The sequence below is a fragment of the Panulirus ornatus genome, chromosome 38 (genome assembly GCF_036320965.1).
Source record: "Panulirus ornatus isolate Po-2019 chromosome 38, ASM3632096v1, whole genome shotgun sequence".
Lineage (NCBI taxonomy): Eukaryota > Metazoa > Arthropoda > Malacostraca > Decapoda > Palinuridae > Panulirus > Panulirus ornatus.
This window is the reverse complement of record NC_092261.1, coordinates 5,243,557-5,387,735: the sequence shown is the minus strand read 5'-3', so window position 1 is coordinate 5,387,735 and position 144,179 is coordinate 5,243,557.

Below are 144,179 nucleotides of genomic sequence, written 5' to 3'. Positions count from 1 at the left end.
GAGAGGAAACTCACCACCTCCTCCTCTCCAGCCGCCCTACGCGAGCTGACGGCGGCAAGAGGAGGAGACCTCAGGACACCCGTGTCACCAGAGGTTCACGTGGGAGGAGGATAAGATCCTGACGCTCCTTACCCACATCCTTAACCATAAAGTTCCTGAGGGTGAGGTTGCTGATGATGGACTCCTTCCGCCTCTCCACACGACTCACTGCGGCAGCTGATGTTAGGCGGGAGACTCCAGGGGACGCTGCCTCTTCCTCCACCACGTTTCACCAACTGATGTCAATTAGAAAGGACCCCTTCCGTCGCCCCACTTCACCCTCCGCACTGCACCGGCTGATGATGATGAAGGAGTGGACCCCAGAGTCCCTCATCCTACACGTTCCTACTGCTGATCCTGCCGCCGCCACTCACCAGCTAAGCTGAACCAGCTTATGTCGACGAGGAAGACCTAAAACTGCTCCAGCTGCTGTTGACTAGATTCCAGCCTTCATTCGTCGCCTACTGTACGTCAGCTGATATTGACAAGTAGCCGTTTCTGCTACATTTTCAGCCATCACACCCCACTGAATAATTCTGACGAAAAGGAGGTAGTGTGGCAGGGAAGGGGGAACTGGCTGCCTATCATCCGCTACGTTAAGCAGGCTGATGTTAATGATGAAGGGACCCGGATCCGCCGCTTCATCGGCAACCGGACCTTGCCAACCGTCTGGCTGTTTAGTTTTACTGCATATATATGAGGTTTTTGGCCAGTTTATTATTATCTTTATCCCTCTACCCTTTAAAACAACTTATGCCCTTTCCGTGGTCGACCCACGCTGCTTCCCAGTGCTCCGATTCAGTCAACTGAAAGCATGTCGCCCCCTGTATACCACGGCACTCCAATTTTTTCTGTCCCATGCACGCATTTCACCCTCCTGCATGTATCTTTTTATAGGAAATATGAAAAAATGTGGATAAAGACGTACTGGAGACACGATCTAGAGTTGGGTCAAAATGCCAAATTTGTAAATTTTGTTGACCAAACTAGAATAAACAGCAAGATAATATCAAACTAAGCGCAGCTGCGAAGCTGCAAGAGCTCCATAAAAGGGATATTGGGATTGCATGATGATGATAGATAGGATTTCCACGGTAAATGTTGTTTCCGTTTCGTTCAAACCTTTGTCAAACATCTGACATCCAACATCTATTTTTAGACTTCACTTGAAGAGCTTGAATCATTATTCCTGCATGGAGGCAGATTAGATTATGTGTTGTAACAGAAGAGATTTAAAAGTAATTTTAGCTTCTTTGCTTTCTTGCTTAGGAAATCTGTTTAGTCTGACGATCTTAAAACTTAGTAAAGATGGTCTGGCAAGTTAGCCATAAATGAATAGAGAGGTTCACTTACTTCTGGCAGTCGAGATGAAAGATACGACAAAAAAAGCTAATTTTTTTTACCATAAAAGTTGCAATTTTAAGACTTAATATCGTGGACGTAATAAAATTTTTGAGGTAAGATTGGCAATCACGGCATCACCCCGTGACCCAGAGACAGCCCTGGGGGAGAGGAAGGGGAGAGGACATCAGGGTGGGCTCACTTGGGTCGAAGCAAGGCGGGGAGAGAGAGACGTCAAGGCATTGCGATGGTTAGAGAGGTTGAGGCAGGGCTGGGGTAGGCTGTATATGCCTGTGGTCTTATTACGTGGGCTGAGGTAAGGTAGGGATAGGTGAGGTAGGGCAGAGGACGAGGTGAAGTAGTGCCAGGGAGGGATGCCTGTGGCTGGCTGCGGTCTGATCACTTAGGGTGAGGGAGGGAAAAATGTGACGGGGAAGGTGGTGGACAGAGGAAGAATAAGGGAAGGCGGTGGACAGAGGAAGAATAAGGGAAGGCGGTGGAGGGAGTGTGGGTTATTGCGCTGCAAACTTTGGTTTACGGTGCGCGTTCCTGAAGTCGAACAAGGAGCATACTTTCACCGTCTTAAGAAATAATGACCGACACATTTATCGGGATAAGACATCATGGTAACCCGTTTACGTTGCCCGGTATAGCCTATCGTAACTCGTTTACGTTGCCCCGTATAGCCTAGCCATTAATGTGACCAGCCCCCCCCACACAAATGGTAGGGGGATCGAACCCTTGCTGTTGGAGGGCATTATATGTTTTACGAAAGTGTGCGCTCATTGCACTGAATATATATATATATATATATATATATATATATATATATATATATATATATATATATATATATATATATATATATATATAGCGTTAATGAGGTGGCCTTGATTAGGGCATTCATTTCCCCTTGTCGTCTGGGCTGTCATAGGTACAAAGCAAGGGCGACCAACATGCCTGTGGTACTTCCTTTGCTATTTCATTACCTCTGTATCTGAGCAAATTCTTATATGATTCCACATAAAGACTACAGTAAGAAAGGACACCCAATTTCCCGGTAAGGGAATGAAATATGATTCTCCCAATCATCATAGATAAGTTTCTCCTTGGATGATAGATGATGTGTTGCCATAAACTTCATTTCTATCTAATAATTGAGGCGCTATTGATCAGTCGTCGTATACATATCAACCCGCAATATTTTGTAAGAAAATCTCATTCAGTAATGTTTATTGAAGACATTTTCTAGGAATTCTGTGAGTTATTACTTCCCTTTACTATGAATAATACTTTTACTTGCACTTAGGTGAAGTGGAAGAAAGCTTTCAGAAGCCTTGTATATTACGTGCTCGTATGATGAATAATTGAATTGACCACTAGATCAGTGAATATTTACATATATATATATAGTGTTGGGAGAAGGACATACAGTATCACTGGGATTTTGAGTAATGCGTACGACATCCCTGGGGTCGGGATAAGGTTGTACGACATCCCTGGGGTCGGGATAAGGTTGTACGACATCCCTGGGGTTGGGACTTATGATTTAACGGTAGCCATTTTCCTGTGCAGTTAAGGACACAACTTTAGACATAGATAACATGAGTATTATTATTATCATTACTATTATAATCATTAGTATAATCATCTTTATTATGTCTATTTTCTTTATTATTATTATTGTTATTATTATTATTATTATTATTAGTAGTAGTAGTAGTAGTATCATTATTATCATTATCGTTGTTATACAAGACAATGTACAACATATGGTTGGGTATTCCGGCACAATACATCTGGTGAACACGCCAGAGAAATTTCAGTTTTGACAGCCATGCTGGCCGGCCACGTCCGTGTTTGTTTCACTGGTTATTTCTTTTATCTTGGATTCTTACCTGTTCACCTATTTTACCTTTATTTTCCCCCATTTTTACCACCACCGCTAGCAATTATAAATCTAATTATGAACGGATAAAAAAAATGGTGTTATTCAAAACGTATATAGTCAAGATGAAATGATCCAGAGGAAATTGGTTTGGGCTCTTGCCAATTTCATGTCGAAATGGGGTAGGGGGTAGCCAATTACACGACCTGGGTGTTAGGTGGTATGTTTCATCACATCTGGCCCTGAGGTGCGCTTCACTCATAACTCACAAGCTGTGTTTGCCGACACGCGGGGTTATAGCCTGCGCCAGAGAGAGAGGCTCAGGACATTAGAGGATCTGTTGTGTGAAGACGAAACAAAATGAAATAAAATGCGGAAACATATATATATATATATATATATATATATATATATATATATATATATATATATATATATATACTTATCGCGTTACCGGACTCCGCCTTCTGAAGGTTACATCGCGAAGCTGTATCGCTGGGAGGACAGCCACATCCGAGAAGTTCTCACTCCCAATGGGGTCCATATTACCCTGATATACAAAGTAGCGCAGCCTTTGTTCTTACTTGAGTTTACTATTTAGTGATGGATCAGCGTATTGGATTCATGTTGTGATACGTAGATATCTAGTTTGTTTCAGTAAGAAGCTGTTCTGAGCAGCACATCTCTCTCAGTAGAAGAGTTCGTTCTGTCAGCTCCCAAGGCTAACTACATACATGACAAACACATGCCAAACAACACGGAGCAAATCTTCAAGGACATTCTCAAGCATTTAGCAAACATCTCCGAAGAGTCTCCATTCTTAAACGTACCTCAGACCTCCCAAGAGAATTGAGTTCTCTGTCGGCCTCGCATGCACTCTTGTCTTATATCACCTGCAGAGCACAATATCAGTGTAACAAGGGAGGAAGATGCAGGGAGAGGTTTGAATACTAAATGCTTTTATGTTGGAGAAGACAAGGATTCCTGGTAGTCAGTCTAACCCCTTGGAAACTGCTTTGTGTCCAGCCTGCCCGCGCAGGGGGTTGAGGAACGCCAGTTCTGGAAAAATTCATTTCTAGAGAAGGCGAAGCGTGTTTTTCTACGTACTCTATTATCCACATCAGGATAGATGGGTATGTTGTGGATCTTGAAGTCTGAGTAGCGATGCTGGAGTAAAATTCGATTTGTCAACAAGACTAGAATGAAATTGTTTATTATTGGTGCGGAAAAAAAATGTTGTCAATTCTGGCACTTAATGAAAAGAGTGTAATTAATCATAAGTGTATTTTGTAAAGCGACTCTCAGTCCCCAGTGTTGGGGAAAGGATCTGAAATGTTTTCATGATGCAGTTTTATTTACGAATGAGAAATGAGGAGAAACTATTCAGATGAAATGTGTCTGATGTTAGGAACTTTTGAATGAAATGGAAAAGGTAATAATTGTCCTCGCTTGAAGGATTTCATTTAATTTGGTCCTGTTAAACTGTTTTATATCTTTGAATATATATATGTCGTCAAACACGACCTCTGATTACTTTCTAGTTCATGGGAAGGATAGATCACAAGAGACCTATTGTCCCATAATGAGATAATCTGTAAAAGTAATCATTTAGATATAGTGGTAGAAGAAGGTTGACAAAGCAGAGGGCACCTTACTTCTAACCTCATATACAAAGCTAACTAATACTTGATTCAGTGTACCAGCACTTGGGTACAAGGTGAGTGTTTATCACCCTCCTGTTTTACCACCCTCTTATTTTTCTCCCATTTTCTTATCCTCTTGATCACCGCACTCCAAAGGGACCCTCCAATTAATCCCTGCCAAAGTCTTCCTCTCCCAACACCCGTCCCCCCAGTCGAGAGTCAAGAAAAGAAAATATTTTCAAAGCTTTATTTCCAGCCACCTGGAACTGGAGTTATGATGCTGTTTATGCCTTAGTTCATATCCAGTGGGTCATGGCCAGGGAGGACTTCGTGGGCCTTTCCCAAAGAATTAACTCAGATATTATTCTGAAGCTGATACACATTACATCTACAATTCGACGGTTGATAAACGGGTTGATGACTCGGGAGGACGATTCGAGAACGATGAATCGGTCTCCATAAACATTGTCAAGAAAGAGACGAAGGGAAAGTGTCCATGATGGGGTTTCAAGTTATCCAGCATTGCATCGTCCACATGTTACGTGGCTGGAGGTAAAGCTATGAACATCTTCTCTGGGGAGGACTGGCTGCAGGGAAGCGATCGTTAGAAGGTTCTTGGGAGTGTAACCAAGAAGGAGAGGAGGGAGTCCCCAGATCCTAGGACTCAGTGCGGGTGCTGTATTGATAACCACGCAAAGGCTGAAGTTGAATGGTCGTGATGGATGGTTATTGCGGCTTTAGACCTAACGACCTGCATGGTCTTTACGGCCGGCAGCATCAGGTTATTACCACCAATCGAATAGTTTTGAACGTCTTCCCTTCAGGTGTTCAAGATGTTGTCCTGAGACCATACACGTCCTCACCATGTGTATGGTCTTTGGGTTATTTGGGCTTCTGGCCTGTCGACTGCCAGGTGTGATCCGCCTGTTATCAACAAAGAAGCATTTTCCCATACGCAGTCTAATTTAGACCACATCTCTTAGGTAAAGTTTTATCTGTATTAGTAGAAACACGATGAAATAAGAAAGAAAAAGACACTTCATCAAAAACACTTTTCTTACATATATATATATATATATATATATATATATATATATATATATATATATATATATATATATATATATATATATATTATTGATATACGCGACACGGACTGCAATATCTACTCGGATATGACATGTGAGCAGAAATATTGCTTTCTACGTCGGGGAAAATTTATAACACTACAGGTTTAGGAGTGAGAGAGCGAGATTCGTTTGCGATGTAAATAAATTTTTGGCGCCCTTGGCGAGGAGTGTCGGAACGTCTTCCTCGGCTGCAGCCGTGGGATAGGTAGGCGGGCTAGATCAATACCAGACTCCCTACGTGTCACTAACGTAGCCACAAGAACGTTTGAGCTTACATGTGGATAGCATCGTTGTTTCAAACTCGAAACGCACAGTTAGATATGAGAAGGTGCATCGAGACCTATTGCACGCCATGAAAATATTTTTCTGTGAATAGAAGAGAAAGAATGGGGTCATATATATCGAAGAGTTTTGAAGAAATCAGGAGATATGCTCACGTCATAGTGACAGAAGTTAAACGAATCTTTTACAGCTTTTAGGACAGCAAGTGGACCTTAAAGGATACGAACCTTGAAAGAAATTCTCAGATTTGTATTTGAGCGAAGTTGAAATAAAAAAGGTTAGAAAATGGATGTTGGTACGAAAACGGAGAAATCGTGGAGAGGTTAGGAGGAATTGTGGAGCTGGAAGAAGCATTACGCTAATACATTGTGAGCTCAAAAAAACATGACCTAAAAGTACGAAAAGCTGTGAATTATCACCCGGGAAAAGTTACGCAGACTTAGATTGGAGGACCCAAGAACATGGTGTGTGTGTGTGTGTGTGTGTGTGTGAGAGAGACACTAACGTGAATATGTACAGTTACTCAAACAAGTGATGTCATTCACCCTGACCTTTCGTTCTGCGAGTCCGTTACAAGCTACAAGTCAAATCATTTCATTTTCTTTACAACCGTCTCACTCACTCCGGGTCGCCCATTTATTGCCTTCCTCGAGTGATTTTGTTGGGCGAAGGGTAATGATCAATGCATCTAATATTCAGACTTTTTGTGACACGTGATTACGATCAAAGGGGCGCGACAGACGACGAGGGTTATTTGCTCATGACTGGCGAGGCATCGCTCATGACTGGCGAGGCATCGCTCATGCGGAGGAAGTCCCTCGTCCTGCGCGACCTCCTGGGGTTATTGTGGTTCTTACCCGGTCATGTGGGATGTGAGGAAGATGGTCTCCAAGATTTGAGAATCTGAGTTTGGCCTCGGGTTGATGGTATTGATTTATATATATTTACATGAGTCCATGGGGAAATGAAGCACGATGAGTCCCCAAGTCCATTTTCGTGTAATAATCACTTCATGTGATGATGTGATTATTACACGAAAGTGCACTTGGGAACTTATCGTGTTTCATTTTCCCCGTGGACTCATAGGAATATATATATATATATATATATATATATATATATATATATATATATATATATATATATATATATATATATATATATATATATATATCAATGAAGTCACTGCAGGAGATCTGAATGAACGTGCACGCGCAAGGAACACAGACACAGGGAAAATAAGGAATGGAAAGTAGTGGTGCCGGAAAGGACTCTGTGGGAACCCACAGATCAAGTTGGATTGCCCTTAACTAATGGCCCGAAACCTAACGACCTTACCAGGGGAACCTCGTTTATAACTTTCTTCCCTTAAATCAAAGTTATTTATAAATTCTTTTGAATAAATGTCGGCTCAGGGCATTGTAAGCGTCTTACGAATATTGGAATAATTGGTCTTTAACATTCCAGCTTCCTGGCTGCACATTTTCTATCATGTGGCTGAAGAGAACATCACATTTGTTGCTATGAGTTAAATGCATCTAGTTACCTAATTTAGATGACAGTATTTGTGACTCTATGTATAGTAGGTCTTGAGTTTCGTACATCTGTTGTACAGTTGTCTTATCCTTCTGTCGTCTGCTGTACATGGTCTTTGAAGGACGTACGTCTGTTTGTTGATGGATCTGTTAAAATCATTCATAGATATAAATGCTTTTAACCTATTCGTTATTAGTGCAAGTATGTGATATATATATATATATATATATATATATATATATATATATATATATATATATATATATATATATATATATGTGTATGTGTGTGTGTGTGTGTATGTGTGTGTGTGTGTGTGTGTACCACATAGGTACCAGGGATAAAGAGGTGGGTCCGATTACCGAGAACCAGCGTCATCAGACCGGAAAGTGCTTAATTACCTGAAGTTTACGCTACGGGTTCCACACCACGTCCCACCTCCCCTCTCTCTCTCTCTCTCTCTCTCTCTCTCTCTCTCTCTCTCTCTCTCTCTCTCTCTCTCTCTCTCTCTCTCTCTCTCTCAGATCACTGATGAGAGAGTGGTAGGGGTACGTAATGTGCAGGACGTGCGAAATCATCATCAGCCATCGTTGAAACCACCAACCTCTACAAACTCCCGGCCGAAGTATGTAATTAGTGAAGGATACAAGAAAAAAGGAAAAATCTGAAGTTTCTTTAATCACAAGAGTCTTTTGTTACACACGGGTCAAAATGATTTCGTGGAAGAGCACAGACATGACGTGCGGCAGCTTATGGACAGAAGTGGAAGGTAAAATCATTGAAGAAGGAAAAAAAAAAAGGAAAGTGAAAACTTTTCGTTTCACACGTGAGACATTGCTGGAGAGAACAAAAAAACAAAAAAACATGAGAGGTGCAGAATTCCAGTAATGCTAGAGTTCAGAGAGGGGTACACGGGTCAAGTCGATCCACAGACGACTGTTACGTTTCTCCTTCTTCTTACTGTCTGCAGTATTTATGAGAGCTCGTTAAGCTCTGATCCTTAACCAGCCTGGACGTACATATCTCCTCCGTCCAGTTCCAGACCTTAACTTACCATTCCATGAGGACTAACTCGGGTGCAGGGCTTAGGTAAAGAGCGTTGCCATTTCCCAGTGTGTCTGGGGACGATGCACGTGGCCGGGATCACAAATGTTCAAAGAGTATCGGTACTGAATGCTAACGGGATCATCCATCCAGAGCCAGCGTTCCAGGTCAAGGGGATGTAGAGGGGGTTTTCACCAGAATCCTGGAATAGGAGATGAAGCGTACAAATCACACGGGTAGGGAGAATACGTACAGGAAATCGTGAATCCCCAACAAAGTTTTTACCGCAGGGTAGTACGCTCAGTCCACCAATATTTACTATTGTGGTATATCCTCGTCAGCTACCATTCTTGGAAACACTGAATTCTTATTCTCAGCTAACGGTTATTAGGCCTTAAGACCCTCCAGTTGTAAAGGGATCATTAGACCACGCAAGGGCCAGATAAAGTATGCAATTAAATGACCCATGATCAGAGTTACCTCTGGCGGTGATGGTACGGGAATGACGCGTCTTTTTTGGCCAGGACAACACCTCTTGTGTGTGAGGTTTGGAAGTGAGTGAGTATCGGTCTTTTAAAGTTCTCTTGACAGCTCAATCGTCTGGGCGAAATGAATGGATACAGAGCGTCCAAATTAGCATGGAGGGTAGGATTCATTTTACCACACTGACGTTATGGAAAACGTGAAGATACTGTGTAGGAATAACGTCTTGGTGTAAGTGTGTGTGTGTGTGTGTGTGTGTGTGTGTGTGTGTGTGTGTGTGTGTGTGTGAGTGTGTGTGTGTGTGTAATTACGTAATTGGATAATAACAAGGTTTTTCTATTCGTGGAACGAAGATAAACTCACGGAACCCTATCTTTTCATGTCACATCCTTATCATAAGAGATATCTGAGGTCTCCATCTGCCATCAGCGTTCGTCACTCCTGCGCGACGCTCCGTTCTTAAAGAAATGTCTCGCGGCTTTTATTTCATCGTTTGTTTTTTTTTTCTTTTGTTCGGTTTCCTTTTGTTCCCCGGAGCTGCAATGTTCCTCCTCACATCAAAGAACTGTTCTGTAATCGCATCATCGAGACGCTTTAACCCTATTAACACGATGACACGGCCCTTCAGCACGATGGCCAGGCGTTTGACCCGACCCATCAGCAAGACTGATTATGCTCTTCTCACGTCGCCACTTTGCATCATTCTTGTCCTCTTCTGGACCGTTTTCTATTGTACCTTCCTGCTTCTTTAAGTCCGGTGACCAAACTTGAGAAGGATATTCTTATTTTGGAATAACATATTTCGTGATACATTTGCTGATTTTTTTCTTTTTCCAAGCACGTAAAATGGGATTCTAATATTTGCCAGCAAATAGTTTGTCTCCATCGTAGCCCTTCTGAGATGTAACTTTGACGAAATTTTTTAAACTGGTCTAAAAACTTAAAGGTTGTGTGATCAAGTCACCACTGATTCTTCTCTCTCTCTCTCTCTCTCTCTCTCTCTCTCTCTCTCTCTCTCTCTCTCTTTCATGGGGAACTAATGTATAGTCTCTAACTTCTCACTGTACCTCAGCTTCCTGAATTATAGTACCGTATTTGTTCCCCTCTTCAGTGACACGTCTATTTTCTTCCTGCTCTCGCAAGCGCGATGACAACCCTTGAAAAGCACATCCCTAGTGTTGTGAACGATGTGAACAGCTTGCCGGATATATCCTTTCCTTTGTACCTGAATGCCAGTAGGCGGTCTATCTCCTAAGGTCAGGTACGTGGCGTGGCTTTTGATCCCAGCCTTAAGGTAGTCAAGTCAAAGGTCACGCTATCATACCCAAGGGGCGTTACTTCGTAATCAAGGGTAGTACCGTCATACTCTAATTAGGCTGTAGGCTGTACGGTTATTGCCTTAAGTATCGAACTGTCGACGTGGGTAAGGATCGTACCCATTCCCTTATAATGATCACTGGCCCTAGCTATAGGTAATTACACATAAATGAAAGAAAAAAAAGCAGCATATGAGAAAAAAAAAAAAAGAGATAACGTGTAAAACTGAAGTATTCACCGTAAAATTGTCTTCTGTTTGAAGCCAGAAATTAATACCCTTACATGAAGTTTACGGTTCCCCAGGGATCACATTTCTGGACGATGCTCGTTAGTAACCTCAAAAGTGTAGGGAGTGGTAAACAATGACGGGGGGATGGGGGGGGGGGGCGTTGCGTAAAGGCAGAATAAAGAGCGACGGGGGAGTTAGAGAGAGAGAGAGAGAGAGAGAGAGAGAGAGAGAGAGAGAGAGAGAGAGAGAGAGAGAGAGAGTCATATTTCTCTGTCGCACTGCAACGGAACATTTATACTTTAAAAAAACAATTGTATTTTGTGACAAAAAATCTGTATTATTTATTTATTTTCTTGCATGTGTTGATTATCTTAGTGTCTTGCTAAATCATTTACTGATCTCTCAACATTTTCTGCGAGATATCAGTGACTTCACAGAATGGACTTAGATGTTATACTGTCCTATCTTTTGCATACATATATAAATCGTCTTGATACACCTACACATTCATTTACGCATTCGCAAACATAATTTCCTGGTAGAAGATTTGTGAATCAGATGTTTGCTCTGAAGAATAGGTGTGAAAAATACTCAGGAGAAAGAGGATTTGTCTGAGGCATTTATGGATCTGTATAGAGCGTATGATAGGGTTGATAGAGATGCCTTGTGGAAGGTCTTAAGAATACATGGTATGAGGGGGAGAGCTTCACAAGACCCAGATGTCTGAGTCATGTCCGATGCACTGATTCATGACCACCGCAAGATGGTTTATGAGTCGTCTGGACTGTGTCCTCAGGGCAGATGGAAGGGAAGGAGTTAACGAGCCTCAGGACTATCGACAGACGCGCGGGGAATGATGACGTAAATCGAGTTACATCTTGTTTAAGGACAAGAACGCACGACTACCACGCCCTCTAGATCCAGTGACTCGGTTCGTCTACGGACAAGAACGCACGACTACCACGCCCTGTAGATCCCGTGACGCGGTTCGTCTACGGACAAGAACGCACGATTACCACGCCCTCTAGATCCCGTGACGCGGTTCATCTACGGACAAGAACACACGACTACACCACGCCCTCTAGATCACATGACGCAGTTCGTCTGCGGACAAGAACATACGACTACCACGCCCCTTCTAGACCTCGCTCCCTCCTCCTCCTCTGTGGTCGAAGTGACCCATTACGATAAGTAATGCGTCAAGGTGGTGACGATGATGGCACAGTTGCCATTGTCCAGCCGGAGAGGATCAGTCCACCTCCAGATACGGCCAAGGTTATTCAGTTTTCCCGGACAGTCAGAACAGATCTGGAGGGAAACTTCGACCCAAGGAAAGTCATGCACGAGTTCGAACCCTGGACACGTCTGTCGATATGTATAGAAAGTTATCTGTTTTCTCAATTTCGTAGTTCACTCAGCGGGTGGAACTTTTTCTTTTGCCACAACGTTCGGCTGGCTTTTGTCTTGTGTTCTAATACAGTAAGGATGCAGAATTTCGCACACAGCCGCCACATGTTTAATTAAGATCTGCTTTTTGCTGGTCAACAGACATAAAAATTATTTGATGATCTTACATTTGTTGTTAGTAATTCATCCCACCAAACGTCGTAATGTCTTTCAAAAAAATATTAAATTGAATTACATTCTGTCAAGAGTTGATCTTCTCCTATTGTTGTTCAGTTATAAACATGATTAACCAATATGATAGACTTCTTCCGTAATGAAATTCATAAGAAGAAATATTCATACGTTGCAAAGAACGTGTGACACAGATGAAAACAAAGACAAGTTAATATGAAGGTCAGGAACGGAGAGAGAGAGAGAGAGAGAGAGAGAGAGAGAGAGAGAGAGAGAGAGAGAGAGAGAGAGAGAGAGAGAGAGAGAGAGAGAGAACCCATGCAGATATCATAGAAAAACCCTGATAAAAACTCTTATCTCTTCAGCTGTCACTAAGCTCAAAATCCATCGTGTTTTTTCTTCTTTTTTTTCGTGAAGGAAAAGGTGAGATGACCGAGATATACTGACGAACGTTTATTGAAATAATACTTCAGACAGTGCCAGAGGTCAAGCCGAGGGAAGGGTGGGGAAGCCATCCAACACCCTGGGAGAGGCTGCAAATCCTTTACACTGAGGATTTTCCTCAGACCCAATAAACTCCCAGGGGAACGTTGGGCGAGCAGGAAGGAAAAAGACCCGAAGCCTCAATAGATCCAGACACGGTGGGTGTGTGTGAGGACGGTGTGTGGCGACCCGAACGTCATCATCATCACAGCCCGTGGGCACGCAACCACATTGGTGTCGAAGCCCATTGCATTAGGGGGAGTCACTAGGGGTTCAAGCTCGTGGCTCGAGATGGGTGGGTGATTTTCTCAAGGAACCGAGATCGATATGTGGTATTTCCTGATGACTTACCTAAGAGTGGCCTGATGGTCGCAGACCTCCACTCTACATGGTGAGTTGGCAGTGTGTCACGCTACTGACGTATGTATGTGACTCGTTAAGCCGTCTCATCTCTCTCTCTCTCTCTCTCTCTCTCTCTCTCTCTCTCTCTCTCTCTCTCTCTCTCTCTCTCTCTCTCTCTCTCTCTCTCTCTCTCTCTCACATCCTTCCCCCTCCCCTGCAGGCCGCAAGGAGGTCACTGGTCGTCACCAGGAGGGTCGTAGTAGCGAGATGGCAGCCAGTCCACGACTGACATGACTCACTGGTGCGTCCCGGCGCACGTCCTTCCTGACACTGTCATATCCTGTCCTTCTCTTTACTGATGTACCGAGGAAAGCACCTCTCCCACACCTCTCCGCCGGTCGCCTCCACTTCGGTCTTATCTCCGGGCAAAATATTCCCCTCTCCTCCCGCCTCCTGCTGGGGAAGACAAGTCTGACCGAGTCTGGCGACGGCTCCTGTAAAGAAAATCGATGAATCAGGGAGGAAGTTTGAGACTTGCCCGCCTGGAGTATCGTGTGAGATTCACTGGTAAATGCTCACCGAGGATGCTAAATGAATCTAGGAAATACTAAACGATTTTAAGTTGTCTAGAAAATATATGACGGTCGATGCAGACATGATCATTGTGTTTCATCCCACGTTTCTAGTTTTTATTTGTTCTTTTAACTACAATTTGTGTCTTTCTCTTTAAGTTTCCTTTGTTTAACTTATGATATTGTGTATACGGGCGGAGGCAGACGTGTCTCTATTTTTCTTTCTCCATGCTGCCTTAATGTTAGTAGCGCTCGCTCTGTTAACGTAACGACCAAATCAGTAGTTTGTTATCATCCTGTAGAGGACCCGGCCTTGGTAAGTATTTCTCCTCCTGGCTGGAGCCTCGGACGTATTCAAGAAGACGTCAAGAATTCTTTACCAAATGCTCCCAGTGTTGTTATTGGAGATCTCCAGCACGTCAGAGTGTAGGGGTAACCAAGAATCAAGATATTCAGGAGATACCTTTCATACATCCCCTTACTGCGATGACTGAAAAAAATAAAAGACATAGATTTATAGATTACTGAGTAGCTACGACTCAGAATACTTTAGGAATAAAGACAATGATTCTATGAAATGATCGAGAGTTGCAGAAAAGTATCAGCAAAACTCACAAAAGTAAGCGGAGGGACCCAGATAACCCGAACTCAGCCACAGATATCGTCCAGGACGCCACAGGTGTGTAGCCACAGTCGTGCAACAGAGAGACACGCCAACAACCAAGGGTTCTTGTGACATGGGTACTCAACACTGTCCTGCTGGAGCCTGCCGTGTGTGGCGCTGACGTCGGCCGCCTGAGGCAAGGTAGTGCCGCTGTGGAAAACAGGACACAAACACTTACATTAACGAACCAAAACTGTATAAAAAAAAAAGAATGTAAAATGTACTCTTTATTGCACGAAGCAATCATCCGGTTACCGGGCTCCTTTGCTCTCACGTAAGGCAAGACTGGCCTTACACACACACACACACACACACATATCACACACACACACACACACATATAAATGAGCAGTGAAGATCGTGAAAATAAGTGAGCAGTGAAGATCGTGAATATAAGTGAGCAGTGAAGATCGTGTATATAAGTGAGCAGTGAAGGTCAGAAATGAATCACTTTTTACACCAGTGATGATTTTTTCTTTTAGCACTGCTGGTGGACGGGTGCGGAGGGGGGAATAATTACATAATTGACTTTATCATCCATTACACCATCGCTCCAGCATTTCACTTACACCCCGACGAACAGCAAATTGGAAAAAGAAAACGTAGATATTTCATTCTCACGAATGAGTGAGTCCTGTTCTAGGCTCGTACGAAAATTCAGATGTATCATAAAATACATAGATTAATATATATATATATATATATATATATATATATATATATATATATATATATATAGAGAGAGAGAGAGAGAGAGAGAGAGAGAGAGAGAGAGAGAGAGAGAGAGAGAGAGAGAGAGAGAGAGAGAGAGAGAGAGAGAGAGAGAGAGAGAGAGAGAGAGGCTATAGCAGGGCAAGAGGGGGGCACACCGTCTGCAAAATGCCTGGATCAGGAGAGCTGATGAACCTGGGATAAATCATTGGGGTGGGAGGCAAAACGTTTATATGTGTAGTGAGTTTCTATACCAGTGTTGAGGGGGAGGAGAGAGTGTGTGTGTAGCGTCCCAGGTGATGTAGTTTACCGGGTGTTTGTTTGCTCTGTAGGTAGTGTGTCTGGTGATGGCGGGTTTGCGTAGAATGTGTTGATTGACTTGCGTGTGTGTGTGTGTGTGTGTGTGTGTAGGTCTAGTTAATGTCAGAAAATCGCTTTGCCCACCGTTGAATCCAATAGTTATATAAGCTGCTTGTGTTTCCAGTCACGCCAGCCAAGCAAAATTTAGCTCTATGTCATGAATATATTTTCAACCTGCCGTGTTAAACAAAAGGGCAAACTTTTCTCTGACACAGTAAGTCGAAATTACTTTTGAGAGAAAGCGGATCGAAGGATTGACTCATTCGAATCAGATCAACACTTCGTTTTGGGAAAGGAACAACACATCTTGGAGAAGCCAGTGTTCTCCTCCAAGCCTCTTTGGATTTCCTGCTTAACCCTGACTGATGTGTTTCTCTCAAAAGATGAAAAAAGAATAAAAGTTCCTCACTGAGGAACTACACCGCGATTGGTCACTGAAGCTGAATAAACAAAAGAGGAGATTTCAGTTGTCTTCACTAAACACCTGTTTTTTGACTGAGGATTATTTTTTTTTTTTTTTACATCACCTGCAATCAATGAAATATGAGCAGTTGTTCCTGCAATGTTGGCTGATGGTATTAGCAGGGAATATCAGATTGTAACTGAAAGCTTCCAGCGCAGATATGACGGTATGTATGGAACAACCTCCCCCTCTGACCTTTGGAAGACAGTATGAATATCTGGTTTGGACTCGAAGGCCAGAAATGAAAAAATCTTTTAGACTACAGGTGTCTCTGATGATATATATAGTTGTGTGGGTGGGAATCTAATCATCTCGCCCTTCAGTGGAAAACGCATTTAGTTATAAGCTTCGATATAAATGTAAATTGTGAGAGGGAATAGTTACAGGAATTGGTGAGGTAGTGTGGACAGGCGTGGAGGTAGCAAAGAATGGGACTGGCCAAGCATACATGTGCGAGCACAGAGAACAACTGTATAGTATAGAAGTCGAGGCCTTAGGGTAAAATGGTAAGAGCTTTTGTTTGTGAGAGATGTGGGAGAACTTTTGTATGTGGCAAATGTGAGTGAGAGGATTTGTGGTAGGCTCTAAGCTGACCTAACAAGAGCACCCTATATGTGTGTAGAGATTGAGAGGGTCGACTTTTGTTCTCCTCGACCGGATTCCTGAATACACACGTGTAAACTGAATGTAATTTAGCACTCGTGTTGGGAACTGGTGTGTACGCGTTGGGCTGCCACGGAGGAAGTTCCATGATCACTGTCAGCTGGTGTATCTCGTGCTTACGTCATACTGTTGTAGAAAGGTGGTGGCATGTGGGTGGGAGGTGGTGGTTTGGTCTGCCAGAATGACTCTATAGTTGGCAAAAACCTACCTACTCTACACCAGCCACAGTCACTCTGCATACAACCACCCACTCACCCTTCCATCCTCCCAGTCCTCGTGCACTCACCCAGTCACCCTCCACACACCTGGGTTAGCTTAATCTCTCGCCATCCCGCCTCACCCTCTCACACACGCCCTCTCCCACACCTCCCTCTCCCACGCCTCCCTCTCCCACGCCTCCCTCTCCCGCGCCTCCCTCTCACAAATGCAACATTTTCTAAACGGTACACGGAGGCGGAACTATTTCTTCATCAGGAACCGGTAGCGCAGTTTCAACCCCCTTGTCGTGTTAGTGTACTAAGACTAAAGACGAATACCTCCTTGAGGACAACCCAAGAGCACGACGGCGCTTCCCCTAACAATGATCGCTTGGCCTCTGACCTAACCCTATCTGGTCAGGTCAAAGGCTCTGCCTTCTGGCATGGTGACCACAATTTTTCGGGTCAAAAAAAAGAGTATACGTAAACCAACAACATTTAGGAAACAGGAATCGAAGGGATGCAAGCCATCAAAACAATTCTTTTTACGTCAACCACGAGAGATGTCGTTTTTCAGGGGTCCACGTGGCATGGGAAGCGACCTCTCTATTTTGCATGTAGCATTGCTATGCATTCCTCTCTCTCTCTCTCTCTCTCTCTCTCTCTCTCTCTCTCTCTCTCTCTCTCTCTCTCTCTCTCTCTCTCTCTCTCTCTCTCTCTCTCTCTCTCTCTCTCTCTCTCTCTCTCTCTCTCTCTCTCTCTGTTATTCCACCCGGGTTTTACGGGAGGTAAATACTGATATTGTTTCAGTCGCGGATTTTCTTGCACCAAGCATGAACAGTAGTTTTGCGTGTGTCGCAAACTTTTGATGTCTTTCCTGTAGTTAAAGTTTCATCACACCGGGTTGGGCAATAGGAGCTGAAACTAGTAAGCCACTGTTGCAAAACGGGAACAGACGATGCTTCAGTAGAATATAGATGAAGCGCTTAATCTGCACACCATAGAAGAAACGCCTGTTAAACCGTACGACCACAGGCAAACACTTAATGTAAAGTCGTGAACAGGAAGCGAAGATTTTTGGTCAGCGTATTTATGATATTGCTGTCAACTACGCTTGTCTGTCAGTCATTCTATGTATCATTGATCTTACTGAAAAATATAATAGTACGTCCTTCTGAGGTTTTCGGAATCATAGTTTCACCTACGAGTTTCAGTCCATGACTGCGTCTCGTGAGATCAAGTTCATATAAGCTCTCTGGTGGCTGTCTTCTTCAATTATCATTATCATTATCGATTATCATTATCATTATTATTATTATTATTATTACCTGTGAGCGTTCTCTCTTCCTTGCCATTAGAATGAAACTTTCACGGTAGAAGTCCTCCTTAAGACGTTGCGATCCTTAAGCACTATGCTGCCATCATTAGGTATGTAATGGCTTCTCCATAGTCCTAATCACAAAAGGTCGGGACATAGAGATATTCCAACTAAATTACATTGTATACAATAGGACGGAACGGGTGGGACACCCAGGGCAAAACATGGACTACGTAAGTACGTTTCTTTTTGTCAACTCAATAAGTAATTAGTCTATAAGTGATAAGCACTTAGAACCGTTGTAGTATTTGAAGAGAGTGATGGTGCTTCGTGCCTCTGGCATTTAATTTCTTCGGCTCGGCACATGTAGGTGAGTTGCGGGACGCGGAGACTGACCAACAGGCCCACTCACATGTGGGTGAGTTGCGGGACACGCAGACTGACCAACAGGCCCACTGAATATCGCCCGATTCAACGAAAGAAAAAAAATAGATTTTTGAACACGGGGCATCCGGGAACAATAGATCCGGCGGGCAATGGCATGAACACAATAAGGAGCTTACAATGGGCTTGACTACACAATACTACAAAAGTAATCTGGCATTGCATCAATTTTTTTTTTTTTTTTTATATTTCTTGATTTTTTTTCGTACCATTGTCCATCGGCAGTTATAAGTCCGTTTTGAAAATTCATGAATTTATTATCAGACGGTATATTGTTTGTAGGAGTTCTTTTTATCGCTTAATTACACTGCAAAATGTAATGGACTGATTTAATGCCTTTTAATTCTTCAAAGTATAGGTATACACAAATATACATACATACATACATACATACATACATACATACATACATACATGCTTGCGTACGTACATTTATACATACTGTTCCTTGCTTACCTTATGAAGAAACGCACAACTTTATTACACTTCTTGACCTGTGGTTCCGCCCACTGACTAGTCGGCTTACTAGCTGTTGTGGGAGCCCCATAGAAGAGATTCCTAGTGCAGCAAAGTATATATGTGTGTGTGTGTGTGTGTGTGTGTGTGTGTATAACCAAGAATCTATGACGGTATTTATACTTTCATTTACACAGTTTCGAAGTCTTGGTAAACCACGTAAAGTTGAAAGACTTTCTGTTGGATTGTGGTAGGTTCATGGCATTCGCTTGTCTGTTTCTATTCCTTGACCTCCTCCTCCACTACCTGCTGTGGCTTGAAGCGATGACATGACGCTCTTCTACAGAAGGAACATTTGGAGGAAAAGCTTTACATTTGTAGGGTTTTTCCCGGGGCTGCATTTTGGAGGTGGTCCCTTCCTCCTCCACCAGGGAGCCCGGCTGGCTGGCTGGCCGCCACCTTCCTCCAGAGCTCTCAGACCCATTGCGTTGTTCCCCTTCCAGTGACTCTCCCGCCGTGTGACTCGCTAATGGACCCCGAGGTATTGTTGTTTTTCATTTTTTTTTTTCATTTAAAGTTGCTCACTCGGTCGGTCGCGGATACCTGGACACGTACGGCGTTGGGCAAGAATACTCTTGGTTTCTGTCGACGTCAAACATCGTCGGCAAGATATATTTTCCTTCTGACTTTCCACAGAGTCCTCTCCTCAACAGCCGTTTTAATTCTTGATCCGCTTTTTCTTCAGGTTTTTGGCTCACCTTCGCTAGTATTCTGCAGCGAGTGAAACGTGTCGTAGAAGACTGCCTTGATAGTAGAGACGGACAAAGCTTACGAAGCATCGTCGATTCAAACAGCCCAGAAAATAAGAGAAATGTCATTCATTTTTCCCTGTCCAGTTCCCTGTGTGGAGGATTGAAGTTCGCTCTCTTTCTTTCCCTCCGCCTCAGTCATAAAGGAGACTGCACACGTCAGATGAAGACGTCCTCACAAGACTCTCGTATTGTTTGGCTGGATGAAGACGCGTCTTCGACACCACATACACCCGCTTTTTCTCAAGCATCTGGTGATCTCGTCTGTTAATATGACGCATTGTAGACTCGTGTTGCAATTACTCCTCTCTCGCCGGAGGAGACCATGAATTGTTGTCCCTGTCCTGGCGAGTCTTCGAAACAAAAAGGTATACAACACTTGATCCATCATCAAATACGGCTGATGAACCGCATACTTCGTGACCTCAGTGTTGTCGCTGGAAAACTGGAGAATTCTCCAGGCCCAGATAGTCATCTGTCTGCTGACTAGGCTTGTGAAAATCAGATCAGCTGGACATTTAACGAAGACGCTAGAAGAACTGCTGCAAACTGATACAAAAATGAAAAAATGTGCAGAAGAGAGATGCGTTGGCTGTGTCGAAGTATGAACACGAAAATGAAGCTTTTTTCTCGTGTTTGATTAGATGTACTATATATACCCAAGGGTCAGCTGGACTACTGATGTTCACCGAAAAAAAAAAATAGAGACCAAATCCCCTGGAAAGCTGCTTTTGAACTTAGTGTCAAAACAACAACTGCCTTGTAGCCCAGCCTAGCCACTATCACAAGTGAAGCGCGCCATAGACAGTAGTCCCCGCACAATGTATCCATTTTTTAGAATAACAATGATCGTGATGAATGAATAAAAAGATGTAAAGAAAAGTAAAAAAAAAAAAAGGGGGGGGGGGGTTACCGCGATTTGGGTGAATATATGTCTCCGAAGTAGAGATATAAATGAATAATTAGAACCTCACCAGAAAACGTTTGGCTTCTCTACATGGTAAATTTTCACCCCCGATGTACGCCTCGTCAGGTGGACGAGGGAGGGGAGGCTGGAATCCAGAGCCAACAAGACAAGACAAATATGATCAGTTTATAAGAGATTGCCGGTAATTTTCAGTTTTAGCCAAAACGAAAAGAATTAACTGGTATCAATCACCGTCTCCAAATATATCAGTTGATAAAGATCTTGTCTGTGGCTGATCGATCACTTTGCTGTACGTCTGTGAGTTGTCCAAGACACTGGAGAACACTGTAAGAAGAGGTTGAGCGTATGACACATTACTGACAAGATGTGCTCAGGTTAGGATATGTTGTTGAAGGGTCTTCCATATTATTTTAAATCTGTAGCTCCTGGAAAATAAAGTTTAGATCTTTCTTCAGTGGATACATAATGCGTAAAGGATTTAATACTGGTCTCTTCCAGTTTACATGAGGAAGACAGACAACAGGAGGTCTGATTGGCCCACGACTGGGTTGTCTGGTAAAGGAGAAAATAAAGGAGTTTAAGTTGTCGGTATTGAATCCCATTTGCACTCCCCTTCTCTGAAGTGAGCGTCTGACATGATGCCCCTGACAGGGTCAGTAGTTAGCCACCTCATCCAGAGTCCAGTGACCGACATATCTGAACAAAATAGAAGTTGGGAGAAGGTTCCATCTCTCGTAAATACTCACCATTATATAACAGTATTTTATCTGTCATTGTGCATGGCTCACTAACTGCTTGTTATCCCTCGTTGACTATGTTCACCGTATCAACTGACTAATGGTCCTGGGGCTCAGATGCGTGTTTTTACAGTTAATGGTCATCACCAGTTAATTGGCCAGTAAACCAAAACTCATATCATTCACGTCAAACATACGCTACGAAATTTTTTTTTACTCTTTCAGAAGTCCGTTACCAAATGGTTCCTCCACCAGTCATATTGTTGCAGTCGACTGGATAAACTAGATAGTTTAAGCTACTTGTTACGTTGGTTTTTATGTGAAGCTATGTCGTTAGTGTCCTTGTTATTTTCCTCCATCCCAACCGCAATTTGTGTCATCTTTTTTCTCTCTTTCCTTAAAGACAGGACTCTTGGAGTACCTAACTAGTTAGAATCTCTTCAAAGATATCAGGTTTCAAGCAGTCTTGCCAGGTACGTGTGAAACACATTGTCTGACAAACCACTCTACCAGTCAAGTGGGGTAGTCACCCAGTATTAGCGGATTCATATAGTTTTTAACTTTTCTTTGTCTCTTACGCAAAGGGAGAGAGTTCAAATGTCTCAAGTTTAATCCAGTCAAGTGGTTCTAAGTGCAACCACATTCCAAGACAATTTGACGGGTGCAACACACTTTAAATGATATCATTATCCCGCTGTTTATCGTCCCTTCGGGTTGGTAGATGTGTTCCCTTAATGCATAGCACAGATATGGTTGAGTGAGCATTCCTTTAGGTATTTTACGCTTATACTCATCTTTGCTTCGAAGTTGTTCCCATAGGAGTGATATGAAGAAGCACTGTCATGCATAAGAGGGTAAGGAAAACGGACTGTACGAAATAAGGCTAAAGGACTACAGTGAATAAGAGGAAAGCATGAAATAGGATAAGGAGAAAGATCTACACGAGATAAAGCAAATGGACTGTAAGGGATAAAGCTAAAGGTCTACAAGCGATAACGCAAGAGGCCCACAGGGTATAAAGGCAAAGAGACTACATGGTACAAGGACGTAGGACTACAGGTTATAAGGACATGGGACTGCAGAGTATAAGGCAAACGAGCGACGTGATGTAAGGTAAAAAATAAAATAGACGCACACTAAGACACAAGAACTGCGTATCGAGATAACATGGCCGGTGTGGTACCACCATCACCATTAAGCCGAGGGTACGTGTGCCTCAGAGACTCTAATGGCGGTCGTGGTGGGTTGATGCGTGGTTCCCATGTCAGCAGCTCTCGCCCGTTGATAAAGGCAGAGAGAAAAAGATGCTTTTGTCCGAGTCCACAAAGACACTGGAAAATATCCCACCAACGCAGGGTCATCTTAAAGCAGCACCGCACGGACGCATCCTGCCGGACCTGAGACGCAACCCTGACGCAACGCAGTTGGTCAAGCGGAAGAGACGCTCATCAGCAGGAGGGAAGAAGATTGGAGTTGGATGGGAGCCAGTGTGACGTACCACAATCAGCCTCAGTAATCTACAACAGCAAGTCACCTCGGAGATGAGTGTGTGAAACGGTAATGATAATTGTCGACATGATTCACATGCGTGGGACGCCGCTATGTGTAATCTAATGTGAAAAGTTGGTATACATATTTGAGAATGCGTTTAATATACTATTAATCTACCCATACCTGTGTGATATGTGGCACACACAATTACTCAGTCATCAGGTTCTGTCTGTGGGTTGCACGTTTGAAAATTGGAGGTGAAGAAAGGTAAACAAAAAGCCAGAGTTTTAATTCGCCGGTCCAATTAGTCTTTTCTCTCTCTCTCTCTCTCTCTCTCTCTCTCTCTCTCTCTCTCTCTCTCTCTCTCTCTCTCTCTCTCTCTCTCTCTCTCTCTCTCTCTCTCTCTCTCTCTCGTGCGACATTCAATACGAAATTACCGTACGATATTTCTATCCCACTACCACAGGACTGAATGTGTTCAAAGCTACGGTATATGGAATTGAAATTGGCCCACGGAAAACGGCTGTGTTAAACGACGTTTACGTAAGGGAGAATATTTGCTCGCACAGAAGATCCAGCCAGCTCCTGATCCACGACGGTGGAATTATATAACATGCGCTACGCTCAGTCGCAGGGACAGAGCGGACTCCTGTGAAGCCAAGTCCTTCACGATACTTGCTGTACCTCCGTCAAAGGCTATCATTCTCTCTGGTCGTGTGTCACATGTCTGCCCCCCATGTCATTACGTCTGTCGCTGGCTAAATGCTGTCATCTTACACCATCATCCCTACACGAGGAACGAACGAGGCTGAATGAGAATTTCTTCTCCCCCCTGTGCCCTGCACCGTGGCCCTACACCCCCATACGTAATGTCCTCACTCTTACTATGGCACACTTCCCCCATACCAATATACCGGTGAGGTATTCCCCCCAAGATATATTCACGGGAATTTATGACTTAATCAATATAACCCCCTGAGACTCTCTCTCTCTCTCTCTCTCTCTCTCTCTCTCTCTCTCTCTCTCTCTCTCTCTCTCTCTCTCTCTCTCTCTCTCTCTCGATGCATGCCTGACATTCCAAAGTTGCGACGCACGAACTGGATATTTGTATTAAATGAAAAGAATTTCAGGATGTGAATTTTGGCCAACATATTTTGGTAATCTGCCTGAACTATAGTGTATGAGACTCGTCAGGCAAGTTGAAAACATCAGCAAATAACTGATAAATGCTGAATTATCAGTCATATTCAAATATATATATATATATATATAATTAGGTGGCTGGGGACCGAGTTAGATAGCTAGAAAGTATAAAGGCGTGGATGGGGTTGCTGTGTACACTGGTAAAAGTTGAAACACATGAATCGCTGAACAATGCGACATCAACAATGGAAAACATGATGGAATGTACATTTGTTGAAATACGTACGGATAAATGAACTTTGTTGTTTATATGCATACAGAATGACTGTGGTCCAAATATTGATACATTTAGAGAGAGCACAGGTAAAATGCCTGCTGAGGGTCGAGCCAAAGCTACGAATAGATTACTGACATGTTGGATGATGTGATCTTTAAATAGACCACAGACTATGTGGACTCTGTGTTCGACAGTGGAGTTTGTAAGGTAGTTGATATGCCCTAGTATGATAGCTTGCCAGAGTACATCCTTCACTGATCATACCTTTACTAGTGTGATGATATTCGGGCATTTTTGCTAATGATGTCATTTGCCTTTATATTTGGTGTATGCATGTGGGTTTAGGAGAGAACCATATAGAAGATGTTCTATCCCGTGGCTATCTTGAAGTGTCTCTCTTTTATAGCATCTTGAAGACTAATAAGTTCTAGATCTATAATGATATTAGAGAACCAATGTGTTGTATCAAATTGTGTATTTCAATGAAAAACGTACAATTCTAGGCATGACTCCTCCAAACTAATATTTTCACAGGCTCTGTCGCATTCACGGCCTATCTCACAGACCGTTCATCTTTTGTGTCAAATATCACAATGACTCTAAAATACGTAATGAGGGGAAATCTGATTTATGAGAATGATTATCCGGGACACAATAAGGGACAGATACGATTACCAGAGGCCTGAAAACCATCGGAAAAGGGGATTTGCCAGGGTGTCATCATAAGCCAAGCGTAACGATAGATTAGGAGAAAATCTCGAGCGGTTTTATTGGTGCACTTGACAAGTTAAGGAGCGTAATTGAAGGGATGACGGGATGAGAAAATGAAAAAAAAAAAAAAAATGAAAGAGGGTGATCAAAGAAGACGAGAGGGTGGAATATCTGAATAAATACCGAGTTGGGAAAAATGAAGATTAACGAAAGCGTTTAATCAAACGCCTGAGCACGTTGGTTCCTCCTGCCCTTGAGCACGACCGTACGACCCTTGAGCACGACCGTACGACCCTTGAGCACGACTATACGACCCTTGAGCTCGACCGTACGACCATTGAGCACGACTGTACGACCCGTGAGCACGACTGCACGACCCTTGATCACGACTGCTGCGACCCTTGATCACGACTGCACGACCCTTGAGCACGACCTGCACTACCCTTGAGCACGACGCTGCGACATCTGAGTATGATGGCGTGGCTCATGGTGGCCACTCCACCGTGAACACTGTCCTCCCCACACCAACATCATGATGAAATCGTTCCTCGCGGACACAGCGGCGGCGCTGACGGTGGCTCCGGTGTATGCCGACCCAACGCCCTGCCCCCCAGCCTCCCAGCGGCTCCCTCGCGCGAAAGAAAATGTAAATTTTATGATAATATTTGAGGAAAGAAGAAGCAATTTCGATGCATGTATCCCTTGTCACCCCCCCCCCCCTCCTCATTATACATATACTTAGCTTGTTTGACGCTTACGAAGGTCAAAATCCTTTTAGTTATAATAGATTCTTAGCTTTAGGAAAGTGAGGGCATGGATTTCCAAACAGGAAATTAGGAAAAGATGTATTTCCCAGGGAGATAATGTGATCTTTGTAATAAGCATTAAGAACACACACACACACACACACACACACACACACACACACACACACACACACACACACACACACTGACGCCAGAATATCTATGTAACGATCAAAGAAATGTATTGTGTATTTCTTGTTAGTGTGAGGTGATAATACATTCTCGTAGAGACCAGAAGTTATTTACAGACAATGTCGTCCCCACAACACACCACACTACACCACACCACACCACACCACACCACACCACAACACACCACACCACACCACACCACACCACACCACACCACACCACACCACAACACTCCACACCACACCACACCACACCACAACACACCACACCACACCACACCACACCACACCACAACACACCACACCACGCCACACCACAACACACCACACCACAACACACCACACCACACCACACCACAACAGGATATCGTTTCCGCTGGAGTTGGACAGCCATGTGGAGCTGAGGCACAAGTGGTGATACGGTTTTAAAAACGGCATGATCTTGCTGCACTTTATCCCTCGCTCACAAGTTTCCTCCAGCGCCGCTGACGAACTCTAAAGGTTTATATGGGATTTCTATGATAAGTTTCAGTGAGGACGTGAGGAGCAAGGCGAATAACACGGCCAGAAATGTTTCGTCTTTATATTCTGTGCTGGAGACGCGAGATTTGATGCAGCAAGTTTCTTGTTATTTCTTTTTCTGTCTATTTTCTTGGAGGTGATCGTTCAAAGTTCAGGAATCACTGATTGTCTTATAAAGTCTGAGATTCAAATAAGCGTGAAATTGCATCCTTTTTTTTTTTTTTTGAAAGGGAAAGAATAGAAATATTGGGAAATGAGATATTCTCAGGGCGTAATTTTTTCTCTCTCTCTCTCTCTCTCTCTCTCTCTCTCTCTCTCTCTCTCTCTCTCTCTCTCTCTCTCTCTCTCTCTCTCTCTCTCTCTCTCTCTCTCTCATACTTCCAAACATCAGCAACCATCGCCACGGTCCGTACAAGATCACCACCGACGGCTATGTACGAGGTGACGGAACCTCTCCTACGAATTAAACCCCTGAGGGAGAGGTGAGGGGGTGTGGTGTGGGTAGATTTTTATTACGGCCACGTCAGTACTGACCAGGCGACTGTGTTTCGTCCTCTTGGTATTCCAGCGACGACGCGGCAAAGGAAATGAAATCCAGTAATGTATTACCCGAGGGGAGACATTACCAAACGGAAGAACGGTTTGAGACACTCGTGTTGTGCCTGGTTCCTCCCTGAATCTGGTACATTAAGTAGAATTGTCTTTAGTCTCGCAGAAGAGTGAGTAGACCAGTCTGATTTATAATTCCGATGATTTATACTGATATATATATATATATATATATATATATATATATATATATATATATATATATATATATATATATATATATATATATATATGTATCCATGTCCGAGGAGTCCCTTCTGTCTTTATGAAATTCCTGCAGCACTCAGGAAGCCGACCACGTCCACCGGGCCGGACCATAGGTCATAAAGTGTAGTGCTGCTGGGTATGTATCTATGTGGGAGGAATGCGTGGCATCTGGGTAGTCAGTCTTCATTCTGGTTGTTTCTGGGTGAGCATAAAGGGACCTGAGATGTTTCTTTAGGTTGATATAAGGAATACTAGAAGAGAAAATTAAGAGACTTTGGTAAAATCGGTTCTTTTTATGACCCAGAATTCATATCTTGTATGTTAGTATTCTCTGTGTCATTCTAATGGTCATCAAAGATTGATTTTATTGTGAAAAGGAATGAGTTCTTTGATTTATGTGCCTCATCCCGACAATTCGTATTCCATTGCCAGTTTTACCTATTGTGAGCATCAGTAGCTAATCACTTAACGATTCTCAACGACAGCAAACGCCTGATGTCGTTGTTTCATTATCATGGGTATAGATCGAGGAATCTCGGAACTCATTAACAAGTTAATTAATCACAGAATGAGATATTGTCCTAAGCAGGGGGACTTAAGAAGACCCCCCCACCTCCCCTTCCATCCTCTGTTATGCGGGCAGGAGGATTGGAGGTGAGGGGGGGTTAACCCGTGTAGGACAATGGTATCTTAATCATGAAGCCAAAGTTTGTGACAAGTGACTTCGAGTCTTGAGGTTTACCTCCGAGAGAGTTGGTTCAAGTTGAAGACTTCGTGCGCTTCAGGAAGACGCTAAAATGCTCGGCGAACATGCTCTGGAGTCGGTGGATACTTGGTGAGGATGTTTCAGCTTCCCAGGGAAATTGGATTGGATGGTGACACACACACACACACACACACACACACACGTAAGCAACGAGTTATGATGGAGTGGAATATCCAACGTCGTTCTGTTTCTCCGCAGTCGAGCAGGTGTGGTCTACGGACTGGATGAATTTGTCTACCGCTATCCCAAGACATTTACCTCACATTATGAAGCCTTGTGAGAAATACATGTGAGAGATGAGTATGATCTAGTTTATAACTGATGAATTACAGTCATCCATCAGTAGTAATAATAATATCACACGAATGGGTAAAATGTCACACATATTTTCATAGTCCATCTTCGTAATCATATCATAGATTTAAGAGTCTTTGACTTTGTCTCTGTGCTGTGTTACAGGACGCCCCAGAATTCTGGAGGTCACGATCCCGGAGAGAGTTACATAACTTGGCTTCTGGGGATCACGTACCACACTCTGGACAAGGGTGAGCAACCCAGATGTTTGGGGTCATGAATGGTATGAATCGTAAATCCTGTGGACGAACGTGGGAGAGTTTCCAAAACTCTCATCTCATAGGTACTTCATATTACTCTATATTACCCAAGTAGACTAACGATTAAGCTCATATATATATATATATATATATATATATATATATATATATATATATATATATATATATATATATATATGTATATATATATATATATTTCTTTTTTTTCATACTATTCGCCATTTCCCGCATTAGCGAGGTAGCCTTGAATTAGACCCATCGTCAACTATGGGTGTATAATCACCACGGTCGTTTTCTGCAGAGGTATATAGATGCATAGATGTACAGAGACGCATACAGTAAACAGGAAAGAGAGAACCTGTTGACATGAAACATTTCTGTGCACAGGATGAACGACAATCATATATTCACTTCTAGCAACTTACTGATAACAAGGATTATTGAGATATATCATCTATTGCTTTACGTGTATAGAAATATTTCCAGTACACCACAACTGTGTCACAACAGATCCGGTCAAAATCACCCGCAAAATCTGGACACTTTGAGCATGAAATTATGACCGACTTTCGCTCCCACTGAGAGATAGGCAGTTCAACACTATCTCGCCGGCAATTGGCTGGCGGGTTGGGCTGATTATCCAGACGAAAAGGCGGAATAAAAAAAATATTTCACGTCCCGATTATCATTTTGTGTGTAGCATTCCATGTAAAGCCTCTTTTTTAATGAAGCAGATAATCGTAATTAGACCTGGTTCCAATAAAACCCAACGGCGCAGCGAACCTCACAGAACTGGGAGTCTGTGTTCATTCACAGGAATGATACCACAGTAATTAAGTGGACTTCTCGGAATGAAATCACATAGAGAAAGCTTTGAATATTTTATCTGCATTTCGAATGATATCAGTATTAGACACACTGATAACCTTTGATGATGACACAAAAGCGGTAAAGATCCGACTTTGAGAGTGTGAAAGAGACAACTGCGCATTGGGGAATTTTGAGGATTATATATATATATATATATATATATATATATATATATATATATATATATATATATATATATATATATATATGAAAGAGGTTCGAACCCTAATGCGTACACGCTTAAGTTTCGATGTCTCAGAACTCAGTACTAGAGAGACCTAGATCGTCTAGAAACAACCTTGAATGTGGTATAGTATTAGGGTACTTCATTATGATGCTTCAACACGAGTGACCCATGCTTCAACAGGAGGAGTGACCCATGCTTCAACAGGAGGAGTGGCCCATGCTTCAACAGGAGGAGTGGCCCATGCTTCAACAGGAGGAGTGACCCATGCTTCAACGGGAGGAGTGACCCATGCTTCAACAGAAAGAGTGACCCATGCTTCAACAGGAGGAGTGACCCATGCTTCAACAGGAGGAGTGACCCATGCTTCAACAGGAGGAGTGACCCATGCTTCAACAGGAGGAGTGACCCATGCTTCAACAGGAGGAGTGACCCATGCTTCAACAGGAGGAGTGACCCATGCTTCAACAGGAGGAGTGACCCATGCTTCAACAGGAGGAGTGACCCATGCTTCAACAGGACCCTTAAACAGAGGGAGCAATCTGTGCAACGACAGGATACTTCAACTAAAGGAGTGACTCTCGCAACAATAAGATCTCTGAACAAGGCGAGTGTTCTGTATCACAAGAAGATACTTCATCTGAAGGAGTCATTCTTCCTACAGCAGGAACCTTCAACAGGATCGGTGCTACAACAGGATGGTCCAACAAGAGGAGTGATTAGGTCTTCAACAGGATGGTCCAACAGGAGGAGTGATCACGTCTTCAGCAGGATATACCAGCCTGTCCTATGTATGTACATTCGTGGAAACACTTCTCTCGTAGTGACTCTATTCTTGTACTATCATGAATTCTAAAAGCTCAGCATCAACAGTTAATGCTTACACACAATCAGAACCAATTCCTCTCGCAGTGAGTATTTCACTGCTACTCTGATTTAATGATAAGATATTGGTTACACGTATGATAACGTTCCAGAGTTAGATACAGCTGTAAGGGAGTTTAAGTTACACATTTTGTTATGATTGGGTGTTTTGGTGATATTAGGAGCGGGGTGTTTTGGTGATGTTAGAAGACACGGCACAACTGTTTTGTGGTAATGGTGAAGGAAAATATGGATTTCTATTTTTAAGAAGAAAGGAGGAAAATATATCATGAAGGTAGATAAGAGCAATCGTTTTTGTAGTGTGGAAATAAGGTATGTGGTTGAAAGAATGTATGTTGAAGGAGTTTAAAGGTATATCTGCATAGAAGCTTGAGATATGTGTTATATGCATAGCACACCCATTAATGATAATAGAATAGAAGGTGACGTACTGGAGGGAACACATAAACCTAGGTAAACAGCTGGTATACCCGAGGAAGTTTTGGAATCTAGGTAAACTGCAGTGATACCTGAGGACGCTTTGAAACCCAGGCCAACTGGTGGGTTCTCTAAGGCGAGTAATTACGGCTAGCGAGTGAGGCGAAGTTTGCACAGGCAGGAGTGGCTCCGTACAACGTAAACCTCTGACAGAGGGCAAACACCTGTGATGGATTCATCATCATCCCGTTACGTACTGCCGCAACAGATCATATTGATCGCAGTATGAAGAGATCATTCCAGTATACTTTGATCTTTCTTAATAAAGGAAGTGGAGGATGAAAGATGCAAAACGTAATGCGTCTGGGTAAATACAGGTTAAGGGAGAGTGTATGTGTACGTTGGAGTATGTGATGGTGAACTGGATGTATGTGTGTGCAGATATGACTGTGGGTGAAAAGGGTGTGAATAGGAAGCATTTTGCATGTGATGGTGCGAGACATGTATTTAACAGTAAAGAAGGAAATGAGAAGGGTTTATGATACATGTAAAGATACGGGTAACGCATATTTACTCCGGGATATACAGTTGTAGATTGAAAGTTAACGATACAGTAGGACTTTATGGGTGATACATGTATGTATAACCCGAATAGATAACAAAAAAAAAAAAAAATACGTACAGTAAGATCTCCTTTATGTTAAGTATAAAAACACAATTTGCCTTTTAAGAACAACTTATAACTTATATAAACTTATAACAAATCAACCTGTGTGTGTGTGTCATATTTAGACTTACTGGAAATGATTACATTCTATGTTAAGCTCCTCCTCCAAACCCAGAGGGAGATATTGCTATTGACATTGGTGAGGTTTATGTGTTGTTGCCGCCCAGCATCCTGATGGTGATTAGTAACCATCAGACTCACAAATGGCCTCCCCAGTGGCCATTTACACCAATTATATGCATATAATCCAGTTGCCAGCCTGCAATGATTGGTGGAACGGGCTGCAAGGAGAGCTGACATTAATGTTAATTGTGTTTATCGCAATGTTTATGGTGCCATTCACATGAATGTTAATCACGCTGTTTATGGTGCATATACATTTACATCTGATAACTAATTTCCTTTGAAAGTCATTAACTCTGAGGTCGAAAGTAAACTAAATCAGTAATGATATTGATTTTTTACAAGGCAGAAAAAAGTCAGGAAAAATGTAGGAGAGTAAAACTCCAAAGCGTCGACTGAGGATTAATCTTTACCACACACACACACACACACACACACGCGCGCGCGCGCGCGCGTGTGTGTGTGTGTGTGTGTAACTATCTGTTTGTCAGGTACGGGGAGGGAATTCTATACTCGTGGGGTCCCTTCTTTTGGGCTTTCTTTTGCTATCGTACAACTATTTTTCAGCTTCTGTATGCTGTTCTACTTCACGCCTTAATCACTCAGTTTATTCCATTCATCTTCTTTTAGTTCTATACCAGTGATTCCTTATATATTTTTACCCTTACATTTCTTATTTAGTTTCACTGTCCACCTTCTTCCTCCGACTGTGCCAGGAGAGGTCAGGCTCCATCTCCATTAGGTAATGAGGATGAGTCCTGCGGGTCTTGTACCCACCGACGTTTGACACATTTTATCAACGTGCTTTGAGCTCGGTAGTCTGAGCTACGCTTACCTGAAGCTTGACCAAGGGCCTGGTAGCGGAAGACATAAGGGCTTTTACTTCCACAACGATACCAGTACCACGTCTTTTACAGGGCTTGGTAGCGAAGACACAAGACTTTCTACCTCGACAATGATACCATCATCCTCTCTGTCAACATCGGGTCTTGACCTCTCGTTATATCCCAGTTTTGCTGATATCACTTATAATTCCCAGGAGACGCCCCTGAGGGATGCGACCTGCCGACCTCTTCTGCAGGAACCACGTCCTCCTCAGACATCAAAGGCGTTGGAGAGTCTTGTGAGAGGCTGAAGATACCTCTCAAGTACCCCCGGTTGAATCGCCTGAAGGAGGTGCACTCTAGCTTAACTCTAGCTTAAGGCCTTTGGCCAGTTACCTCCGCTAAGCACTGCTTCAGGAGCTGTGGAGCTAGTCTTGCATCAGGGCACTTGGGAGCGCCAGAGGCTTTACGCAACACCTGTCCAGTGTGTTGGTGCAGCCACGGAGGACGGTTGTCGTAAATGAATGCTTACTATTAACATTATCTCCAGGTCGTAGTCACTCCCTGGAATATGACTCACAGCTGCTGCTCCTCTTTGCAGTATAATTGGTGTATTACTATCGTTCCCGTAGACCGTCTTGTTGCCTTGTTCCCCAACACCCACCCGACGCAGACCTGGGTAACAGGTTGCACTTTGAAAGGGAGTCGGATCAAGAAAGCAAATATATTCTCTGGTGACTCTGGGGTCAGAATGATACGGAAAATGAGATATATTAGAATCGTCAAAATGCTATAATTACCATGTTTACTTCAAGATAAATCATATGTTACAAACATCATTGTCCCATATTTTCAATACCTCTATGTTAGAGCAGTGTTACCTTGGCTGATTGATAGATTCATTCTTATATTTAGAAATACACAACTTGGCACCTGGGTCATTAGAAGTTAATCTTTTTTTTTATCTAAGACGCAAAATTAAATGTTGCTGTGTTGTATGGTCACGAACCAAAAAAACAAATAAAAGTTAGAATTCAGAAACACTTTTACCAGAAGAAACAATGGATTGGAGTGCCAAAAGTGATGTAAAATATTAAAGGAACTGTGACCATATTCCCTCGAAAGACGAGGAGAATAATGTATGATAATCTATGACGAGAATGATGTATGATAATCTATGCCTGGCAGAAGAAAACAGGCCAGAAAATATACGTTCTAATCCTAAGCTCCTGACGTGTTAGAAGACAGAGCGATCAGATCTTGAAATATAACACGAAATACATTGCAAAGACTAGGAAAAAAAGACAATTAATCCTCTAAAAAGATGGAGCTCCTATTCTATATCTTACCCAATAAGGTGAGTAACATGGCCGGACGGAGTATCGAAACCCATTAAAGAAAACAGCGATTGGTCAAAAATATGGTACGGGATCAGCTGTGGACTGAGATTTATAGTGTTACAACGGAAGACAGAGGCGAAATTAACCAAACAACGAGCAGTACGCGTTAACTCTGCCTGAGGCAGGTAGGAGGTACACGCTCTCTCTCTCTCTCTCTCTCTCTCTCTCTCTCTCTCTCTCTCTCTCTCTCTCTATCTCTCTCTCTCTCTCTCTCTCTCTCTCTGGCCCTGTGTACCAGACTAGATCCCCCCCCCCTCTCCCCTCCTGTGGTACACGTTATCCTTCCCATCAAGAATTTTCCGCACGTCCGCCTCCCACACTGGCCTGACCCTTTCGCTCTCACCATTCCTCCCTGTCTCCTAGTTCATAGTTCCCCCACCCGCCAACTTTAAGACAAGTTCTTCTTGCATTCTATTCCCTCCCTCGTACTCTCCTTCGTCCCCGAGACTCGTCGACCATCATATCGTCATCGCTTCGCATCATTTCTGTATTACGTTCGTGCAATTCCATTTACGGTGTCACGTTCTGACGGCATTAGACACTGCAGTCGGCCAAAGTGTGAAATGGCGAAGTGCTGCTGGAAAATAAGGGTGTTTCGTGGAGGAGGCAACGTGACGATGAGAGTCGTTATCGTGTATTTTTCTGGAAATGATACAAAAAGGGAGAGAGAGTCTGCATGTCGGAAAGTTTGCCTCCAAACATCGAGGATGATGGGGAGTCTGTGAACAGGTCTAGGTTATTTCACTGCAGACTAGAACGACTTTTGCATTGGGTGTTTAACAGTATCTTTGAAGTGGGACTCGACAGACAAGCAAGTGAACCAGTCAGTAATAACCTTTACGTTAGACTCCTTGAGATTCCACTGACCACTGACACTGTCGATAAATGTGAAGGTTGGTCCGCTGGTGACCTCTAACCTGACTGAGTTTTTCACTTGTGAGCAGAAACTACCGACTCTCTGATCATAGAAGACTCACTCTATTTTGCGCGCAACACACACACCAGAGGAACGAACGAGAACGGAGAACACAAATCAAATCATTATTCGACATTTCTATTTGGCCAGTTACAATGGGCGCATTCCAGAAGCTCAGAAACGTGAAGGCTTTATGTCTTGATCCCTGGAAGTCGGTCGACTTGCATAGACACGCCCTCGTGGCTTATAGTCCCAAGCCTTGTGGCTCCTCCAGGCATCACAAGAGAGAAGAAAACAGCCCGTTGCTTCATCCTGCTAAGGTAAGGTTTAGGGCACCGACCCAGGCGCTGACTGGTCACCGGTCGCGCTCTGGATATTGAAAACGCATCACCCTGGTGAGTAAGAAGGTCTCAGTCCCCGCACGTCGGGGGCGAATTAAGTGGAACGTTGGTGGAGATGATGTATGGAGGGAGCGGCCCGCCTCAAGGTGGTTCGTAGTCTGGTGCGTGCCGGAGGAATGATTTACTCTCCGACATGAGCAAAATTGTTGGCAAGCGAGACGTCTCCAAGGTCTGGGAAGAGAGCGTTATCTACAGTAAGAACTCACTCGGGTGACATATTTGACTGGGAAAAAGGAAATGGATTCTTTGTAGAAAATCTGCGGGTTTTTGTCTTTGGTTGCACGGGAGACCTTCTCTCTTTGCCCTCATATTTCTGTCCCATTACTATCGTCCACAGATGAGGTCAGCTCCCTGTGTAACTGGCAGTTCGACGAAATATTAATCATTTACTCTGCTGAGTCTCGGCTCTACGTAACTGTCTTCCCTTTAGTCACAGCGACAGATAATGATATATCAGAAAAGTTAACATTCTTCACCAAACTATTTCAATACCTGACAGATTTACCCACACTTTCGTTCTTTAAGATTTACGTTACGCTCGTTCTTTACAAACGCAAATATATTCACTTATTCAAATATTTCTCTTATCGTAGACATCACATATATATGTTTCTAGAAAAGGCACAGAATTTTCAGGAGGATCTTCGTGGAACTCAGTGTAGATGACACGTCTCTTTCTGATGAGGTTATCGTCATTAGGAATTGTTTTGTAGGTGTCACATTACGGGAAGATGCTGATCACGATAGTGTTATCATCAGAGCTTTAAAAACCTACATGATACCGGGAGGATCATGTAAACAGGAGATCTGTTTTGTCTACATCATATTTAGTCTGCGTTGTGCTCACTGCGTGTTTACGTTTGGTTTCGGGTATACAGTGTATAGGGGGACAGCACTGGACAGTTCCCATTGGAGCTATGCTTAGTGTTCAATAAGGAGTCTGTATGGTCATTAGAGTCGAATCTCACAACCGTGACGGATTTGAGTAGCGAAATATTTGATCAGTAAGATTTCTTCTCAGTTAGACATGGAGAGGTGATGGATAACGAAGTCCCGCTTGAGATGACAGAGTTTACTGAGGCACTGGAGTTGATCCAGTCAACTGGTAGCATTTGTACAGCGACGCCTGACGCACTGAGACACATGTATATAATAACTTCACCATCTCTTGGATGACGTATGAAAACTATTCTCTCAGAATCCTTCGTGATACGGGGTTAGAATCCTTCGTGATACGAGGTCAGAATTCGTACTGGATGGTAGAAATTGTATGACAATCCTGTGATTCTTTTTTCTTTTTTTCAACCTTTCGTCACTTTCGGGAAAATTGAAAATTAAAACAAATTGTTCGTGGGTAAAAGTTAGAATTTCAGAGGCGAGGCCGGTAATGCTCCCGGCCATTCTAAACGAAAATGAACAAGCATTAAAGGTCGAACGTCCACGTTCATACATGTAAATATAAACTCATTTGCATCAGGAATATATAGCATTGTATCCGGGCACAACATTAATGAGGGAAAATTACAAACATTGACCGCAATTTCTAGGCAACTGAGGACCAGAACGCCAAGCGTAGCTCCACCCTGGAGGGCAGGAGGAGGCGGGTCTGCACATATCCAACACTATATCCAATACCGTCGTTGTCCTGGAGGTGCGGCATGTCACATCATGGACGACGGGCGGGGTTGGCTCTTTTCACTCTCTCATTTCAAAATTTGTCGAGTTCCCTCTCCTGCCACCAGAGGGAACGCGACATATTTTGAAAATATGAGGGTGGAAAACACGGCGGTAATTAATTGCTTGACGTGCTCAGCCTACAGGAAGATGAGGCAGTGTTGGCCCCGCCAGTACCCGAGTACAGATCGCCCCTGCGATGAATTAGCCATATCATCTCGTGTATAGATAAAAAGTTTACCATTCGATTACTGTGATTATCCCGGTTGCAGCATTCATGTATGCTCGGCGTGTCAGCAACAATGCCAGGAGCAGTGACCAATTAGTGTATAATTGGTTCCTATGTGAATGTGTGTCTCTTTCATGTACGTGTTATGAAGTTTGAATTCAGAATTGTTCAGCAGATTATGGTGGCTAAGTTCAGAGACACACGATATGTCTCTCTCATGATAAACGGGTATGGCACAAATTCTGCTTTATTGAGTATTGTGTCGTAAGGATATTAGTTTATTTTATGATATCAGTTTTATAATTATCATACATCTGTCGATACCTGTTGAGGCACAACAGAACCCCACCTTCTTTTCGGCGGGGCTTCCCATAGTGTCAAGGCTGCGCTACAGAAGTTCCTCTAAGAAACTGTCCTCCTTTTCGTGCACTGATGATGGTACAGCCTGGCCGAAGGTCACTCGTCACTCCCTTGGTGTCACCACACGCAAGTGGAGTCCGAACGACGCCCAAGTATCATATGAATCGCTGTATCTTCAGAGATACATCCGGTTAAGAGTCACTCTCAGCGAGGATCTCTAAAGTTCATCATTTCCCTGCTCCTGATAGGAGTGCAGATTTAAAGCCGCAGGAGTCGCCCAATGAAAGGGGTGCTAGGGTGGGTCTGTATACTTAATTCATGATTGTATATTTGGAGAGATTTTAGAATGACCCTGTGGGAGAGGAGCAAGTTATGATATGGTGGGAAAGACGCAGGTAAGACATGCATGTTATGGAGGGAAAGACGCGGGTAAGCAACCATGCCAAGACCAGACATCGATGATGGTAGCACCGCCCAGTGCGCACAGCAGCGCCCCCTCTTTCGGAATATTGCTGTGTTCTGTCATCCTACAACTAATCCAACAGTGGAATTGGAAAACGTATAAAGACTTTCGCTTTTCCATTTCATTCCGTCGAACATTCAGACTGAAGAGAGGAACCAATGACTCGACTTTTATTCACAAAAGAGAACAAAGCAATATTTGTTATTATCAATCAGACACGTGAAATACACGAAGCTCTGAATTATAATCTGACCACGAACAGAGTGGAAAGATAAGTCCATATGGGCGAAATTAAACCAGTAAGTATAAAAGGCATCAGTTATGAGAAGAATCGTCCAGCCTCTTGAGAATTGTGATCATGTTGCTTTTCAGCACACAAGCGTCGAGAACAGCCTCGCGAATGTATAAAGAAAGTAAACATGAAGGCATTCCTCGAAGCTCACCTGAATCAACTCGACGATCGATGGACGTACGGGCTTTGTGGGCATCTTATTTAATCATAGTGAATACAAGGGTTCGAGAGGAACTTGTTTACAAAACCCGCCTGCTGGGGGGTACAAACGGAATCCAAGAGCAGTAAAGTTGCAAGTTTTCTAAGTATCCGAAGTGTTGATTACTGCTCAAAAAACGAGATTCTAAAAGAGATATCTGAAACAGTGAATAGAGAGAATATAAGTAAGAAAAGTAATATCTTCTTATCTTCTTATCTTCTCCTCCTTCCCTTCCATCACCTCGTACCATATATTTAATAATACGACACACTAGGTACCGTACTTTCATTAACAACATATAAATCCATCCAAGACGGGTCAATACAACGATGAAACAAATCGGAGTTTCGCAGGACGTTAGACGCCGGACTGAGCCCGTCTTTTCCGATAACTTCCACAAAATTCATTACCGAAGAGGAAAAGTCCTCCAGAAGTTTTGAGCAGCCCGGGACTATTGACACCGCGTGCAACATCTGTAACAAGAAACAGACCCCCACCGTTCCCCGGGGAAATTATAGTGAATGGGAGGAGCGTTTGAGGCAAGAACTGGGAAAAAATCTGTCCTTTCTTCAGCAGAGATAACTCTGCAGCCGATAGAAATGGACAGCTAACATGACCATGAAAGGCGGAGGATTTTTTTTTTATGCGTATAAACTGGAATTTATTACCACGCCTTTTGATTTATCTACAGTTTTTTGTCTTTCATCTCCTGCTTTCGTACATTAAGAAGTTATATTTTCTAAAGAGATATTTCACAGTAATAAGATAGCTTACAGCCCTCGACAGTATCTCGCAAAGTAATGAGATGATATATACCGGGTTTCTAACCTCTTTCCACTGTCAAAATGAGCATCGGAAGGACCCAGTGGTTTGTCGCTGTTTAAGTTCCTTTTCATTCTCAGTGTGAAACATTATAGGACACAAACTGCATCAGTTTCCTTCCGAAGTAAGTCCTAATGTGTTAACATAATCTTCACTATAGATGGACATCTTACCTATTTTCTATTTTCGTCTCTCTCTCTCTCTCTCTCTCTCTCTCTCTCTCTCTCTCTCTCTCTCTCTCTCTCTCTCTCTCTCTCTCTCTCTCTCTCTCTCTCTCTCTCTGAGATTCGAGTTTGACATATGCTCTTTTTTCTACACCTCAGAGCACTTGGAAGCCACCATTCAGACCCCTCTTTCCTTGTTTCTTTTTCTGATTTGGGCTAAGATAACAGTAAAGGTTGACTTTTCATAAGACCATCAAGTGATGTAGCTTTGACACACACACACACACACACACCACAGACAGAAAAAAGAGCCTACAAACTTGCGAACATGCATACAAACGCACAGTACACAGATAGACATGAGATAGATAGATAGATAGATAGATAGAGAGAGAGAGAGAGAGAGAGAGAGAGAGAGAGAGAGAGAGAGAGAGAGAAGAAGAAGAAGAAGCGCGTGTATCATGCATACTTCAGATACAAACTCATCTCTTATGTATAGTGCTGATTCAACACGGTCCAGTGTCATGTATGCTGCTGATACAGCAAACTCATCTATCTATTACTGTTGATACAAGCCCATGTATTTTGTGTACTGCTAATACAACAAACCCATGTATCTCATGTATACTGCTCACACAACATGCTTAGGCCGAGTATCTTGTGTATGTCACAGCCAGTGTACAGTTTCCACTCAGAGTGAAAATGTTTGTAGATGTGAACGTGGTACACCAACTCTCACTACCGGCTCACACTATCAATAAATTGTGGTGGGTTCGCATCGCCAAAGAATTAAAAAAAAAAAAAAAAGGAATTTTATATGGAATTTCGGTATTTTTTCCCCATTTATATTTTAGTGGGGCCATTTCCGTATTGAACATTGTACTTCCATCAGGAACATATTTGACTACATGGCGTACACGAACAAATTTTTGGATTTTTGCATCCATGCAACAGTCTGTACCCAGCTACAATCGCCCTCCATCTAGATGCATTCGAGATTTGAAACCATGAACGTGCTGATGTTTTCGAGTAAATAGTTTCTTGGTGTTGAAAATTGAATGTGGTGTGTGTGTGTATATAGAATTCATCCATCGAGATTTTCCACACCGTGTAGAATTATTTGATTCTTCTTCCATCATCCTATCTTTTGTATTCATTTTTCCACTTCTTATAATGTTTGGTACATGGCCTGGCCTCGGTGAGGACTTTCTGTCCGTGACAAGAACCTAGATTATTGTACGTGGCAAGACAGAACTGGCCACACGATGGTCTCCTCACTGTACAAGAACTGTATATGTATACACCCGACTTCACTAACCCGTTATCAGAACCTCAGATAAGATAGGGCGTTTCAAGGATAGGTTAGGATATCCCTTGATCAACCACAGTCGTTACACTGAGTTAATTGCTGAGATGTATTTTAATGAAAGTTTCGGAAACATGGGAATACTATTCACAGATATCAACTGATGATATTATGGAAATGATCACAGAAAATAAAGAATAGAATAAGTCACTGAACATAGTCGAGCTTTTTTAACATTTAAACGTTAGAACAGAGCATGAGTTTAAATAAACGTTAGCGTGCAATAGATGTCATACAGTAGGATAGTAAGATTATCACAAAAAATTGAATATCACACAATGATGTAGAAATCAAACAGTGAATGAAAAAGAGGGGTAAAAATGAAGCCGGTGTGATATTTGATACAATGAAAACAAAGGTTATTCAAGAGTCGAATAATAGTAATACGCTGCACAGCAAATAACCCGGAAACAATATTACACCAGCCAACTCACAGCCGAAGGCATCAACTCAACCAGAACCCCATAAACAAAACAACGTAACCAGAACCTTCGCCAGTACATATTGGTGGAACATTTGGTATAACCTTCGTCAGAGCCTTCGTCAGAGCCCCAGCTAGAACCTGCGACAGAACCTCTACTGGACCCCACACCAGAACCTTCCCCAGAGCCTCACCTTGAGCCACTGATTGGTAAAATGGTCAGAGTTGCATATTTCACCGTCCTGCACGACTCGTGGCCACCCCACAACCCACCCCACTCGGTAACATTCTCAGCAGCACAACTATAGACATGATAGTAATAACAGTTTCATTGGTGATGTTGTGGGCATTAGTGAACTAGACGATGAAACATTTGAGTCCCGACTCATCATTAGACAGTCCAAACCAGAATGACACGTTAACTCCGCCACAGTACTCATCAGGAAACAATAAATGCAGTGGCATCCGGCAACTCTTAACAAAGTTTTTTTTTAATTATCTCCATACTTTCCATAATTACCTGAATTGTTTAGTGAGGTAATTGTAGTGAATTAATCTACATAAATGTTAACTTACCCAAGCATAACAATCGTTTATAATCTGTATGGATAAATGACTTAATTACATTTAAAATGATGACGGATTGTTGGCGAGAGACGTGACGAAATCAAGAATTCAAAACTTGCGCCGTGGCGGAAGCTGGCGGGTAGTGATGTGTGAGCCGCTAACGTCGGATGGCCCAGAGAAACGGCAAGACTCTGCCAACCTCAGGACACAACTGGAGTGTTCACTGGCCTTACCAGCGTGTTAATGGTGAGCTAAGCTCTCGCCACCTTATAATGTGGGACCTCCTCACGAACCGACATTGTCCAGAAAATGGCTTGGAGCAGAAAACGAGACTTCTGGAACACTGTATCAGGCGGGTGTGTGTGGCCGGCGGCGGCTTCCTAGGCTGTGTGGCACCACAGACCTTCCAGTGGCTGGCTCTAGCGACAGGATCTGCTCGCGAGCCGTGTATGTGTGTGTGTGTGTGTGTTCTTGCTTTTCTGGTTCCACTTGTTCTTTATTGAAGCAACTTTTTTTTTGGAAAGTCCTTCTCCTGACAGTTTCATTTTGTATAAATAGCATTTCATTCATTCATACAATGCACACAGACATACGTACATATGCACAGGTATGCGCACACGTGTTGATATATATATATGTCTAAGTGTTGTCAAACTCCGCCTGAATGATGCATCATCATCAGTGGACGTAAACGCAGCCTCGTTCAGGAACTTCTCACTCCAAACATGTGTCGATCATTTCCCTGCTACTGATTGAAGTGCATCCTTAAAGCTGCAATAACCACATAGAAGGGGTCCTGGGGTTACTCTGAAAATATATAGGCATGTATACCATTATTATTATTATCATTATTATCATCATCATTATCATCATTATTGTTATTATTATCATTATCGTCATCATTATCATATAGTCCTATGGATACCTTTTCCAAGGGCTCCTCTGCAGCTTTGAGGCCGCGCGGCAATCAATCGTAGGGAAAGGATGGAGTCCTTTAGAATAAAATCTTCGACGAGATCCTACTTCAATTGTACGTTGAAGGTGACTTTTCTCTCGCGACGTATATATATATATATATATATATATATATATATATATATATATATATATATATATATATATATATATTTGTCGATACATGTATTCCGAATTAAAGAGTTTAACATTTTGAAAAAAGACTAAGAAACCCGAAGAACCTCATGTACCACACCTTCACCCGTCGACAGCGGGAATATTCCAATATTGGAGATCTTCCTCGTTCGTTGTTGAATATTACTGTCAAGACCGGTTTTACCGTGGAGGAGGAAGGGGTTCCCGTGGCTGTACGTCACCTTCACGACCCGGAGTCAGGAGACCGTGGCGCTCCCTGGTGCTCCTCCCCGCCAATGACTAGTTTCGTTTTCTTTTCCCTGCGGTCTATAAATATTTATATATAATGTATATATATATATATATATATATATATATATTTTTTTTTTTCAAACTATTCGCCATTTCCCGCGATAGCGAGGTAGCGTTAAGAACAGAGGACTGGGCCTTTGAGGGAATATCCTCACCTGGCCCTCTTCTCTGTTCCCTCTTTTGGAAAATTAAAAAAAAAAGAAATATATATGTATATATATATATATGTATATTTGCAGAGCTGTCTTTTGGGATTAATTTTACTACTTAAAACTACCGATAATGATGATGTATAGAGAGCAAAGTGCGATGATGTACCATCTCTCATTTTATGTTCTGTGATGTCATTTTACCACTGGCTCTCATGAAATATATATATGTATGTATATATATATATATATGTATGTATATATATATATATATATATATATATATATATATATATATATATATATATATATATATATATATATATATATACACACTCCCGTGTTTCTCTGAACAGTGGTTAGGACTTTAAGGATTGCACCGTCAGGGTACGAGCTTAAGCTTAACCAGCGACGTCTAAAAATGTACTGTGATCCGGCTGGAGAATATGAAGAGGACGAAGGTGTAGAAAATGACGGGACTGCCGGTAGAGAGAATGAAAGAAAAGCGAGTGTAACGTCTCATTTCAATCAGGTAAACATTATCGCCCCGCGGGTCTGATGTTTGTGCCATGTTGCAGGGTCAGTGTGTCAGCAGGCTTGGCAGGCCTACGTGGGTAGGAAAACCAATATGTCGACTTAAGGTATGTTACACCAGCCGTTGCTCCCGGGTCTCCGTAGGGTGGGTGGGGCTGCTTCATGTCTCGTCTCCAGATTCTAAAAGAGTTCTCGATGAAGTTAGACTGTATGAAGGAGCTACGATATATATACACAGGCCGAGCGCCTTGCGCACCCGGACGGTGTTTTGTAGTGTCATGGTGTCCATGTTAGAAGCAGTGTAGTCGGTGATTTGCCGCGAAAGGAACTTTCTATCACTGTTTAAACCTAGGATGAGCAGTGAGTAATTCCCCTGCTCATCCCTGATCATACGTAATCATTTGTCTTTACTACAATCAAGTGTTGTTAAATGTGAGTACAACAACCTCGCCGTACATATCGACTTCCAGCCACACGTACTTCAGCAAAGAGATCCCACAGCCCGTAAGAACTCCTTATAGGGAGAGGTAGAAAAGGGAAAGAAAGAAAGACAAGCCAGAGGCAAGAAGAGGATACGAGAGATTGTAAAGATTTTGAGAACAAAGCATTAAGGATAATCCCTCGCTCTCGTGTCAAGCTCAGCGTTATGATCCCTCACTGTTTGCTAGGTTCAACCCAACATTCACGTTACTAAGATTTACATCGCAAAGGCTGCAGTGAATTCCTAGGCTTTTTTGCTATCTTCGCCCACGGTATCATTTGCTGTACTCGTGTTCTGAAGTATTTCTCAGGCTGCCTGCAATGTTTATGTCTTATAGATGAATTTTGCTGCAGTTGTGTACGTGATGTATAAATGATATTTACAGTATATGTTCTTTTATCTGTCTGTCTGCCAGTCTTTTACTCTGGACGTTGTCTGATGTGTGTTGTCATGAGGGTAATAACAAACGCCTTATTGGAATGACTGCAGCCAAAAGATGAAAAAATGTGTGTTTTATGTGCGTTTATGTGTAGACTTTTAAGGAATTGAATTGGTGATTACAGCCAATGAAACTGTCCGGAGAAGGACTTCAGGGAGAGTGTTGCTTCAATAAAGAACAAGTGGAGCAAGAATACCAGGAATACACACACACACACACACACACACACACACACACACACACACACACACACACACACACAAGGCACGCGAGCAGATCCTGTCGCTAGAGCCAGCCACTGGAAGGTCTGTGGTGCCACAGAACCTGGGACGCCACACACCCGCCTGATGCAGTGTTCCAGGAGTCTCGTTTTCTGCTCCAGGCCATTTTCTGGACAATATCACTGGTGAGGTCCCTCATTATAAGGTGGTGCGGGCCAAACGCACCGTAACGCGCCTACAAGGCCACAAGCACTGCATTGTGTGCTGAGTTTTGCAGATTCTTGCCGTTCCTGCGTGTCGCTCGGCGTTTAGTGGATCGTAATGCGATCCTTGATAAGGTCACCAGCCTTCCAGCTCCCTCTCAGTAAGACGCCAGATTGCGAACTGTCTGTGAAGAAAGAAGTGAAGAACAAGACTTGAAAAGAGAGTGAGGACAGGAACGGTCTTGATTGCGATCGAGGCTTCTGACTCGTGTGCTTCAACGTACCTGCATGCGTTGGTCACGTATGACTTTGGCTGTTGATCTACCTCCCCAGCTGATTGGTGACGTAAGATCCCATGGCTCGTTTGTTGGTGGTGATGAACACATAGCTCTGGGAGTATCTGGTCCCGAACGTGCTTAGCAGCCTGCCAGGCGCTCCGAGTGGTCAGTCGGCAGAGAAGGCAAGGTAATCAGTCTTCGGAGAAGCCGGAGCCAACTCTGTTCTCCCGGCCCCACACGTAACTGCTGGTGGGAGAGGCATCTCAAGGCTACGGTGTAGTGTTCTGGTAACTGAGTTACAGAAGGGAGGTAAACTGTTTACCTGGAAATACAGTGGAACTAAGCACGAGTTTGCAATGGACAGTGAGTTCCTATTGCATTTGGATGCCGCTGAGGATGGAAGTTTGGAAATGCAGTTGATGCTACAGGGAGAGACTGCCTCCCGTTGCTCTGCGCCTGGATTGTAATATCATACTGGCCCTACACTCGGGTCATTCGCATGTCTTATGGTTTCTCATTTCCCCCCTGAACCTCTCTGGTAACCGAAGACGTTCTTGAGGTGCGGAGAGTGTCAAAGAAAACGAAGGAACTCGAGGCAATTACCGGCCTTGGTATTTCAGCCAAGGACGTTGCTGTGAAGAATCACAAGGCGGGAGGAAGACACTATAGAGGTATTGATTACCCAAGGGTTATCCTCCTCCTCCTCCGGAACATCATCCATGATCATCCAACACCTGTAGCACCCTCCCTACTCCTTGACTCGTGTTGCATGAATGAGAACAGGGAATTCCTCTGCGTTATTGACATTTCTGCTAACACTGTTTGGGCTGTACCACACCGCTTCCACATCCATCCCCCTTTGTAATCTGAACCTTTAAGCCTGGCGAATCTTACCGTCGCATAACTTCAATCCTCAGGCTTGAGTCCACCCCCACACACACTCTCTCTCTCTCTCTCTCTCTCTCTCTCTCTCTCTCTCTCTCTCTCTCTCTCTCTCTCTCTCTCTCTCTCTCTCTCTCTCTCTCTCTCTCTCCACAGGACTGGAACTCATGTACACACAAATTTACATACGTGCGACCAGGCGCAACAGGTTTGTCTGCGTTAGCTGACCAAACACTGTACACTCGCATGAGGCTTGGCTGTGTCAATGAGACTCGGTACTTCACAACGTTGCTGAGGTTTGTGGGAAGTGGGTCGACCGTATTTCAAGAGTGGGACATCCAGTTGTAACGTCTGTGGGAAATGGTTTGGCTGTACACCATCAGATGTTCCCACAGGGGGACTTGTGACGTGCCCCGTGAGCTCTCAGAAGCAGGGCGGCGAGTGTTGGTAGGCACATCGGGCGTGCTTTACCTGCTGCTGGTGCTGCTGGTGCTCTCGTCGTTGAAAGGCTAACTCAGTCAGGAATGACTCGCTCTCCAGGAGACGTGGAACTGCTTATCCACGCAGCTAACGTGGCATGACCGAGCCAATCTCCACAGTGATGCTGGTCCCTCATTGCCTCTCCCGGTCAACCACAGAGCCCGATCTCTTTTTGATAGAGAGAGAGAGAGAGAGAGAGAGAGAGAGAGAGAGAGAGAGAGAGAGAGAGAGAGAGAGAGAGAGAGACAGAGACAGAGAGAGAACGTGTTTTTTTAGGTCTCACTGAAAAGTTTTCAAACCAACCATGAGTACAGGTTGTCCACAACAACTATGAGTACAGGGTGTCCACAACAACCATGATTACAGGGTGTCCATAACAACCATGAGTACAGGGTGTCCAAAACAACCATGAGTACAGGGTGTCCACAACAACCATGAGTACAGGGTGTCCATAACAACCATGAGTACAGGGTGTCCACAACAACCATGAGTACAGGGTGTCCACAACAACCATGAGTACAGGGTGTCCATAACAACCATGAGTACAGGGTGTCCACAACAACCATGAGTACAGGGTGTCCACAACAACCATGAGTACAGGGTGTCCACAACAAGGACCTGACATAACTGATAGATATAATAGTACCTGAATTATCTCATATTCGATGTAAAGAACAAGTTTGTCGTGAAAAAGTTAGAGACTTTAAAATATTACCCCCGCCACCCCGCTCCCCTTTTCCTATATTTTCACGTTACTGCCAATACCTTCCGTGTCGCATTTTCGTCACAATTCCTCGTCACTCCAGAGCGTTCTTAGATCCTCATCAAGTCGTGTTCCAATCTCTGTTTTCCTCGCTTTCCATCAGCGCTCCATCTCCTGGTGGTGACGCCGGCATTCACCAGGGCGAAAAGATCGTCGCAGAGATCGCTGACCGGGGCAGTGGCAGCCGCGCCTCCGGTCTTAACCGAGTATACCACGTCCCCAGCAGAGGTTAAACGTTTGCAGACGTTTCAGTGACAAAACAAACGTTTCAGCAACTGCAAAAAGACCAACGTATCGAGTTCTGCGAGTAGGATGGCCTGAGGTCGTGGCTCAAGCGTCATACCGTCGTGCTCAAGGGATTACATTAAAGAAAAATATCACCAAAAGGTTATCAGTGCCTTTGACATGGGGAAACCTTCGTCAGCGTCGAGCGCAATTTAACTCGGTCTCCCGACTTGACCGAGAATTGGCCTGTCGCTCTCACTCTTGGGTTAAACTGCTTTACACTGACACCAGGGAGGAGCTTGAGGTTCGTGGGCAAGGGTTGTAAAATGTGGGTTGGTGTTGAGGGTTGTGGGCAGGCGTTATTGATCACCTACGGGAGTTGTAGGTCGCCTACACGCGTCGTGCAAATTGTAGACAATGGTTGTGAGTCATAGATGAGTGTTTTCTTTTTGTTGTTGTTGTGATCAGAGGTTGTGAGGTCATAGACCTGGGTAAGCGTATAGTGGATAGGAGTTGAGAGGTAGAGGACATTGTGGGAGGGTTCAGAGATCAGAGATTGAGAGGTTGTAGGTGGTTGATGGAGGATGGTAGGTGAGTTATACGGGTAGAGAGGTTATCGAAATGGGTTGTGGATAGTTGACGGGAGTTGCAAGATTATAGACCGCATACATGGGTTATAGATCTCAGAAAGGATCGTCTTCAGGATAAGTTCTTGATTGGGGTTGATTGGGGTACTGATTGTACAGACGAATAGAGAACTTTAGTAAATGTGTGTACAGTGTTTGTTATCATTGTACAGTTATGCAGCACCAAATATCATTTCTGTTTTTCAAGGAAAAGGTACTGCTTGTATATTCGGTATGGTATTTGATCAGTGTCATACTACGGATCGTCGAGCATTCCCTCCTTAACCCATGAAATTTCCTGGAGACGGGATAAGAGAGGCTGACAAAGACGACGCCGCCGCCTCCGCTGCTCGAATTCTCTCCGACGTATCTGCTGAATCAGCCAACAACGGCAGATCAAAAGCTCTCCGAAACACACCCGAGAAACGTACCACCTGACGCCCTCTCTCTCCTCCCCCTACCACTGCCACACCACCATTGCCCTCAATGCCACCGGTTCCTCCACCGTAACCCCAGCGCTACCACCAGCGCTAACACTGAGGAATTCACGAATCCTTTGTGAACGACTTTACGACTCCCTGAGCACGGCGGTACGACCCTTGGATGTGATGTCGTGCCGAGGCCAAGTCTGCTACTTTCTTCCTTTATTTTCTATCCCCTACCTTCTCCTCCTCATACCTTTCATTGTCCACTTTCTTATAATAATCTTCCCTATGCTTTCAGTTTGCTTTCGCTTCCTTTCTTTCTCTTTCTGACTTTCTCACCTTCCTTTCCCCCTTTCCTCAAACACATCCTCATTTTCCATTGTTCACTCCTTCCCTCTCTTACTCTCCTCCCTCCTTCGCTTCCCTCTCATCACTTGTCTCTCATACATTCTCCTTCTTCCCTCATTCATCGCTCCGAACTCTGGCGTCTTTACCCAGCGTAACTTGGCCCAATTACGCCAGCCTTTACGCTGGACTGCTGGCTAAACTTGGCTGTACTAATTACACCGTCACTCTCCCAACCCCAGCCAACCCGGCTCCCACCATACCACTCTCTTACATCATGTATTGCTGTTTGCTTCCCAAACACTCCCGACCAAAATTTCTCCCTAAAACCCGCTCGTCCATGGCCTCGTCAAACTTCCCCACCCAAATATTTATTTCCAACATATCGCATCGCATTACGTTTCTGTTGTTAGCCAAACAAGGGCGTTATGAGGAATACATTGATCATTTACATTGAAAAGTATACTTTTAAAATGACGAATCTTTGCAGTTTCTCTAAATGGAAATATTTTCCTCCACCGCTTACTTTCCCTCGTCCAGTAGATATACAGAACTACTTTCAAGTCTGGGATATTTCCCGGAAATGCTGAGACACAAGCCCGATCGACTCGCATCGGGAAATGGCACTTTGTCTGTTCTTACGGATTTATTCATACGTTCTCGGAGGAAAGGCTCATTAGGTAATGTGAGCCGCATCTTTGTATTGGTCTTCTGAGGGCCATTATCATGAGGCCACTTAGTTTTGTGATGTGCCGCCAAGGTCTAAAGGAAAGAAAATGGGATGATTAGTATCCGTGCATTACTGTGGAGTGTGTTGTACCTGCCCAAGTGGAATTATGCTCAATGATAATCGTCTTATGGATTGTTCACGTATGCGTCGGGGGAAAGGAGGGGTTGGGGGAGGATTCGAACCCTAGTGTCTCAATACTGTTGAACATCAGAGTTACAGAACCTTGATAAAGCGTGTCTGGTTCACCTCGGTGATGAGTGGGTCGAACCCCTTGATAGGCTGATCGGACCCCTAAATAGGCTAGTCGAACCCCCAGAAGAAGGTGATCTAGTAAATTATAGATCTAATAAAGAGGATCTTATGTCACGGGAATTAAGGGCGCTGAGCTATAGAGAGAGGTTAGAGGCCATCGATTTACCCAACATGGAAGAGAGAGAAGAGTAAGGAGAGACTTGATCAAAACATCTAATATCTTTTTTTTTTAATACCAGTTTGATGATGACAGTAGATAACAATTCTTCAAAAGATGCAAAAATAGACCGACCCGACCAGACGCCATAACACGAAACGCTATAAAAACCTGCAGGGAAAAGGTGTAGAAAAAAGATGTCCTTCTATAGTTTTATAGTAGCGTTGGTGGAATAAACTGAGCGAGGGAACTGCGTGTGACGACACAGTGTAGAAGTTTACAAAGTTGCATGATGGCAGAAAATGTTCAAGGGATGAGGGGCATCAGGAGTGGGGGAAAAAAAGAAAAACTCTCTTTCCCCTTACAGTACAAATAGGTAGTCACACACACACACACACACACACACACACACACACACACACATGTGTTTGTGTTTGATCGACCCTGCGGGGGTTTGTAACATATGACTAACCACTGTGTACTTTACCACTACAGCTCTGGCTGGGTTAACGCTACCACTGTGGCGACCAGGATGACCTCAGGTATCATAGAAAACGTGGTCAAAATCCACTAAACATCGAGGAATGGATATATATATATATATATATATATATATATATATATATATATATATATATATATATATATATATATATATATATATATATATATATATATATATGTCTGTATGTATGTATCGCCGTGCCTTCAGGTAAGACTGAGGTGACACGAGCCTGATTCTGTGAGACATTTAGAGGTTATCATAAGGCGGTGTGAAGTAGACATGGGTGAAGACGAGGAAGACACAGATTTCATGACGTATAAAAGATTTTGTTACGTACTTAACCAAAATGACTTGACGCAGTGAAACGTCGGCCACTCGTGAGAATAGAATCAATGATTTATTAAGGAAAATGAGGTTCTAGAACATTCAGTTTACAAAACGTAGTATAATCAACGTGTGTAACGTCAACATGATCATTACTGTACCAGAAAATCAAAGTAACGTAGCAGTTGCACCCTGACTTAACCCGGTACGGGGTCCTTGTCTTGTGCACTTACTCTCTGTAGTGTTTGTGTCCCTCGATGAAGCCGACTTCCCCGGGGTGTAGGGGGAGCAGACTTAACCTTCCTCCCCTGGGGGAGCAGGTAGCGTCAGCCTGATGCATCTGCATCACAGGAGAGCCAGCATTAGCAAGGAGTTCGGGAAGTGCAGAGAGAGAGAGAGAGAGAGAGAGAGAGAGAGAGAGAGAGAGAGAGAGAGAGAGAGAGAGAGAGAGAGAGAGAGAGAGAGAGGACAAGGACCCGTCCCAGGCTGAGGCTTGGTGAATCTTAACAAGTGAGGACATTGTTCAGCTCAGTATCACCAGTGACTAATGTCTCATCATCGAACACTAGAGGTCCAGCGAGCAACGACTTTACCGCCAAGCCGAACCTGAAGCAAACATACACCTTTGTATTGAGTAACTTCCTATATTTCACTTTATGTAAGTGTTGCCTCGCTTGAATACCATATGTACATCTGCCATATACTTAGGTGCATTTTTACACATAGCAGTTCAATGAAAACGTAATTAGAAATACCTTTGTTTAGATCTTCAGGAGATAGATCCAGGCATGATATTCCTATCATGCGCCATTTATTAAAATTTCGATGATCCAAACTGTACAGTTGATGGAAGTCGTGTGATAGCAGCTTCAAAACTAGATTACTGATGATACGATATTTCATCGCAAACATCAGATATCTTGAAAACAGCAACGAAGACTTAAAGAGCCCCAGCGCCTCCTCATTTGATATTAATTGTACATTTAGCATTCTCTCAGAAACTTGGCTGAAAGATGAAGCAACTGAAGTATTTAGCATTCTAGGATAAACATTCACCCACAAGTCCAGTCTCATCCGGAAGGTGGTTTACCTGCCCTGCTTTATGTGGTCTTGCCAAGCTTTGTGTGAACCAATTTACTCCACCAACATCCGCACTCTTGGAACTTGCTTTGCCCGTGAGGAAAATCACTTGTCTACAACTTGTAAAAGATTACAACTTTGAGAGAGTTAGTAATCAAGTGAGGTCACTATCGGATCCCTTGGTCTGGACAGGTCTTAGCTGTTACCTGCGTTCCACGGGAAAGTAAGTGTGTCTCAGTTACATCAGCATGTGAAACTGATGGCAAGACGATGATCTAAGATATATAGACGTCATTTGAAGACATCACGGCTGTTTTGCATTCACAGATATCTATGGATGGTATACAACGCCTCACCAACATTTGTCTGGAGGAACGGGCAGCCCGAGAAAGGAAGATGGGTTCTACGAGAAGATACATGTTCCTCAGGAGACAAGCGGCTGATGAATTACCACCAGAAACAATAGCCCAGTGCATCATCATACGTCGGGGAGCGGTGTAGCCGGTAACTGTGATGGGGACAAGGTCTGAAGCCCTGATAGTAAGTTTAAGTGGCGTGAAATGAATGTGGGAGTGAGTCAGGGTTGAGTGACGCCATCCGTGGCTGTTCACTGTCTTTATGACTGAGTCAATATGTGGAATGAGAGTGAGACGAGGTGATTCTGGGATACGACTTAGCTTTAGTGTTTGATGCTGATATGTCTGCTGAGTTACGAGATGAGTTTGTGGTGAAATGTTTGGCACTAAGAATGATGAGGGTGCGAGGAGTAGATACACGTGATAACAAGGCTCTCCTGTCCGAAATGCCTGGCCAATCCCGGTGTGGTATCAGTCTGAATGACGACATGACTGAACATTGTCAGTGGACACCTCAACAGTACCCTGTTTCCATGAAAGAGGCCATCTTTACGGTTCTTCTCAATACTTTTCTAGCCGTAATCTGCCTAAGGACAGGTAGATAAGAATAAGATGAATGAAGACTTACATCCTGCATGATAATATAGAAACTAAGAGACAACATGATAAAGAATAACTGAGAGTGTACGTGGTATATTCGTCTAGCCAATACCTTAAGTTCTTTTACATCTACGTGGTGTGATGGTGATCCTCCACGAGCAGTCACGAGTTGATTTGTAGTCTGTTCATTCCAGCTGTCACTTATGACGTAGAATTTAGCCTCGATGAATTACATTTTGTGAGGGAGACATCGCATTTTTTCTTGGCCTACCGTCCTGCAGTCACGTTTTCGCTTGTAATCTTTGACGGTGATTACGTCTGCCAGGCGAGCCAGGTTGTGAAATTATTTTGTTCTGTTGTCTTTTGTATCTATATGTTGTAGGTTGTAACTCAGAAGTGTCGTATTTACTCACGTGTGTTTCATTCAGTGAAGTGTATTATATGACTGAAGTGTCGTATTACACTCCGAAGTGTCGTGTTATACTCTGAAGTGTCGTATTACACTCTGAAGTGTCGTGTTATACTCTGAAGTGTCGTATTACACTCTGAAATGTCGTATTGCACTCTGAAGTGTCGTATTACACTCTGAAGTGTCGTATAACCTATCGTATTCACTCACTAGCAGTGTCGTATATACTCAGCAGCTTCGTATCCATTCGTATCGTATCAATTCAGTGGGAGTGTCGTATTCACGCAAGAATCACCGTATTCACTCAGAAGCGCCTTCCATATTCACTTGGTGTCTCACTCACTCTCTCATAGTATTCATTCATGAGTATTGCATTTACTCAGGGATGTTGAATTCACCCGTTGTCCTTCCGTGTGCGCGTGAGTGTTTATTCATTATTTTTTTGTTTCAAAATTTCGGAATCAGAGGGTGGCAACCTAATTACTATTTATGCCTCATCAATATTCATAGGTTATTAACCCTAATACGCCTAAATGATGGGCTGGGTTCACACTTTTGTCGCCGGGTGATTGGTCGCTGTTCTATTAGCAATTTTCACATCTTTTTTCCGCCTCAGGTTCTGTGAGCTGTTTAAGGGTTGGTTGACACCAGTTGGAGTGAAGAGCTTCTGAAATATCACCTTTCACTTCCAGTCATCATTTTGATCTTTTTTTTTTTCACCTTCTGTTTTGGTTCCCAGTCATCTATAGACTTACTTATGGTCACAGTGAGCGAAGGTGTTGTAATTAAGTAATTGTAAAAAAAAAAAGATGATAACGTTGATTACAAGTAATTATCTTAAATCACCTTCGAATTACTTTTTTTTCAATGTTATCATATTCTTATTTATCTTTTCAAAGCTTCTTCAGTACAGAGAAGTCATTCGTCTCCACGTTGATGGCTCTGGTTCATATGGTTTAATCAGTTTTTCATTAACATATGAGCTGTACAGAGACAGATGTCTACTCGTGAAACAGAGAAATAGGGGAATGTCACTGATGACGATGGAAGACAAAATATGAGGAAAGTAAGTTGGCAGAGGATAAAGTAAATGTTCCCCTAAATGCTTTTGTTGACCTCGAAGAACTGAGAGAGTGTTTTCGAAGCATTACTGAGGCTAGAGCTTCTTACTGCAGAAGGTGACAAGGTCTTCTGGAATATAAACAAAGGCCATATTGTGTTTATCACTTCCTTCAAAGCCAAGTAGATGATCAGCACCTCCAATTTCTCTGATGATCCAGCTGACGAGAAGTTGGAAGAAGCTCGATGTCATAACAAGCCATAACGGTTGTTGAGGACAAATTAATTTTTGTTTCAGCAGAAGTAAAAGTCTCCCGGACAAGGCTGTTGGTCAATGGCGAAAGAGTGATCACTTCAGACAGCTAGAAAGCAAAGGAGGAGGTAGGGGACCATCGCCGCTCACCCCCATGGGTTTAGGTGAGGCTGCAGACAATCCCTGGCTTATGAGCCATAGATATAAATCAATGGCTGACAGTATTCATAGCTTTAAATGTGTGTAAGGATACATTCTTCTTGCCCCACTGCGGACGACACATTTAGTTATGAGTTTCAATATATATGTAAATTTCTAGAGTGAGTGGATATTCAGGGAAATTGACAGCGTGAGAAATGTAAAGCCATTGAGAAGGTATGAGGATGATAATTAAATCCTGTTGTGAAAAATGTTGTGTTCAGGTGGTAGGGACAGTTGAAGAGATCGTCTGGCTCAACGATTGTTCAGTGAATCTAAGAAATCGAAGTAAACGGGTGTTGGTAAGTCAGGAACTTGGTTTAAAATGTCAGGAACATTTAAAGTGAAGGGACTGACCTGGGGAGATTGTCAGAATTCCTGACCTGAGCCAGAAGAACCAATACACTACGTTCCGGGTGAGGGAGCTCAGTTTTATCTTCTCCAAGTAGGAGTCTGGCTGTTGCTGGACAATTAAACGCTCCACTTTCTTTTTTTTTTTTCAGAAATCCTCTCCTGATGCATTACATATTACGTTAGCACCAGAGTGTCTCGTTAATGCACGATGGTAATGGGCATTCCTGGATGGTTGGGTCACTGGTCGTTACCTTGTGCGTGGCCTTACAGAGCCAGATGGTCGAACCCTCCTAAGGAATTATTCTTGTGATATGATGCAGCGTTCTGTGATGCCAGTGATTAGAGTCACCAAAATGGTTTCTTCGCGTTTTTACCGGAAAATGTAATTTGGAAAAACAAGGGGTAACTGTGCAGCGCAAAGTGTAAGGAGAACACTCCATGCTCCTCACCTTTTCCCACCATACAATCATACACACCTCATCCATCCAGTCACTTCCCCTACATCCCCATCCACTCTCCACCCACCCAATAATCTTTATCTCCGAATTTCCATCCATCCTGGCCGACCTGCCATTATGTTTCCACCCTCCTCCCTCCCTGACAGTTATCCTCCATCAATCCAGCCACTTTCCACTCGTCAGTTCATCACTTTCCTTCCACCCACCTAACCACCTTCCACCTAAACCATCATCCACACTGTCATCACACAGTACTTGCAGCAGACCCACTTACATGCCACCTACCCAGTCACCTTTCACCTAGCCAGACACCTCCCACCTACTCACTCATATTACACCTAATCAATCAGACATTCCCTGCCCAGTCACTTGCACTAACCTATGGTGAACTAGGATTTTAACCTAGAACCTAGAATTTCAGTAACATCGAAAGTAGGGTAAATCTCGGCTACCAAGGGAAGTTAAGTGAGGTTTTGATATCTAGTTGTTTACCTGCTTTTATGGTGATCGATCCTCCATTTTCCCTTGCCTTTATAAGTTTCCTTATCATCATCTTATGATCACAGGATTAGATAATGTCATTATATCTCATCTGCGTCCTTTTAATATGTTAGGAGTCCATTGATATGTTTTTCTCCCGGGTCCATAAGTTTTTCCTTTATGCCACTGTGCCAATAAGTTCAAACAATGCTAGATATTCAGACTGTATATTCACGCCATTTCACTACTTTCCAGAAAACAAATGGACATAATGGGACATGCATACACTAAATAGTTGTAAGCTCAAGTAGGCCGTTAACGTAGAATTTAAAATTCATTGAGTTACCCACTAAGAATGCTCTCTGATTCTTTAGTAATAAGAGAAAACGTAGCTCGCGGAGCTTTAACGTATAACCATAATATAAACCATCGGCTGAGTTTCCAATCGCGAAACTCAGATAGTAGAGTAATTCATCTCAGTTACATTACTAGAAAATGAATTATGAAAAACTGCAGCACCATATAACCTTAATGTTAAAAGCTCCTCGTGAGATAACCGAAATAGTGTCAACATACTTCCTTTTGCTCCCTGGCCGAACTGGTGGACCCCCGAGCCGCTTCCTACCCTTTAGTGCCTCACCCTTGACAGGCCACTGGTAAAGGGCAACTCCAGCGTAGTATTTCCCATAAGCAGCTGGGTTCTCAAATTGTCCAAAAGAACAAAAATTTCAATATATCATACGTGTTTGTCCTTTTTAAAAACTAGTGACCTGATGGACCTGGGCAACGCCTCCATCCAAAAGGAAAGGCGGGGTGAGAGATACTCTAGAACACTTAAGTATATCCTCGAGGCACTAAATCCTTACTTATACCAATCACTAAACTCTCTACTGCAGTCGTAGCAACCCTATAACCTCATTTGTGACGACGCTCCAATCATTTCACTGGTAACACTAATGAACTACGAAAGGATTCTATCTCGTGCGTAAAAGAAACTTGTAAAATCGATTTCAGTTGTCGTTTAATGTTTAGCTCTCACGTAAAATCTCCGTTTACAGACATTTGAGTTGAGAACATTACTATCTGTGCTGACGACACGTTTAGTGATGCAAGTATAGTCCATCGTCTCTTTTTGTTCACTGGTTCTAGATTTAGGCAAATGGATGGTGCAATGATTGATTCCCATTAAGTCCAGCATTAGCTAACGCATTTTTATGTCATCATGAAGTTAGGTGGCTGGGAGATTGTCCATCACATTTCACGTCTTTTATAATAAGACGATATGATATGTAGACGATAAAGTTTTTATTTTTGAGTCTGTGTAGATAGTCCTCTATCTTAGATTATTTCAACATCGAACATAACACTGAATTTACGTCGGAGGTGGAGGAAAAAAATATATGCCTCTCCCTTACTTGATATTAAGATGGGTGCTTGTAGGAATTCCTTCGCGATATCAGCATGTAGAGAATTAACATTTACTGGTCTTTGCAGGAAATCTAATTCTTTTATCCCTATCACATATAAACGTAACTCGGTAGTTACCTTAGCCACACGAGCATTTCATATATATCCTGAATATCTTGAATTCCACATTGAAGTAGAATCATCGAAAAGAATTTACTTTTGAACCGTGTCCTGTACATTTCGATGACGTGTTTACTGGCAAAACACGAAACAAATTATTGTCTTCTAGTAAAACGACCACCTGGGAAGGGCAGTTATACCCTCCGTAATTAACGGTTGTGGCGTTTTATCCACAGGTTAACATTGGCGTTGATTTAAAACGAGAAATCATATCCAATCCTTAATCAAGCTCAGGGATGTTATTCCTGCGGAGTGGCAATCATCAACTGTCAAGGAAATATAAGCGCAGTGCTTTGTGTAATGTAATCCAAAACGAAACGACACGCAGGACCCGCTTCCGTAAACACCTTGGGCGATCAGTGCGCAGAACAGCCTAACTGCCAAACGCTGCGTCTCAGCGAGTACGGAATGACACACACACAACAAAGACCAGCCAGTGCTGGTAGATTCTCTCCCTCTGCTAGTCACCAGTCAGTAGCTCATCCAGCAGTGATGTGGTGACACTGGAGACCCTCCTGTCCCATAGGAACGAACTCACATAAGTATCAGTGAAGCATCGATAGAATTGTTGTTACTTTTAGATGTCTCTTCTAAGATTTAGAGAAGTGCCTGGTTGTTATGAATGTGTCTTTACGTTGATACTGAAATGTGAATCGTTGGATTTTAATCTTGGATTAAGAAATGTTGCCTTTGTTTAACTTAGATAAGCCATGTTGTTATGTATTTTAGGTAAGGTAAGATTGTTTGTCATTGATTTTCTTTATTCTTCCTGTTATCCATTTCACGTTCGGCTTTTATGATATACAGGAAAGTGACAGTTTTAACTTAATTATACTTTGTTTTGTGCAGAAACTTGCAATGTGGATAATTACATGCACTCCACTCATCGCGCACGTAACTGATGAACTACTTTGGAGTGAAAAGAAGATCTTGGCAAGGCTATACTGACGGTGATAAGCCATGATGACGCTGACTTCTACTCCGCTGTGTAACTACGAGTAAGCCGATTATGCTGTGCTTATTTGCCTTTCCCACCTTAACGAGGTAAGGTCAGCGACGAAAGAACAATGGAGTTATTTGCACACAATGCTGACACCAGTGACTTCTGTCTATAGCCAAACTCCACTGACGATTCCATGATTTACCTTGACTGCTTCATATGCCGTTTCAGTCCGTCAACAACACGTAACCCATCTCTTACCATTCGATCCACTTCATTCTTTTCCATGCACTTCTCTCGACCTAGTAAATGTTCAGGCTTCGGTACCCTAAAACCTCCTTCGCTCTATGCTTCCACCTCATTCTACGTCTGTCTCGTTCCTTCCTCTACTTCTGGCAAGTAGACCCCAAAATTAATCAGTTTTTCTTCGTTCATCCTCTTCACATCGAACCATTTTTGTCACACTCTCGTCGGCTCTCTCAATCACACTGTCTCTAACACACTTTCTTCACGGGATCAATCTGCCTTACACCACATATAGATTCCTCGGGCATTTCAGTTCAAACAAGTCCCAAACCTCGTCCCTTCACTTGCTCTCGAGGCTCAAGATTCACATCTATATACAGCACGGTCGAAAACGCTATACCTTCAAACATATCCATCTTTGCCTTTCCCTACACTCCTTAGTGCACTTAAGACCTTAACTCCGTTGATTTGTTTTGTGCCGGTGTCCCCGGCAAGTTTATTGTGCACCCTATGTTCATCCTGTGAGCGGTGACGCAAAAGGATTACAGGGGTCACAAAGGGTCTTTCTCAAACTCCATTGGGTTGATATTACGTAAGATGTTGCAATTCGTATTTCAGTACATACATTACATAGTTTCATACGGTAAGTTTTACTGACTAGGTGCAAAAATGTGGATACAAACTTAAAATTTCAGGTATCTTATTAACAATAAGGTGTTTTAATATTTCTTGCAGGATTTGATTAGATCTATCCCTAAAAGGCTCTATTTTTTTTCACATTCTAAGACATAGTGTCCCAGTTTGTTTCCAAAACTTTGACCACGAACTTTCCAATTCTCACGATTAACATCTCCAGTCAGGTCAAAGCGCCAATAGTACCTATAGCCTAGCCTTAACCTGGCAGTTACAACATCATGTAATCTGATGATCTTGTTACTTTTTTCCATATACATGTTTTGCTTTACACATCTCACTGTGATGGAAAATGTTTCTACTTATGCTTAGCTGAAGTTGTCTTCGTGCTTCAAAAAAATTCAATTAGTTATGTTCTAATTACAGTTTTGAGGGTTCTAATTGACAACCCAACGTTCCTTTCAACATCACCTTTACTAAGTGCAAGTTTGGATAAAGCATCAACTTTGTCATGGTCACGGAGGCCTATATGAGAAGAAATCCATAACAATTTGATCCTGGCTTCAGAGACCAGCATGTTACATTCTGATCTCAGGGTGTCAAGGGCAAGTAATGAGGATAAAGAATCAGAGATAATCATGCTGTCTGTGGCAGTAATTTCTACCTGCTCAAGAGCGGTAAGTATGGCGGACATTTCAGTTTGTAGAGCAGATGATATATTTTGATATTTATCGCTAATCTAATTACCATTGGGCTTGATCACAACGACAGCACTGCTTCCCCTCCCAGTGGCAGAGTCGCGAGAACCATCAGTATAGATGCACTGAGTTATGTATATATTGTCAGTCGGAGTTTCTGTATATGTTCAAGAGCATTGGTCTTAGCTAAGAGTTGAAGGTAAGGATTACAATTAGTCTTCGGTGGATACGTGGGTATCGTAACGTCAAAGGGAGTTATCTGCCAGGGAGGCAAGAAATGCTGCTACTTCCAGTTTTATATGAATCATGTACGCCAAACATTGTCATGTTGTTGGCTGTTATTTGGATCCATTTAGATTCACTTGTGCCGTGGTATATATGGTTTAACAATTCTTTAGAGACACTATCCGGATCACAACGCAGAAGTTTCAGTCCAATCATAAGATGGATTTCAAGTTTTGTCTTCAGTGCTCGGAATACCAAGTTCTTTCTGCATGTTGAGTACTTTGGTGGACCTTGGGCAATCAAGTTGATTCTTGAGGCTTCATTTTGCATTTTTTCAAGTCTGTTGATATCCTGTGGCTCAGTTCAGCCCCATTGGTTCTCTTCGCTTGCCATGTCTACTCCCCGATAACTAAAGCATCCCACTTCCTCCATCCAGATCTTCCTAATCAAGATTTACATCTGAATTTATTTACAGATATCAGCAGTGATGTGTATTGTATGTGTATGTTTTTCATTTTATGTCTCTGATCCACCTTATGTAAACTAACAATTGAGTTAATGATGATAAAGGATGATCTAGTTGAACACATTCATTCAAATTATGCACTCTTGTACATCAAGAAATGGAAGAGCATGATAATACACGAAGTTCTCTAAACCAATGGGATTCGAAGACCTTCATAGCCTAGGTCAAAATGATCTCCTAAAACGTAAGATAACCAACAAGTACGCAGACATACTGAAGTAAGGGGATACTCTGCGAGTGTCGAGCCATCGCATGTTCCCCGCTGACCGATGCTGTGCCGCGAGATTTCAGACGCTGCCGCTAAGGTGGCCCGGCAGTCTGGCTGGCAGTCTCGCCCTGTCAGTTAGTCGCCATATTGCTGTTTGTTTACACTTGTGTCCGCGATCTTCCCCACCCACCCTCTCAATGAATTGGGATTAGATATATTGTGGACTGTCTTTACCGGTAAGTTGAGGCAATGTTGATGAAGCTTAGTGTGTGTGAGACAAGTTATAGCGCTGTGGAGGTGTTTTAAGAGAGATATTACTGGGAATGTGAAGGTGCCGTTAGGTGAACTTAGTTTCTTCCGTACCAAACTTTAGTGATATGTCGTCAGATTGTGTAAACACCGCTCTAGAAAGTGATTGTGAAGCAAATGACGATCCTTAGCTGGAATCTGAAGGCCCGAGAAGTCTTACATACGACGATAAGTTTGTTTTGAGAATCGGTTTGTAGTGAAGTCCTAGGAGTGGGTCATCGGTTCAGTACAACACTTGGGGAGCTGTTCTCTGCTGGTGTGTCTCGCTGGTTGACTTACCCTGGCGGAAGATTATGTTATTTGACACACTTATGAGCCTTGTATCGTGGAATGATGAGAAAATTATGCAGTTATGTATTGTTTAGGTTTAATGTGGGCTCAGTAAGTGGGGTTACTCCAAATGAATAGGTTAAGAATTCCGTCTCTTAGGGTAAATGTATAGCTACCCACTGGTAAAATATATTATTCTTGAGTAAACAAGTAGTCCATCAGTTTTTCTAACCAGTATTCAAATTGCCTTGTGTACGGGTAAGGTGATAAGGAACAACCTTATATCAGTCTCATTTCAGTTATTGAAGGTACTTTGCAAAAGGTGTGAGCAAATGAATTTCCCAGTTATGTGTGTCATTTCAATGCGTCCTCTGTAAGTACTTTGCAGTGGACCCTTGCCATTCAAAGAAAAGTTATTGCAGTAAACCTATCCTTGTGATTCATGTTTTTATCATATGTGTAATCTTGAATGCAACAACCACAATATGGATTTTGAACAAGATTTGAAGTGTTTGGAACCCTTATATTTATACACCTTACCATCAACATCTTTCCAAGTTGCCACTTTTGACTTGAGTAAAGTAGTAGTAGTTAGTGTCAGAGTTTAATGTACCATACCTTTACATTAGTGTCTCTTGTGAGCTGCAAATAATCATTGTCAGTTTGACATCTTGGTATGTGTTGATCATTTCATGGTATAAGCCTTTTGAAATTTTGTAAAGTGTGCAAAGTACTAAAGCTTATGGTATGTTGATTCTTAGACCAAATAGTTGTTGTTATGTAGAACATGAAACTTTTGTGATGTACATAAATACATGTTACTCATGTTTGCCTCATGCATAATGGTTGTTTCTTCAGTTACCTTCTTCAAGATGTATCACTTGGTTTGTTAATCTTCCACTGGTACCATACCTGGTTTAGGAAATGAAGAATTTCATTCCCATAAAGGATGATAATTCATTGAGTATGATTTGGTTGTGCACTACCTGGAGGACATAATTTTTTTCTGTTAATCATCCTGTGGATATTGGTATAAAATGAAGCATTAGCATACATGTTGGTTTTGGATATTTTTTGGTTAACTAGATTGACTATTTATTCTGTTTACCAGTAGTATAGATTTGATTTGCTAAATCTGTATTACTTTAGCCCTTTTCTCAGTTCATAGTCATGTTGATTATATATTTCATTGTAGTTGGTACAAATGAAATGGTGTTCGTCTAACTTTTCTGTTTTTTTAAACTGATTTATTTTATCTTGAACTCTCCTCCAAGACAGTAGTTGAAAAAGTATTCAAGATTTACATCAGCTACAGAATGAAGATGGAGCATTTTACACATTCATTATCAGCACCCTGATTGAACATCTTGTACAAGTTATTCTCATGAGGATTGTTGGTAGCCTTCACAACACACATTGTGTTTTTAGTCAACCCCATGCTTAATGGAAAAGAAATGTACTTGATGTATGATTTGTTACGTAAGTGATTAAATTCATCCACTTTCTAGCTGTCACTGATAATGCTCCAAAATCAGAGACCCTATCCACAATCAGGCACCACAGACCTCTATGATTTCCCCTGACTGATCACATCACACCCTCTTGTATGTTCAATCCCTGAGCACTCGAAAGGTGTTTCACTCCACCCTTCCATCTTTTCCTTGTTCCTTCCACCTCCACCTTGGTTTCCATCTTTTCCTTGTTTCCTCCATCTCTGACATTTAAATCCTCTTAGCCATCCTCACCGTATTCATGCTTCTCATGGGTCCATACCATTTCATCATGCCCTTTTCAGCTCTGTAATGCATTCTTTTAAACCTGTCTCATATATTATCATTTTTTTGTGTTGATCATCTCTCCTCACACCACATATTGCCATCAAATATTTCTTTTCTAATACATCCACCATCTTCATTACTTGTTTATCAAGGGCCCATGCCCAACAACTATTCAACGCTGTTGGAACTTCTGTTACTGTACCATCACATATACCCGTACTTTCCTGCACCGACAAATACTTCTTCCACAAACTCCTCACTGTGTACAGAACATTAAACCTCTTCATCCACCCTTTGGCTCTTTGAGCTTCTGTGGTTCCATTCATTGTCATGTCCACTCTCAGGTATCTAAAATGACCTACTTCCTCTAGGTTCTTGTATTTGGAATTATACTCCAACTAACATGTCGTTTTCAACTGCTAAATGCAGTAATCTAAACAGGAACGATATGGTATACTGGGGTCGACATACTGTCAATTGACAGAACTATGGTATGTGAAGTGCCTGGGGTAAACCATGGAAAAGTCTGTGGGGCCAGGATGTGCATAGGGAGCTGTGGTTTTGGTGCATTACACATGACAGCTAGAGAATGGATGTGGACAAATGTGGCATTTCTTTGTTCCTGGCAGTACCTCACTATTTATTTGTAGCTATATGGATATTCTTTGGATTGTTTTTAGGATAATAAAGTTTTACTCCCAATGATGCAGCCTTACCAAAGGTGACTTTAATATACGTTGTAACCTCTTTAAGGTGAAGCCCTGTAACATAATGTATGTAGATGTTGTGGTGTTAACATGCTGCTCGTGCAAGGGGTTGCACTGTGAGTGCAAAGTCACCTTTGGTGAGATTTATCAGTGGGGTTACTGTCTCGTCAAAGAACTTTGCATTCCAGAGAAGTTTACATTTCCCTTCTACTGGAGAACTGGAGGTAGCACAGCCTTGGACTGCTGGAGCCTTTAGAGTATAAGGTGAGATTTAAGTTTGGAACAGAAAGAACTACGGGAAGATTTGTTTTCCTCTTGTCTTGATCATCTGTTCCTAATGCTACTTTGCTTAGATGCAAAACTGCAGACAAGTTTGAAAGAAAGAAAAGTAAATTGAACATCTTGGGAAATATACGAAATATCTGCTGTCTGTAAAGGTAATTTTTTTGTGTGATATGTTCTCTGTGATGGCATGAGCTGTGGAACAATTAAAGTAAATTGTTTTTGCATATGGGTAAAGGTTCCTTATCTTATGATGATTTTATGTCTGAAATTACCTTTTGATGAAATTACAGCTGAAACATGCTTTATTAGCAATGTATAGCATTGTTCAGAATGTCAGAATGATTATGCACACTTGTGACTGCAGCGTACCCACACTTATGAATGCGGCATACACTTTGGAATTTTGTTTTTTGATATAACATTCAAGACCATGATTTTTAATGTAATTCACAATGGAACTTCTGAATTTAGGAGTAGAGTATGTCTTTTTTATCCCTTAAAGATGTTGATCTATTTGCCAGCTTAGAAAGTTTGGTTTGGTTTGTTTAATGATAATGATATTTAATGTGATGAATGCTAATTCATAAAAGTGGTACTTAGTGACTCTTATCAACATTGGTTTAAGTAAAATGGATATCACAAAACAATTATGATTTGGTAAACTTTGATGTCTAAAAAGGCACAAATGGTCAGATAAGAAAATTTGTCTTCAGGAATTTATAAGTATTTGGAAAGATCTTTGTGCTAAATTTATTGAGTATCGACAGAAATATAGCCAAGAGAAAGAAAACAAAATTGTGCTTTATTGCTGATATTTGACATTTAAAAGATAGTTTAAGATTAAAGATTTAAGTAAATCTTGTCTGCTGGGCAAAGGTGAGATTTTCATAGGTTCTCGTGATTTCTGAAATTGTTTTACCTACAGTATCTTAATTTAAACCACGTATTCCTTGATGAATTAGGTATCTGGCTTAGGTCATGATATGTATATGTAAATGAGATGGCCTTGATTAGGGCATTCATTTGCTTGTGCCATCTCAGCTAACAAAAAAAAGTGCAAATCAAGCGCTGCTGGTCTAAATCACTCCTTCTAAGTGATAGGAGTGTATTGATGTGCTTTTCTTACATTTCCATCTGTTACGTCTTAGGTGTCCTCTACTAGGTATTTCCCATTGCTTCATTGAAGTAGTGAACTTTCTTTGGGAACAGCTCATTTTGTAATTTTAAGTTTGTAAGTTGTGGAGGGGTATTCCTTTCCATCCAGAGGAAGATGTGCCATCCCATAGATTGACAGCTTGAAGGGATCTTCTGTGGTATGTGGAGCACTTATTTTTGTCTTGTAACCTGTGTGTTATGCATATCCAAGATCATTTTCCTCTTAAGTTGGTGATTTCTTATTTGATGATATGACTGTACTCTGATGTGGACCAGAAGTGACATCAGATATGTGGAAAACAGCACCAAAAACAAATGTAGGTTGCATGATCAACTTTCTGAATGTTGTCATTGCTGTATTGTGACATGTATTTATGACAGAACTGAACATTGGACTGTAATTTGGTAGGTGCAAAGAGTTAGACATTTTTTATAATCATTATGTGATCTTGCTTAATTCTAAATGGCTAGTTTTTCACTTGTGACATCAGGTACTTTGAGAGAATATTGTCTTATTAGTAGAGATAAGTTATGATAACTGTAATCAAAGATAAGATATGTAACATGATAGCAATACATGGTATGGAAAAGTCTGGATGAATCATTGATTAATATACCAGTCTAGCTTGGCTGTCAGGTGTGTGTGAATGGTGTTAATTCAGTGGTATGCAGTCAGACCATTCTCTCTTGCCTGAAGCAGACATATGGAGTAGAGGGTATATATTGATTAATTAATTCAGGTTCGTAATGGTAATGTGTATTAGTAAAGTTGATTGGAGAAGTTTGAATAGTAGTTCATGTATACATTGTCATTTTTATGGTAGTTATGTGGTAGGTGATGATATTTTGTCATCTTTACCATGAGTTTCTGATAAACAAAAGAAAAATGAATTAGGAATATGGGAACAGATATTCATTTTGATGTATATACTAGTGTATATTCTAGTTGTGATTACATTAGGTAAGTTTATAGATAGACTTGTTTGAAGGAGATGCTTAGAAATTTTTAATGAAATTGTTCTTTTTATCTTTATTATATATAAATCAAATTGAAAACAAAATGAGTTTCCAGAAGTGTCTTGTAATACTATCAAACTTTAATGAATTGCATTTTTTATTGTTTATCTATTTAGATGTTTCTCTATATATATTCTTTTTGTTTATACATATTCTTTGTGCTATTGTACATTTTGATGAATAATATTTTACAAATAGATGGGTACTTAGGAAATCTCTAAATAAAATTGATCTCTTTTCTTGATTAGTTTAATCAGTTTGATAACGAAATTGATTTGTCCAGAAATGGATTGTAATGATGTCTGCTTTTCATGAAGTGCATTTTTTTTTACTATACAGTATTTTGTGTCACTAGAAAATGTTTATATTGTTAATTTTTCACTGTTGCACATATATATGAATCTTATTACTTTTGTTTAAAGTATGTTGTAGATTTAATTACGCTCAGTGAAGTAAGGAATAAAGAAATGGAGTAGTTTTTAAGGTTTAACATCAACAGAGATTCTTGTAGAATATGTAGCTATGTAGTTGTGATTCCTTTTTGTTTCCTTTTCATTTAGTTTTCATAATTTCATGTATAATTTTTTCTGGTAAGATTATCAAGTGCAGTCTATCTAATGATGATTGAAGGCCTTTGTGGTTGTTGACAAAGAAAAGTTGGAGTGGTCAGGAAAGCAGAATTTTAATTCATTTTTTAAAAGATATTAATTACTTTGGCTCCTGCTTGCATCTGTATGAATACCCTATGAAAATGTGTGGAAAGGGAGTTTTACCAAAGCAAGTATATGCAAAGGGCAAAATAGAAGCAGGGAAGTAATGGATAATAGAAAAATAGAGGGGAAAGTTCACAGATTTCTTATTTTATTGTGTCATATTCGAATTTTAACATAACTATGTATCATAAGTTGTTTTAAGATGCTGGATGTTTCAAAGCATTGTGCATACCTGAAATGATACGTATGTTATCTTTGAGACCTTTTACCAAATGGAGTTCAGGCATCTTATGTTTCTGGTAGAGCATGTGTCCCATTTTGTATGTGGATAAGTAAGCCTTTTTTCTGAAGTATTAGAAAAGAAGTTAGATATTAACTAAAGTAGACTTTTTTCTCTCTCTCTTTCAGTTAATTGTTCATAGTGGGTGCCAAAATGTTTGGATTTATGAAGAAAGACAAAGATAAGGAGGAGGAGAGGAAGAAGAAAAAAGATAAGAAAGAACGAAAGGAATCAAAACGTTCCAAAGACAGAGCTACCCTTACCCTAGATGAGCTAAAGAGATTAGATGAGGCACGCCGGAGTCTCATTGGTAAGGGTCGTAAAAAGAAGGATGACAAATTACCAAGTGGTATAACTGCTGATTACATGGAACAGTTCAGATCAGGACTTGAGCATGATCAGTCAGAAGTGGATATGAGTTCTGCTGGTACTTTTCAAGAAATACGAGAGCGATATGAAGCTATGGCTTCTGCCTCCAGTCTCCATAGTGATTCCAGCAGTGATGGAATTTCTCTCAGGTCAGGTATTGGGCTGCCACCTAGACCCCCAAAACGTGGAATCTTGAAAGGGAGGGGAGATATAGAAAATGCAGAATATCAGGGGGTCAGAGGAGACATAGATGACGAGTCTAGCCTCCTAGAAAATACAATGCAAAATGAACTTATTATGTATGAAAACTTGCGCCAGGAGCGAGGGCTATTAGAGGCTCAGAGATTGTCTATTACATCCCTAACAAGTCCACGACGAGTGTCCGATGGGTCTGCACCAGTGATTAGTCCCCGCAGCCCTCCACAACAGTTTACAAGTCCCTTGCCACACCCTCATCCGAAGTTGGTGGTGGAGTCCATTCCAGTGGATGCACTCAATCATACTACAAGTTCTCCAACTATTCCAACCAGTCCAATACCTGTGGGTGAGAGTGTGGGCCACCACCATACCAAGACATTTGCTGCTGACCTGAGACTTCCTGCCTTAGTACCTGCTCAGCCTCCAGCACCACGTACCCTTACTATTGACCGCTCCCCAGCTGGAGACTTTGGATTTTCTCTCAGAAGAGCTCAAGTGGTGGAGCGTAGTCCTGATAACACTGAAACACGTCGCACTATTGTTTTTGCAGAGCCTGGAGCAGTGGGTCGTTCTAATGTAACTGGACTGCTCCCTGGTGATAGACTCCTCCAAGTTAATGGCATCAGTGTAGAAAATAAAATAAGAGATGAAATAATTGAACTTATAAAAGCATCACCCAATTGTGTCACCTTGGTGGTAAGTACTTGTATTACAGTTGATTTTCCTCTTGTTCTTAATATAGATGTCAAATTTGTCGTAAGGATTATTTGATGCTGTTTTGCCACCCGTTTGATTTAATAAATTCTTTTAGAAAATCAGAAGTAATCTCCTGCAAGAAGATGGCTTCAAAACAGGTGGGTGAATCTGCTCATAAGAAAAGGAAGAGTCGTGCTAAGTACTGCATGCAGCAGAAAGATGAGACGATTCACCAGTCAGATGGATGAGGGTTGCAGTAATATAATGAAGGACTTCCATATGGATGCTTCTACAATGTGTGATGGTGTAGTGAAATATACACTATTTTTTTTAGCTGTCTCTGTCATAAAGAGCAGTGCAATACAGGTGTATATGTAAAGTAGGGTACCAGTATATTTTGGCTATCACAGATATCTACCTCATGGCTTTTCTGCTTGTTTATTTGAAAAAGTTAGGCATTAATAGGTATGTAGTCGTCTTTCCCGCTTTAACGAGGAAGTAGTAGGATTAAACGAGCGAGCCTCAGTTCTGAAGAAGTTGCATGAATGGAAGTACAAAATATTGGTTGATGAGGAAGTCTTGTGAGGCAGCTGTCTGTTTCAGAATCCATCATACCAAAGTAATTATAAAAAAAAAATCTTACACGTTCCGAGCACACGTTCACCCGTCACCATTATAAACGTACGTGTTCTCTGTGAAAAATCCCCTCGCTGTATGACCCTTTCCAACACCTCTTTCTTCTTATCTTTCTTTACCCTTCACCTCCTCACCCTCTCATACCCGTTACGTCCTTTAGCTCCCCACAACGCTCCTTGTTATCCCCACATTCCATAATGCCACGCACCCTTCACTTATTCTCTGTTTATTTGTTTGTGAGGTGGGGTACTTTCCATGCGTAGGTGCCGTTTGGTCTTGCACCATTTAAGATTTCAATCATTTACATATCTAATAGTGTTTTTGACCAGGGTTCTTCAGCCATCCTTAAATGGTTCTTCCCTTCCCCCAGTTCTTCCGGCTTGTGTAATGATTAAAAAAAAAAAAAAAAAAACGATAATGGAAACCCAGTCGTTCGTAATTCTTAATGGAACAGTTTTAACTCAAGCATGGATAATTGTTGCCGCTTTGCTAGCAAAAGAAAGGATTAAGATCTGGGCTCCAGAAAATATTGATTTTCTCACATTTTTCTTGGACCAAGAAAATGTTGAAAACACACCGTCGTAATTTTGGTAATGGATGCAACCCTTGAGTTTGGAGATATTACACAGAAGAAAAAAAGAAGAAAAAGGGATATGGGTAGAGGAAGAGGATATAGTGGTGTGAGACTGGATCACGTAAGGCACAAGAAAAGGGGCTGAGAAACGATACTAATTGGTGTGTGTGGACAACTCACCAGCAGGTGTAAATTTGTCTCATATAGCACAAGTTAGTGGATAAAGATCGTGTTATTATCAGTATATCATGTGGGTACTGTATAAGTCAGTGATGAAAAATATGTACGATTTCAAGGTGATAGAAGACATGGGGATCTGAGGGTGTAAACATGTATATCGTGAAAGAAACGGACCATAGATGTGTATTAATATGACTGAAGTGAAAGCGAGTCAGTAGAGAATATGGGGGGGGGGGGGGGGAGGTTGAGACGCGGCGTGCATGTGGGTTCGTGTAGAGGTTATGAATAAAACATGTATAGCGTGTGGTTGTACGAGAATGGGAGTGGCACAGAGTGCAGGGAGATCTGCCTGTGGGCCAGCAATAGTTCGGTTGAGGGAAAGAAATAATGAGGTATTGCATATTGAGTGATGTTAATAAAGCTGGCGCAGAAGAATAAGGGTTTTGTATACATTCAATTGGAGCTCCCTGGGGTGAGGCAGGGAGTGAGGCTCGCTCGAGACGCAGCTAAGGAATGTAGATTAAGTAGCATAGCTAAAGCTAAACAGGTTGGTGTGTGCAGAGCTAAGAAGTGTAGGTTTACTGATGGCGCCAAAGCTTATTAAGTTGAGGTTAGGTTAGTAGCAAAGTTAGCAAGGGTATATTTAATATTTTCAAAGTTAGCAAGGGTATATTTAATATTTGCAGAATTAAAACGAAAGTTTGATAAGGAAGGTTGAGAAATTGAGGCATGGTTTTGGGGGTGAGTGTTGGTGCAGGGATAGCTTTGTTGGGTTGTTTAGGTGGTGGTTACTTCTTGGTTTTCGGTCAGGTCTGTGGGGTGTTTTTTCCCTTTCTTTTTTAGGTGTTGGTTGGTACAGAGGGCGTGGTTCCATGAGGGATGTTGGCGGGACCAGATGCTGTGGGTGCCATGGATGTAGACAGGGCCAGATGATATAGGCGTCATGTGGGATGTTGCCTTCGCCAGAGGACATGGGCGTCATGTGAGGTGTGGGCGGAGCCAGAGGGTATAGGTGTCATGTGAGGTGTGGGCGGGGCCAGAAGAATTGGGCGTCATGTGGGATGTAGGCGGTAACTGTAAGAGGATGTGGGCGTCGTGTGTGGTGTAGGCGGGACAAGAGGGTCTGGATGTGGGAGTGTGGCCGGAACAGAAGCTGTGAACGTGGTGTGAGAGGATGGGCCAGAGACGCATCGTGTGGGCCTGGTATAGCCGGGACGGAGCCACGGAGGATGTGGACAGCTGGAGGCCATTACACCACCACCCAGGGCATAGCTGCTGTAGAACAGGGATGCCATTCCCCTCCCAGCTGCTCCACCACTTCGAGTAAAACAGTAGAAACGCTGTAGAACCAAGATGCTAATGTCCTGTACAAGGCATTAAGAACAAACCTTTCGCAGATAATTTTGTTTATTACGTTCCCATTCGCGTTATCTCCTGCCTGTGTATTTGACGAGATAAGAGCTGTGATCTTTTTGGGGGCTTGTTTGTTGCTGCTACCGTGGGTCATACACCGCTGCTGTTGGGGATCATGACGAAGTGGATCTGCATCTCTCTCGCTGCTCCTACCACGTGCTGGCTGGCTGGCTGAGGCATAGGAGTGTTTCCCCTTTAAGGATGACTCGTACGAGTCTGGCAGGCCGGCTGGCAGGGCGGTAGAACCAACAATACTCTAAAAGCAGTCACCACCTGATTCAGGATGAGTGCAGCGTTGCATTGTTTTTTGTTTTTGTTCTGTTTGTACCATTTGGTCCTCACGATTTCCCAGATCTTGCAAGTTAACATATTCCATTTCCATGTGTAGTATTCTCTCTACTCCAAGACTATTATTGGCTAACCTATTCCCTCTGCCTTCATTTCTTTCATAGAACGTAACGGCAGTTTTTCCATTTGTAGTTCCTTCCATTTTGGGTTGTGTCTGGAGTGCTCGTGGTGGTACACATCATCCATGCATTTTCTCTCCTCGTCTCATGGGTTTATTAGTTTCCCTTATCGTCTGAACTATCTTCACACCCAACACGTATCCTTGCGTCTAACATTCCAGTCCTCTGTATCACCCTTGTCTGCTCTTTTGTTTACCTCGCTTTTTCTCCGGTTGGTTCATGACTGCACTCCAACTGCGCTCTTCTTTGGTTGGTACGGTGGCGTACTCTTGCTCGTGGTAGGCTAGTACAGGTAGCTGTTACACCCTGGTATTGTTTGTTTGACATTGTGGTATTCTCTGTTCTCATGCGGTTGGTGCAATACTTGTTTTCTCAGCTTGTGGTTCGTTGGGGCAGTGCTTTTTCTTGCGTGTTAGTTGGTTGGTTGGTTGGTTCAGTACGGTACCCAGCTTCTGGTTGACTCCTGTAATATTGGACCCTGCTTTTCATTGGTGGTTGCAGTGCACCAAGCCACTTTTGATTGGTTGATGCTGTTGTGTTGCCTGCTTTTGATTTGCTGGAGCAGAACTTTACCTTGGTTTTGGTTAGTTGGTGCCGTACTTTTACCTTACCTTATTTTAACTTGATTAGTTGAGAACCAGTACTATTCCTTGCTTTTGTTTGTTTGTTGGGCTAGTTTACCCTGCGTTTGACTGGATGTTGCATTACCATACCCTACTATTGAAGGTCTCTCTCTCTCTCTCTCTCTCTCTCTCTCTCTCTCTCTCTCTCTCTCTCTCTCTCTCTCTCTCTCTCTCTCTCTCCATTTGTTAATGTTGCAGAGTGACGGGAATGTGTGGGCAGCACAGTAGGGTAGTCATGAGGTAGCAGCAAGAGTTAGCCGCTTGACCAGTCGGAGTTCTGGGTAAGGTAGGTAGGTCTAGGTAAGGTAGTTAGGTAGGTAGGTATCTTAACGTACGCTGAGCACCCAGGTGCCGGGGCCAGGCCTGGCTGAGGCGAGGTGAGGTGAGGTGAGGTGAGGCAGGGCGGGGCGGGGCGGGGCCGTAACCTGAGATATTGCTTCTCCTACTGCCACCTGGACCACACCCACCACCACCCCTCCCCCTCACGACCGACTTCCACAACACAGCAGTGTCTGCTCCACTGCCTTTCGGACCCCACGTACACGAAAGCTACGTATACACTGTTCAAGAACAGTGCGACCTTTGAGCTCAGTGGTACGACCCTCGGGTATGATCATCTAGCCTTGAATCTGACCTTGAAGGGCGAGGTCAAAGGCCAGCCACATTGTCATGTACTCCTCCCAATCATTCGCACTTATTCCCTTCAGATACCTTGAATATATCTCTCAGTGCTGATTGAAATTCCTCATTCCACCACTTACTACTGTCGTACTTTTCGGGAACGTCCAAAACGTCCAAGGCAGGGTAACAAAGATGGTACCAGAATTAAGGAGCTAAGTCACAGGGAAAGGGTAGAGGCCTTAGATTAGCCTACCACGAGAGAGAGAGAGAGAGAGAGAGAGAGAGAGAGAGGAATTAGAGGTGACCTGATCATAACTTATGAGTTCTTCGAAGGATGTAGGGACAGAGCAGCTAGCCATAAGGTGAAGTTGAGCAGTGAACTTGTTAGAAAAGACGTAAATAAGTGCTTACAGTATGAGAGAGGGGGAGAATGGAATGAATTACATGAGGACGTATTAGATGTGGGCAGCATACAAAAGTTTTGAAAGTTGTATATTAGAGAAGGTTGAAGAGATGGGGTCCCACGGTTGTGAAACTCACTCCCTTTGCGGTACAACTAAGTAATGACATATGTAATTACATATGAATTATTTTTACGTGGAAGAACATTATTTTGCAGTTTTTATTACTAACACAGTTGGGCTGTCTATCCTGGCAATTTTTGTATTCTATTGTATATAATTATGTTCTGTGGTATATGATAAGATTATTATTATATTTTTGGGCATTAGATGATACAGAAGACCAAGACGTTGATAAGTGTCCACATGATGGCGTGACCCTTGTCCCGAATCATAAGTATTAGGTCATATGTCACGCCGTGATACCCAAGGATCGTAAAGCCGTTCCTCGGAGGGGTTACAGAGGGCATGTGACGAGTACACTTAAACGTCACACTCGTCACGGGGCCAGTTGGGTGTCATTGTGGGAAGTGGGTGTGGTGGGTGACTCATATCAAGCGCTGGCAGGCCAGTCTGACCACCACACACACACACACACACACACACACACACACACACACACACACACACACACACCTCCCGTCACCCGACGCGTCGCCCAGCTACCGGCAGTGCCATGCCAGCAGGCTCCTGGACGGCTGCCAGGCGGGTTGTGAGCTGGGTTAAGGATAGTGTAGGGTTGTGGTGGCATGTTGTAGGGAGCTGGGTATATGGAGTGTTGTAGGGGAGTGGTGACATGTAGAAAGCTTGGTATATGGGATGTTGTAGTGTAGTTGTGGCATGTTGCGGAAGGCTGGGTATGCGGGGTATTGTAGTGTAGCTGTGGCATGTTGTAGAGGGCTAGGTATATGGGGTGTTGTAGGGTAGTTGCGGCATGTTGTAGAGGGCTGGGTATATGAGGTGTTGTAGGGTAGTGGTGGCATGTTGTAAAGGGCTGGATGTATGGTGTGTTGTAGGGAAGTGGTGGCATGTTGTAGAGGGCTGCGCATGAGATGCTCCATGGTAGTGGAGACGTGAGGTAGGAGGGCAAGTATGCGGCCATGCACGAGGAACTAGAATACAATTGTGTGCTGACATCACCCTCTCAAGACAGACGACATTCTCATCAGAAAACGTGCAAAGACCATTCGCGGCCCGCGTTGACTCCATCAGAAATCACAGCTAATGGGAACGACTTGAACGCACTCAAGTGCCTGTTATTTGGATCGAAGGCTGGGGAGATATATCTTTATTTACCAATGAACACGCCTGGAAGGCATGATGCCCAAGTTACGACAGGTGTATTGATAAATATGGAAAACTGTAGCTATGTAAATGTCCAGAGACCAAGACTATTTAGCCCTCTACATACAAAAATGTTGAAACGAGATAGCGTACCCAGATGAGAAACCCAAGAACTGGTTCCATCTGATTAGCCAAGTTATGGGCGGACCTGAGGGTCTTGTATCCCTTGGCAGCCTGACGATTCAGAGTCGTGGTTTCAGGTCAGTTTCCGAGGGTAGACAGAAAGAAGCCTTCATGAATATCGTTAGATGGTTGTGGGATGGTTTAAGAGCATGTTCCGCGGCAGATACTGCGAGGTATGAATGCCAGCTGCGTAGCTGTGGTTCTGGGTTAGAGAAACAAGAAGGTAGTGGTGCCATGTGGTAGGTATTAGTGTTGCCAGGTGGTTGCGAGCTGGTGTGAAGAGGGGGAACTCCTTGATAGTGTTGTCGGGATTGTGGTGGTGGAGTGTGGTAACGGCGCTATATAGTGGCGTTGTTCAGGGCAGGTATCCCCGCTAGGTTCGGAGAGTCACCCGGATCACCCCAGCTGTACTCAGTGGAGCCATAATGTACCTCTGGAAAAGTTCTGTAGCTCCAGTAAAGTTTGCGGCACATCAGTGAGACTTCCTTTGTATGACAGTGATACCATATTAAAGGTTGCATTATGTTTACTTCTGTATGGCAGAAAACATGCCCCGATTACATATTACATTTTTTTTTTTGGCTATTCGACTTCCATTTGGGTACGTTGTGGCTTCATTTGGGTTTTATTTCGGCCTTTCCTTTGCAAGGCCCAGGCCCTCTCGGTTGTGGTAGTGTGTGTTGTGCTGCAGGAGGCACGAGGTAACGGTGCCAAGGTATTAGGAATTAGTGATGCACGAGGGTGTAGTGATGCTTGGGTGTTAGCACCTGTAGCGAGTAGTTGTGCTAAAATGGTAGATGTTAAATACTTTCACTGGAATTAATGGTGATGAGAAGCTATTCGTGCCGAAAGGTAGTGTTAGGGTGTTGATGTGTGAGCCGGGTGTAAGTACCAGCTCTGAGGAGCTACAGGGTTGGATTACCTGGCACCCGTGTGTTGGTATAGTAAGATGAGCGTCCGTGGTTGTTGGCCTCAGAGGCGCTCCCTGTACTTCGTGAGGCGCCTGGCTGACACTGATGACCTTGTTGGGGATAATGTGTGGTAACTGCCTTTATCTGGCCGACGCACACCATCCAATTATTTCTGTATCGTCGATGTATTTTTTTTCCCCCAACGATGGGTTAGCGGTGGTATTCTTCCAGTCCAGGGGCAAGTGATGGTAGTGTAAGCGTAGTTTATCTAGCCTTTAAGTACGACGGTACAACCCTTGAGTACGTTGATATGACCTTTGGTTACGTCCTTGATTACGGCGATATGACCCTTGGGTTCGATGGTACGAACCCCTTGAGTACGAAGGTATGACCTTAGATTAATAAGGTATGACTCCTGAGCACGACGTTACGACACTTAGGTATGATGGCCTAGCCTTTGTCCTAACCCTTAAGGATATAGAGGTCAAAGGTCAGGCCATCATACCTAAAGATCTTGCCTTCGTGGTCAAGGGGAGGTGAACGAAAGGGGATGATTTACTGATGAACCGCACCGTGGGTATGACCAGTCTTGTCCTCACTTGTCCAGCATGTGTGGAGGATCAGATGGTCGCACCCTCACCGCAAAGTCTTGTTTCAGACACTTGGTTAACCATACCACCGGGAAAATGATAAAAGGACATTGATCATTCTCACTGTGGATAGTCGTTGAGGCATTGTGCAGTTCCAGTAAAGTAATGCACTTGTGTGTGTGTGACGAAAGTGACGTAGAATTAATGCCATTTCTAATTATAGATAATGTTATATGTGTTATATTTCTCGTGGGGAATCTGACATTGGCCGGTAGCATTGAAATAAAGCTGCTGTGTAGGTGATGGTCTTGGATAAGACGAGGAGGAAGCAACGGAACCAGTTCATTACCCCGGAGGCTTCGAAGAGTTTTACCCGAGAGGCTTCGGATTAGTTTTTTTTTTTCTTTTTCTTGTTTAACGCGGTGACAGTTACACCGTGGGAGTAACTTTTGAAGTTAAAGGTCCGGTGTCCCTCCTCTGATGGCGTATCTTTTACGTGTGCTTTGTTATACGCGGGTCGCCCTCTGCCTAAACCCCGCCGCTCAGTCTGCCAGCAAACTTGTCTAGCGGGAGCTTGCCTGGTCGACAAGGGTGTATATGTGTGGGGGATTTGGTATGACACAGGCGGGGGAGGCGACAGCATATGTCCTGTTTACGGCAGGTGACGACACTGTCGGGCTTAGCGCCTGGAACACACACACACACACACCACACACGCACACCTTCCAGGCTTTCGTGGTGTCGGTCAGCTTAGCCCAGCGCCGCTAGTATGACCCTCATCGTCTTACGTCATGCCGTATGATCCAGGGTACGACGCCGCTTGCTGTTTTATTATTGATACTGTCGGTCTTTTACTGCTTATACTTTCTTGCCTTTTTTTTTTTATTTTTCTTCCTCCATGTCTTTGTTTTTCTCTTTAACTGATTTTTCCTCCGGCAGTTGTCTTTTTTTCTTCTTTTCATAATTTATTTTGTTTAGGTATTTTTCGCCGTATTCAAGAGAAGCATAGACTGCAACCGTTTTCCGTTGGTCATTTGTCTAGTACAATTTGTACTTACACATCTATCTATCCATCTATATAGATAGATAGATAGTGTGTGTGTGTGTGTGTGTGTGTGTGTGTGTGTGGTTCCTGCAAGCATTAGCTTTACGGTGGGAGACTCAGGTAGGTATATATCGTCATGTTTAAGACCTGCGTCTTTTCCTTGTGGCAGCGTGTAGTTCCCAGGAGTGTAATTGCTGAATATGCCTCGTGCAAGAGGCGTGCTTGCCGGCACACCCAAGAGTGACCCGTGCAGAGGGCGTGCTTTCCGACCACGCTTTAGTTGACTGCACGCCCGCTGCTACACGATCGTGGCATAATTTTCACCCATGCTTCTGGTGATGGTAATACTGCACACCATTTTTTTTTTTTTTCAGCTCGTGTTTCTTGATAAGCATCTTAGGTCGCGGTCTCATACCGGAGCTAGTTCACTGTGTATATGTCATTGTATGTGGGTCCGTGTTTCCAGTCGTGTGGGTCCCTTTACTACGTGAACCCGTGTTATTTTTTATTCCCCATTTTATTGAACCCTTGTTACGTCTACCCATTATTGGACCCATGTTATTTCCTGTTGTTGAAGCCGTGTTAATTCCCGTTTTCATTCCTCCCGACATTGTCTTCGTGTCTCGCCTTGTGTATTCCCCCTCACTACCTCACGTTTTCCTGAGTCTCCTCGTATACTATGGCCTGGCTTTGTGCGCCATATCCTCTAAATCCCACAGCTCCTGCCGTGATCCTACCTTAGGTAGTAGGTAGCAGGCAAACCCCGACCTAGGAGGTACTTCTTGCCTGGGTGTTGAGGAGAGAGTACTGACGGGTGGCGCACTGATCCAGTAGTACGGTGGCTCTCAGGTTTCCGCTTCCCAGTTTAGTTTGCAGGTCTTCGCTCTTTGCCTCACATACTCGTGGGTTGCTTGTCTTGCGATGTTCGCTTGCAGTGAGCGATATATCCTATCCCTGTCTGTGGCAAAATCTCGTCGTTGGTATTCGTATCTATTTAGCTCTGTCTCTCTCTCTCTCTAAGAAAATTCATTTCCGGATCAGGTGGAATTCCAGCCATATTCCTAAAGGTAAAAACATTAAAAAAACGATGATGCTGGTGGGACAATCTAGACGAAAACAAAATAACGTGTTCACAGGATGGCGTAACTAACATGAATACACGTAGAGTCATCAGAGCTAATACCCGAACAGTAAGGGCCAGGTAGCTTGACATGACACGTAATGAAAGTCTGAGAAAGTGATACAATACTAGACGTACACTTAAAGTAAAAGCAGGTGTTTCGCTTGATGAGATAGCACCACTGAACCACGTAATGGGTGGTATGAGAATGAGAACTCTCACTTCAGGAGACAGAAGACTATTTTTGAAAGTCTACAATGTACACATTAGAGGCAGAATTGAATAAAGCGGATATGAATAAGTCAAAGATAATTTTGAAGAAGTACAGATGGGTGGTTTGAGAAAAAAGTCCAGACATATCCAGAATTGACAGTTATCTTGTGTGGTGACAGAAACGGAATTATTAGCCGTGCATATCCACTGGGGAATGTCGCGCCTTCCCTGTCTGTTGGTAATTATCTTTGTAAGCATTATCCTCAGGTTCCTTTACGCAAATGTGTTACCACGAGGCCTGTATCCTTCTGTTTTGTGATTATTTTCGTTATTTCGTTATTTCCTTTTGAGCACTACTTCTGTGGAGCTTCCCCATGCTGTTAACAAAAAATTCTGATTTTTCCTCACTGTTTCCGTGGTCATTTGTGGTTTCCCTGGTGAAAAGAAGGAAAAGCTTGTGGCTTCCGACCCCCTATATCCTTTAGGCAAGCGAGGAGTCCGGGAGGTTTCCCCTCTACTGGCCTGACTTGTTCCGTGTTACCAGTCACTCTCCATCACTCCAGGTTGCCGCAAACAAAACACGTGTACCCGTCACGCAACTGCTGGCCGAGAGTCGCCTACATACGTTAAAATAAAGTGATATATTCTTAGTCGAGAGAATTAGTGCCCTTTAGAATATAGAAGTATGTGTCCCGCTCACAGACTAGTAAAGTGAGTTACAGTTTTGTCATTTTAAGATGTTTAGTGGTCGTGGCGTTGCTCTTGCCGCGTCGGCCACCATCTTCGTTGTGCTCTCGGGCTCCACCTTCCCGGCAACCAGTGAGACGGGACTTCCTGTGATGTGCTGATTTTATGAACATTGTTATCTTTGGACCATCTGAAATATGCTATTTCTTGAAGTGCCATGACGGTTATTGTAGATGATTGGAAACCAGTTAATTGGTATGAATGTTGGAAATAATTGGTAACCAATCAATAGATACTAATGGTGGTTGTGATTGGAAACCAGTCATCAGGGATAAATGGTGGTGATTAACCAATCAAATGGTGGTCCGTGTGCAGGTTCTCATCGTTAAAGCAACTGACAGTTATTGCAAGGTTTCAAATGAAATCCTTATGTTCCTTTGATTTTTCATAATACTTTCCATTTTGTAAACATTTATACATTTTTGCATGAAAGGATTTTTATTGTTTATGGTCCCCTTCATACCCTCTCTCTTAATGATCATGATGTGACAGTTTGTGTGTGTCATTACTTTATTATTTATTTGTACAGTGCGAGTGTTTGCAGGGCCCGTCTTGTGTTTGTATGTGCAAACGAAGGTAACCAAAATGTTTACAGTTGAGTTAACCACTTTTTTTTTATACAAGCTTGAGTTAACTTTTTTTACGCTGAGGTAAGCACTTTTTTTTACGAGCTAAGTCGGTTTGGAAAGGATCATTTGAGTGACAGAGAGACAAGTCTCGGTATCGTAGCCCCTCCTCGCTATCGTAACCTCTCCTCGCTATCGTAGCCTCTCCTAAGGTCGAAGTCAGACAGTACAACAGGCAACACCAGCAGGTGTGTTCGCAGAAACAGGCCGTGGACTGCTGGAAACCGGAATCCAGTGCTTCGTGCTGGCCCCAAAAAAGTGCCGGCAACGCCTTGACTCTCGTTTCGCTCCCTTGTTTCTAATTACTGTTAACCCCCATATCATGCACTGGTACGAACCTTGAGCACGGTATTTCGACCCTTGGGTACAACTGTACGACCGTTAGGGTTGACCTGTCGTGTTCCAAAGGGTTGTTAATATCCCTTTCTAACAGTTTTACTTTTAGATGTGTTGTTTAATGTGTGAATTGGGAATCAGCAAGGACTAGGTTTTTGTTCGTTACATGAAACTTGTATGATATGCATACGTGTCACTGTGATATATATATATATATATATATATATATATATATATATATATATATATATATATATATATACATATATATATATATATATATATATATGCACACGAGACTGTGTGATACATATACGAAACAGTGTGCATTGTGCATGTTACTCTTTACGAGGCGTTCCTTCGCTCCGGTTTGCAATTACAGTTGCCCATTTGGCCCTTGAGAGTGGATATGGTAGCCAGACGATAAGAATTTCACACATTTGCCGTTCATTTTTGGCTCTGCGTGTGAGTAACACAGGAGGAGGTACATATCCCGCCGGAGTGGATGGTAGAATTCCCTGATAAACAACATTTAAGCGTTTACATAAGTTTTAACCTAACATTGGTAGTTCCTGTCGACTTCTACGACTGTGTTTAATGGTTCCTTCCTCCCTCGTTCGGAGTGGAAGAAATAGGATTTGGGTTGTGTAACGTGAGGTAGATTGTAGTCTGACGTGGAGGAATGGCGTGGATTAACGTGAGGAAAGGCGTTGGCTTAACGCAAGGCAAGGCGTTGGCCTAACGTGTGACACAGCGTCGGAAAAGTTGCTCTATGTGTCGGCATCAGCACCAGCCATACCCCATAGTACATAGCACAGATTCTCTCCTAGGATTACCACGGACCTCAATACACGCCTCCCAGACCACACTACTGGACAAAATAGATATCTGGTACTACCTCTCAGGCCTTACTTTATTTTTTCACTTAAGCTTCCTTGTGGTGTTAATGGAAGAGAGTAATCAGCAATATGGGTCACTTTCACCGAGTCCATTTACCTTTTCAACTCCTCGTCATCCGAGAGCAAAAAAAAAAAAAAAAAAAGTATCGCTTAACGTTTTCTTGATTGTCCATGTTTCACCCATTTGCAAAATGCCTTATTCTTTTGATGATTTCGGAAAATATGTTATTTCGAACGAGTTCGGAATCTCAGATTATTATTTTTTTTCTCATATAACTTTTAAGGCAACCCAGACGGCTATAAATGTCCTTGCTTCTTTGACGCATTGTCCCGCTATGCTCCTAGTGCAGACCCTAGGCTACTCTGCCGCACTGTTCCCGCAGTGCTCTTAGTGTCGTTTGCTCGACCAGCCTTTGTGCCTTCCTGGCATAGGTCACTGGACCAGCCATTCTTCTCGACTTTGAAAGATTCTTTTCTTCTCTGCATCCTTCACCCAGAACCTACTCTGTACAGGCTCTTTTGTGTATATTCGTCTCACTGACTTGGTTGAGTTGAGGAATTTTTCGCCCTGTACTTGGCAGAATTTTAGGGCCCTTATCCACTTAGCATTTTGGGAATTATAACCTCCTAACTATGCGTCTCATGCGCACGATGGTACGAGTCTTATTTTTTAAAAAAAACTTTTAATGGTCGGATTAGAGGCTAGGCCACCTAATATTGAGGTCGTCTCGTCTTGCTCAAGGGTCGTACCATTGTGGCCTGGGGATAAACTCTCCAACAAATTTTCAACCATATTTGATACAATACTTTGAATTAGATATTACACCATGTTAGCCAGCGTTGTGCTTATTGTCCAGTTATGGCTTTGTCCGTTGTTCGATATCCGTTCATTGTGCCATCATTACCCCAGCTTATCGCTGCCGCCACCATAGCTTCATCGTATACTGACCTGGGTATTATCGTAGGCTGATTAACCGTGTCACAAGCGTTTGTATATCAGCTAACCAACCAGGCGAGTTGGGCTCTAGGAGCGTTACTTCCATCACTACTGCCTGGACACGTAGAATCAAAAGATTAGATTTTTTTTTTTCCTGCAGGTATAAGCTTAAAGTGGAAGTATTTACCTTTCAGGAAACGACCGTGGCACGATGTCCCAACAACAGCAGCATTGTCGCTTGTCTTTGTTATCATTTTTTTTTTTGTGACGAATTGCAAATATGAGGTATTGTTGCGTTTTTTTTTTTTTTTTAAAGGATACAGTGCGTACCCTTGCTTAAAGTGGCCTGATTTTGATGGAATGTGTGATGTGCATATGCTTCTGTTTAGGGTACGTGTATATGTGTTTATGTGTCTGTATTTATACGTAGTATAAGTGTGCATCATATTTTGGCTATTTCGCGAGCAATGATTGGCATTTTCCGCCTCTGACGTACCGTACGCCTCTCAGCCTATCTCTCATGATTTCGTATCGTTCTCAATTCCACCATCATGACATTTTTTCCTCCGTCACAATATTTTCCAATCATCTGGCTGTATCATTTGCTCAGTATTTCAGTTTTGTTTTTTTTGCAGTTTTGCGATGGTTAGTGTGCTTAATATATATAATTACAAAATTTTTCTTTGTTACGTCTGTCAGTTCAACTATAAATCATATATGATTTAATTTTTAATACATAGTATAGACTCGGGTGTTATTATTAGTTATTATTATTATTATTATTATTATTATTATTATTATTATTATAGAAGATTAGGTTAGATAGTATAGTTGTGCATTTTTTAAGTGGGGAAAGTTACGCTCAACTGATGATAAGAGGGCACGAGGCTGCGTTCTCCATAGCGAGGCCAGGAACTTGAGCAACATAGTCTTCAGTGATCTTGCACTCGATGATGCAGTGCTCAGTGTATATTTGCATATGGTGAACAGATCGCTTTTTTTTTTTTTCTTAACTTCTACCGCAATCTTAACTAGGGAGGATCATTATAATTTCAGTTGATGTATATGGTGTGTGAACCAGATGATTATATATATATATATATATATATATATATATATATATATATATATATATATATATATTATATATATATATATATATATATATATATATATATATATATATATATATATATATCACCAGATTCCTCCAGCGTGTTTACACCGAGTGATAAGTCACTTTCGTAGAAGTCCTATCGTTGTTAGCGAACGAAAGGGGATATATTCTTTCTGAGGATCTTATTCACTCCAAAGGAGTCCATCATTTCCCTTCTTGTGTTTGGTTGTCAGCCTTTAAGCTGTGGGAGCCCCTGAAAAGGGAATCCTGCTTTGTATGATAATTTACCATAATAGATTCCCTCATTTTTGCATAATTCGGTTAACTGTTTTCACATCTCACTGAGTTTTCCCTTCCATCATTGTATCTTCGCAGATTGAGAGCTGCACAATTTCCCTTTCATACATCTCATGGAGACGGATTATGGTGACATCTTGGACTACTTGGGAGCTAGCTGTGTGTTAGTGGCCCATTCTCCTCGATGGCCATGGTGAAGGGTCTTGGGTGGTGGTTGGGGAGGGGGGGATGGAGGTGTGGAATGTAAACAATTATCGAGAGCGTCAGGGGCATCGCTCGCTTCGGCCGTTGCTGTTGTTGTTTTTGTGTTGTTGCTATGGTTGCACTTTCCTTGTAATATGTAGCGTAATTACCGGAATTGTGCGTGTCTCCTGTGCTTCAGGAAGTGTGACGCGCCTGGTTTTTCTTTCGCAGGGCTGTTGGGTCGGTAGTGTGTCTGTGGTGCGTAATAAGGGGAGGGTTGAAGTATATGGTAGTCCACACGACTTTTCTGTGGTTTCGGTGCTTTGCACATGACGGCTATAGAGAGGCTGTGAACGAACGAGGCCATGGCTTGTCTCCTCCTGGCGTTACGTTGGGAATGGTGAACAGGTATGAAAAAAAGAAATATATATATATATATATATATATATATATATATATATATATATATATATATATATATTAGTGACGCACAGCACAAGAAAAAATGCTCAGCCATGATCATGTATTCAGGAGTGACAGAAATGCGAGCCGTGAGAATATCGTGAAGAAACTTTATGCTCGTATGCTGAGAGTATCCAACGAAGCTTGTTTTCTGGGATGCGTCTTAACCTTATTATGCTCCATGTACGGAGATGGTGAACACTTCAGGGATCCGGTATAGATGCTTGACATTATTAAACATACACTTAGGAAACGTATTTGACGTCTTATATACGTCGGGAGATGTAGATAGATTTCACGTTTTGTCGTCTTGTTTAGTGTGGGTATCATCTTCCTCTATCTCTCCCTCTTTCTCAGCAACTGCACTTTCCTATTATTGATATGTAGCTCAGTTGCAGATTCTGCTTGTTCATCAGTGAGAAACAGTTGTCTTTAAGAATAATTATTTAACTAGGAGGCGCGTTTCATTATTGTATTCCCGGTTCTCTGAACAGAAACTCAGATATTTTGGGTTCACAAGTGTCCAATATATATATATATATATATATATATATATATATATATATATATATATATATATATATATATATATATATATATATATATTACCTTATTCCATTCATACCGAAATTTTGTAAAAGCTTCTTCAATAATCATCAATGACATAGACCTTCAAGTGTTACAGGTGTGGGAAGAAGAGGCATTCATTGTGATGCAGAAGTCTGACGGCCTTCAGTGATTTGTGTGTGTGTGTGTGCTTGAGGCTTCAGTCACGGACGGAAGCCTACATCGATCCTACTAGGCTTTAATTGAATTATGAAATAGGACTACTATAGGGAGAAATTTGAAGAAAAGATAAAATTTAAGAATTTTCTAGGAAGCTGAGAATCTGCTTTTGAAAAAAGGGTCTAATCATAGTTGTCAAAAAAAAAAAAAACTTTAGGGTTGTAGAAAGTTGTAAAGCCTCGAGGTGTAGAGAGATCATTACGGCTCTCCCATGAGTTACCAACGGCCACACGTAAATAATGTGACGCACTGGCTTACTTAGCATTACATGGTCTACCTAATGGCGGGGGCGTACAAGTAGCTACTAGCCCACGGGAGCAAAAACTAAAGTAATGTTTATATAAGTAGGAAAGTGAAATAACATTGTGGCGTTGGACCAGTAGGCCAAGTTTGCGATGCCGTAGGAAATGTTCGAAGGGTATATGCTCTCTCCTTGCTGTGTACAAACACAGCAGTACATATACCAGAGAAGCTGTTAACCAGGTGAGTCCCGGGACGTGTGTGAAATAGCAGCTTGTGGTGTAGTTTACGTCATGCACCTGGGAAGATATACTATCGTTATCAACATTGGTACCCACACGGTGATAAGACAGTGCGCTCTGGTGGAAAGCCCTCACTAACACGATCTCACCCCTCACATTACATTTATCACTTTGTTACCGTTGTAGCATTCACGTGCATTCATACATTCCGCATCCATAGTTGTATACAGAGTAACTGAATGTATAAGATACAGTATACAGGATACGTGAAGCGTTTCAGAACACGAGTCAAAGATGAACTTTCTTAATCGGTCAAATATTTACATGTGTGTGTCTGTGTGTGTGTGTGTGTGTGTATGTGTGTGGGGCCTCACAGCACCCAAACTAAAGAATATTACATTCATCCTTCCCAAGCACACAAACATATCCGGCCCTCCTTTGCCTGGTCGAGTGTGTCTCTCTGCTTACTAAACAAGAGGACATTCACTGGAGAAACTCGATTTGTTCCAAGATAAATAACATCGAGATTTGAATGGGGCCAAATGGCCAGAGAGGGAGTTGCACAACAGGTCGGCTCACTGTATCTGTGTGGTGGACACTGCGAAGTTTGGATGATGCAGACTGAGTAAAACATCCAAGTTTATTGAGGAACGTCGTATATGCCGCCCACTGTGCATGTCACGGTAAAATGAATTGCCGTGTTTTCAGTAGTATATACAGTTTAGGGGAAAATATAATTCTTGGGAAGGGTTGAAATGTTTAAGATACCTTTTCTTCACACACACACACACACACACACACACGCACGCACGCACGCACGCACACTACTAAATCTTGTGGGATAACATTCCCTGACATGGTACATGTATACAAGGCAACACGAGTGTAAATCTCTCCTCCCCTTAGCACTCCAACGGTAATCACAGGAGGTGGCACGCGCGTGTGTGCGTGCCTCCGCATCCGTTACCCGTAGACAGCAGTGGCAACCTTAGCCAGGAACCCCTACGGCTCGGCACTTTCGCTACGATCGTTCACACACTCACTCACCTCCTCCCCACCCGCCATCACTACCATTGTGTCTCCTACGCAGAGTTTCCTCTCGTAACGCCCCTCCCGCCCAGACTTCCTCCCATAAATTCCCTCGTACTTGGAGGTTCATCACGTAACTCCCTTTTCCTCCTCCTCCTCCTCCTCCTCCTCCTCCTCCAAGCTTCCTCGCTTAACTCGCTCACTCTCCTGTGTTCAGAGCTTATGTAACTCCCTCCTGCTGAGAGCTTGCTCAGGTAACTCCCTCCTACTACGTGCTTCCTCACGTAACTCCTTCCAACATTTGCCATTGAGCCGTCTGAGGACACCCTTCTCCTGCAGTTCGACCATACCCCAAGGCTCACTTTTGCCTCAAAAATCAGAAAGTTTATCATGCACACGTACCCCAACCTGTGGGCGGCGGCGCAAAAGAGCATACAAAATTGCACAAAAAGGTCCAGGAACTGGTTCACAGTGAGTGAGTAATGTAACAAGTTACATAATAAATGAAAATGTTCTTTTTCCCTAAACTTTACAGTAATAATAATTTGTCTGTTCTTGTGGTATTTTTTATTTGTAGAACGAATACTGGAGTACATGATAAGTTTCCTTTCGTTTATTGCGTACTGGATTTAGATTATTTTACCGTTAAAAAGTGTCTTAAGGAGTAATACGAGATGAAAATGGAAGGATAGGAGGTGTGGGTATGATTACCGTAATGCTCTCTCCCACTTACGCTCAAGAAGGTGACAGAAAAAAAAAAAGGTGTCCTTCAACTTAAGTAATACAGTATTATCTGCTCGAGCCGCACAGCATCAGATACTGCGGAGCTCTGTTCGCCATCTTACTTACGGAGTGGTGTAGGGAAACGCTTCACAGTTTGCATATTGAACTGGAAAAGTTATGGAACTCCGATAGCCCTGCAGTAGACAGAAGGGAGCCGTTCGAGATTCAACCACGCCTTTAGAGGAGGGCCGATATCTGCAGAATTAGAAACATAGGATCCGTTTTCTTGTTCATGCGGCCGAAAACGGTGTATTGTTATGCTTAGATACGACGGAGGTAGGTTGGTTGTATAGACAGACGTGTGATAAGGAAACATATAATTTTGTGTTGTATTAATGGTCTTTTATAGGCTCTGGGTTAGTGTATTGTATTAATGTTGTAGATTCATTTACGTTACATAAAAGGATAATTTTCGAGATTCTTTGCTGTTTAACTACTGTTCTTTAGTGGCTAAATCTAGACACCAAGTATTTTCTTTTTTATTGTCTTGTTTATCCATTGCTGATATAGGTGTCCTACTAGACTCTTGAACGCTTCCGACCTCCTTTGCTGGAAGAAATAGAAATATTGAGCCCACTTAGCAATGCTGCTACACTGTGTTGTATAAGCGCAAATTACCTCTTGATGATTATCAACTTCAATTGGTATTAAACAGTGCGAATCACAGACGAGTAGAATTTCTCCTGACCTTTATCAAGTATATATTTATTGTTAGATTGCATGATCATCCACTGATGATTCGCTGCTGAAGAGGCGGTGTCTGTTGCGGAGCCGTGTTGCCTTCATTAGACCTTGCGCCACTTTCCCAATGCCTCTCTGTTCCTCCTAATACTGAATGAAGCCAATATCCAATACCTGGCTCGGGAATTGTATGAAAAACGACGGTATCCGAGTGGATACCCAATCTCCTGTTTTGTTAAAAAAAAGTATCTCATATCCAGTGAACGATTATCTGGCATCCGTATTGATTAGCAGTCTTGCCCTTTTTTTTTTATTAAGTACTTTAGCCTCGAGATTGAGAGTGATCGTTATAAATTCTCTTTAGGAAGGCAGTGTGCTTTACAGATGCATGCTCGTGTATTTTTCGTTGGGATGGTGATTAAAGTATTCACCCAGTGTAAGCATAGCTAACCTGATGTGCCTGTGATTTTTTTTACTTTGCGTGGCTGCAGACAGACTCAGCCTGCCACTCTCCCTTTACTGCTCTGTCTGTTATCAGCCTTCCCCATGAACTCCCATGTATCTACGACAGTCTGACGAGCCCAACCTTGCGGTATCCTGGAGTAGTATAGAAAACTGCGTACTATAGCTGAAATACCCGTGCTCTTCACTTTCCCAAGCTTCATAAAGTTATACGTCTGTTTTGTGTGTATATATATATATATATATATATATATATATATATATATATATATTTTTTTTTTTTTTTTTTTTTTTTTTTTTTATACTTTGTCGCTGTCTCCCGCGTTTGCGAGGTAGCGCAAGGAAACAGACGAAAGAAATGGCCCAACCCCCCCCCCCCATACACATGTACATACACACGTCCACACACGCAAATATACATACCTACACAGCTTTCCATGGTTTACCCCAGACGCTTCACATGCCTTGATTCAATCCACTGACAGCACGTCAAACCCTGTATACCACATCGCTCCAATTCACTCTATTCCTTGCCCTCCTTTCACCCTCCTGCATGTTCAGGCCCCGATCACACAAAATCTTTTTCACTCCATCTTTCCACCTCCAATTTGGTCTCCCTCTTCTCCTCGTTCCCTCCACCTCCGACACATATATCCTCTTGGTCAATCTTTCCTCACTCATTCTCTCCATGTGCCCAAACCATTTCAAAACACCCTCTTCTGCTCTCTCAACCACGCTCTTTTTATTTCCACACATCTCTCTTACCCTATATATATATATATATATATATATATATATATATATATATATATATATATACATATATACACACACACACACACACACACACACACACACGGCGCTATAAACCTCACTTTACAACAGCCTTAACCTTACCACTGGGTGATTTGTCTGTGGCTGACAGTTTACAGGAGCAAAGCGCACGACCAACATGTGTATTTTGGTACTGACTGAAGGAGAAGGTTTCTGTTCCGTGCCTTGGTCTCTCTTGGCTTTCACCTGCACATTTCCTCGTTTTCTCTTTCGCTGCCTTGCTTGGTGTTTCAATGATTATTTTCCCGTAATTCACCCATAATTCCTTTGTGTGTGTGTGTGTGTGTGTGTGAGAGAGAGAGAGAGAGAGAGAGAGAGAGAGAGAGAGAGAGAGAGAGAGCTCAGTAAGTCTTACGCGTGTAGTCTCACGTTCAGGTTCTCTTCTTCCTTTTTGGATTGAAATACATTGTGTCACCTCGGAGACTGACATAGGGTCTTGTTCCAGCGCGTTGTCTCGCTGGCAAGTGAACCGTTTGGTTTGTCATAGGAGGCGGGAGGAGTTTGAAATGGCAACGTAATAGATTATTCGATGATTTCGTGAAGCAAGAGAGTGATTCATCATTGTAAAGGGGGGTGCGGGGGAGTTTATTCATTCGTCGGTGCAAAGGGGAGGGGTGATTCATCGGTGTAAGGTAAAGGGTGGGTGGGTGACGTATCAGTGTAAGGGTGAAAGGAGATTCATCAGTGTTACTGGGAGGGATGATTCATGAAGCGTAAGAGGGGATGGGTGAATCGTGAGGGGGGAAGGGTGATTCGTCAGTGTAAGGGGAGAGGTAATTTATCATTTTAAGGGGAAGAGCGTGACGCATCATTTTAAGGGGGTGATTCATTAGTTTAAGGGGGAGTATTGATCCCTGATTGTAAGGGGAAGGGTAACTAATGAGTGTAAGGGAGGAGGATGTGATTCATCAGCGTAAAAGTGGACGAAGTGTTTCATTTGGGTAAGGGGAAGGGGGTCGATTTATGTTTTTTAGGGGAGTAGGATGATATTCATAACCACTCACAGCTGTTCACCTGTGCTGTGCCTTCACCAGCATCACGCTGTCTCTAGGAGAGAGAGAGAGAGAGAGAGAGAGAGAGAGAGAGAGAGAGAGAGAGAGAGAGAGAGAGGCTATGGCAGGTTAGTACGGCATGCATTGTGCTGGGTTTGTGCGTGGGGAGGGGAGGTGGGACGGGTGTGGAGGAGCCTATTGATCCCTGCAGGTGGTGCATGTCTCCCGCCCAGCTGTGTCAGGTGGACGCTTAGCTGGCTGGCATGTACACCTGCTTATCCTCCACCACCACCGTACCAGCCCCTCTCCCTGCAGCCTCTACACTACGCTCCCTTCAGCACATCAACACACTCTCCCTTTATCATTTATCTTACTCTCCCTGCAGCACTTCACCATATCCCCCCCCCCCCCCCATGTGCCACTGGCCAAATGTTCCCTTCACTTCCAACATCCTGCTTCTGTAATACTGGTCCTTCTCAGCAGGAACTCACCATATTTTCCCAGCAGCACTTAACTCTTCTCTCCTCTCGGCACTTACCCAACACTCTTTGTACTACCCCCAACATTCCTTGCAGCAGAACCACTCTCTCCCTACAACATCTTTACGTTCTCTCCGAGAAACACCTCAGCATTCCCCCCTGCAACGCCCAAAAAATTATTTCTGCTACGCCCCCAGCATTCTCTTCCAGTAGCATCCCAACATTCTTGCCCCTGAAATATTCCCTGCCAAGAGCAATCCGCACTTCCACCTCGCACCACACACTGTGGCTCCTCTTCCCTTCCTCTGATCGTGCTTCCAGCTCTCGCCTACCTCACATATCTGCCCTGCAGCCTTTCACTGAGGTGCTGCACTTTGGCCCTGCACCGCCGCAGACTCTCGGAGCCTTGCACAGCCGCCCGCCCTCATCGCTATTGACCTGACCTGATCCGCCAGCCAGACCTCCTGGAACCTCGACGCGCTGATGGCGCCATCGGTAGGCAAACCCTTCGTTCCAGGGCTGTCTGTGGCATCTAAGATGGCGATGATGGGTCTGCTGTTAAGTTTCCCCCGCTTGTCTTTAAAGCGTTTAACCTCTTGATAACGACGGTACGATCCTTGAAGAAGAAGGCACTGCCTGGGATGTGACCCGTCGTCCCTTATGGGTCAGGTCAAAGGCCAGGGAGGGTCCAAACCACTGGTGCAGACAGCATCCGTTTGGAACAGATCGCTCAGTTCGTCATAGACGATCTTACCTTAACCTATGCTGGACTAGCAGTGTTGCGCAACCGACTTTCACTCACATGATCACGTCCCCCCATACCATAGTGTTGTTTTTATGGTTGGTGTCAGGAAGGTGTCTACTGCTGTTGAAGGTGTGTGTGTGTGTGTGTGTGAGGGGGGGGGGGGGGGCTGAGGATTTGTCCGCTGAACGGAAGGAGGAAGTGAGAAAGAGAAATTGCTTTCACCTGAGGAAATAAACTGGCAATTTTCTGTAATATTTTGATATCTCTGTTGAAGATGTCAAGATCCTTTTGACGAAAAACTTATATTATATATATATATATATATATATATATATATATATAAACCTGCCAGTTTTTATAATCATAATTCTCTACCTTTTTTCTCTCATGATCCCCGAGGGACGATAAAAAAGTTGAAAGAATAACTGCAGAGAAAGCCTTGGAGTTTCACCCAAACTTGAAAATATTGAAAAGAAGTCATGGAAATTCTTTCCCGTGAAGGCAGAACATTTTTTTTTACGAAGCCTTATAACAATGCCCCGGCCGTTTTTAGTGAAGGAAACTTGCTTACGGACGAAAATTTGCATATTTCAAAGAGCTCCGTCTTACTTGCAACCGGAAATTCCCGACGTCGTAAATAATAATGTTCCTAAAATTAGCATATTGTAGGAAACCCGTCTCGCTGGCTGCCGGACGGACCGGACGCCCCAGAGTGACAACAAGAAAGATGGCGGCCGACGGAGGAAACAGCAGCAGCTCGACGGGCGAACAGTAAACAACAAAATATTACTCACTTCGTCAGTCTGAAGGTGACAAACATTCCTTAATATTCCAAGACATAAAAACGTCGGTATTGAGGAATAAGTGTAAATCACTGTACTTTATTGCGTTTAGGGAGTCATTTAGCAGTGGCGTGACGGGTACACACTTGTTTCGATTGTGGCCATCTGGAGTGTCGGACATCGACTGCGAACACGACACGGTCTGGCCAGCAGAGGGGAACCTCCCGGCTTGCGTGCATGACGTAGAGGGGTTGAAAGCCATACGGCGTCCTTATGATTACAGGGAAACAAATATCGACCAGGGAAATGTCGAGGGAAAGACTTTTTTTTCCCCTCCCGTCAAATGGAAAATTAGTCCTGACGAGATTATCCTACATTTTGCCATGATACCCTCGACTTTAGAATTAACGTAATTTTATTTTCTCCGGTGTAATGACTTGAAAAGTCAGGGGGGGTTACGAATGCTGTAGTTTTTAAAACTTTTATGCAAATGGTGTTTGAGTAATGCACTTCATGAAATACAAATACGCCCCATTGTTTTGAATGCAGGTCAGGTGTAATCAGATGACTGCAGGTGTAACTGAGGGATGACTTTAATATTCTAATGCCATGGTGATACACTCCAACCTGCTTAGCATTCGAACTGGGTGCCCACGCGTCTTTGCCCGGCGCCATCACCCTCACACTCGCTCATCCACGACGCTCTGGGCCCCTGACACCCACCCAGTGTTGTATGAGTTACTCCTACTACTACTTTTTGCTATAGATGTAAGACTGTATGAATGTGCATGTAATGGCGACAGATGTCCGTGGCTTTTTTTTTTTTTTTTAAAGAGGCTTCAGGCACGGTGCTACACGACCCTTGGTCACGACGACAGGTTCTTCAGCACCGTGGTGGAACGACCCTTGACCACAGCGATACGACCTTTGGCTGTGATGGCCTGGCCATTAACCTGTCTTACGTCAGAGCCGAAGTGTCATGTGCAGGAGTCAAACTGTCGTGCTCAGAGGTCGTACCGTCGAGCTCAAGGGTCGTAACGGCGTGCTCAGCGGCCTTACCATCCTAACCAAAGGGTCGTACCATCATGACCAAGGGTCGTATCATCATGGGCAATGGTATAGTTATGCTTAAGGGTTTTTACCGTCGTATTTGAAGGAGTGAAACTCTTCATTTGAATTTGAATAAGACGAGTTAAAAGAATTTTTTGTCCTAAGATTCGGGTGCTCTCTCTCTCTCTCTCTCTCTCTCTCTCTCTCTCTCTCTCTCTCTCTCTCTCTCTCTCTCTCTCTCTCTCTCTCGGGGTCATATGGATGATAATGATGATGATAGTATTGAAATGATAATGGTAACAGTTATGATGATAATGATAAAATATGATAATAGATGAGGGTATATTGATTTACCCACAGCCAAAGACTGAGATTAAAGAACAAATTATACAAAGAAGACAGTGAGGCCATGAAAGAGGAGGCATGGGAATTCGCCAGACACAAACGTCGGTCCTCTTATGGTTTGTGTGTGTGTGTGTGTCGTCTCAGGGAGAAGATAACAGGGTGTGCTTGGAAAGTCATTTTTTTGAGAGACACATGATGCTTGCTCTACCGCTTATGCGTGCCTTCCCCAGCTGTGTTCATGACAGTGTGGATGTGCCAAGGATGATTGTAAAAGACTTCATTTTGTTGTGTATATATATATATATATATATATATATATATATATATATATATATATATATATATATATATATATTATGATTTATAATACTTCAGGACTAGTTTCTTTGAAAGAGTCCAGGTGTTACCCAGGTTCTTTCTGAAGGCTCCTGCAACCCATGGCTGCGCTCCTTCCAGCCGAAGGGAAATGCAGACTGCACTGGATTGAGGATTTCTCTGACGAGACTGTACTCTTTGTGTTACGGCCTCGTCAAAGGTGACATTTCACACGTAGTGTTACCCCTTGCAGGCGGAGCCGGTTAACACTAGCTTAACCTTCGTGGTTTTGTTCTGTTGGATAAAATACGTGAGTTTACGAATAGATATATATATATTTAATGCGGTGCACATGTTAAAGTACACGTTTTATTTTCTTTCTTTTTTCATGACAATGGCTCCAGTCTCGGACCAAAGCCATCATCAAGGCCTGGCCTTGAATGATTGAAAAAAAAAAGAAAAAAGAAAAGGAATTCTCTAAATATGAAAAAAAAAAAAGTGTGAAGGCGTGAGTTAGAACATATGATTATGGGTTATATAGGGAAGATATACAAAGTCTAAAGATGCAGCTGAGTTTTAATGATTCAGTGAGTCCAGAACTTCTTACATGGACTACACACTGATCCAAAGAGTGTAAGATGGTTCCAGGAATCATTTCAGCACGCCTAAAGACAGGAGGGTAGTACTTCCCTGAGCGCACAACCTTACTGACGCATCGTAAGTTGGTTCCGGGTGTCTTACACTCCTAAGTGAGGATGGTAGTACTTCCCTGGGCGGCTACCGTGTACAGCCTACTAACCCTGGCGTGGCGCCAGCTAGGGTCATTGACCTAGCTTGCTGTTACGTAAGATTCGACGGAGGCCGGACACGAAGGCCTTTTGTGTGACGTCACAAGCCAGCTCGCGTATCGGACTAGTTCTGGGAACTGCCTGGTCGTCCGGGTTGAGGTTTGGGCGTTCTTTCTTTTATTCGCTGTGGATACACACCGAGAGAATAGCTATTGTGAAGATATAAATAGAAAAAAGCACACCAGGGAAGCTGGAACTGCTCAAATACGTCTTAGAAGCATTGTAATACAGACAAGATGGAGGGAGAAAAGGTTCCAAATGTTTATCCAAACTTCGATGGTTAGTTTCTTGTCTGAAAAACAGGAAGGTCCAATCAGGGTGTTCAACCTCTGGGCACGATGGTCACGACCCATGGAGATGACGGTACGACCCTTGGGATATGACGCTCTGGCCTTTGACCTGACCCTTAAGGGTTAAGTCAGTGGCTGGGTCATCATATTCCAGGGATGTACCATCGTGCTCAAGGGATGAAAATCCCTTTTAAGGGGATTAGCTGGGTATAGAGAGAAATGAGAGTATTTCCACAGTTACTGGTGGTGGGCCGTGGCTTAGCTTTATATTGAACTGAAATATAGATCATTTTTCTTCTCAGATAGACCCGTCTTGACTCTACTAGTTTATTTCGTTCGACAGCATTTCCCGTTGAGAGATACGTGTTTCTCGTAAAAGTACATGATTTTTTTTTTACACCATGACAATGGCTCGAGTCTCAGACAGACGCCCTCATCAAGGCCAGTCCTTGAATGAATAGAAAAAAGAAAGAGGGCAGAAGAAAGTGAGAAAAAGATATGTTTTTATACTGTTCGAGGAAGTAGGAGAAGGGAAATGAATAGTGAAAGAAAATGTGGGAGGGCGAGGAGTAGAAAATGGATAATACTTGTATGACTTATACAAGGAATTGTTATGAATTCTAACCCGGTTGCTCAATTTTACTGAGACAGAACGTAAGACCACCAGAACTGACAGGGAGGTTAGAAAATGGTTCCGGCCTTGGCTTCAGTACTCGTACGTCAGGATAGGTGGTGCTTCCCTGGGCGGCTGCTGTCCATCACCTGGCGCGGAGGAGGGCAGCGTTAAGATGGTCCCGGACGTCACTTCGGGAGGAGAGTACTTCCCTGGGCGGCTGCCGTCCACAGCCTACTGACCTTGGCTTGGCGCCAACTAGGGGTCATTGACCTGGCTTACTGTTACGTAAGATTCGACGGAGGTTGGACGCAAGGCCTCTGTGTAACGCCGTAAGCCAGTTGGCGCGCCTCTTGGGCAAGTTCTAGAAATCGTCAGATCTGGATGAAATTAGGGTCTTCTCTCTGTCATTTAGTTCGTGGAAGCACACAGCGACACAGCGGCTGTTGTGAAAGACGCTTAAAACAAAAAATATGCTCGCCAGGAGCGTTGGATTTATTCAGATTTGTCGTTGAAGAAGTACCACGTAGGCAGAGTGCCGGGAGGCGGCGGCTCCCTTGAACTGTATTCAGAGGACGGCGCGTGATCGCTTAGTGAAGACTCCGGTGGACAGAATGATGCCCAGATCACAGCGGTAGTATAACCCTGAGGAGCAATGACCTTTTCACTCAAGAGCCGAGTACAGAAGCTGAGGACGTGTACACAGCCTCGGTAGTTACAGTGGAAGAATTTGGTTTATTTAGTGGCTGCGTGTATTTGTTCAGTGTGTGAAAGTTTCAGGCGAGGCTTTTTTGTGTTTTGTGAACGAGTTTCAGCCGAGGGGGAGGTAGTTGGTGGCGGCCTCGGGGGGTGCTTGTCGTCTGAGTATTGTGACGCAACGCGGTGGTGTTCTTGGGCAGACGTGTGTGTGTGTGTGTGTGTGTGTGTGTGTTGCAATGTCTCTGCGGTTAAGAAACGCTCTCCATCTCCCCAGGCATTAGTACGAGAGAGAGAGAGAGAGAGAGAGAGAGAGAGAGAGAGAGAGAGAGAGAGAGAGAGAGAGAGAGGTGAAGAATTGAGGGTGTAATGTGAGAGATGAGGAAAACCATCGGAGGGTGAGGGGGGGACGATAACCGTATTCTTTATCATTAGTATTTTTACGGGATGATATTTCGTGAATTCTTTATCGTACTTGTTTCTGTCTTTCAATGTGGTGTCGTGGGATTGATGCTGGTGAGAGAGGGAGAGTGGAGGGAGCGAGCTAGGACGACGTGGGGAGGAATGGTATGCATATTTTACCAGCATTGATTCCAGCTGATTGACAGAGGGCGATTTGTACATTCCTCCTCGTCGTACGTTGAGATTTGCCGAGAATGAGTTAAATGGGAAGACGTTTTCACCTTGCCTGCCAGCCCTTCACTCTACCATCAGTTATCCAGTTTTGTAATGCTTCGCTGCACTCCTCATTTCCTCCATTGTATTATTTCCTTGCAGTTTACCTGCTCTGTCTGCACCCTCCTGACCTCACCTCTCGACTCGGTAGATGAACTTACAGAATAATCTTTTGGCTCCTGATTTTACTCTCTGGTCCGTGTGTTTTATGTATATATTTACGTTTACTCGGGTTTATTTGTGTGTTTATTATTATTGTTGCGTGTGTGTGTGTGTGTGTGTGTGTGTGTGTGTGTGTGTGTGTGTGTGTGTGTGTGTGTGTGTGTGTTTGTGTGATTATTATTTGTCTGTATGCTACGGAGAGAGAGTTAGTTTTGCACTCGTATTGCCCCGCCCTCTGAACTTATACGTTCATTATGTCTCAAATTTACGCGCGCGCGCACACACACACACACACACACACACACACACACACACACACACACACACACACACACACGACACGACTAGTCCTCTAAAGGAGAATGATCACCTAGGTTGGCTGTGGGCCGGTTGCAAGGTCCGGAACTCGAACCCGGGGTGTGGCTAGGTTGGTTTAGGTTGTGAGAAATACAATTTATAGTTACTGTCGAGGAGGACTTCCATCTCATCAGCCATGGATGTAAGTGGTAAGTGTGTGTGTATTTGTCCTGTTGTGGCTTGCCTCCCACCATCTGCTGCCGGTCCCGGCTCAATAAGGATGTCCGGGGCTAGATCGCCGGTCCCATGGCTATATGGACGGTGCCGGACTCGCTAACGTGAGGGACGAGGGGGAGGTCATTGTTACCCTATTAAAGTAGACGGTAAGCACCGTACGCCGTATGTACAAACGATCGTTAAGTGTTCACACCTACCACTTTACAGGGCTTGTGAGGGTAGTAGGGTGAACGATTGGCGGGAAGACATTTTTGAGAAATGCACGTTGTAGGGGAACAGCGTTGGAGAGAGAGAGAGAGAGAGAGAGAGAGAGAGAGAGAGAGAGAGAGAGAGAGAGAGAGAGAGATGATGCGCATCAGGTTGTGATCACGAACTGTAGTGGTGTTGACGTTAACACTAGGATCACAGATGACAGCGTGAGGAACAGATACAGTAACAGACTGGGCAGCAGCATGGATTACAGTTCGGTGTATAACATTGGAATGAGATGAATTAGCAGCAGTAGCCTATGATTATGCTGTAGTATGCTTAGCTCTAGTAGAACAGGAATGCCCATCGGTTACAGGAACACCATGAACAGCGTCAGAAGGAATTACAGACGCAGCATATGCACACCGTCATCATATAATACAGTAATGCCTTGAACATATTAGCTTCAGGCACAACACAGAAACGGCAGGTAGTGTCAGCATACACCAACAGCATGCTGTACATCGAGGTGTTAGCATGAATACATGTACAGCCTCAACAGCATAATAGGCTTTAGAATAGCGGCATGTAGGTGTAGATACAGTAACAGCATAAGATACAGTAGCAACATGTAGAAGGAGGAGCATTGTTGATACAGCGGGAGCATAAAATACAATAGCAGTTTCAACAGTAGTAGTGTAACTACAGCAAAATCCTGCTTGTGACGGATACGACGTCGGTTGTAGCCTGTGGAAATGTGACGGCGCGATACGACAGATGGTGAATCACTACGTTATATTAACCCGTTCCGCTTTTGTTAATCTCTGGCCGAACCTCGTATGCAAATGAGGTCCCTCATGCCAGCCCAGCGGGACTCTGTGGCGTCGCGTGTGTTGGACGTTGCATCTCATCAGGTCCGTGTGTGCTGTGGTGGTTCGCCTGACCCACAGACCTGGTCTAGGGCTGGTGTGCTGTGGTGGTTTTCGCCTGACCCACAGACCTGGTCTGTGTGCTGTGGTGGTTCGCCCAACCAACAGACCTGGTCTAGGGCTGGTGTGCTGTGGTGGTTCGCCCGACCCGCGGACCTGGTCTAGGGCTGATGTGCTGTGGTGGTTCGCCCGACCCACAGACCTGGTCTAGGGCTGGTATGCTGTGGTGGTTCGCCCAACCCACAGACCTGGTCCAGGGCATGTGCACTGCTTTTTACACGGTTGGATTATTCTCCTGTCTTCGGATTTGTCCCCTTGTGTACCTAGGGCGTGTAGCTGTGTATTCACCTCCACCCCTCCCCACACCGTCCCCCAAGTGAAACAAAGGGAGTGTCACGTCATGCGGGTTCGCTTAAACCTGTCGCACGGTACGATGTTCCACTGATAGTGTATGACTTGGCACGTGTTGCTGCGTATTATCCCCGCCTCTCGGATTAAGTCATCAACACGTTTGAAGAAGCACAAAGAACTATTAGAGAGGGGCTAGAGTTGGGCAGCAGAGGTGGCACCTGAATTATGGGAGCTGAGTTACATTGAGTGGTTACAGGTCATAATGTTTTGTCCCCCGTGGAAGAGAGAAGAGTAAGGGGTGACTTGTTCCTAACCTTTAATTCATTAGATCACTTTCTTGTTTTCGATAAAAAACGGTTCGTTTAAAGAGGCAAAGGTAGAACAACCAGAGGCCATAACATGAAATTCAGCAAGAAACATGTTAAAATGGATGTAATGAAGTGCTTTATTATACACGGATATAGAAGATAGATAGAATAAAGATTTGAAGTTGTACAAGTTGACTGCTTGCTAAAGTTTAGAACGTCATTTGATCAAGTTCAAGAGACAGAGCACCACAGGTAAAGCCTCCCTCCCCTTACCACACTGATGGGTAATTACAAAGATACAGAACCTGTCTGATCACTCCATTTGAGGAGGCACATTTGTCCAGCTGGAGAGGATCCAGAGGAGGACAGTAAACACTGTATCGGAAGTAGGGGGAACTGAGGTATGGGTAGAGGCAAGCAGCCATATAAGTAACCACTGTGTGAGAGAGAAGAAAGAGGTATTAAGACAAGATAAGGTACAGGTTTGTGAACAGATTTGATGAGGTAGATATCAAGCATACCTTAAAATCTGGATATGCCAGGTTGGCAATAGAATATAACAGGAGGCAAGTGAGAATCCAGTCAGAGCTGTGGCTATATGGAACACTCTGTTAGAGAAAGTCGGCAATTTACTAGTGTTTCTCATACTTAGAGACAGAATTAGTTTTGAATTCAAATTTCCATAATCCCAGATTTTCTAATTCCATCGCCAAGTTTCTGACATTGCGAGTAAGGTAAAATGATTGTATGAGGGCAAAAGGAAGGTTAAAAGAATGGTTCACACAAATGCAGAACTTCCGCCACGTATGGCATAGACAGGTAACCACACACACACACACACACACACACACACACACACACACACACACACACACAAGTGGTGTGTGCTTTAGTGAGTATGATTTAGAGAAATAAGTGCGCTCATATCTCAAGCCTTAAACTGTGCGATTAAACTTTCACTCCCACTTCACACACCAAACATTAAACGCCCCCACCGTAAAGTTCCTTCAACCTTGCAGCCGTTTTCGTGGCACTTCAAGTATCTCGTGTTTCTCCCTCTCATTCTTTTAGCTTTTTCGACGAGCGTTAGGGGTATGGAAGCGGAATGGTGAAGTAAGAATACTTGGTTCCTCCTATGCTGTGGTATAACTTCAGTGAGTTTGATTGTATCGACTTTTTTTTTTCAACGAAAGTTTGATTAATCAGAGGGTGACGGATTCATGGGAAAGAGGGTCCAGCGAAGTATATGAAAGCGTGGGGCAGGTATTCAGTCGAGTACATGCAGGTGTGGGGCTGGGTTCCAGTCGAGTTGATGGAAATTGCGTTGATTGGAGAGCTTGAGCGTGTACCAAGCGCTCGGACAGGTTTAAGAGCGAGACTGGAAGACACAGAGTCATGTGCTGCGTCGGCACGTCAAGGACTGCGGATGTTGGCGTATAACTGCGTCTTGGTATCGGGAGGGGAGGACCCTGGCCAGGCGTTACGGGGAAGCGGTACCCCTAAGGAGTGTCTTCCTGTGGCGTTCCTCTTGGCGATGGGCTGCTGCTACAGCGGAGGAAGGCAGGATGTTGTATGAGGAGGCGCGACTCTTTGACGTCCGTCCCCTTCCTGGTGGAGACCACACTGAGGCTCTCCTTCCTGGTGGGGACCACACTGAGGCTCTCCTTCCTGGTGGGGACCACACTGAGGCTCTCCTTCCTGGTGGGGACCACACTGAGGCTCTCCTTCCTGGTGGGGACCACACTGAGGCTCTCCTTCCTGGTGGGGACCACACTGAGGCTCTCCTTCCTGGTGGGGACCACACTGAGGCTCTCCTTCCTGGTGGGGACCACACTGAGGCTCTCCTTCCTGGTGGGGACCACACTGAGGCTCTCCTTCCTGGTGGGGACCACACTGAGGCTCTCCTTCCTGGTGGGGACCACACTGAGGCTCTCCTTCCTGGTGGGGACCACACTGAGGCTCTCCTTCCTGGTGGGGACCACACTGAGGCTCTCCTTCCTGGTGGAGACCACACCGAGACGGAGTTGCTGCAGGGCCTCTCCTCTGCCACTTTTTCCTTTCTTCTTCTTCTTCTTCTTCTTCTTCTTCTTCTTCTTCTTCTTCTTCTTCTTCTTCTTCTTTTCTTCTTCTTATTCTTATTCTTCTTCTTCTTTTCCATTTTCACCTCACATAGTTTGACAATTGGCGGGGACTCCACCACGGTTGGGGGTATTGCAGGGGACTCTCCCGTCCCCTCCCTTCTTCCCCCCCGGCAAGAATGAAGATGTGTGACAGGTATTTGAGGAGGAGGAAATTATTCATTATTTGCATAAACGAAGCGTTTTGGGAATGATGCGGCCATGTGGGACGTAAGGCAGTGAGGGGCTGGTGAAGATTTATGAGAAATTGGTTGAGGTTGTGGGTGGGTGGACGGGTTCCACCGCAAGGGGGAGGTGGGGGATGGTTGAGTGGATAGGTGGCTTAGCTGGACGAATTGCTGGGGAGTTTAGGGAGGCGTGTGTCATTCGGATGACTGTATGACTACATTTATACGGATGTGTAAATGTGATGCGCCTATGTGATTAAGAGGTGGGAGAAAATGGGGTGATGGGATTTCAGTGTGTGTATGGTGGTAGGGGGATTGCTTTCTTGGCCTCGTTTGTACAAGTCTCTCATAATACCGTCTGCACCCATGTGTGTGCTGTCTCACACACACACACACACACACACACACACACACACACACACACACACATTTTCCTTCCTCCAATTCTTTATTTTCTCGTGGAACGTATACCCACTGCTTTGTTCACCAACTTACCACTTTCCTCACATTGCTAGTTTACGGGCCTACCCTCTCTTTCTGTCTTAAATTTGGGGACACAGGTGGGTGTGTGTGTGTGTGTGTGTGTGTATGTATGCGGAGTACCACATGCCTGAATTGACTGTGGTTAAAAGTAAACATTCAGTTTACATTCTGTATATACACTAAGGCTGTAATAAGCGGTAGGGTTTTAGGAGGCAGTTGTTTACAGAGTCACTGGGATGGGAGACAAGTGAATCATTAATGGGGTTCATAATGGTTGGAACGAGGCTGTTTTTGAAATAATTTGTACGTATGTAATTGTGTTTGTGCTGTACAGTGAAGTAGTTTTACACTCGTGGAGCCCCTTCTCTTGAGCAGCATTTTTCTACTATCATGCAGCTTATTTTTTTTTTTAGATTTCTGTATACTATCTGCATTCATGATGTCTTCATTCATTTTATTCCATTCATTCAGTATTCGCATACTGTAAAAGTACTTCTTCACATCTTGTCTTGCTTAACGTCATGTTATATCTTGTAGTTGTTCCTTCGTTTCATCTCTCGGAGAACTATTTACTATGTCATCAGTCTGTTTCAAAAAGACGATGTTCAGTTCACCCTTGACTCTTCTCTCTTTCAAGTTGTGTGTGTGTGTGTGTGTGTGTGCCTTTTGCATAGTACTGGGAGCGAGTTCTGCTTCTGCACTCCTGTGTTCTCATGTCTTTAGCTTTCTTTCATGTCACTCAACTTCTTAGATGTGCGTGTTTATGTATGTGTACATATATGTGCGTGTTCGTGTATGTGTGTGTGTGTGTGTGTGTGTGTGTGTGTGTGTGTGTGTGAACCATGATTACCGGAATTCAGGCGGACCACTGTACCACCTGTTGCCTCCTGCCACCCAGCGCTGCCTCCTCCTCCCCCTCCTCTTCCTCCTCCTGCTGCTGCTGCTCTTGTTATTGTCTGTCAGTCGGCTGGCGGAGCAGCTGCTGTGGCCTGCTCGCCACAACCCAGCGTCCCTCGCCCCTGAACCATCCTCCACCGACGCCATTGTTACCGTGTCTCAGCTCTGGTGATGTCTTCTTTGCGATCTCGATCCAGGTGATGGCTGGTGGGACTCGCTCGGTGCGCCAGTGATATACGTATATATGTGCTGGTGCCACGCTGGTAATGGTGTAATGTGACGCGTGTGTTGTGTGTGACAAGCAGTGTGCGGCCGTCATGCTGGGTTGGAAATATAAACTGCGTCTGGGACGTGTTAAGAAACGCCGCGGACTCGGACTTGCCGCAGTGTCTGCCCTTCTCCTGCCGGGCCGCCGCCGGCCGCACCAGGCCAGCCCGCAGGAGCGGTATCGCACGCGGGCCAGGCTCCAAGTGTTGGAGGAGAAGCACCGGGAACTGCAGCGGTCGCCCCTCCAGCAGCGGCCGCACAGGTACCAGCAGCGGCCGCAGGGCAACACTCCTTCCAGGCGTGTGGGAGGGCGTGTGCTGCGGCCCGTGCCCCCGCGCCTCCACCTGCCCAATGGCAAAATCAAGAGCAACTCGCTCCGTGCGCGCTGGAGGGACCAGTGGCAAGCTAACCCCGCGCACCGCCACTGGTCACCTGGCCGCACACATGCCCATCCCTGTCCCTCATGTCATGTCATGGAGACATGGTTGAGGACTCACAGGTACCATCTGTGGCGGCAGCGTCACGCCCACTCCCTCCCACTACCCACAGCTGCGCCACATCTCCCTCGCTCCGCCTCTGTACCCACACTACAAGGAGAGCGCTGCGGACATGGCCCCCACAGAACTCAGGGGAGCAGCGTGTTCGTCCTGGGAGGGAAGGCTGTGTCCATAGGTCAGCAGGCGGCCCCTCGAGCGTTGTCGTGGCCTGGGGACGAGGGTCGGGTGAGGGTGGTTGACTCTTGTGTCCGCCACGATCACCACACCGTCACCAGCCGGAGCGGCAGGGCGCGCCTGGACTACACATGGCCACGTTACCACCAGCCACATCCTCACACGGACCACGTCAGACCATGGATGACCATGCCGCCCACGAGGGGACGAAAGTTTTTCCAAGAAAAAGGAGCGGATGATAATTTAAGAACTTCGAAAGGTAAAACAACCTGTCGCAGTGGATTATCACGGAAGTACACGACAGTAGGAGCTAGTGATATGTTATGCTTGACGGGCATGGAGTGGCCAGAGAGGGACGGGCGTGTCAGCTCGGCGCACCGTCACGTGTCAGAGGACGTCAACCAGTCACACTGTAAATGGGACAGTGGCCAACTCTTGACTCAGCCCACACCACCTGGATACCACCGTCGGAGTGACAACAGGAAACCAGATGTGCAGACCCAAGAACAACACCCCAAGAGCTTCCGTGGGCGTAATGGTACAGGCACCAGTGAAGAACGTCAGCGTCCACCTGCAACACCTGTCACAACTGCACGGGCTTACGAGGCCAGACACCTCCAGTGTGGCGTTGCTAAGGTCCGTCAGGTGAAGGACGCATCACGCAATGTTAACACTGAGAATCTGCGTCAGGATGGTGGTGTTACCGACGGTGTAGGTTTGCACAGGGATCACCATAATGGTAAAACAGAAGGTATGCCAGAAGTCAGTCGTGTGAAAGTCGATTGGAAGCGAGAGATAGAAACCTCCAATAACACCGCGGGTGATGCCGGGGATGGTGTGATGGAGGCGGAATCGGGTAACCATAGAGCAAGATCTGTAATACGTGACACATCTGGTCCTCATATGTACGACTGTAACAGTGACCGTCAGGTAAATATCGTAGGAGGTAGTTGTTTCTTTGTCGTGGGTCGTGATGCCCACGACCACAGTGGCGACGAACACTCGAGCATTCAGGACGACTCCCTGGAGAACTCTTCAGACGATGGAGCGACCATCGGAACCACTGAGAGTGTTAAGGACCAGGAGGACCACGACACTGACGAAGGAATCGACACGTGTGACGATTGCGACAGCGTCATGACCAGGTTATCGCGCAAGTCCAGTGTAGAACCTCTGGATGATAACTCTGGCGCAGACAAGCCCTCGGTGCAGGCAGTGACCTGTCCTACTTCTGTAGATTATCATGAGAACCAGCTGGGTGTCCCTGGTTATAACTTGCCACTTCAGGATGTTTCATGTAAAGATACTCTCATGAGTCAAGTTCCTCTTAGAGGAACTGGTCCGTCGAGTGATGGACAGGAGGAACAGGTCAGTCCTGCGGCTGTAGCACCAGCCGAGGAATCGACCACTGGTGCATCGAGCATCACCATTTCGCCTGCTACAGTTTTCGTGCCTCACTTTCGGTCATCGCCTCCGCCAGCTCAAGATGAGTTTGACGATCAGGACAGAAATCACTTGTTATCTCTTATGCCTTTGGATGACAACCTGAACTTGAAAAATAAACAGCAGTTGCCCAGCGAGCGGTTGGAGTTGCTAGAAGACGATTCAGAAGTTATGAATGAGTTGAATAGTGACTTGCACGACCCCAGCCCCCACCAACCTGAAAGACCTGTTGCCACTAAGCCATTGTCTCCAAGAATCAAGTTGGTCTTGGAATCTGTTGAAGCAGGTGTGGTGACAACCAGCGTCCGGGTTCCCACAGGAACGACCATCAAGGGTAGTCGTAAACCGTCTAAATCTAGGATTCCCATATTTAATTCTAAGGGAATTGACGAACATGATCTAGGGAGCAACATGCCAGACAACTGTCGAGAGTCACCGTTAAAGTTTCGGCAATCCCTTACCTATCTCCGAGCTGCGTAAGCCTCGCATCCAAGTAGCGCAACCTCTTGGGCACATGGAAAGTCATGCGGAGAACAATGTGTCCAGGTCTAGGCCAACTGGATCGATTCAAGAGCGTGCAACTCATGACTGGAAACGGTCAGTCTCACCAGAACTACACAGGTCCAGCAACTTGCACAGGGAGCTTACAGAGTCGCAGGATCTACTCCCTGGAACGCTGTTCGGGACCCAAGGGTTAGAGGAGTCAAATAGTTCTCCAGATTCTGAGGGAAAGCCTAGGGTTAGTCTCGATAGGTTACCCAGGTCTTCCACTTCTCTTGGGAGTGTTGATGAGTTCAATGACAAAGATGTTGTCCGTAGTCCACCCTCTTCGCTGGGAACATTTAGAGTTCGTGCTGCGGATAAGCCGTGTCGTAACTCATCACTTTATGGTATGTGTCATGACCCAACCTCTGACCTGCAAGGCAGAAAGTCACTGGCTTCTGACTGTGTGCGTAGGTGGGATACACTTGATACACAAGAAGCGGCAGCGTCTGAAAAACGGACTGAAATACAACTTTGGAAGAGGAGCCCAACTTCGGCTGCAGACAGGCATCAAAAAGTTGATCCCAGTAAGTTTCGTGAACTATCTCCTGATGTGGCCCCGAGGAGAATGGATGGAAAGGTCAAGTCCTGGAATGTTTCTGCAGAGAAGACGGACTTTACTTCGGTTGTCCCTGTTTTTTCTTGCTTCGGATCGTCGGGCGCTGCAAAAGACAGAACGAGGGCCGCCGAGAAAACGACGATGTTCCGGCAGGAGGAGGTGAGCTCCTCGGTTACCATCGCTGAAAACTCTGAAGACTCCGCTGAGAGCGATGCAGAGTCCCAGCCTCCTTCCCTCAACACGTACCTGAGTACCTTCAACATGGAGGTCACCAGACCTGCTGGTACAGCTCTCACCCAGGAACAGTCGCGGGACAGACATCAGGAAGTGCTCAAGACATTATCCCATAAGAACGTCTTAAAGCTCTCTTCCAGTCCTCGTAGAAGCTTACCTCAGATTCCCTCTAACTCACCAGCCAAGCCCCGAGCAGTAGCAGTGGACGGTGCATCCCAGGGCAGAATTACCGCCAGGCTGCCTCTGCCGGACGGTAGCCCCTGGATACCACCTGACGGAACGTGATGTACAGGGCGCGGCGGACACCGCCGACACCCTCAATAGCAGGCTATCCCCCCAGACGGTGGTCAGGGTGCGCGATGTCATTAAATTCTGGAATACCAGAGCGGGCGGGTCAGGCAGCGTGAGGGGTCAGTGCTCAGGGATTTCACCCGTGAGGAAACAGTGGCAGAACAATAGAGATTGCCCCAATTCCCCGACCTCGGCACCAGGTAATTTAGCCTCTGGCTATGCCTTTGGAATACCAGAGAACACCACGTGTGATTCTACCCAGGAGAATGTGGGTAGAAAATTATGTGTATCTTCCAGGAAATTATCCTCTGGTAATTGCCATGGGGTCGTGAATGACATCCGGGAACATTTTGAGGAGAATCTCAGTGTTTGTTCTGTTGCTGCCCTCCGGGAGATTTTCGATACTCCGGAGAAATTAGGCAACAAAGATACGCCAGTCTGGGGCCACGGTAATGGAAGAGTCTGGAGGCAGAAGGCCGGAAGGTTACCTGCCACAGTGTAAGACTGAGGGCATGGACGGTGTGTGTGTGAACGTCAGGAGTGTCATGCAGGGACGTCGTGTTCAAGCCCAGCACGCTGCCGTCTCGGAACACGACGAACCAGCAACCAAACCTTTGGACGAGCTCCTCGCCTGCCGGAGTGCTCGTCCAGGATCACCACCGTCGACTTACACAGTGTCCCCCGTGTGCTCGACTGAGCTGCCCATGTACGCGACTCACCAGGTAATATACACCAACGATCCGAACTTTTCCCCTCTCTTCGAATCCCTCACTGGTACAGCCTGTCCCCAAAAGCAGTTGACCAGTCTGGCCCTTCCACCTACTGTTCTTCCCTCAGACTCTGCCACGAAGAGATTTTTTAGGGACAAATTGTGGTTTAATTGGAGATGATCCCGGAGACGCGTACCCTGCGTTATAGATAGAATGAAAACTGGCTCGGTAGGGTATTTTTGGGGGAATGAAATGTATTATCTGTTGTAGGAGACTGTTACCTGAAAATTTAGTTTTCTCTATCGCAGTTAGTCTTTTAGAACGCCTCATTAATAAGTTAAACAGGACACCTTCGTAATTCCAAATGTGATGCGTGCGTGTACGAGGATATAAAGTGTTGGAGGAGGATTAAAAGATGGGACGCGGTGGGTATCAACTCGACGTTATTATTTTTGTCAGCTTTTGCTGAATATTTATGAGCGAAAGTTGTGCATCTTCAGTTTTTCCACAAGAAAAACTAGCTAAATGCACACACACACACACACACACACACACACACACACACACACACAGTGTGTGTAGTGTTGTCCCACACGCTCGGGTCATTCGTAGTCTTTCACCTTGTCACCCATATGTTGTCTGAATACCAGTTTATCTGCGGTATAGAGTTATTTTGATAAGTATAGCTGTTAAGTTTGAGTTGCAAGTGTTCTGTTTGACCGTCAGGCATAGTGATATTAATGGCATCATTTCAAGAAGTCTAGCTTCTAATAATTGTTCAAGGGGAAGAGAACTTCAGCTCCTCAGGCGTGACGGAAAAGTGAAGCACCACGGCGGTTATGACATGATATTCCTGGAAGAAAGGGAGGCAGCTGGTGTGAGACTACACAAGTGCTTCGTTCTTGGATGATATGGTGCAGCAGACTATATGGAAGAGGGAAAAGGCACTAAGTATAGAGGCCTGAAAGAACAATACCCTTTGTTCCGAATGATGTATAGACGCTGGTTCCTCAGAGGCTTCCGAGTCATTTAAATCAACCAGTGCCAGGAGAGCAGCTAACTTTCTATATCAGCACCTCATCATTGCTATCCCTTGAGGGTAACGTATAGTTAACACGTCTGACAAGCTTAACTATGAATGGGTATAATTCATACAAACCAAAAGCGTTGTTAGGGTCACAAATGACGTCTGTTTCTTACGATACCAGGTTGAATTACGCTTCTATAAACGACAGATTTATATGCAAATATGTGATATGCATTATAGATTTTTTATGTATCATTACTGCTGACGAAGGTTCATGTAGATGACCTACTGGAATTTCTTTCGTTAGGGATTTCAAAGTAACCTGCCTTATCCAACGCTGAAACTAATGAAGTAATCAAGCACTGTTAAAGACTGAAAGTTTGATATCGAAGTTACTGTAAGTAGTTTGCACCCAAATCTAAAGTGGCTTTGAGCATTCCTCCGATGGCTTCCTTGGTTAAGTCTTCGGGAGGTCTTCTAACCCTATAGTTCGGCCTAAGCCCAGACTATTAGGTTGGATCGTTGGTCGTCCAAGCAGGTGGAAGTCGCCGCATTGTCTCCTGCAGTAAGAAACTTGTGTAAGGAATTTAATGACACCGGACCACTTGGCAACAGTGAAAGCCTACATATTGTACATTCTTTTCAAGATTAATAGTTTTTGATGGAGTTCCGAAAATATAAGAATTACTGATAGTGTTATAACGGTGGTACCACGATGGACGGGCGGGTATCCTACACACACACACACACACACACACACACACACACACACACACACACACACACACAAATACAAACACGAGTCATGGTTTCACCTATATACTTAAGGAAGAACCTCTTTGTGTGAGCCTTTCATATATAATCTTTTCAGCTGTGTTAAGCAAACGGTTGATCCGCTTCCTGCACCCTCGTTTGGTCTCTTCAAGTGGCTGTCTGTTAACCCGCTTGCTTCAGCTTGCTTGTTCGTAAACGGGTGGATGGCTGGCTAGCGTTTGATCCGCTTGCATGAAATTCGTTTGCTCGTAAACAGTGTGTGTGTGTGTTGTATGTGTGTGTGTGTGTGTGTCTTTGTACCGTCACTTCTCCAGCCTCATTGGTTAGACTGATCTCAAAGAGTGCGGTCACGGCACTCAACCCATCATTCTCAGTGGCTTTAGAACCATTCTCGTCTCTCAAGGTGATAATAGAGCGTTATAAACACTTCTCGATTGGTCTTGATTGTTTGTGTGGTCAGCCGTTGACGTATGATGGAGGTGTTGATGCTGTGTGGTTAGGCCTCTTCCTCCGCCAGTCGACGTGGTGCATTGCGTTGCACATTTCCCTTCGGGTGTCCGAACGGCAGACGCACCTCCCTGAGGGTGGGTCAGGTCAGACCGTTATGCCCAAGGCTCGCACGGTCGTGCTAAAGGCTCGCTTCGCCTTTTGCTCAAGGATCGTACAGTCGTTTGCCGTCGTGCTCAAAGTATCACGCCGACGTGTCTGAGGACTGGCGTACCGTCGTGCTCTGTAGGATCGTACCGTCGATACTTGAGAACCGTACCGTCGCGCTGGAGGAGTTAAGGCCATCTTAGTTTGTGGGTTTTGCGATCACAGGAACATCATGCCGTTTGGGTCAGGGTCTGGCAGACTAGACTACTCATCCCAGCACAGTGTGTGTGCCACGATCCCTTCAGTCCCTGGTCACCAGAGCTTTCCGTGATGATGGGTTTCAAAAGAGACAGTTAGATGAGCGACAGACCATGAACTGCATGACTTTGTCTGTGTTTCAGCTAATAACTGGTGAAACTGTAGATTTGTTGAGACTGCTTGTTTGTTGATATTGTGTCCACCTTTTCTCAGGATTGAAGATGAAGCTGGAATTGCTTATCTCTACGGATAACTGTGTGGACTGCGAATTAAAAGTTACCGATCACTAACTTTCCTGCTCGGTCATGTTGGATTTTACGCGATGACTCGACATATTTCACCAACCTCGTCTTAAAGTTCGCTGCCTGAACCGAATCGCGAATTTGTGTCATTTGTATATATATATATATATATATATATATATATATATATATATATATATATATATATGTTTGTGGGGGGGGGGTTGATTACCTGTCTGGGTAGATGCTGTAGGATTTGTGGTTTAGTCGTGTGGCATCACCGAATTGTGTGTGTCTACGAAATCATTTCAGAGTGGAAAATACCTGGTCCTGCATCAGCTTCCGTGTATGTCTTTTTCTTCTTTTTTCGAGGATGTACAACCGCGCCTCTTACCTGATTTGTCTCTCGTTCTGTTGTGCTGAGTGACACATGGTAATCAAGGGGGTGACGAGGGTATTGTGGCGTGTGGCGTCACTGTCACGGGTCATTTGTAATGCCCAGCCCCAAACAAACTGTGAAGGGCAAAATTGGAATCGGATTTTACAGTAGACTGTTACAGAACCACTGACATGACCCTCCGTCACAAAGGAAGACAACAGTGCAAATCACAGTGTCATTTTCAACCCCGGAAAAGAGAATGCTGACCTAATGAATTAAAGTATTAAAAAAGATCTTTGATGGAATTTAGAAATAAAAGTACATTTACTTAGTAATTGGTAAGAACAAAAATGACATACCCATAGCCCAGGTTATTATGATCTCAGAACAGTAATAATCTGCTTCTCACACTTTCCTATGATGGTAATAAGGTCTTGAGATAAATAAAGTACAGTCACAACGTGGATGAGTAGGAGACTGACCGAAGATATCAATAAAAGGGATCATTTAGTCTAGTACACAGAATGCGCTTAGTAGAAGTAACCGGCGAAGGAAAGTGCTGGATCTCCTTCATCACAATTCGATCCCAGTTTTCGTCGTATTGAATCGGACTGAAAATCGAGCGCTTCTGCAGTAGAAAGTCTGGTATCCTCAAGGGAGTTTTGCTTGCGCCTCTGCTCTTCCTCATTTTCCTAGTGTGCCAAATGTACCATGAAAGAACTTTAAAAATCTCATTTATGGAGAACACAGGTAAAGCGAAATTTCATAGCCAGACGCTCGCTTGAAAGTTCACATTGCCCAAAGAAGCAGAATTTCATGGAAACGCTTAAAAGACCATCTTTGCTGTATACGGTAGGACTTAGGAGGTGTTAGGAGGTAAAGCAAGATTTATCACATGATTCTATACGGTGTTGAGGGTTAAGGCTAACTATAGGTGTGACCCTAGCGGAAAGCGTGGACAAAGGTACAAAAATTTCAAAGAAGACAGTAGAAGTTCCAGGGAGCCAAGTCTGTCCACTGCTTTACCGGCTGCTGTGAGAAATATGACTTGCCAGTCTGCCGGCACCATCAGAAAAAAAATATACGCTGGTTCCCACAAGGTGTAAGCGATCGGCCAAGATATAATTTCCAACTTGATTGAACAACAGCACAGTAGGGCAGTTTGGTCTCTGGCCGAACCCCGGCAGATGAGTCCAGAAACAAAAGTAACTTATACTTATTGCAGATAGGCCTTTATACCGTCGGTCACCCAAACTCATGATTTTAATTGGCTAAGCCAGGAAGGTAAAGTCAACTGGCGGCGTATGTATGGACAGCGTAGCATTAAAAAGGTACTCTCTTGTCCGTATATCTACTACGAGATTTGACAAGTCCTTAGATGTTACGGGACTTACCAAGGTCATTGATCTCTTACACCCTTAAAGTTCAGGTCAGAGACCCTGCCATAATACCCAAGGGTCGTATCGTTACGCTCAATGGCGTCTGGGGTTAATGCTGTTTCTTCCGGCAGCAGCAGCAGCAACAGCAGCAGGTGGTGGCTGACTCGGTGGAGGTAGGTAGGTAGGTCATTCACTGGCCGTCTGCTACAGAAGACAATAGCACATCGTTTGTGGTCAGGAATGCGTTCATCGTGTATTATTTATCTCTTGAATAACCATGTGCCGTTAAACTCGGTCGTCATTACAGAGGTACGTCAATAGCTGCTTACTCCGCGGGTGAACTGGCTGGCTGGCGTGTCGTAGTGGTATGTGTATGTGTATGTTTTAAGGAACATACGGGAATGCGGTTATCGTGTGAACTGGGTTATGTACAGCCCTCTGGCGTGAAGGCGTGTGTGGAGCGTCGAGGGTTCGTACACGGGGATTAATATGCTCTTGAGCAGTGAATGAAGTTTGTGGTAGTGAAGGAAATTTAATGGATAGACTGAATGTGTGGTTCAGCCTCCCCGAACACGTCGCGATGGTTCGATTCTCGATGATCATTCTGGTGCTACACTACCCACGGGCATATGATGCCTTTAGACTCTGACCCGAGCTTAAAGAATCAGGCTAAAGTTCGCACCCTCACACCTATTGGTCGTACCATAGGATGGTTTCGGAGGTCTTCTACCCCCACAATTCGGTCTGGGACCAAGTCGTGTTCCTTTCTTTGCTCAGTCTGGCTGCTAGAAGCTGTGGCTCGTAGGCCAGCTCCCCGAGCTGACCCGCAGCGCTGTCCGTTCTTTCATAAATGAGGGATTCATGGTGGGTATCACTAGCTGAAAGCTACAGCTGACGCTTGCAGATGATCATTATCACAGTGGTATGTTGGAGCCATGTTTGCTTTGGTGGGGTAATGTGATAGTTTATCTTGTTTCTGTAGTATATCATTAGCCGTGTACAGTGGCTGAGGCTCGTGTCTGTTTAGTGGTCATTGGAACTGACATGTTGTGGTGTGAATTTTTGTTGCCCGTTAGTTTGTGTAGTATCACTGTTTCTCGTCCGGCTTATATGTCTCTCTGCCTTGCTGGTTAGTATCTCCTGCCTCCTCTCCGTCCCTCCCTCCCTTCCTGGCCACTTGCCCTCCATCTTCTCTGGCCAGACACTACCCCTGCCTGGCCACACATATCCCTGCCCAAGCCACACTCTACCACTGTCTGGCCACAGTCCTTCCCCACCCTGCCCACACACTACCCGTCGCCCCTGGCCACATGCTTCCCCCTCCCTGGCCACACTACACTAACATAACAGTAAGGAGTACACTGTAATTACCGTCCGTCAGACTCTGCTGTCAGGGAACATAGTGAGCGATTGTCGAAGCTCAGGTCTGGTGGTGTTGATCCACCGTGACGACAGTCGTCCTGATCCACCCCGTAGCTCTGGTCCTGATGATCTACCGCGAGTGATCCACGCCTCAACTCTTGTACTGGTTATCCAGTATAAGGGCACGGAAGTGTAGATCCCGCACCCGCAACTGCAGAGTCTGAAATCCTCAAGCACATGCCTGTGAAAAGAAAAATAAATTAATTGGTGGGCGGGCAAAGAAAAGATGCATCACCCAAATATGCTAACGTTTAAAGGAAATACAAGGAGCCACAGAGCAAATAGAGAATGTGCTTCAAGAACGCAAGCCTGCATGAGCGACAGACCGAGAGCAACTAGTTATATACCTATCAGATAACAAGAGACTTGTACACCACTCCGAGGACCATAACGTCCTTCATACTCCTCAGTATCCAGGAACTTGAGACACACAAGAGAGCGGAAGTTTCCTTCCATGGGTAGTATCTTTTCGTGAGACGAATGTGACGTGCCGAGCCGTCGCGATATACATACATTTAAGGGTCAGTGTTGTGACGTATGAATGTCCATCTGTGATTTTCATAGAAGTCACAGCATAAGGGAGAACACAGAATAGGCTCACGCCGGTGAAGCAACGAGTTGTGGGCATAATCTCTGCCAGATTTCTCAATAAGGAAAGGAAGCCTAACATGAGGAGTGGAGGACAAGGACCTGAAATCTCACGACTCGCTGACCAGAGCCGGCAGGCATTAGAACAGCAACAGGCTGTTGTTGATATTGAGAAAATCCTGAAGTAACTTTTCTTACACACGAAAGTCACAAAGTTAAGAACAACGTTTAAGAGCCAGCGGTCCCCACGCAGATGTTATACGCACACATGTGGTTGCATGGAGTTGGGTGAGATGGTAGGGAGAACAGTGTGAGTCAGGGTTTAGTAAGCCAATGAACATACTTAAGATGGTTGACCCTAATGATGTTTTTTATGTATGGTGTCCCTTTCGAGGCACATACCATGATGGATGGCTGTAGTCTTCCCACACTCACGGCTCCGGACGCCAGACTGCTGGAACTCTCTATCTTTACCCGCGAGCAGAAGACCTGAAGCGTCCTTTGGAAAGCAACTTGTACCACAAACACAAGGTCCAGATGTCCTGCAGAAAGTAAGCACAGACTCGACTATCGTTCTGGGTTGTGTGATGAAAAGGCGAATATTAGATACACTTTACAGGGAAGGGAAGAAGCGAAGTGTTCTCTCTCTCTCTCTAAAAAGAACTGTTGCACCAACGTAACGTACTACAGAAATCTCAATAACGATCGATTACTTGGTTCATTAACATATTTAATCTAAGTTATTGTGGCTTCGAAGCTGGAAGATCAACCTTTTTCGTTTTGCTCGGCCGTTTATGACACATTGCTATTGAAAGCATTTAAAGATCAGAGAATATACTGACTTTATCATCCACGCTGACTTTGGAAAGACGTTCACCATAACGTACAGTGTCTTAATGCAAATTGACCCCTTGTGTTGTGGTAAGTCAGAGGAAGTCAGAGACTCTAACTGCAAAGAACTGTTCTTGCGCTTCTGACTTAATCCCGTATTCGACGTCGATTAAAACAAGATTTGCAGCTCCATAACGTCCTTTGCAAATGATATCTGAACCGACATAAAACTCTCATTTATCGATGATACAGAAAAAAAAGCTACAAATATATGTTGACGTGGTGTTCCTTAAAGGCAAGGGGCATTAACTTCTTGTGTAGCGGAGGGAGATTTCGCCAGCTTTGCTGAGGAGGAAATGAAGACATCAAAACCACAGCAACCAACAAAACATGGACCAGCTTCACCATAACACACATACACACACTCAAAGGAAATGGAATGTTAAAGATTTAGGAGTGATCACGTCAGGGAGCTAACATTTGGAGAGCTCAGCAAAAGTGCAATTACTTTTACGAGGATGATGATAGGTTGGGTCTTGCGAACTTTCAAAACAAGCAATGAAAAACCGTTGATGACGCTCGCCAGGCCGCTTGTCCTCTCCCCAGCTGGGATATTGACGTTCGCTGACGTCAGCCCTGTAAATCTGGAAGAAATTGTAAAATTGGAGAATGTATAGAGATTATGTACGACTCGCAGAAAATATGTACAGTGCTGCCACCACGCAACCACTGGTAGTCCAGAGGCATATCACTGAGGTTAAAGACCCTGGACATAGACACCCCGAGGGAGACTTGAGCAGAGTTACAGAGCTGTCGCCTGGCTGGCTGGCTGGGCTGGCTAGATCTGTATCAGCTGTTCTGTCTTTTTTTTTTTTTCTTTTTCCAACCCAGGGGATGGATAGCATATCCATTTATTTACCCGGCGTAGGAAAGATAAGCAGGTGTGTGGGTGGACCCAGCGTCGAAGGCCTCCTCCCCCCAGCACCCTCCCAGGTCAGTGGATCCATCGTTACCGAGGCTTGACCACAACGCCACCGAGGAACCTAAATTTCTGGGAACGTTTTTAAAGTCACCGGGGCTCGGTTCCTCGAAGCGTAGGCGAGAGGCGGTACGGCATAATCACAAGGGAAAAGTCCAATCTGCACAATTCCACTTTGAAAAATAATGTAATGGAGACTTGGTAGCTTCATTTGATTTTTTTTTTGCTTTTAGTAGAAATCAGTGGCATTATTAGCACACTCCAGAATTACGCGGAGAACAGCCTGGCTCCGGTATTGTTTTGCATTATCGCCGGCCATCAGAAGGAGCACAGTCGGTCGCTCCGTTCAAGGAACATGTTGATAAAGACAGGTGCCACTGGAGCGTATCGTACTGGCTGTCCGAGTTGCAGCGGTTACGTGCTCTTGCGGGCTGCGGCCACCAACAGACTGGTCCACCAACGGTGCATCGTCGGGGGTAACTGGGTTCCTGAAGATTATCATATGGTAAACAGGCTTGGGGGAGTGGGGATGACTGGTGATGATTTAAGGGTTTGGTGTTGCACCACAGAGATAATCACTTGTTTCACCATAGCGACGGTATTGGTGTGGCGCCAGTAGGATAGTCTGTGTCGACCTACAGCGAAGAAAATGGTCCTGGTGATCCAGTATAGAGACAGGGCCTAGATCCACTCCAAGTGACGTTCCTGGTGATTCACCACAGCGACGATCCTGGTGATGGCGACGATCCTGGTGATGGCGACGATCCTGGTGATTCACCACAGCGACGATCCTGGTGATTCACCACAGCGACGATCCTGGTGATTCACCACAGCGACGATCCTGGTGATTCACCACAGCGACGATCCTGGTGATTCACCACAGCGAGAGGCATTTTGGATCAGCTATAACGATGGTACTGGTGATTTAGCACAACGACAGTTTTGGGTGATTGACCACACCGACGGTTCTAAGGGGTCCACTTCAACGACAGTCGTCTGGGTCGGTCATAACGCTGGTCGTGGTGATTCACCACAAGGGGTGGTACTAGTGGTACCAGGAATCATCTGCCGTTTTCATTTGGTCAGCTGTGTAAAGAGAAACTCGCGCAACCTGATCCTGCCTTGAGTGCTCTCTCTCTCTCTCTCTCTCTCTCTCTCTCTCTCTCTCTCTCTCTCTCTCTCTCTCTCTCTCTGTAATGATAATGATAGTAACGTTTCACACATTATTGAATTAGCTGCAGTTCGAGGCTGAAAATGCACAGAGAAAATACACCCAATGAATGAAGAAGGGCTATTAAAAAAAAGGGAGGAGAAAGGAGGGGAGGGGGGAGAGATTACCAGACAGTATTAACTTAAACATTAGGATGTGATGCTATTTACTATTACTGATGGTCACAATCGTTGGGATGCTGCTTTCTTTTTTTTCGTAGCCAACAACATGATCTCGCATTGGATCCATGCGATTGTGGTGCGGAAGTGCAACTTCTTAGCAGGCGGTGGCGATGCACAGTAGCCTTTTCTCGAACTGTCGAATGAGGTGTTGATGATGGTTGATAGTCAGTAGGACCAGTGTGTGGAGCACATCTTGATGAGCACTGCAGGAGGTAGACTTAGGATCATCCTGCATGCCCGTGCCCTTTTCGTGTGGCTCCTGTTGTGTGGTGGCTGAAGAACATGTTATGCCCCTAATGCGTGTGGTGTTTACGGAGTGGGTGCTCCCGGATCATCTCAGGCCGAGACGCAAGCAAGCCTGGTTGATGAAATACCCGTCAGGCTGCTGTCATGGCTCAGTCGATGGTGGTGTGGTTTGATTGCAACGCTGCGAGGGAAAGTGCCTGGTTTGTAACCCCTGTCGAGGGTTGGCTGGCTGGCTGGTTGGAGAGGAAGGCATGTGTGTGTGTGTGTGTGTGTTTAGGCTTGAAGTGGGTATTGGTGATGGCAGAGGACGCGAGGAGCGTTGCTGTGGTAATTTACTGACTGTAACTGTATACTGTAAGGGGGGCTTGTATGGCAACTATTTGAGGGGAAGGGATGATGTTGCAACTTACTAACTGTAACTGTAGACCCTAAGTGAGGGCTGGTATGACGATTTATTAACTGTTTTGACTGTGAGGGGGGAAGAGGCTGATGTAGCAACTTCCTAACTGTAACTTTAGACTGTAAGGGAGGGCAGTTGTGGAAGCTTGCTGACTGTAAACTGTGAGGGGATAGGGCTGAATGTGGTAACTTACCGAGTGTAACTGAAGACTGTGTGGGAGGGGCGAGGGGAGTCTGTCAGTGGTTATGTGTACATCGCTCTCTCACCAGTCACTTCATGCCACACTTCTCACCTCCCCTCATGAGTCGCATCATAGCTTATCCATTAGTTTGCTTGTTGGAGTTCGGTCGTCTTATTTTAGTGAAGCGTTTGGTATTTTTTGTATATGGTTTTATTGTTAAAGCAGTAGAATCTTCGATCATCCACTTTTCATCTCATCTCAGGGAATTTTCAGTGTCGTTGAAGGTGACTCTCCTATCTTGGCATAACCTCATGCAGGTAGAGTCCAGTTTCGTCCACATATATATATATATATATATATATATATATATATATATATATATATATATATATATATATATATATATATATATATATATTATATACACACTATGCACATTCATGGGTGCATGATTGATATGGGTGTCAAGATGCGAGTCGTGTATGGCTTACCTAATCATGACTGATTGTCATGGTATTGATTATCGGTCATGCCATGCCATGGTATCAATTACCATTGGCTCCTTAGCCGGACACGGCAGAAAAGGAAAGTCTGTTTTGCTCTGAAACGCAGCTGAGGTTAAAACCTCACATGATGGTACCACCAAGTCGATGGCTTGGTTCGTTCATTGCGTTCATTATGTGTTTTATTCTATATCATAGCTCAGTGAGACGAAGGAGGGGGATTAGAGTATTATTTTTACTAGATTTTATTTACTGGTTCTCAGCTCCTCCTATTTCAAATAAGAGAGGAATTTATTGGTAACACTGAGGGGGAGCAAGGCGACCTTCACACACGCTACGATATTGACACGCGATGCGGGCCAACCGGATCAACCCTTCGTGTCGCTTTAGGGTATGACTTCATGCAGTCAGATAGTTGAACCCCCTTGAGCATGATGGTACGATCCTTGAACACGATGGTACGATCCTTGAACACGATGGTACGATCCTTGAGCATGATAGTACGATCCCTGAGTACATGGTACGATCCTTGAGCACGATGGTATGATCCTTGAGCACGATGGTACGATCCTTGAGCACGATGGCACGATCTTTTGAGTACGATGGCACGATCCTCGAGTACGATGGTACGGTGGTATCTTCCTTGAGCACGACGGAACGACCCTTGCGTGTGACGATATGGTCGTCATGCCCAAGGGTCGTACCGTCGTGTTCAAGGGTTCTTTCTACCGACATGCTGAAGGGTCCGACCGTCGTGGTGCTCAAGGGTTAGACCATTGCTGCACGATGATGTCTTGTGGTGACGTCTTATCAAATAATCTCTCAGACAGCCTCAGGGCACAGGAGATATATTTTTCTTCCCTCTTGTGTCCGTAAATATGTTTTCTCTGATAAGTCTTAATCCCATACATCCTCTCCTTCGATAATATTAATATGATTGTGGATTAATTATTGTTCCCTCATACGATTGTTTTTCGTATATGAATTTTATTAGCATTATAAGCACTATGTTCATAAGTAGATGGTTGTGGAAGTAGGAGTTTTTAACACTGGATTAAAGACATTGGAGCCGTGAGGTACACATCTTGGTCGCTAAGGATTAACAAGATTATCATTAGGATTATTGACACGTAATTTCATTATAGATCCTTTCGAAGGAAGAGGACGCTGGTGCAGCACATATTATAGTCCGTATACATCAGTGCGTGCAGCAAGTGCGTGCATGTTTAGCACATGCGGTTTTTTCGTAATGCTGAGAAAATTCGTTCATTGATCACAGAACTAAGGGTAACTGCTCTCACGAATCTACCCACGCGCGGGCGTGTACGTCTCACGCGACTGTGTGTCGTGTTTTTGATGTACGCAGCGGACGGACTGACTGGCACGTCGCGTGTTATTTTGCCTTCTCCTGGGGGTTGAAGGTAGTGATTGCAACCTGTTAAATCAGTGAAATTGGCTGGGCTTGGGCCGCGCGATAGTTTCTCCTGAAGGACTGGCAACAGACTTGATCGAGGGCCGATCAGCACGCTGCGTCACTGTCAGACGTGTGATGAGTCGCGTGGAATCTCTTCTTGATGCTCTCATTGAGGTAAAGGAACTGATGATGCGTGACATGTTCGTCTGAGGACGGTCAACACTTTGCCTACGAATTGATGAACGCTGCGTGTTTTTATTATGTGAATGTCATGTGAACGATCTGTTTTTATAAGTAATGAATGCAGGAAAATTCACATGTAGGTCCACTCAGGGCATGGAGTCTCATTATAGGGCAAGTTGTAAGACGAGTTGTAGATTCGATGTAGGAAATTTCTTGTGTTCTTAAAGCACTGACTAGCAGCTTTGAAGCAGCGTCCATATATATATATATATATATATATATATATATATATATATATATATATATATATATATTCTGATGTGTAACGTATTGTTGTGAACGTGGACGAGTGATAAAGGGAAGCTGCTTTTGCTCCGTTAATTCGAGAGTCGGATAAAGAGGCACTTCTCCTGGCATCTTGGACTCGCACCGAACACATCCTCGTCGTGACCGCATCGTCGATACTGTGTACGTGGCGGCAGCAGGTGACTGGACGGACTGAAGGATCTTCGAACGTCTTGTGTTTCACATGACACGAGTTAAGAAGGTTGGGAGAATATGTTGTGTTGGGCTGGCCATTGCTACAGATATCTTTCGATGTGTCGAAACCGATTTTTTTCTTGTTGTTGTTGTACATGGATTCAGGTCCTTCGCTTGTGGTAATTTAGATGGGAGCTTGAAGTGATCATAGACAGAATTTCAGACGATTCAGATGGTGGGTTCCAGTCACGCTGAGAGTAGATAATAGGGTACAGAGGAGCTGTTGGCCTGTTGCAAAAGGAAATGAAGATATCTCCTCTTACAGTGGCAGATGGCCAGTGCTATACAAGCCTTGATGTTGACCTCTGTTCGTGACTGGAACCTCCATCGTAGAAAAAGAAAAAAAGGATTGAAAATAATCATCGAACGTCATCTATACTTTGTGTGTTAGACTTGGTGTTGAGATGTCTGGAAGCGTTATGGTAAGATTCTGTGATACGATGGGATCAAAGAGGATTGGTTGGGGATGTGGGTCTTCACCGTGCCATATGTGTGGATTGGAGTGATGGATGACCAGCCGAGGGAGTCGAACGATGGTGTCTGGGAACATATGGGGTTGCCTGCTGATATGAGTCTTTTTTCTTTTTTAACCTGTTGATGTGACTACTTCCCTGTAATTTAGAGCTGTTCGGTTAGGTCACGACCGAACCATTTCGAGTATGTTGTGTTGCTAAGAACAGGGTTTAAGATGGTTCTTTTGGTCCTGCATGACGGGGGTGCGAGACTCGTCTGTCTGGTAGTAGAGAAATGTTTACAGTGAGTATTAATTGTCCGGTGGCTTGTCTGAGTTGAAGGTCAGCATTCTCTCTCTCTCTCTCTCTCTCTCTCTCTCTCTCTCTCTCTCTCTCTCTCTCTCTCTCTCTCTCTCTCTCTCTCTATGTATATATATATATATATATATATATATATATATATATATATATATATATATATATATATATATACATATATATATATATATATATATATATATATATATATATATATATATATATATATATATATATATATGTATATATAGGTCTTCGCTCACGTGCACTCCCACAACTGTGCAAGTGTCGGACAAAATTAGCGCAAAGGATATATTTGTCCGTGACAATTTCAGATACCTTTAAACTGTCTTGCGTTGCCTGTAAGAAGCTATTTTTCTTTTTAAAGATGTACGACGTGATTGTATCACTTGGTTACTGTGTTTCTCTTGATGGAGGTGATAGAATTTTGCTCCGTAAAGTTGCTCTCGCTACGCCATACGTGAGCAAGACGGTACGACTCGAGGACGACGGTACAAATCTTGGTTATGGTGGCTTGGCCTTTGACCTGACCCATAAGGTTCTAGTTAGTTGCCAGACCATCATACCTAAGAGTCGTACCGTCATCCCCAAAGTTCCTACCGTCGTGCTCAAGGATCATACCCACGAATTCAAGCATCATACCCTCGAACTCAAGGATCATAACCCCTCGAACTCAAGGATCATAACCCCTCGAACTCAAGGATCATACCTTCGAACTCAAGGATCATAACCCCTCGAACTCAAGGATCATACCCTCGTACTCAAGGATCATAACCCCCCGAATTGAGGAAGTTAAGGAAGAAAGCTTGTCCCAGGGAGATGGTGTGGTAAAAGAGGACCCTGCGTCACAAAGCTATCTTGGCAACTGACGGCCCCTCAACACGGGAAAACCATAAGTACACATATGTTGCCTCCAAGGTCTTCAAACAATGGGTACCGCCTCTGTGGACCTTTCTGTGCCTCTAATTGTACCCATGATGCTACTGGCTTAGAAACTGTTCATCAACTTTATGCATGCGTATGTCATTATTATTCATGTGTGTTAGTTGGAGAGTTTTACGCTCGTGTTGCCTCGTCTCTTGACCTTGTCCTTATATCCTGTGTCTTTAATCATATGTGTGTACGTATATACACGCACATCCAGACACACACACACACACACACACACACACACACACACACACACACACACACACACACACACACACACACACACACACACACACACACACACACACCAGCTTATGCCAGGTGTGTCTGTTAAATACGTTGGGGGCCTCAGATTACCTCTAAAACTCGCCTCGTATTCCCTTCTATTTGTACAAGTCTTTATCGTCAAGTTTGTGGGGTGAGCGTAATGCGTTGGCCACACCGCGGCACGTGGGGGCGGTGTATAAAGCTATGAAACTTAACTCCTCTGCCTCCACAGGTGGCGCTTCTGCTCTCCTCTCTCTCTCTCTCTCTCTCTGTCTCTCACAATTTGTCTCGCTTCGCACCCTTGTGCGTGTCTTCGTGTCCTCTGTCAATTCTGTGAGTGGATAGCTCAATATATATATATATATATATATATATATATATATATATATATATATATATATATATATATATATATATATATAGAGAGAGAGAGAGAGAGAGAGAGAGAGAGAGAGAGAGAGAGAGAGAGAGAGAGGAGGGGGTATTGCTGGACTTTGCGTACGTGTGGCTGCACCGCGGATGCAGGGTCACCTTTGGCATGGGTTGTTTTTTTCCGTTGTCTGTTGAAGGAGCGGAGGGTAGTAGTAGTCTCGTCGAGGAGAATCTCGCCTCTTGGGAGAGTTGACTGTCAAATTGCTCCCGATTGTGAGGCGTGGCCCTTAAGTTGCAGGAGCCCATAAGAGGGTTCCTCGGTTTACACACACACACACACACACACATACACACAACACAACACATTCAGTGGTGGGCGTTAGTTACCCTGTGGTAATTCATTGGACTTGTACCTCGGATGTTTCTCGGTTTTTATCGTCTGTGATACAAGCGCAGATACGAGCCACACTCTCGTGTCGTAGATCTGGAGCTCGTGATGATATGATAAGTTAGAAATTTCTTCCATACAAGATATCCTAAAAATAAAAAGCAGAAAAAAATATATGTATATATCAAACCACATCTAATGGTATGCTGTGTAATGATGATGTTTTGGGTGGGAAGTGAATCAACTCAAATGGCACTGAATTGCGAGGGAGGAGAGGCGGTCATCGTCATCATGATCACTGGTTTTCTGCACTGCAGAATCCTGCGTTATCATCGCTCCACACGGGCAGTGGCTCGCTCGTGGATTGTGGGGACTATACTGGAGGTATTCCAACGTGCGTATCCCTTGTCACGTCGACTCTCTCAGCGGTGAGATTCGAGAATTCCCAGACGTGTCCGGGTAATTTTCATTTTTGACCGCGTCATTGTTTGAGAGCTGTTGGAATCCCGTGCACCGTTACCGCCTCCTGTCAGTTTCGCTCGCCTCAGGAGGTTGTTGTATCGGTAGACTGAAGTGTCTTCAGTGGTTTCCACCTTCCATTTTTTTGTTTTATCTGAAGGTTGCCAAGGACCGTCGTGGCTTCTTGGCAGAGGCGTCCCTGTTGTTTGCACGGATCACGGCGAATGCAGGGACAAAATGCAGAAGGAGCGCTCAACAAGGCCAGGCCTTATACGAAACCTGAAAAGAAGAATGGCTTAAAGAGATGGTGAGGTACTTCCTCAATCTCCGCTCTTCATTATGGGACAGGAGGAAGAAATATTTATATGAAGAGGAGACAAGAAGGAGTTTGGAGACAAGAAATTTTGTCCGCCTCACCCATCTAGCCACCCCACACCCCCGTCCCAACAGTTTTCTCCCACATCTCCTCGCTCGAACCTGAATTACTGAATGTTTAGTGATGGACCGAGGGAAGAGAGTGGAGGAGGGAAGGAACTGGATGACGGGAAGCAGACAAGAATAGGATGAATGTATGGTGCCTGAGGGAGAGAAAGGTGTGGAGACCGGCTGGAAGTCGTCATGTCTCATTCTTCAGAAATGTCTTTCGAGACCTTCCTCCGTGTTCTACTGTTCGGGTGCATCTTGAAAGTGATTTGACTGGAGTCGTCTGAATCATTTTGGGGTTTTCCCTCCGTGGTGTGGTGATGCATTGTTTTCCCTCCAGTAAACTCGTGTAATAAGGCGATGATCGTGGGAACTTTTCTGACGTCTTGTATTATTATACTGATGGCTGTTTGTATCCTGGTAATGTACACATGTGCTGTATTCCCAAGGAGGGGCAAGGATTTGAACCTTGTTTATGTATTTATGCTTTAAACTTTAGTGATGTAAACCTTCGCTGTTGTCAGTGCCTTTATTAAAAGCCTGCCTGTGGCTTTCATCAGAGAAAAAGCTCACTGTTCGAAGTATCTTCAGCAGTTGGTTGAAAGAGAACACACGCATTCTGATCAAGGACGAGAGGAGGCGTGACATACGCTCTTGCATATTACAGATTTTAGCAGATTGAGTTATGAGACTGTCGAAGCATCGTCCCTTCATTTTGGTGTAATTGACAAAGGAAAAACTTTTTACTTATTTCAATACATGTTACAAGGATTTGAGATTAACCCGATAGCCACAGAATATAATATGCCGACATATCCTGCATGCAGAAGTGGTTTGGCACAATTAATTGATATGTAGATTTAGCAGAGTCGCCGGGACAGAACCCAGGATAAAGGACTTTGGAGTTAGAAAGTGATTACGTGCATACTCCTTGACCTGTGGATGTGGCTGGCTTCCTGAACGTTGCGGGAGCTCCACAGGAAGAGGTTTCTGGGGCAGAAACATAAATGTCAAGGTGTGTTGTATTCCGTGATTGTTAAGCACTTGTGGCCACATTCATGGGAAGCATGTAGATACCTCGTCTTGGGTCACCTGTATCATTATTATCATCATTATTATTGTTATTATTATTATTATTATTATTATTATTATTATTATTATCATCATCATCATCATTATTATCAGTATTATTATCATTATTATTATTTTTATTATTATTATTATTATTATTATTATTATTATTATTATTATTATTATTACTACTACTACTACTACTACTACTACTACTACTACTACTACTACTACTATCTTGTAATTGATATTGCGTAGATGGTGCGTGCCAGATACGTAAGCAGCCGTATACATTGTGTTGATATTCGTACCCGCTATGGCTTCTGTTTGTATAATTGTATATGTAGATGGCTGTGGAACTCCATCCCCTAGGCCTGTAATGCGCGTGTATGTGTGTGACGATGAAGAGAGAAACTCGTAAGAGATATTCCTTAATATCCATTTCGATAGTAATTGCTTATTTGCATAATATTTGCATTTGAATTTAAACAGATTATGTATAGAATTCATTATAGAATTTTATCACTTAATGCAGAAGGAAGAAGTGTGGAGGCCTTTTATTGTACAAAAAGGAACTGTTTTATATGTCTCTACACCTGGCTTTTCTTATATACGTGTGCTTGTAAGTCTGATATGTTTTTTTATGCGATATGTACATACATATGACAAGTCTGGAAGGTTATGTATAGCGTACACTCACATCAGATCTTGAATTGGTGTACAGCTTGCCTTGGTCACAAGTTTGAAAGGCTTTGTATACATCAGGTAAAGGTCTCATGTCAGAAGAATAATGTACAGCATGTGCTGGTGACACGTCTGAAAAGGCTTTTACTAGTGATGAGCTTAGAACGTTCCCACCTTCAGTCTTTCCTCCCCAGACTTATCCTATATTTTTTTTGTCATTTCTTCAGATTGTATTCATAAGTCTTGAAGAACAAGTGTTCACATTCCCCGGTACAGCGGTCGATGGTTGCATGTTCTTTGGTTGTTGCAGGTTCAGCCGGTGGCGGAGTTGGTGGAGTTATCGGTGCGGCAGTCGGTGGATGGGCGGGAGGTGACCCTCGACCCGGAACAGATCCAGAGTGGCACTCTCAAGAGGTCCCCCTCCAAGCGCCTCGTTCAACAAGTGGTAAGTACCTGATCCTCCATATTGGTATTGTGTCTATATATATATATGTGTGTGACTGTGTCTCACGTGTGGGTTGTGATATATAGTTCTACAGTCAGTCATTGCTACGATGCGACTCAAACTTCACGGTAGTGAGAGAGAGAGAGAGAGAGAGAGAGAGAGAGAGAGAGAGAGAGAGAGAGAGAGAGAGAGAGAGAGAGAGAGAGTTAGGTATTGTGAGGGGTTGATTGTCTGGGTTTGTCCGGGTGTATGAGATAGTGTGGTCGTTGAGTCGAGTGTGGACGATATCTTTCGACCGGATAAGATAATCGAGCAGGGCCTTTGCCTGTTTAGGTGAGGCGAGATCCGATGGTGGAGGCGATGGTGATGGAGCGGTTATTAGAGTGGGTCTGGTGGTGGGTCTTGTGGTGCTTTTGGTGGAGGAGCTACTGGAGTGGGTTTGGTGGTGGTGTAGTGGGTATGGTGGTGGTGGTGGTGGTGGTATTGGTGGAGGGGATAGTGGATTAGGTCCTTCATCCCCTCCCCGGGTTCCTGTGTTCTCTACAAACGTGATCGCTACAAAGGGTCGTGCCATCGTACTAGAGGGTCGTCCTGTCGTGCTAGAGGGTCGTACCCTCGTGCTAGAGGGTCGTATCGTCGTGCTTTAATGTTTTATCGTCCTGCTCAAGACTCGTACCTTGGTGCTCAAGAGTCGTCTTTGTCGTCCTCAGGGACTGCGCTGTCGCGCATTTCAGAGATTAGAATTACGTTTGTGATTAAGTGTACTCCCTTATCTCTCTCTCTCTCTCTCTCTCTCTCTCTCTCTCTCTCTCTCTCTCTCTCTCTCTCTCTCTGTGTGTGTGTGTGTGTGTGTGTGTGTGTGTGTGTGTGTGTGTGTGTGTGTGTGTGTGCTCCTCCTCCGTGGGTGTTGCCATAATAACAGCTGTGCTAAACCTTACTGCCTCACTCGTACCATAAATGGCTGGCTTTAATACCGCTTTTTATCGTCCCAACCATGTTGGGGTCCCCAAGCCCGTTCTCTCCTACCTTAAGAAAAAATGAATATATGTAACTATGATGCTTTACCGATAGCATGTGTGTGTGTGTGTGTGTGTGTGTGTGTGTGTGTGTGTGTGTGTGGACTTCAAGTCAAAGTTTGGCCAGATATGAGGGATCTCTAGTGATACAGTTTTTGAGAATAGCTTGGATTTGAAGGTGATCGCTGATGTTGCCGGCTGTGAACTGGCCATGAAACACCTACGTACTCGGACGATTACCGAGGGGGTCTCACTGGTTCGTTCGTTCGTGAGAGAGAGAGAGAGAGAGAGAGAGAGAGAGAGAGAGAGAGAGAGAGAGAGAGAGAGAGAGAGGTATTCATATTCTTCGAGCGCCGTTTTTGTTTTAGTGTCTCGGTGTGCCCAGTATAACTGGCTACCACTTCTTTCTTGCACAAGCCTGTGCCATATGGCTCCTCGTCATTTGTTTATAACCTCCCTAGAGGTCCTTTGTCTCCCAGTTCACACGACACACAACCCCATTCACCAGCTCCTGTATGACAAGAAGTAAAGTTTTTTCTCTCTCTCCTCTTATTACGTGTCCATGTTTGTTTTAGTAAGGGTCTTCATTAGACCATATTTTTATTCATTGACTTGGCTCAGTCTTTTTTTTTTCAGTAGTCCTGCGCCCACATTTGATGTTCTGGTCGTGATGTAACTTTGCGTCGTGGGTGAAGCCCTTGAGAAGGATGGATGGTGCGACCCTTGGGTACGTTCGGGTGTTCTTTGACCTGACCTGTATGGTTAAAGTTAGAGCCCCCCCCCCCCCCCCCCCCCCGGTCATCTTACCTAAGGGAAATATTTCACAGGTCATGCTCAAGGTCGCTCAAAGGTCATGCTACCGTGCTAAGGGCTGGACCGTCATGCTCAAGGGTCGTACCGTCTTTCTCGCGGGTCGCACCGTCATGCTCGAGAGGTTGGTTTGATTGGCAGGAGTTGACATGTTTGGACGAGGCTGAGGAGCTGGTGGGTGTGTGTAGGTCGCGTCCCAGCCATTGATTAATGCCCAGGTGTGGACCGTCCCCCTGGCCCGGTACACTGCCAACCTATCTTGCTTTGCCACATTTCTTTATTTCTTCTCGCATTTCCTCTCTTTTATTTCATTATTCCTCTCTCTCTCTCTCTCTCTCTCTCTCTCTCTCTCTCTCTCTCTCTCTCTCTCTCTCTCTCTCTCTCTCTCTCTCTCTCTCTCTCTCTCTCTCTCTCTCTCTCTCTCTCTCTCTCTCTCTCTCTCTCTCTCTCTCTCTCGTGTCCTCTGTTGCAATTTATCCCTTCTCGTATCCTTTCCTTTGCCTCCTCTCCTGTCACCCTTTAACCCCCTTTCTCGTCATTCAGCCCACCACCATCTTTCATTTTCTCCATCCATTCCCCGAGTCTCACTTTCCAAGTAGTAATCTGGTAATGGCGGTAGGAGCCGAGCTGAGGATTGTATGAACGGGACACCTAGAGCGTGTCTGTTGTCTCAAAGATTTATTTCGCCAGTGTACTCGGAGAATGTAATTATTTTCTTCTAAAATTGCGTTATAGTACATTCTTCTGAAAAGGTAAGTGTACATATGCCACGTAACTGGCTCAGAAATGTTTATTTGTGTGGAAATGAAAGTCAGCAGTTTAGATTTTTGTTTTTGTCTTTGTTTTTGCTTTGACACAGCTTAAGTGAGTATTCGTATTACTGTACATTTTTAAACTGTTGGACATATGCCTAGGGACAGTATATGAAGACAACATGCGGAAATATTTTGATGCAGTTCTGATTTTTATTCGCTTGGTATTGTTCAATCTCACCGTGTTCCGGCTTTACAAAATAAAAAAAAAGAAAATACATGCATTATTAAACCCGCACCTCTTTGGGGCATTCGGAAAAATAGTCAACACTGAGATGAATTTGACAAAAATTGCATCATGTTGGAAAACCGTTCGTAACGTGGATTTACCATGGAGTGATAGTCATAAAAGATGCACTACACAAGACTGATTGTTCAAACTGGATCCAGCCCAGGCTGTCAGGGTAGAAGACCCCTGGAAAACTACATACATTCACCAGATAGTTTCTTTACGTACATTTTGGATTGGTATGGCGAATATGTACGTAGCACCTGGAGCCAGTGTCAAATTGGGGATCAAGTTTTCCCTTCTGTAGGTCAGCAGGTGAGATTTTCAAGAGCTTGGAGCAGGGATTAAATGACCCATCACAAGAGCCATATAGCTATGCAGTGAGAGCGTTTGTAACATTTGGAATGATCTTGGAACACCGCGAGGAAGGTATTCCAAGATTTTTTTTTTTTTTCTATTTTTGGTTATAATTTGACGGCCTTGATTAACCCCTTTGGCAGCCAATAGGCCTCCTAAGTCCCCAAAATAACCAACTAGCAGTAAATGATTTATGATTGTTATCATAGCAAGTACTAGGTTTCAAAGTGATATATTTTGGAACGTGTATCAAACGTGTTTACTGTGTGCAGGACGCGTCCCCCCCACCCCCCAGCTGAGCCGTCCCACACCCCTACCTGTTAAATATTTACCTGGGCAAACTTTAAAGAAATTACAAGTTTCAGCTGGGGTCCAAGGCAATGCTTGCCTAGTTATTTCGCAGTATTATGATTAATAATAATAATGAAGATAATAATGATAATGATACGAATGATAATGATAATGATAATACTAACAATAATAATAAAAGTCAAATAATGGTAATGATAATAATGATAATGATAATAATAATAATGATAATAATAATAATAATAATTGATAATAATAATAATAATGATAATTAGAATAATGATATAAAACAGTGATATATTTTCATGCCATCTTGTCTGTTGGGTGTGTTTTCTTTACCCGTCTTGACACTGCCTCACATTAACATGGTCGGGTGGAGGTTAATTCTGTGCCACCGACACATGTGACGCAGACCAAGCAAGTCATGACACAGCAATACGGTGCATGATGATGAGTGGGGTTTCATGGTTATGTTTACCTCGCGGGTGTAACAGCTTATGTTTGACTCCCGCGTGGCGTGGCGGCAGCACTCGCGCGACGGAGAGAAAGACGGATTGGCGGTCCATCTTCGTCAGGCGATAAGACGATAAATATTGGCCTGTTATCTGGGTGCCTGGCTGGCTGATGGATCATCACCATCGTAGTTGGTGTTGCCAAGGAGAGAGAGAGAGAGAGAGAGAGGTTGTGATGGTGTCTGATGTACCAGAGTCTATGTGAACTGTACGTCTGAAACTTGTGTGTGTAAAGTTGATGCTCGGGGTATTAATTGGATATTGTGTGCGCCTTGGTGCCAGGGCATGTGGGTTCTCTCCACCTGATGTTGATTGCAATGTTGTCTAAGATTTCTGTGGTTTGTAGTGTGGTCGGTTATGTATATATATATATATATATATATATATATATATATATATATATATATATATATATATATATATATATATATATTTATATATATACACCGGGACGCAAACGTTGTGTGATTGTTTGTAAGGTCTGGGATGCTGCTGTTGTTGATGTTGTTGTTGTTGTTGTGTCGTCGCTCAGATGAGCTCTGAAATGATAGATTTCCCCGTCAGGGCAGAGGTCAAGTTGTGATAGCCAAGGGCCTCATCGTCGTGCTCAGGGAGCGTACCATCTTGTTTGACAGGCTTCTGATAGTATTGTGCAGCTTCGTTAGGGTTCGTCTAAATGTTGCTGATTTTTATTCTCGTTTTTGTAAGATATGTTTTTTTTTTAAATAGATTTAGAGTTCGAATTGGTACTTGAAAGACAATTACTTTTTGATATTGTATGATAACATTTGACACATGGTTCATGACGATATGATTTAACATCAGGGATTTCATGATTACTATGTTAAAATCTTTGACCGTGGCCGCAAAAGTGAGTTTGATTTTTGATAGCTTTATACACCTTCCCCGCCAAGGGTATTGGGTCTCTTAAAGTGTTACAAAATTAGCTAAAAATCTGACGACCTGACATGGTCTTTTACGGCCGTTTAAACGGCGAGATTGATGCAAGGTGCCACGCAAGGTGTACAGTGGAAACTATGAATGATATATTCTGGGTTATTGCTCTGAAATATTTTTCCATCAGCTGGCTACGTCGATGAAAGCAACTGTGTGCGAATATTGGGAGCAGTTGTCTATATAGTCATTCCTGTATAAGGTAATTCTTCTAAAATCATGGTTTTTTTTTTCTTCCTGTCCAGTCTCATCTCCTCACCAATTTTGTGTGCCAGTAATTACCTCGGAGGGTTGAAGATAAAAGAAAAGGCAGTAGACAGACGAAAATGGCTAACGAGCACATAAATATATAAGCTGAAAATGTAATACGAGTTTCGGATGTCATAAAAAGGAAGACTGGTTATTTTACGAGATGGGGGATGGGAGGGAGGGAGTCAGTGCGTTGGATGGAGTGGAGATGGTGAGGTTGCAGGGGGTTTCAGCCAAGGTTGGGAGGAACCGATTTTTGTGGTTTGTGAACCAGTTGAATGTTTGGCTCTTTATTATTATTATTATTATTATTATTATTATTATTATTATTATATAATTATTATTTTTTATTATTGTTTATTATTTATTATTATCATTGATCCATTTATTATTATTACTACTACTACTAATTGTGTGCCCGAACGAAATGACTGTGAAAATGTAGATTGGTTGATAAATGAGTATGCAGGTGAGATGGACTTAACGTGAGTAGATGCTTAATACATTTGATACATGCCATACATGGTTACCGATATATTATAAACGGGTTGAGGGAGAGAAGGTGGATAGAGTGATTGATAGATTGATATAGTCATTGTAGGTAGTAATTCTAAAGAGGCTGAAGGGAAGATGACGTGTAAGAGAGGGATATTACTTGATGAGTTTGTATGAAATATATGCTAAGATTATGATTTTTTTTTTTATGGGTAGGACTTTGCACAAGCCTCTCCACTTCATAGGATTATCACGATTTATAAGCGCGCGGCGTCGTTGAAGGCGAGCGTCTCGGTTGAAAGGATTACTTGCGGATGATGATGATGATTATAACCTCTGAGCTTGGTGGGAGAAGAAAATTTATTCTGAATGCCAGCGCGAGTGCTCGGCGTCACCTACTACCGGAGGCAGGTCGTGTCTCCATGGCGGCCCAAGACCGAGTCGTCCAACCCCCTGATCGCTTTTAAGAGAGTCCCAAGAGGCTTGAGCACGATGGGTATATGGTTCGACTCTCTGTGAGGTGTGATGGATAACGGTGTTGGACGTGGTCGAAGCTTCAGCGCTCTGGGTTGTGGGGTCCAGGCCGTCGCATCCCCAGGGATCGAACCGGCGTCGCCTTGGTGGTTGTCGTCGCCGTGCTCAAGGTTCATCGTCAGAAGGCCGTGCCGTCAAGGTCAAGGGGGTCGTACTGTAGCCATAGGGTCGTTAATCCCAGCGCTCATGGGCCGGAAAGTCGTGCACCGTCGTGCTCAAGTACCGTACCTTCGTGCTTAAGGGACGCGTCGTCGTGCTCATAGGTTCACCCTTGGGACTCGCTGTCTCCTGCCAAGTGATAGCGAGAGCGAGGGAGTTTAAATCTTCACTTCCCGTCATACATACAGATGGTGGTATGCACGCTAGCCTAAACACTTGTGGGGATCGATCCATCGCTGTCATTTGCTCGGTATATATATATATATATATATATATATATATATATATAAAGGGACGCTGCGACCTGTTTCATAAGGAAAAATAACAAAATTGCCATCATTTTTTCGAAATATAAAACATAGGAACGCTGCGACTTTTTCGTAGAGAGATAAAAAAGCAACTACATAGTGGATTAGGTAAGATTAAAGCTGATATGCACAGGAAGCGACGTAGAACAGCCCCATAGAAGGGCGCCGGGATGTAAACCGGGGGTTTAAACGGGTTCATATTTTTCGGTTTGTTATGAAACAAATCTATGGAATTTGGGATGAGCGGGGCTCGAGCTATGGAAATTGCTCTGAGGGACGTGTTGTAAATATGACTTCGGCTCAGCCTTTTCTATATACACATTCTCTCTCTCTCTCTCTCTCTCTCTCTCTCTCTCTCTCTCTCTCTCTCTCTCTCTCTCTCTCTCTCATTATGTGTGAGTGTGGAGATGCTCGGTGTTTGTATACAGCATTGTAAACGTTCGTGGATGATTCCCTCAGCTGGGGTGACTGTCATGCTAATTTCTTGGAAGATTGTTTTTTAAAAGCCGCGAGCTGTTGTGCAGATGTAGTTGTTTGGCCAGCTGTTGCTAAGCTGTAGCTGTGTGACCAGACGTGTTCAGAGCTCTTTAAACTTCCTCCCTCCCTCCCCTCCATCCACCAAGGTTTAAGACCTCTGTAGGTGTGAAGAAGGACGCCAGAGATAACTGTAGATTTGAGAATAATGAGAAATTTTTTCTTGTATGAGTTAGATGGAACGACGAGACCTGAAGACGAGAGATGTAGTATCTCTTGTTAAGAAGAGTTAAGGATATTTTCACCACTTTGAGCATTTTGGGTTCACCTGCGGTTGGTTTCCGGTGTCTCTCCTCCCCCACGGCTCAGGTCCAGTGCAGGCCGCTGAGTTGGGTCGCTGGTCGACCAAGCTGTTGGTGGTCGCTGCCCGCAAGCCCACGTAACCACTGTTTAATGTACTTTCTGAGTAATTGAACCTTGGTGTTATGACGCTTTGGTTGAGTCAAGCGGAGGGAGATGATGACGCCTCTCACCTTGACGGCTGTTGCCACATCGTTGCCAGTGTGTCATTTGCTAGGGCGGGGTGGAGGCGTGATGGTGCCCTGAGCCTCGCCAAGTGGTTATACGCCCTTTTGAACCTCCGTGCCCAGTCATTAGGTGGCATTGCCTCTCATGAGTGGTGGTGATGTGTGATGACGGTGGTGGTGGTGATGATGACCTCTGAACCCAGTCTGGTGAGAGGTATATGTTCACTTCAATCCGCCCCCCCCCCCTCCCCCACAACAACAACAACAACAACACACACACACACACACACGAGTAAATACATACTATATATAAATATATATATATATATATATATATATATATATATATATATATACATATATATATATATATATATATATATATATATATATATATATATATATATATATATATATATATATATATATATATATATACACAAGGTTAAGAGACGGGGCAACACGAGTGTAAAACACCCTCCCCGGAACACATAAATAGTAATCACACACGCATACACCGACTCTTCCTCCCTTTCCTGAAGGACGTGCGAGAGCGTAGATGAAGGAAGGCCACACGCTGCTGGCCACTTGAGCACCAGGCTGCCTCACTCGGGTGATTACGAGGGCAGGAAGCGAGCGTGACCAGGATGAATAGCCAACACCACCCACCAGGACCACCAGCACGTGTTGCTTCGGTCAGGAGAGGGGCGCCGCCCCCCAGTCTGGTCTGCACGTGTTGCTACGGTCATGAGAGTACCCAAGTCTGGTCTGCATGTGTTGCCATGGTCAGAGATTTTCCACCAGAGTGGTCTGCCAGTGTAGGTGGTGTGTGTGTGTTTGTGTGTGTGTGTGTGTGTGTGTGTGTGTGTGTGTGTACTTACGATGAGGCTATGCCTAAAGGCAGGGCTAGCGCGTAACGCTTACCACAGGAAAATATATTTACGAAGAACGCGTCGTGAAAAAAGTTAACGTGCAGTGATATATTATGTATGAGATGGGGAGATTGTATGTTTGTGGACTTGAGAGCCAGAAGCCCACTTGCGAGCGAGAGATAGATAGATAGATAGATAGATAGATAGAGAGAGAGAGAGAGAGAGAGAGAGAGAGAGAGAGAGAGAGAGAGAGAGAGAGAGAGAGAGAGAGAGAGAGCTCCCACTGGTATTTTAACAGTATGGGAGGCGATTGACGTCATGCTGGCATTGTAGAGGTTGTCAGGAGCCACCGTGTCTGGTGCCAGCTTAATATTGTTGTGTGCCAGGCGGGAGGGGGCATACCTGGTGTGGCTCCCTCCCACAGGATGACCTGCAGCGGGTCACCTACACACACACACACACACACACACACACACACACACACACACACACACACACACACACACGGGGTCACGCCAGACCAGACAACACAAGAGGAGCTCAGTGGCTTAGTTCTTGGCTTCCGGTCCACCACCGTGTGTGTGTGTGTGTGTGCGTCTGTGTTTGTCCTAGATTGATTATCTACTCGGAACACACTTATTCTACCCTTAGGCATTAGCTCCACGCTTCCCTCGTCTTCTTTACTTTTCTCTCACATTCCTAAATTTTGACCTTTTGTACCGTCAAGTAAGGTAAGGTAAGGGATGTCGTACTTTTCCCTTTATGAGCCTCGCCCAATTTTAGACACTGTTGCCTTTTATTCTCTCTCTCTCTCTCTCTCTCTGTCTCTCTCTCTCTCTCTCTCTCTCTCTCTCTCTCTCTCTCTCTCTCTCTCTCTCTCTCTCTCTCTCTCTCTGCCAAGAGGCAGAGATCTCGCCTCACGCACTCTCAGGTAGGTGGGTACTCTCTCCCATGGGCGGGGTCTGACCCACAGGTGCTCCGTACCCGGCCTGCTGCTGCTGCTGCTGCTGCTGCTGCTTGCCGCCGCTAGGCCGGGTGGGCTGGTCTGTTGCTGGGCTCGGCCCGACCTGGCGACCTTTCTCTTGGTGTAAGTTGGTAGTACGGTGTCTAGCCCGCCACCAGCCACATGCACACATACGTCATCATCCACGACCCTAGCAACACTTCACACACACACACACACACACACACACACACACACACACACACACACACACCTCCCTCATCCTGTGGAACGTGAGCAACACTTTCCCTGCCACACACGTTCAAGGTTGGTTGTGGGTGGGTGGTTGGGTGGGAGGCTGGCTGGCTGGCTGGCTGGCTGGATACCGCTGTGTCACGCCCGATCACACTTCCTACCCTCGGGGACGGGTTACCGCTACTTGGCTTATTGTTTTGCGATCACTGCCGCAGGGGGAGAGGGGCATGCACACACACACACACGCTTGGTGAGAGGTGGGAGAGAGGGAGAGAAAGGAGAGAAATATGAAGAAAGAAGAGAGAGATAAGGAAGAAAGATTTTTGAAGGAGAGGAGAGGGCTGTGAAGTGAAAGAAGAAGGAAAAAACAATGATGGAGAATTATGTGGAGGATGTGGCGAGGAGTGAGTGGCCACGTTTTTGGCGAGGACACCAGGAGCTGGATGTCCAGGAATCCTTGCAGACGTCTTGCACGGAGGGATGCGCACCTGAGGATGCCCTGAGCTACACACGAAGACCTGCGTCTGCTCTAGTCGTCTCTGTCCTTAAAGAGACTCGAAGGACTTTTCTTCACCCGATGGCCACTGGGGATATTAAGATACTAACTGTTGTTAATGGTGATGGGCGGGTCTTGACCTAGCCTGCACCAGCCAGCCCAGTTGGTGCAGGACGTGCTTTGGCTTCCTCCGCCAGCCAGCTGGTGCGGGACGTGCTTTGGCTTCCTCCAGCAGCCAGATGGTGCGGGACGTGCTTTCGCTTCCTCCAGCAGCCAGCTGGTGCGGGACGTGCTTTCGCTTCCTCCAGCAGCCAGCTGGTGCGGGACGTGCTTTGGCTTCCTTCACCAGCCAGCTGGTGCAGGACGTGCCTTGGCTTCCTCCACCAGCCGGCTGGTGCAGGACGTGCTTTGGCTCCCTCCACCAGCCAGCTGGTGCAGGACGTGCTTTGGCTTCCTCCACCAGCCAGCTGGTGCAGGACGTGCCTTGGCTTCCTCCACCAGCCAGTTGGTGCCGGACGTGCCTTGGCTTCCTCCACCAGCCAGCTGGTGAAGGACGTTCCATGACAAACGCGCACCGCAAGCGCAGCTGGCACTGACGCAGGTGTGTGGAACGCCTGGTAAAAGCTCATTAGTGGGGTAATGACACAGGCGTTGATGATGACGTACCAATTGTATTACCAGCAACATACGCTAATTGGTGAGTGTTTGGGAATTGGTGGTGGTGGGTTCAGGTGGCTCTTGCCTCATTTGGATTGGCCAGTTTGACTCTTAGGTTTATAAGTTCTAGTGTTTTTGTCCAGGTTTGACTTTGAACAATTCTGGTTTTACCACAAATTTCCCAGTCTAACGGTTTCATTCCCTACCTTCGGTTCTTAACTGTTTAACCCCCGTCCCCAGAGTATTGACTGTTTAACCCCCGTCCCCAGAGTATTGACTGTTTAACCCCCGTCCCCAGAGTATTGACTGTTTAACCCCCGTCCCCAGAGTATTGACTGTTTAACCCCCTCCCCCAGAGAATTGACAATTTCACCCCTCGCCTCCGGGGCCTTCACAGTTTCAATCCCGGGGTCTTGGGGCCTCCACACACACACACACACACACACACACACACACACACACACACACACACACACACACACACTATGTTGGCCTCTACTTTTTTCCTTTCTCGGCAAGAGAGAGAGAGAGAGAGAGAGAGAGAGAGAGAGAGAGAGAGAGAGAGAGAGAGAGAGAGATTTACGTGTCGTTAATCTAAGTCCCGTGTAATTTTCGTGTCGGGTGATTATTATCAGAGCTCTTAATCTGTCACGAATTGTAATGCTCTGATATTGGCTTTTGTGATTACTATTGTTGTGTTCCAGAGAGAGAGAGAGAGAGAGAGAGAGATTTACACTCGTGTTGCACCTTCTCTTAACATTGTACTCATGTATATGTCTTTGCTCCTATACACACTCACACACACACACACACACACACACACACACACACACACACACACACACACACTAAGCCAGATACCCTTTCATCGATCAAACTTGAGGGAATGATGAGCACTTGGGTTGCCTGTGGGCTGACTGCAGCGCCCTGTATTCGAACACGGGTGGGCCCGTCCATGAATCAAGGTCAGGTGTTCAGTTCCACAGTTTGTCTTTGTTCCACCATTTATTGTTAATAAGTTTTGTGGCGAAAAACCATTCAGTAAAGGCGATCCTTTTGTACTCGTTCGCATATAGGTACAAAAATATGGGTTGCGTATTTCATAACTGAATTAGAATTAGCTTTGTGTGTGTGTGTGTGTGTGTGTGTGTGTGTGTGTGTGAGAGAGAGAGAGAGAGAGAGAGAGAGAGAGAGAGAGAGAGAGAGAGAGAGAGAGAGAGAGAGAGGATTGACTGAACGTGTTGTTATAGACATAGCCGTAACTTTTGACATTATGCATCATAAGTCTTGATGCTGTGCATCACCGGATGTGGCGGAGAGTGTGGCTGATGTGGACTCCTGTAAGCACCATGGGTGGAGACGCGCAGCCCAGCTCTGGCTGGACTGGTGTTGTTGGTGGGCCAGTCAGCGGTTGTAGGTGTGTTGTACCTTTGAAGTTTTAACTCCTACGTGACGGTACGATCCTCGAATACAGTGGTACTCTCTTTGAGCACAAAGGTACGTCTCCCCCGAGCACGATGGCACGCCGCCTGAACAAGACTGTATACAGCTCTTGGCGCCCTTGAGCTCGGCGGTACGACCCTTGTGTACGACGTCGCAACACTCGAACGCGACGGTACTACCCTAGAGCCCGACTTACGACCTCAGGCACGACGACGCGACCCAGGATTATATGGATATAGTGAACTTTTTCATCGTATTTTACGTCACTCGGTATATTCTCCTCTCCTCCTCCTCCTCCTCCCCCCGGCCATCGCTGTATCTCCTCCTGTAGTATAACCAGCGGGAACTGTTATGTCTATCGATCTGACTGAGGCTTCCACCTCACTCCACACACTTAACGAGGTAGCGGTCAACCCCTCCTCCCCTCTCTCCCTCTCTCGGCACTTATCGATGTAGCGATGCAGAGGCCGTCTGTGCACAGGGCTTCAGGCAGCTTTAATGTGAATAAATATTTGCAGGGTTGAGGCTGCGAGCCCAGCCCACCAGCGCACCTGAAGTGGTGAGAGAGAGAGAGTCGTCGGGAGTTTGATTTCCTATAGGAATGATTGCCCGATGCGATGCCCCCGCTCGCTCGTACTGTGAAGCGAACATGTCTCTCTTCGCCTGCAGTATAAACTGTCGACAACCTCTACATTCCTTGACACATACGATGTGATGAAAACCAGAACACCCTTTTCGAGGAGTGGACTCGTGGTGCTCACCAGAGAGATATAATGTATATACCGTAATTGTCATACAAATGGATATTACACCAGTAATTCCAGGAACAGAAATAGAAACTCGAAATTACTCGCCTCGTTCCTGCTGTCAAGTGTTGACAGACTATTTTTTTTCTGTTGTCAGCGGGGTAAGATGCGAGAGTGGTGAAGTTGTCATGGAGATGGTAACCTTATGTTTCTGGTAAGTTCATGTATCAGTTGAGGTTTCCAGATATGAACGACGAACTGTTGGAGTGCTCCGTCCTTACTCTCATTGTGTTGTGAATATCGTAATGACCGACTCCTTATGTAGGTGTTCAGCCTGGATAAACAGGAGGTCGTAGAACATCCATGGAGTCGTATGAATCGTGGAGGAGGTCGTGGTATAATGTTATTACTGGAAAGCAACGAATTCTCGGTCGGCCGTCGTCCACCACCTACCAGGGTGTTGTGTGCGCTCTGTCTCGTGCACCCGTGGCACCTCCAGGCACCTCCTCTTGTTGCACACACCCCTCCGATATATGAAGTTAGGCTGAAATACACCTCCTGACGAGTTTTACCACATTTGTTTTATGACTTTCATAACTTGTTGATATTTAATCTATGTCTCATCATCCTTCCGACATGGGATCCGATACTCCATCTCCAACAAGAACGCTCTTTCATGATTTCGATCTTCGCTAACTTCTCACAACCCTCCCCACACAACGCAAGGATCTGCGAACCCAGTTCTATCCCCCCCCCACGTCAACAGAGCATCAGTTGCACACTTCAGGAACCCCATTCTCCTCCACTCTCCGTGGTCGTTTTCCGGTTGTACTATTCTGCCTGTATGTCATGCACACACGCCTCCTTGAAGAAGGCTTCTCCACAGCCCCATTCACGAAGATATGGAGCAGACAGTGGGATGGAGCTAACCCCACTGACCCCATGACATTGAACAGACGTGGAGACGTAATACGCCCCCGCGTTACCCAGACCATGTGAACAGACATGAAGACGTAACACACCCCTTTGCCTCACCCTGGTCTTGAACAATAACATAACCCCTGCCTCACTCTGGCCATGAGCAAACATGGGTAAAGCAATACCTCCGTGCCTCACCACAACCTTGAAGAGAGACTGGGACATAACATCCACTGCAGGTCTCCAACTCTTCAGCGGACATGGGAATACAACACACTCTGCCTCAGGACGCACACTAACCACCCCCCTCCCTCCCACCACACACACACACACACACACACACACACACACACACACACACACACACACACACACTCTAATCTGGGTAATGTAATAACGTTTTATTGCCTCGGGCTGTTGCGCTGCCGTGAATTTTTAGCACATTCCGCAGCCCATTCTGGCCTGCTCATTATTCTCTCCCCTGCTCCTCCTCCTCCTCCCCTCCCAGTCCATTAATACCACGTACACACAATTATATATTCCAACGTTTTCATCCCAGTGATCCTGAATGTGGATACTTTTTCTCCTGGCGATGGCCTCGCCGCCTCGCATATCTGTCACGTTCTCAGCGAAACACTTGTCATCCTTGTAACTCTCTCTTATCAGATATTCCTTTCCCTATGATTAGATTAATCCTTCTAGTTTTTCTTTTTTTTTCTCTCTCTCTTGTAACTGCTTTGACCTTATGGAGCAGTGGAGTCGCTGCATCAATCCAGTCGTCTGACATTTTACATACTCGCTCCAAGACGACGCTCGGGTACGGTACCCGACAACATTCTGCTGCCCTTCTCCCACTCCCTCCCTCCCTCACTCCCTCCTCAGACTTGTGGCATATATTAAGGACTGTGTCTTTACCTTTGAGGTTTCCATTATAGAGGGTTCATAATTTAGAACAATTATAGTTCACTTTATGGAACGTCATAACGTCGTGCTCAAGGATCGCACCGTCGTGCTCAAGGGTCGCCTTGTCTTGTTCAAGGTTGCTTTGTCGCTCCCAGTTGTACATTTTCCCCGCGCATCATAGCCAGAGGTTTCATTTACCTACACGTGTGTCTGCATATCGCACCCGCAATGACACGGGGACATTACGGGGGAGGTATGTTTAAACATTTTACTGAACAGTGCCCAGATATGTGGACGTTTGGCTGGGCTTGCAGTCAATCGAATGGCTTCAATGAAAGGGTTAGTTACGTGACTGAACTTTCCACGACGTCCATTGTACATATTAATGTGCCTCCTCAATTTGCATACGCAAATGTATTGAAGTTTGTTTTTAATACTTACTTTTAAAAGAGGCTTTTATGTATCTCTCGCCGATGAGTCTCTTCGAAACGAAATATGTTATCATCCTGATTAACCCCAGGTCCTTTTTTATGGGGGCTTCAAGGCTGCGCTCCATTCAGGAGCAGGGAAAGGATGATGGACTCCTTAGGAGTGAGAAGGTCCTCAACGGGATACTTTCTCGTCCATGGAGGATGGTACAGCTTCGCCGTACAGTCGCTTCCCGCTCTCGCTGTACTAACCACATTGCTGCTAGAGTCCGGTAAC